Here is a 121,896-nt window from a genome sequence, read left to right as displayed (position 1 = left end):
TAGTACAGAAAATGTTTTAAGAAAGTCTTTAGCTGAGAAGCCTATGCCACGATATCACTATTACCTGTACTTAATCGTGACCCGTATGTCCTAAAATTCGCTTTCATGATTGACATCTATCCTATAATTACCGTTAGTATTTGTCGTTTGATATTCTGCCCTAAATGCTACTTGCAATTTTCATTGGCCACTTAGTGTTAATCACGTGAATTATCTCAGATTTTCAGATTTTATTAGTCACCCAGACAAATTAAAATGCGTTACATGGATTTCCAAATACTATACAATGCATGGCAAGATGGACAAATGAAAATATTGACATTACATTAATTTTCATCAATATCAATAAAAACATTAATTGCAACAATGATATAAATGCTTGTGGTATCGTCAAATTTGAAATTGTATAGAAACTAAGTAGAAATTAGAATCTGGTATAGAGCGAGAATCATTACTTTGCATATGAATGTATACAAATTAGAATTAATGTTTTGTATTTGCCATTGGCAAGGGGCCGCGGTGGCCGAGTGGTTAAGGTGTCCCGACACTTTAACACTAGCCCTCCACCTCTGGGTTGCGAGTTCGAAACCTACGTGGGGCAGTTGCCAGGTACTGACCGTAGGCCGGTGGTTTTTCTCCGGGTACTCCGGCTTTCCTCCACCTCCAAACCTGGCACGTCCTTAAATGACCCTGGCTGTAAATCGGACGTTAAACAAAAACAAACCAAACCAAAGCCATTAGCAATTTTGTCCTTCCTTGTCAGTTTGTCGCCGGTGCTGGCCTTTTTATCATAGCATTGTCTTTTGTACAGACAAATGCCGTATGAAGGTTAATTCATATAACTAGAGATAATATCATTTCATCTTAATATCATGACGAGTATAAAAGTGTTATGGCGGCCAACAAAATGTCTATTTCATCTGATTAGTATTCCACCATAAGCTTCATCTACGAAATTAAAGACGGCGAAACACTGCTCCTTGAAACAATATCCATTACAGAAATAAATTGTTTGTAAATGTTATTTCCTTCCCAACATGACTGCATAAGATGAAAACAATTTTGTTTCTTCCAATAACACTCACTCTCAGCGATTCGCGATCAGGAAATCATTATCTGAAAGGCTTCGTCAATTATTGAAAATGGCGGATCGCGAGTCGGCAAGCGTAGAGTTAAGTTGGGAAATGTATTTGATATAGCTCTTCTGATGAACCAGAGACATATTGCTATGTTCATAAAACAACGTTTGGCAGGATACGTTAGTGTCGATATAGACCATGATATAGAATAATATGGAATTCAGCTGGTTAATACAAAACTAAGTAATAATATGGAACGAAACGCAACTCAGATGCAAAGTATGGTTTCCTTATCAATTGATTTACTACTAGGGAGCTACATTATGCATTTTTCATGAAAATAATTAGAGGTCTTTTGAAGCCCGCTAATGTAATATAAATTACGTATCAACGCCAATATATATAAATGCATAGCTGGAATGAAAAAGGTACCCTTATACTGGTACTGCTGTGTATGGATGAAAAATAAAATAAGACGAAATTCATAAAAAGTAGACTTTAACTTATTAGTTTTTTATAAGCGCCCTTAGATATGTAGTTCTCACTTTGCCCAGTTTGTCATTCCGTGAGATATGGAGAGTAAAGTTTAGTCATCATAATAAAAAAATACTTAGATGCATTTAAAAGTATTTTCTATAGAACAATAAACTAATTACATGTATATACGAAAACATAATAGAAATATTAATACCTTTTCCATTGCATGCACTCACAAATTGTTCTACGAGCATATCTTATTCCAGTTTTTAACTTGACAGAATTAATGTAGAAATTAATGTACAATGTAACATCAGGAAAAAGTGTGAAGATGTCCGTTAAGGTCTGCAAAGCTCGTGATGGACGCCGATGACTTGCCCGCCATCTTTTACTGCTCTGATTAAGCTACATATACACACACGTGATACCTGTATAATTCTGCAATGTACTGCAGAAAGTTCCACAACATAACCACAAGATCCCTCGAGCTTCAAAGAAAACCAAGATAAAAGTACAACAATTACATAATACATAAATAGATCATTGTAAACCATTAACCAATGATGGAAATATCATATAATTTGTAAAAAGTTTTGTTGCTTTCCGTTTTGTGTGATTTTGACTTCTTTGTGTTGGTTGTTGAAGGCGAAAGGCGGAAACATATTTCAGGTTAAGAATTGGGGAAATCGTAATATTACCTGACCAATATGTCGATCTTTATTGTAACTTCTTTTAGAAAGTATTGGTCATCGATGTTTGATTCTAGAGCTCTTGAGGGACAAAGGCAAACCGGAAGAGGGCCAATCAGTAGACCGGAAATAAACGAGTATTGTTGTGCCAATAATACAGAAGCGTGTATTTGCATGCATTTTTTGTCTTTGGAGGAGCTATTATGAAAGGTTGTAAGGTTAAACACAAGGACTTGTATTTAGGTAAACATCTTTGTCCAGAACCATGTCCTGGGCCCCTGGGGGAAAATCTCATTAACACGCCCGGGCGGACGTGACCCCAACAATCCAATTAATACGTGTATTGGTTTTCCCGTGAGCACGTGCAGTGATGCTGCCACTAGCTCCCAGAATCTCGCGCGCCCGTTCATGAACTACCTAATATTTCGATCAATGATCTTTGACATTGCTGTGTCATATATACAGCATTCCAAACATCTCCGATAAGGACCGATCATAATTGGTCTGATACCATTCGACGTAAAACTCGGGGACGACTCCAGTCCACCAAATTGGTAAAGATAGTTAGTGGTATCACAGCTAGTAGCAGACGGCAGTACCACGAATTGTGGCGGTAACACAGGGCAGAGAAAGTGTTACGCGTTGTGCCCGACAAGACTATCGCTCGAATTGTGTACTGTGGCTGTGTTTTCAACTGTAACTGACATGAAGCTGTATACAGTGGCTGATTTCACTGTAACCAACTCGGTCACATACAGATGTACAAAAGATTAACGTATTTAGAAAATACACATACACACGTCAAACGGAGGAAAGTGTGTACTCGTGTGACACGGGTTATTTTTTATGAATGAACGTTCGGCTTTGCTGCACGCGCGCTGGTGTTTTGTGTATAGTCGTATCAGTAGAGCTATGTTGTAGCCTCTAGGTACACGTTCTCAGCTGACTTCAGTCACAACCACGGAGTTTGATACACATCATTAGTGAAAGAGTAGTACAATCTTCACGGAGTACCCGGATGTCGCCTTCATAAACAGGTATGTTTAATGTTATCAATACATTGCCATCTGTCCCCACACCTTCGTTTGTGTATCTAGTCCTCAAGCATGTTGACTGGGTAGGAATGAGCCTTTTTAGCTAAGTAGCATTGTCGTTACACTGTGTAAGCCATAATATCGGCATCAGCACAACAAACACAAACAGCAGTCGGTTTTACTTCGCCGATAAGTTGGTTCTTAGGAAGACATTAGCGACAGCTGTGCTGGTTGTCCTCAATATTAGATCAACTTATCCTGTCGTTATAAGTCTACATCTGTGGCCCTAACGGTCAATAGGGATGGTTTCCCGTCGCGATATTGTAGATAAAACCTGTATTATTACGAAAGTAGGTATTTAAGGTGTCTGTCGCCCTTTTGTATATTGATTAAGATGTGTTTATACTGTACCACTATTCTAATGTCAAAAACCTCTCGCGAACCTACTACGTCATAATTGGAAATAAAATGGTCTTGACATTAGTTTGTGTATATGAAGATAGCCTACATGTAGTTAATTAGTAACATATTTGATCTACCAGTGGTATGACACAATTAATTAGTAATTACATGTTGCTATATGAAGGTCTGTCGACGTGTTCCTTCGTGTAGACTTGCTATGTACAGAGCTAGAATTTTAACATACACTTATCAGTACTGTTTTCTCGTGTTACCTAAATTACTCTGATTCGGTTACACGTTTACGATACTGGTAGGATGTTGGTGTTTTGTATATCATTAGCTGCTCTATGGTTACTACAAAGGGGTACCGAATTGCGAATTTAATGTATAGGGCAACCCTGTTGACATTACACTATGTCACGGTACTTTGTAGAGTGGTTCCGAATGATAATTTTACTTAAACTTTCTCGCTGTATCCGGCATGTATCATGGTATGACTATTGACATCACCACCCGGTCACATTGGAGGGATGCCGGATAATCTTTTGAAAGTATCGGGTACACAAATCGGCACCGCCACAACATCTTTGTATGATAGAGGTTTTCAATTTACTGTCTTTTCAATATTTCCATGATGCGAGTGTGGCTTTAGATGAGTTCCAAACAAAAATCGTATACAAAACATTGACATTATCGCTACGACGTAATGGTTACTTTTGAGGAGTTCCGAGTAATAAGTACACGGTAACTCTCTGTCGTTGTCGGGTATGCCAATGGATTTAACCATTGCACAAAGTCCAATCTATATCCACTATAATACATGTATAATGGCAGAAAAATATTACGCCTCTGCAGAACGTTGACTGATATTTAAATCAATAAATCGCAAACACGTGATAATATAACTCACGCGCCACCAAATAACATAGCTGTATATATGGCTACCCCAGATCATTTTATCAATTTCAAAGATAATTATTAGATATATCTTTCATATTACCAATGCAGCCATGTATGCAAATGTGTATACCGTTTTCATTGTTTATCGACATTGCGCCCCGCCCCGTTCCTCCCTCTCCGTCCTTCCACGACCCACTCAGCTCCACGGTAACAGCTCATCATATATATATATATAATTGATATATCTATATATATATATGGCTTGTCTGGTAATCGTGTTACTGGTTTCCTTCGTTCAACTCTATTTCTATGTATCTGTTAATAATTCAGTGCAGCCCTCGGTATGGTGTCTCCGGGTTGAATGAGGGTACCTAACATAAACTTGGTTGTAGCACTGTTTTATACTAGGGCTTGGTATTCATCACAGTATAAAACAGTTTGTTGTGTAAATTGTGAAATATTCCTATCGGGGAAACTCGGTCGAAAATTTACAAAAAGGTTTTCAATTATTCAAATTCTACAGGATATGACAGTCAAAAGAGAAATGAAATATTATAGGCAGTTCAGATACAACGACTATGAATCATTCGGATCAGGTTCGAGAGCACTCTAGTGTGACTAAAATCCTGTAGTGAAACGCCATCAATAGTGACACATTAGAACACGACCTTCATTAAAACGTCATCTATAGTGAAACACTACAACACGACCTTCATTAAAACGTCATCCGTACTGACACACTACAACACGACCTTCATTATAACGTCATCCATAGTGACACACTACACGTGGTATAAACTCTGTACGCATTTTGATTGGATCACGGTGAACTTTGACCCAAGCCGCAATTGTTATTGACGTCATCAATAATCTAATGACGTCACATCACCGGGTCCCGGACGTCACCGGTACACTTTATTTGCATACGCGAAATTGTACTTGGCCACGTTTCCCTTTGATTCAAGCCGATATTATTGTGGTAGAAACAGGTCACACGACTCGAAATTGTTGGATATGGAATTTATTTCACACTCGTAAGTTATTTTTTAAATAATCCATACTGACACACTACAACACGACCTTCATTAAAACGTCATCCATACTGACACACTACAACACGACCTTCATTAAAACGTCATCTATAGTGACACACTACAACACGACCTTCATTAAAACGTCATCCATAGTGACACACTACACCACGACCTTCATTATAACGTCATCCATAGTGACACACTACAACACGACCTTCATTAAAACGTCATCTATAGTGACACACTACAACACGACCTTCATTAAAACGTCATCCATAGTGACACACTACAACACGACCTTCATTAAAACGTCATCCATAGTGACACACTACAACACGACCTTCATTAAAACGTCATCCACACTGACACTATAACACGGCCTTCATTAAAACGTCATCCATAGTGACACACTACACCACGACCTTCATTAAAACGTCATCTATAGTGACACACTACAACACTACCTTCATTAAAATTCTCTCTGTAACTATACACAGTGACAGAATAGTTGTGTATTCACACTTCACATGTATAGCTGAAACGATACCTACAGTGAAACACTCGAAGTTGCCTTTATTTAAGATCTGTATGTCTACATCTTAACACTCTCCGTAGTTAAACTCTACAGAGTGATGAACATTCCATGTATATATACAATTTATACGCAATGAAACAAACGAACATATTCATTTATTTAAACACTAACCGTGAAACACACTCGGCCGTGAAACATCAACCGCCGTGAAACACAAATCTATCTGAATTGTAACGATAGCTTTATTGAAAGACTACTTCAATGAAACACCAAAGTGAAAGACAATAGATAGCGGAGCGCTATTTTTAGTAAAACAACAACTCTAATGAAATGTTTTCTTCATTAATATGTACAATGTACAAGTGTCTCTACAGTGATCCGTTGTCCACAATGAGCCGTTATTTAGTATGAAACGCTAACTAAATCGAAACACTGTCAACAGTAAAACAAACTACATGCAATTAATAAAAAAAAACAACATAAAATGTGTTTACGGGTCTATATTATAAATTTTGATAACATAAGCATCCACACTATATATATAAACACTGCTTGTTTTATATGCATGCAAACCTTGTTGCCAAGTAATCTATGTAAATGAAGGAATGTGAAATTGTTTTGTGAAGTGCAGATGAAGAATACATAAAAACAACGACTTTTATACATGAATCAAAGTATAACTTCATAACTGCACTAAAATATCAATCAGGAGGATATAAAACCTACTCATGATATCATAATTTAGATCTGAACATTTCTAATCGGTGTAGAGGTGTTCGTTTCTAATCGGTAAGGCCACATGTCTGAATACCAAACTGTGGCTGGATAACAGAGGCTGACTGTAGAGAGCATATAATTCTCGCGAGATTACAAAGTTCGGAGTTAAATCGTTTTGATATTATTTGAATTGCATTCTTGGCCAACGCTTCATGATCCTGTTCCTCTATATTGTTGACCCGTTACTAGTCGCTAATGGACGGGAACACGTGCATATGGTTACGTAAAAAACGAATCAAAGGCATTCTGAATTTTCAAATAAGACTTGATCTTTTTCAGAAGCAACTTTGCATGCGAGATGTTCTTTTTCTTAGAGGATGATTAATTCTTGGAGAGGGATGGTCAGAAAAAAATATTTATCAAAATGTCGTTAAAAAAGTCATAATTTAATAGAAGTGGAGTAAAGGCCACCTTACTGTCTAAGACTAGCTGAGGAATGTCCTTTGGCCGAGTGGCAGGAAGTTTGCCTTGAGAGAGAGAAAGAAGAAAAGGCTTAAAAAAATGTTTGGCGTGAGAGCGAGAGGTCGCTAGTTCGAGCCCATGACAGGGACAGGGCATTTTTTCATTACTAATTCCTGATACGATTATATTTATTTTCACACAGTTAAATTTTGATCTGAAATATGAAGTATTAGGGTAAAATATTATAAAGAAAATCAATTCCATAACAAACGAACTAAACGTGTACAATAATGTAATTTTGGTTTGGTTTTGTATTGTTTTGCGGCCTAATATAAGGACAGAAAAGGAATCCTCATCCTTTTCTGTACCCTTCTTTCCATCTGGTACACTTCTTTTGACATTTTGACAGAAGTAAGGTACATATATTTGACAGTTCACTATATTTTGTTTTATTTATCATTTATTCTTTAATCTCCTAATGAGAATACAAACTCATATTTCAAAAGGTTTGTATTTACATTCAGAACTGTAGGTGTTGGGATTCTCGGATTTCCACAAACTACGAATATTTTCGCTTTACTGAAAAGCAAAGTCCATTGTTATGCTAGCTAGTTTAAGACAACAAAACTAGTTCCAAATGAAACACAACGAATTTCTTAACGGTAAATAAATAGTGTTACGAATTCGAACGAGTTAAAACATTGTTGTTATTTCCCACAGCCCAACGTAAACATTTTCCGTCTCTCCTCCCATCAGGAGTAATCCTAGGACATATGTTTCAATGTTTACGTTATCCTTGCATGAACCAGGAAACAAGCGTCTTGAGGGAAATGCGTGTATTGATAAGATGTACGTCCCAAAAGAACATCAGATCACTACCTTCCACGTTGGTAAATCCCGGGACTTATCGCGAGGTTTCGGTCCAGATGTGAATATTTTGATAGAAATACAAGGTTTTTAGGATACAATAACAATCCTGGATTCCAGAATTCCCGGGACACCTCCCGCATCTTTGGATTCGTATCTGCCCCCATTACCATGCTTCCCTCCATGCTGGTAATGCTCTTCTACATTGTGACTCCCTGTTATAGAGAAACAAGAACGGTGGTTATATCCGATTTGTTTCAGATAAGAGGAAATATGAAATAAACATCGTTTTTAGAAAATGAAAGTGAAATTGCAGAATTTTAGAAATACTGGTAATAATATGACATAGCTCCATCGACGCTCTGAATGTTTTTGCTATCTCCCAAGTAGTGTACATGATCCTGCATTTGACTGTCCATTCCCACTTTTTCTTTCTGTCAATATCTCTCTTTCTAGTTTTTTTCTATTCTCAATTGCTCGCAATATTCTTGTCCATTCGAATATCATCCTATACAACTTCGCGTGAATTCGGTGCTATAAATAGATATGACGTCAAAGGTTTGTCGCGCGCCTAAAGAGACCTGGCGATTCATAAATGTCTATACTGGTAGCCACAAACCATCGCTAGACGTACCAAGAGGTGTAACGAACGTCTTTAGTAGAAATACCAGGTAAAAGTACTCGATAGAAATACCAAGATCTGTTGTATGATCTTCACTAGATAAGGGTTAGTAACATTTTTACTGCCGGAAAGTACGTAGGATATTTATAGGATATGTTATAAATATCAGGAATACATGCTGGATAGAAAAAAACAACCCGTATAGTAAAAAACAAACAAACATAAAGACAAAAAGTACTTACTACATTTACGTATATAGAGTACCCTTTCCAGCCCCCCACCCCACCCTCCACCCCTTAAAAATGAAAACAACAATGTAAACCCTGTAAATTTATATCATTCTCCCTCTGTCTTGATCATTGTATATAAGTACATTGTTACATAAAACTTGATATACATAATAAACCATGGTTTATACACAACAAAACCTCTTTATCCTGTCAACTATCAGTTTTAATCTGGCGTTATAAACGGGTTTACTATATGACAGTGTATATGACTATGTAATTATATTATTAAAAAGGAAAGAGGTCGAAAGTATATAGACTGTTTTGTTGGTTTAGAATTTTACATCATCTAAACAGCTAGAATCAGATGAAGACGATGTCCGCTAAATTTATAGCGCAATCACATTGAAATGCCATACCCGGACGTAGTTGCACTACACCCCCTGGAAATAATAAACTGAAAACCAGTTTACCATAAAGTTCTTACAGTAAGCTTATGAAGCTGAACGTGTAACAGATAACATCATATCACGTACCATTGTCACTGAGCTTGGTTTTATCCCGGTCTGGGAACAGAATCATGACAGCTTTCGTGTGGGCGGGCGTTCAATCCTAGGGCCAAACCCGACGTATTGCCAGGTGAGGCGATATCAAAATGTCGTTGGTTGTGAAGAGAGGAAAAGAAGATATCTTGAATATTGCAATGAGGACGCAGATTTAGTGTTTTGGTCGCTCCCCCACTCCCCCATCAACCCCCCCCCCCCCCCCCCCCCCCCCCCCCAAAAAAAGACATGATGACAAATATCCAATTCCACCATGCTCTTGGGGTCAGTGTTTGTTTTGTTCTGTCTATAAACAAATCTTTATATCGAGATTCTAATGTTAAACTTTAAATTATGTACATTATACTTAGAATTTAGACGTCTTACTATATGTACAATTCAATATCATAAAAACAGCAGATGATGTTGGGCGTTGTAGATAGATGTATATTAATCATAAAGACCATTTTGTCCATTACAAAGGCTTCAAATGATCACATTTCACTTTCATTTATGTGATACTAGTGCGCGGAGTGAGCGAAACCTGTATGCTTTAATGTTTTGAAACTCTATGACTTAAACAGGCCCCTCTGTTGGTACTGCGTATGATTTACATCAGCCCTCGATGTAAGCGGAACAGCCACTTCTGAGTGCTGAGTCAGTTCAAGTGTTTCTTTATTGTATGCACTTGTGACAGTAATTCTGTTAGGAAATTGAAATCCCACGATTTAGTTCCAATGCCACATGCATATACATGGAAACACAGCTTATACATGTTGACTTCAGAAACGAGATGTACGAGATATTGGCGTGAACCAACCTTTTGGAATTGATATTTCCTGCTACGCCAGGAATTGAATGTGTACTTGAAAGTTTTATTAAGGATGGTATATATCTTCTTTTTTCCAGTTTGATGTTGAAGCTCCATGCCTACAAAGAATAACCTTAAAGAAAATAAATATTAAATATATCAGATTGTAGATACTTTCCGCCACAAATTTAAAACTGATAAATACATTATATCTCTTTTTGATGTTTTCTCCCATCAAGTTAATATTGTTGTAATTATACTGAGGCAATGCAGTATATCGCAAAAAAATAAATCTTCGTTTGTAACTTTCAAGTTCGTCTTTTGTATCTTAATGACATGAATTACTAAAAGGTTGTTTAGCAGTGAAACCATTCAGATCATCGTAACAAAAGCAGAAAATGTTGATATTAGAAATTAGGTTCAGTTTGTTTAAGATATAGTTATAAGGAATCTGAAATGATGATATACAGTTAACTGTAAATCAATCATTTGTGAAGAAGGTGCATCAATATAAATTTTGTAAGTTCAGTCGAAATAAGTTTATGATAACAAATGACACCTGTCAAAAGATATGCATGTGTACTTATTTGTGAATATATAAACGAACACAGCGTATAAATTTTATCGAGTAGATTGAGAAACCAATACTTAAACCTATTTATTAATCAGTAATTCTAAATAATCTCCCAAATGGATATATAATTATTTCCCAAATAGACAACAGAAGTGTTATAAAATGTTCTGAATGTATTCCTTTTCATGATGAACTAATATAAGGTATCGATATTCAATTGTGTAAGGGGTTTTCCTTCAAGAAAAGATATACTGCTATGGTGATCAGTTCATTAAACAAGATTGTTTGGTTTTCGGGTTGTCAGATCGTTTACAAGAAAATATAAATATTTCGGTTGTAAATGTTTTAAAACCAAACTATCAGTTAAAGATATTAATGTTTAAAATCGGAATTGCGTGGGGCATTTCATCAGGCAATAGGAGAAACTAACGACTTCAATTGCAACGTTTGTAACATTTGAACTTTTGTGAAATTTACTGCGCTGTTGTTGAGGACTTATCTTATCAGGATTATTATTCAAACAAGATAAATCTTCTTGAATCGTTTCTCATCAACATTTGCCATCCAAAGATCTTTTCCCACAAAAATGTCAGTGTCCCACTTTGTAATATTGATTTGTTTAAAATATATTATTACCGCCAAAAGGAAACCGAAAAGTAAAATACGAATTTCTATGCTAAACATCCCAATCCTTGAATAAATGTTACAGGGAACCATTATGTAACCCGTCACTGCTATCAGCAATGCATAGCTGAATAAAAAAATGACTATGTTAAAACTTGAGCATGGAAAAGTCATCGGATTTGTCATTGTCTAAAGAAATTCAATGTGATGTAAAGGAGAGACATTTGAGGTGCTGTGCATATTGCAACACTAGATAAACCCCTCCAGAAATAGATAATGCAAACCTTATCTTGTTACAGGAGAGGTGTCTTGTTGCAGAAAAGGTTTCTCGTTACAGAAAATGTGTCTTGTTGCAGAAAAAGTCTTATAACAGAAACGTTATCTTGTTACAGAAAAAATATCTTGTTACAGAAAAGTTATCTTGTAACAAAAGATACACAATAGATATCTGGTAATGTAGAACAAAATATAACCAGTGGCTTTTTTTTACAGAATCAACTTGGTTCATGACGACAGTGATTGATGACTTATTGTTTGATGTTTCTTTCAGCGAGTTTTGATGAATATGCATATTGGAAACTATTTTCCCTTTGTACATTTTCAAAGAATCCATGCAAATCTATGTTTGTGTTCATATTTTGACCTCTTTTTTATCGATTTTGAGTTGGAATTATTGTTTCGTTATGATGAAGGGTGTCGTTGTTGTCCGTTGTAAAGTTTAACCTGTTTCTTTCCCCTGTTCTAAGTTTGAGAATGCGACTTACATGAAATGAGGCTTGACCAAGACCTTGGTTACGCTTCCCCTCCCGGAACGCTCCTAACATATCTTTGTTAACAACTCCTCTGCTCCTATTTTGTCCTTGGCATTGATCCTGATTAGGAACTGCGGTTTCGTTTCCTCATTGGGATCACTTGTTGTTTTTGTTGGTATATCACTCTCAATTGAAACCTTTACAAATGTTTCACATATCACTGCTTTCCTGCAAATAACTTAATGCAACCACACAATAATATATATTTAAATTTTAAAAGATCTTACTCTCTCTCTCTCTCTTACATAAATCTTAGGATTCGTTATTCTATTAAATCGTTGTCAATTATCAATCAATGTACATGGGTCGTAAGAATTGGATTTGAATAATCTCAAAATAAGGGGAAATATATTAAAGTGTAATTATCCAAATTTTCGAAACACTTAAATACAATTTAATTGTCCAGCAGAGATGATACTTATATATCGAAATATACTGATATATTAGCCCTACCTTTAAAGATAAGAGTTAGGACACAGAATGAGATATAACGAGAACTGTCTGTTAATGGAGCCGCTGTTATCTAACGTTTCCCAGTGTCTCTCTTGATAATAGTGTATTGTTACATTGGAGACATCGATACATGATATCAACTTTTCAACATTCTAGTCACCGGACATCAATACACGACACAGGCAGACTTTCTATACACACGATGTAATCGACATTCTCAATTTCCACGGGCGTCTACGTTTCAAATGAAGTCGGATTGTCCGCAATTACGTTTCCACTTTCATCACAGACTAAGAATCAAGGGTAGGTGATTTATTCTAATGTAGGTGTAAGTTAAAACGTGTCTGAGTTTGTATAGAAAACGATTTATATCTGGGCTATTACGCGCGGTCGACATGCATGTACTTGGCGAAATGTATACATTTTGTGTAATTGACTTTCGTAAACTCGTGCGAGATGTCGTAAATACTTATTTCCTCGAAGACGAGCCAACGCTACAATGATATTTTAAGTACACTGGGATATTTGGTCCTACTTTAGATGATGTGTATTTGAACATGTCATAATGTGATGGATGTTTCAAGTTAATATAGAAAACGGTCCTCTCCTCTAAAATTTACCCCAATGAAAACAGGCCGGCACCAGACGCATCAACTATTGATGCCGTGCACATATCCATTGACCAGCTGGGAATGAGGTAAATTACTGTTGCTATGTAATGCCTTTTTAATGTATCAAATTTCGCCCGGAGAGTATTTAATATAGAATTTTGTACGACAGCAAAGCCTGTTTAAAATGCACACGGCTGGGATTCAGATTTAGAATTCACAGATGTTTAAGTCTAATCGGTTTCACATATTGGATGTCTGCTTAAACATAGTGTTTTAAAATTCATTTTGTTTTCTAGATCGCTGTGTACGTTGCATATCATTATGAATGACGATTTGTCTTTCTTAAGGATGTCTATGACATATTTTCCTCTAAAAACAAGACACTACGCAGATATGATTTAAACTGTGTCAGAAAAGCTCAGTGTTGATAAAGTATGCAGATCTAGGGTGTTCGGTCGTTGATGATTCTATATTTGCTATATGTAATAAAGAACGCCGCTGAATGAAAATGTTATATCTTTAAACATATTGTGCCTCTCTCTATGTATATAATTCACGTCAGGTGTCTTCTCCGAGGTTAGATGTTCCATAATAAAACATTAGTATAATTCCACTATCCCTGATAAAGGTGTCTTCTCCGAGGTTATGTTCCCTAACAGTACATTAGTATAATTCCATCTTCCCTGATAATGGTGTCTTCTCCGAGGTTAGATGTTCCATAACATTACATTAGTAAATTCCAGTATCTCTGATATAGATCCGTTGCCCATAATTAAGATATCTTCTCAGAGTAAATGAACTTGATCCAACATAATCCAACTTAATCCAACTTCATCCAACTCATCACAATTGTATAGTTCCACTTTCCTTGATGTATGATAAGATTTTGTAACTAAATTGTTTTGTCATCCAGTTTATAATGAAAAAAGGTGAATGACTAGCATTCAAACAGAGGTTTGAAGGATTGGTCTATGACAAACGTTCAGTGAGACAAAGCTTAGAGACGAAGCATGCTTACGATGGGCGTTACGGAAACGTAATGACCAGGCTAAATTCTATATAAACCATACATGGGGTTTTGTTGCAAGTAGTTTTAAACATTGTAAGCAATGTTTGCCTGTACACTAACTAATGTAGACTATTTCATATTCAGATTTGGTGTAAAAAACACCGATAAAAATTCGGATTGGTTGTTACGTTTGACTATGAAATGGTAACTGCTCGAGATATGCATCTAGATGATGAGGGATTCCAGACACAAGTACTTAGAAATGGAATCGAAATGACGTAATAGACATGGCTCTGAGCGAGGAGAAATAGCCAATTTTCTTGGATTCATTGTAAAGACGAGGGGATCACGCAACATGACCGCCTAGAAGGGCTGGGGAGGAGACGCACTTTATTAGAGATAAATATTTACTGTTAATTGACATGGACGCACAACCCTCGTACACGGTTCCGTACTGACGGCCAATCTCGAAGTCGTCACGGCATCACGGTCTGGTGCCGGTATTCAAAGCTCTTCGTCAACCGAGGAATCCTTCATGAATTATTCATGGAGATATTCACCAAATTAATAGTTATTCCAGAAAGCTGTTTTATTGTCGGTGTTGTAGGGAACTGTTTAAATAGAGCTAAAGATAGCTAATCAATACGTTAGAGAGAGAGAGAGAGAGATTGTGCTACAACGCTTTTTCCGCTTTATATATGGACTTAACACAAACATACAGTTACTGATGGCACTCATATTTTAATGATAGCAAATATACTCCAGATAGCTTTGGGAATTAGTAATATAATATTGGGCACGGTGTTTTTCTTAGATAACTGACAATATCTATAGTGTACATAATTATTTGTTTAAATTAAAGTTCCAGATATTCCATCTTAGAGACTTGATAACTTCTGTAGTCGGATTGAGTGACATTTTCGGAGATTTTATGGTTGGGTCGACTGATAGTCTCAATATATCACTATATCTTACCGACATTTGCCGGTGATATAATTTAAGATTGACTGATATGCTCTTGATTGAGTGACAGGACTGTATTGCATATGTAAATGCCTTAACTCTGGGAGGGAGATTGATCGACACTTCCCGGATAATTTGTTTTCGCATTTTTACCCCAGAACAGCTGCTTTATTTGGCTTTTGGTTCACGTAACTTGAAATTACTTGGCTAAAGTCGATACTATTTTACATGTTGCCGGACTGACCGAACGAAGAAAAACACAGCGTTTGTTTCTGCATGAAATGCCATGTGAGCGAGGTTGTATACTTTAACGAACTTGTTTTTCATTTAAGAAAATAAAATATATAAAATCAAGTTTGTGTTGACAAACATATATAATATTTCTGAAATATTAATATTTCTTTTCCCAACAAAATGGTGTCATGCTCATCCTAGATGTCGATGATTTAGAATAGAATATAGCTGCTTCATTCGTTTCTGGCCTTTTTTGTTTATCTCTCCAAGAGGCGACTTATGTGGAATCACCCTGCAACAGCTTAAGCGACCAAAACAGTTGATATCTTCATAAAACATCCCTTTATTATTGTTTTGCTCCGTGGCCTTTTTTCTTGGACCTTGTTGTTCTTATGTTTTCTCTGACGCCGTACATCAGGGCAATAAGTCGCGTTTAATCTTGTCGTGTAGTGTAGTGCTTACTCAAACTGCATGTTAAATTAATATCCTTAAACTTGGACCAACCAAATTGGGGGGGGGGGGGGGGGGGCAGTATCAGAATCAATGGATAACCTTTTTTACCGATCTGATCTAGCATCATCGTCCAGCGACTCACAAATTATAGTTGAATGGCTGGGAAATCCTTGAGAAACCGTTGGTGTTTTATTAACTTCCCTTTTCTTTAGAAACTGTTGGCTTCAGACATACAAGATGTCCATACTTCAGGATATTTAATTACTGTTCATGCTGATCATTATATCAGATCGTTAATTCATATAGGCTGTGCACACACATGCATGCAAATGGCATATCAAACGAAAGGAAATCGCCTACTTTAACGTGATTTTGCCATGTTCAACATTATTAAATATGAACTGCACATGGATTTTATATTTCAGACTAACAGTTGTGAGGAAAAACGTAATTTCTATGCACATCACTCGATAACGTTCTATGAAACGGCTCCATAATCAGCCAAGCAGTGGTTCATTATTTCAAAGAGACGTGCATGCTCATGCTAAGATTTCTTTCATCTTTTTGGTTTACGGTTTCTTCAGAAATTACGTCTATACTTTTATTGAAGATGCAGGGAGTTGGAAATGATGCCTGTGAAGAACGTTAATTATACTTTAGAGAGAAAAAGAAATGTACTTGTCAGAACAAGCTACATTGTTACTGTTACGGCACAAAATCCACTTCGGGTTTTTGGCAATTTTTACATCGCTAATTGAAGACAAAATTTGTCAAAAAAACCTGCATTAATTGAGTATCAAAGAGACATAAAGGAAAATTTAATTAGCGGTGAAGACGGCAATCACGTCTTACACAGAAATGTCTTGATAATTACGATTTTGAGTCCAGCATGGTTGCCATAGTTACCGAAATAATTACATGGATTATTTTAGATGCGGCAAGAAAAGCGAAAATATCTAAAATACAGTACTGTTTACCTGTTAATACTAGAGATTTTCTGTACTTTACAACTTGTAGGCTGCTGATTGGGTCGCTCAGGTATAGATTACCTGTTAATTTTACCGCCTTAGATATGACGTCACCATTTAAATGTATAATAGCGAAAAGGGAATACAGGTACAATTATGAAGGATAATGCCTTCATTGCCAGACAACTTGTAACTTATACATGTACAAGTAGGTATGTAGAATAATCCCGAGTTTCATTGCCAGACAACTTGTAACTTATACATGTACAAGTAGGTATGTAGAATAATCCCGGGCTTCATTGCCAGACAACTTGTAACTTATACATGTACAAGTATAGGTTGTATAATACTTTCATTGTTAGACACTTGTTGCCACATGGTAATACAGTTACTCTGTTATAGTATTGATTAATGTCTTGAAATTGAATGAAAATGGTATTGATGAAAATTCTTCCTTTTCTTTCAGAATTAATCATCGTTTTTAAGATTTATATGTTGGAGTTATTCACAACTTTGACAAAACTCCCCTAACTTCTCTTCCCATTGGATAAACAAGAAATTTTGTGCAATTCAAAAAAATTAGACATAATTAATACTAATCCTAATAACATAGTTAAGCTTGCATACAAGAGGTATGTGCTTCCACCAAGGTTAACTCGTATCACGGACGAATTTCACCAAATCAATTAAGCGAAAGTTCGTCCTTGATGGTAATTAAGTACCCTATAGGAAGTCAGACGATTGGTGACTTTGGTCGCGGTCACTTACAGGATACTGTATAGGATTACGTTGATGCTTGATCAGGATCAGTGCTTCAGAAACTTTTACAAAACAATTTCATAATTATATACTTCTCTGACGGTAGACTCTGGCCCAGAATATTTCGAGAATGCGGAAACCAGGAACTTCTGTCATCATACATTGTCAGTAATGCCCAGACTATTTCGATTTTGTTTGGCAATCGACTTACTTGTACTGGTGTCGTTATTGGCGTAATACTCTTCATTTAAACATGATCAAAACATAAAAAATATCTACTTCCAATGCATGGACGAGATCTCGGTCTACACAACGTTATACATTTTGTAACTTAAGGAATGATGTTAGAATCAACGCACATGAAAAACATGAATCAATCTATCGTTCTCAATAACACGTCAGCATGACGCTCGCCTCTCGCACAATTATAGAGTAGAAATTGGATTTCAAATATTTATTGCAGGAGTTAGTGAAGTATGTTTGAGACCTGCTGGAGACTCCACTGATTATCGCTCCTCCTATAGCGCCACGCGTGTTCATATATTGAAGCTCCGCTATCTTGGCCTTTACCTGTCAAACCTAGACGCATCCCTTTCTGCACCTCTCGTTTCTCATCAACTCGGCTCCCATTTCCGCCCTACAGCAAATTACGTCACGACCAAAACTTGACTCTGACACTTGAAGTGTTAAGGCACAGTGGTATAATCTCTTGTGAATATGGATTTAATAACATCGGGCGAGCAGGTGTTCGATAATCGATAGTGGGCGGAAATAGGGCTACCCTGAAGTGTCAAACGTGATCTCGAATGACGGATAACCTGCAGTAACGTTTGTTTACTCAGCTAGGAACAAAACGTAATTACCAACTGGACGGGAAAAAAACAAAGCTGAAAATAGAATCACTGACCACGCGAAATCACCATAAAGAAACAAGTCTGATACGAACCATGCATAATTCAGAACGTTATTCAATACAGTTATTGTTTTTGGCTAGAGAATTGGACGATATTCGTAAATCATGCCAATGGTTTCACTTTGATCATCTGAATTCAGTCTCTCTTTTTAAACAAGAATATCTCTATATAAGTTATGGACCAAATGATAGAATGCATCGTGAACATGTGAACACAAGTCCAAAGATTTTAATTATTAACACCACGCCGAACATCAGTTGCTTTCGTAAATTGTGGTCTGTTTTGAGTTGTTCACCTAGTCCTACCACTATTCTTGACCAATATGAGTCGCCTACAGAATGTGGTTCCGGTCTCACTGGCTTGTGCTAATCTATAATCCCCGTGTATGCTCCATTGCATAAAATTTGCAATGAGAAAAGTATTAAAGTAAAATTAATAAGTATTATTAGTAAAGAAAATTTACCTTAAGTTAAAATTTCTCCATTTTAAGATAATGTTTTTTTCCTATGGCCATACCTTTATACATAAATGCTATATTATTGGCATGGCTTGCAGGAACTTCCTTTTTGTGCTAAGGGGACATGAAGCAACCTACCAGAAATTGTCTACTGTATCCATGGCAATACTGAGAACCTATATTTCCTTACTCGACTTTAGTGCTACTTACAGTGTCGGTCGTTTGTTTTCGGTAGTTTTTATCACTGGGCGCTAACTGTAGAATGATGTCGTGATGAGCGTTCTCCCTTAGGACACACGTTCGAGACACACTGTCGGCGAGGGATGATGTCTGTCGGGCCAGTTATTTCCCAAACGATGGTACATTGGTTTTCGTATGTGGATTCTTCTGCCGACATCCGAATCAACACTTGTTTCACCAGCGACCCCGTTAAAATCTCTGGGCTTATAATATTTGTTTTACTTTTAAACGACGATAAATTCATGTTTATGTGCATTTTCATTAATTTTCTGTTCCCTACATCAACTTCGCATTCTAAGCTTACCATGCCTTACGTTATATTAAAGGATTGTTTGTTTGTTTTTAACTATCAAAGTCGTTCCGTGATACAATATTTTTGTGTACCTCATATAAACACATAATAGTCCATTATTTAACAAAAGTATTTTTGATGGTTCTATATCAGCCAGGAAAAATAAAAACAATGTTAACACACGACGGACATTAATCTCAATGTTATCTCTGTAGTACGTACTATGTAGACTGTAAAGTCTTGTGTGTTTTCAAGCTTTCGTAATGAAACCAATCATTAATAATTACGATTTAACACTCCTTGGACTGTTTCACATGCATAATTGACTGTGCTTTCATATTTTTGTGATTTGGCTTCATTTCAAATAGTGATATAAGTTATTTGTATGTAATTTTGATACAAGACCTATCACGTGACGAGATAGATGAACTTTGATATGTATATATATACACATCAAGTTATCGTCCGATTCTGAAAGACGTGCGATATTTGATTGAGCATGTTTTCTTAGCAGGCGGTCGGCATGTGTTTTAACACAAGGCTACCTCTGTGTTGGTCTGTGGCTGTTGGCAGAAATCGACATCATTTCCTGATATGTGTTTCCTAATATTTGTACCAGAATGAATGGCTTGTTATTTGTATGGTAGGTTTAATCAATGAAACAAAAATAAATTTTGGAAAGATAAGATACCATGATACAAATAACCTTCTGTCGATCTGCATTTTTGTTACACGATGGCTGCGTTTTACGTAATTTAGAAGATATTCAACAAAAATGTCTGTATTATTCCCCTAAATTGATTTCAAAATGCATAAAGGAACAGTTGTGGAATCGTTTTGGAAACTATACAGAACTTACACTGAGTAACGCTGTGCTTTCTAGCTGAAGAATTCATTTAAGATACACCGTTTTATAATGAGGCGAAATGTTATCGAGTATTGCTATAACTATCTAGAGCTTAACTGCATATAGTGTTCCAAGTTATGTCAGAGAGCTAATGATAGCAGGCGATGGTTCTCTGTAGGGACTTCAGACACATATATATGATGTTTGGTACTCTTTGTCTTACATTGTTTACCCATGTCAAATTGACCAATTAGCAAACAGTCTCAAGAACACCTTCCATACACAACCATGAGGCACGCTTGTTATATCAACTGGATACACATTTACACAACGTGCGCCTACCATAATACACATACCTGTTTTGTAAGCGACACATTTGGCATTCATGACATTCATTTTCAGTGAATGTCACCTGCAGGTGTTGCAATAGACACAATATGTTGAGCATATGACACCTAGCAATTGATCTAAATTAAACACCATACAAGCTGTCCTTTAGTGCTGTGTTCATGCATACTTAATTCGAGCTTCTATACTAATGTTTTGAGATGAATTTTATAGGTATATATTATGCAATTATTCACTGTATCCAAATGTATTGTTCGGAAGAAAAAGCAGGATATTGAATATCCAAACACACTGATGACCATGTGTGACTGTATCATTGATCAGCATAAGTACTTAAATAACATATATAATAATTTGAAACCATTCGAGTGAAACAGTGATATCGATAATGCGATAAATTTTATTATACCGACATAAGGCTGTTTATACAATGCATACGAATTTTACAGGGCCTTTCACTTGGCTGACAGGGGTCGGAACATATGGTCAAAGGTGATTAATTAGGTAAACACCGGATGGTCAGGTGGTAGACTAATTGTTTTCGACACAACACTGCAGGTTATCATGTTCTAAGCATGGTCTGCACGTACATTTCACATGCAGACGTATGTATACAGATCAACAGTGTATCGGTGTCTGTGATTCACGGCCAGAACACACGCTTGTACGGCAGACGTGCACGGAGTTATAACAGATGCCTCCATGCTTCGTTAGGTTTTGCCTAGCCGTGTTATTGTACAATTACGTTTTGTGAGTTTACACAGCTTTGTTTTATTCAATTTACAAACATTTATACACAAGAGAAAGCTATTTTTGCTCCCGGGGTAACGAAGTTACAAATGAATCAAGAGATTTTTTACTCAAGTGTTTGTGAATCTTGAGACACGTTTCTTCGTTACTGCCGCTTGAACTGTCCGTGGCTTCTTATACCGCAAATCAATTTATTGCAAGGAGTCCATACACAGCTGCCGGTTTTACCGGTTGGATCAATAGTCTTGATGGCTGACTATTGACTCCGGGAAAACTAAGCCCTTTATCACTGCTCACTTACATCATAACTCTAGATTCTAGTCAATATTTCTAAAATCTGTCATAATTACCCTTTTCGTAAACGGAAAGATTAACATCAGCGCGCGTCGGTACAATCTCAAATGTCGATTTTCCTCGCCAGATTAAGTGACAGTTGTGTAAATTGGTCTGGTTGAAGTAGATCTGTAGCATTAGCTAGGACAGGTTATCTGGGGCTGCCAGTCGTGGTCAGTCGTTACGGAACGTCTGTCTATTAGCTTTGGAACTTCTTAGTGGATACTAACTATTGGTCAGTGATATTCCTGGACAACTGGTCTTCGGAACCTTTCGGGCAGGAACCAACACAGTCAGGTATGTTACTACAACTAGTAAACATAATGTACATTTATGAGTGCAGATCATGCAGGTCTTGTCCGATAACCTTTGGTTTGTTTGTTTTGTTTAACGTCCTATTAACAGCCAGGGTCATTTAAGGACGTGTCAGGTTTCGGAGGTGGAGGAAAGCCGGAGTACCCGGAGAAAAGACACCGGCCTACAGTCAGTACCTGGCAACTGCCCCACGTAGGTTTCGAACTCGCAACCCAGATGTGGAGGGCTAGTGATTTAGTGTCGGGATACCTTAATAACTCGGCCACCGTGGCCCCTCGAATGTCCGATAACCGGAAGTGGAGGAAAACATATAGGTCTGATCAAGCAATATAAACTCCGCGAAGTAAGTTTTTTAGACAGAAAATATTAGTAGTATAAAACTAAACATTACGTTTAGAAAAAAAAAGGACTACATCCTCTGAATCATTCGAGTCTGATGACCATGCGTTAGCTTTGAGTCCCTTGCCTTACGTTTGATTCAAATCAAAATGATACTGCATGTTCTAATAGCAAAATTGTGGCAACACCTGTTTCTCTTTTATCTTTAAACTCAATAGATCAGATAAGAAAATGTTTTATTATCATTTGATACGGAAATGCGGTTTTGAAACATATCAATTTCCACTTAAGTATGACGCATGCATTAGCACAAGTTTATGCTTTGTGTTCACAAGATTTAAAAATACACTGTGTAATACAATACAATGAAAAGGACACCAAAACAGAATGTATCTGAGTCTTTCTCGCTTAGGTTTAGATAAAAAAATGTTTTTAATGATGACGTTGCCATCGAAATCATTGACGTCATCGTTTATTGCGCTCTGATCAATTCTAAATGGTAGCATGTTTGAAGTTTGCACGGAGTTACACACATGAGTATAGAAAATAACGTATTACCTCAAACTGAACAGCAAGGATCATTCGCATTCGGCAAGGGAGGATGGTATAACAGAAAGGGTCGGTGTGGGAAACCCCACATAAGTTATTACCAGTAGCCAATTGTTGATGTTGTGTTTGATTTACTCGTGTAACAAGACAGGATCACGATCATCTGATGTGATACCAAGCTAATGTTCATTAGTCTAATGAAACCCTGTAAACTGGACAAACGACCGTATCTATAAGTCATTTTATCTGTCATTGGGAGTATTGCCAGCTGAACGTTCACCTGGGAATAGGGTGAAGTTGCTATTGGTAGAATTTCCACCTAGCAAAAATGTTTGTTTAGCTATGATTTTGGGCCTTGAACTACACAAAGATATTCGATGGAAGTTGTGTGTTGCAAAGATTTATGTCTCTGAACTTATAGAAAACATCCCCATGTTTGAAAATATCTGCAAATTGCTCCATGTTACCAGAAAATTGATTTTGTAAATGATGACGATGTGATATGCCAACATTTATATTCTACGTTTATCTTTCCAAAGGATTGTACAAAGGATAAACAAGATATTATCACCTTTCTTAACAAATTTACAGTTAGATTCTGTACATCCAAATTAAATTAGACTATACCATACAGATGAATCGTCATTCAAGGCCTCGTCAGTAATGCTAAGGGCATATAATGATTATAGGAGGTGACTGGATACGAAACAGGTCAAAATCAATATCAAAATCTGAATGGAAGATGCAAAAGACCCATGATAAGAAATGGTAAAACGTCAATTGTGAGGCGCAAAAAACCCATTATTCAATAAATTTTATAAGTTTCAGTAATTTTCATAATTTTCAATAAAATTAATAATTTTCAATACTGCATTCACAAGAACATCTATTACATGTGTATCAAATCGCAAAAAAATGAACGTTTCATGGAATTATAAAAAAAAAACATCGCTATGACGTCATCAGTTTTGTTGGTGTTTAAGCACTAGAACCTAAACCTGAACAATGTCCTCAACACCTGAACTGAACGACTAGTAAAGGAGACAACGCTAAGCTCTAACACATTAACTGTCTGAAATCCAGTGTTAGTCGCCCGGTGTTGTTTACTTGTGAGCGAAATCGAATTCCCCAAGGTTCGTCTAACGTTTCGCTTCTACAAATACAATTACAGGGATTTTTTGTGCTTTATTTTCTCAGAGTTTATTTCATTAAGAGAAGGTTTCTTGCTATCGCGACACATCATTAATAGTATTAAATTTAGTTAATTATCCATGTTCGCGGGATGTGTTTGCTAAACATATTATCGTTACCAAGATGCAAAAGCTCTTAAAAAACGTAATTTATTTTAACATTTTTTTGAAAATTCTTACTAATTATATAATGTTTATTGAAGATCCCACAGCTTCACCGGGTGATTAGGCTTGTTTATAAATCGATAGCTCATTAGCGGTACAGGAAATCTAATAAACTTCAAGAACGCACACCATCTTTCGATCACGACAACCCCGAACCACGGCATAAAGTTGCCATGGGAACTAGCTTAGGAATCTGACCTATATTTGATGTAATATCGGCCTATGATGCCGATAAGGATGTAGAGAGCTCGGCTGCTCTCGGTATTATTCGTATTTGTTCAGTGGTTGAATGAATCGGGATTCGGCGATGATGGTAGATTTGAGCGAGGCATTTGATGTTTGAAGGAAAACTTTTGCGCTTTCAATGAATAAAGACGATAACAACAACAAAGACAACGACGGCGACGACGACGACAAAACACTGATTCCTTTCCGCATTTTCGTATATTTATACTATTCAACGGCCTGCTTAAAATGTTTGTATTTATCTGAAAAATATTCGACAGAGTTAACTAAGGTTGCTCTGAGCTATATACAATGTTTATGCAATTGTGGAGAGCAGTTGTAGACTCTACTCGTTACGAAGTGAGCTAACTCGTCCGTGAAATTGAGAGCTCGTCATTATTAACAAGACTGGATCCACATCAAATAGAATCTGTTCTAGGGATTCTGTAGGCCTGGGTATCTTATCTGAAGCACGCACGAGTATCAGTAGGATATCAGAGATTTTACATTATATACAATTAAACGGTCGTGTTTGTAGTGATTGTAACGACACGCCTGTGTCTGATCCAATCAACATCCAAGTGCGCGATCAGCAAGACGCTGTGAGATGATGCGCTACGTGGAGGAGGGTATCTAAGAACACATTATTATTTTATCTGATTTTAGTTAATGATAATTCAGAGCTTCAATTGAATTTAGAAAAACAAGTTCATTTATTTTTTTATTTTTTATTTTTGTTGTGGTAGTTTTGTGTTAGTCCTATTGAGAATTATTATTCAAACTATCCACAAAAGCAAAGAGCATGCTGCAAGGAATTGGTCGCCGGTTATCAATAAAAGGGGACTAGGTGAGGTGCCACTCTACCAGGCGTTGTCAGTTGCCACATAGTTTGTTGACATTGTCCTTAAGTAACGTTACATTTGTATTTTGTAAACTTTATTTATTTTACAACAATTGCGAAACATGATATACCAACTTATATTAATCACGCGTGTTGGCCGGACTGAATCGCGCAAGGTGTCTTACTGAGGGAGAAAACCTGAGGACCTGAGGAAAGGAAAGTGTGTTGCCCAACCTTTTATCAAGAGGACGCTATGGCAATATAAAACGCACTCAGGAAGTAGGTTACATGACGTCATCTAAAGGCGGTCATCGACCACGTAATAAAGTATCGGAAATGTATCAAATTTCATTTGGCCCCCAGATGTCCATTCCTACATTCATTGACCTTTAGTGTCTGACTTGAGCAGGAAAAATCTTTCCTGTAAATAACTCCATTTCAAGGCTATATTTGAACGAGTGACGCGATAATATTGAAATCGAGGCTACTATGATATATCGGTTTGTGTGAAAAGTGTACGCCGGTCTCGAGCAAGATTCCAGTACCCAGACTGTGAGCTTTCCTTTCATTTCAACACCGACTTTATTAAAGATCGAACGTTTAATTTTCATTCGTAAAGCCCTTATTGCGATAAAACCAAAATTGAGTTCATACTTGATTTATAAGAAAGCGATACGTGACAGGACATAACATGCAAACAGTTGACTTTCACTCACCTCTGCCAAGGACGAACGGTATCAAGTTGGATGCAGGCTTCTCCGTTTCTATTTGGTCTTATTCCCACAATGTATCTTTTTGCACGAAGGTATTCTAGTTATTTTCTAGCTACGGTTGTCATACATTTTTCAGAAAAAAAGTCTTGATTTTGCTCAAATATTTTAAAGGGACTTTTGAAGTCCCTAATGATGTTTTGGATTTAGTTTCGATATCCCCTCGCTCCTCAATGATGTTCTCGATTTTGTTTTGATGTCTCCTCGCTCCGTAATGTTTTCGATTTCGTTTTGATCTCTCCTAGCTCCCTAATGGTGTTCTCGATTTAGTTTTGATGTCTTCTAGCTCCCTAATGGTGTTCTCGATTTAGTTATGATGTCTCTTGGGTTACATATATTCACATTAGTTGACTTTGACCATTACTTCTTTCTGCTTTACCTAATATATGCGAATCAAGAGAAAACATGCTTACACCAGTAATAATTTCTACGGTGATTGTGGAAGGAATTGTTCAAATGTAGCAAAAACCGAAGTAATTTATGCTATATGCTACTATTTTTATCATAAAATGTTTTGAAGACGTGACTAGTGTCAAACTTCATTGTTCAAATGGAAATGACGGTTGACATTATAACCCTAATAGTAAACTCCTAATCTGTCTCTCTTTAGGTCTAGTCCGGGTCAGTTTTATCCGACATACCACCAGATCGCTCTACCCCTGTGATGTTGTTTTAACGGGACTGGTGTAGATGGTTATCGGAGAGTGAAATTGTTTTATCGAAAGTTATACAGACTCCAACAGTGCTACTTGTTCATTCGCGTGCTATAAAGATTACCGTATCTGTCATTTATGGCACGGGATTGGAGATTAACTGTATCTGTCGTCTGAGATACCTTGTTACGTTTTCCATCAGCAATCGTTTTGTCGGCTTATCCACTCCATACCAGCCAGAGATCGTTCGGTCTTGTCAAATGACGGATAAATGTTAGTCTGTTATTGAGATTCATGTGTAGTCTGGGTATCATAATCTTAACAGTAAGTGACAATTGATTCAACGATAATCGTCACATATTCGTGTAACAGTTAAGTAACAAAGGTTTGGCATCGTGAGTTTTAAGTCTGGTTGTTCGTATGATGGCGGTGATTATTGATGGTAGAGGCAGAGACCTATATACTATATAGGTCTCTGGTAGAGGCAAAATAACGGGCAACCAAAGTGTCGTTACACTTTTGGGCAAGACAGATCTTGCAATGGACGTACTAAAAACGGGATCCCAAATAGGCAGGAGAGTAATCGTACCGGACACTCTAATCTTAGTGTCCTGTACAATGTCCGGACCGGAGTCGGTTTCGTGATTAGTTTCTCCCCGCGTAAATTTTGTTAGTATTATATACTTCCGGTTTTCACGCTAACACGTCACTAAAACACTAATCTTTCATTTACATCCGGGCACTGCCCTCCTTTCTACTTCCGGATACTTCTCTCCCATATACTTACCGAAAATAATTCGCAATAAAATATACATAAAATTACGGTGGAGATAACGTGTATTTACAGCATTGATAATCTTCGGTCGTATTTGCATATAGACATAATACATGGTAGATGAATATCGGGAATTATAAATATCAATCTTGACTAATTTCATTGCTCGAATAAATATTACTGCGGCGGGAATGAGGAATGAGGGTGTGATCAGTGGTGTTACAGTCTGTAATATTCCACTCCGACAGCTCGATTCTAGCCTGGAGGTTTTAAATCTCTTATCGTCGGGTGCACTACAGCGCGTTTTATAGGGCTTAAAGAAGTATTGCAGTTGGTACTCAAATGTGCTCGTAATTTAATTAACGTTTAATAAAACAGCTTCTTTACAGGAATATGGTTAAGTGTTTGGATAAGAATTACACTACAATGAGGCTATTGTAAATAACAACAGATGTTCGATTAACGTCAGCTATAAATCACTTGGTACGAGTTACGTAAGAAGACTGTTATTTCGGTGTGGTCGCGCTATGCATTCTGGTAAAATATAAAACATGACTGTCAATGAATAAATGTTTTTAAAAGAGGTTGGTTGGCTGGTTACTATTTTTTATCTTCCTGTCGACGCAATAAGGTCACAGAGGACGGTTCCTTCTTGAAGATGCAAGAGCAAAGATATTATCGTTTCATTGAAATGCAATATTACAGGCGTTTAGACAAGGCCTTTCCCCTGGTTCATTAAAGTGACAACCGTATGCCCTTCTCTCTTTGTTGTATATCAAGCAGGGAACATCTTATTTTAATTTTGATTGATCTTTGATTGATACACTGACTAACCATATATAAACAATCAATTTATTCTACAGTTACCGGTAGATGAAAAATAAACCTATACCGATGTTCCTGTAAATGATTAAGCTATTTGAAAGATACCAATACAGGTCGTGGTTAAAGAATGAATTATCGTGCGCTCAAATTGATGACTCAAAATCGGTTGAAAGAAATTGTGACATTTTGTATGATTATTTCCCACGAGTTCTAAATACAAAGTGCCAATATCGTTGTCCTCGTTGTCCGCTGATCGAAACGAGCCGAAATTATCAAAATCATTTATTTCTTCTCTTTGTTTGACGTTGTGATTAAATGTCACAATACGGATTTGTTTATCCGTTTCAGTTGAATATAATCGGTTGAAGTTAGGCTACTGTCTTAACATTTCAGTGTGATGACTCTATAAAATTGTCATTAAGTAGCCCCGTCACCCATGGATATCGTATGCATATGGTCAAAGCTATTGTGATGTTGTGAAGAAACACAACTAATTTCGGTGATTACTTACGATGTTTCTGATTTAAGTCTGGCGATTTACATATAAATCCCACTGGCCTCTTTCAATGAGTATTTTAACCTTTTTGGTGCTGGTGCAGATAAACGTGAAATATTAATTACTCTCGTCTCCCCCGTTTCCCTGCTCCCCTTCGGAATAACAGCACGGTGTTATATTTTTACCTACATGATCCTCGTTTATGTTGTAACGTACGCATTGCATAATTTGTTTAATCTTAATTGAAGAGGACAGTGTCTCGCCACACCCAATTTTGTTAAAATTACTCCGGTTTCTAAATGAACACCTATAACCAATTACCAAGGGTAAAAAGCACAAGACAACGAAAGCTGATAAGTGGTTTAAACTTTTTCAAGAAAATGGAGAATCCAACGAGAACGTTTCTTCCAAAGAAGTAAATTGTCTCTTGAAAACAGGCAACACGCCATACACTTAAGTTTAAATGGTGGATCTTTTGGATACCTTAACAAAAATTGTCCCCGCAAACGCTTTGAAGATAGACCACACATTCTCAAGTAGCCAAGCTCTTGTTCGACTTACAAACACATGAATACTATACGTTATGTACACAAATTTTCACCATCACCAGTCGCTTGCGGCTAATGTTAGCTGTTTTTTTTCCAGTGGGACTTCTAAGGCTATTTGTAATCTAACAAGAGTTCTAAATCCGGAAACATCTTTTAACAATTTATACCTTAATTGCCAGCAGTTTTCATTCGATCATAGCTGTCCTTAATCATAGACTTAGAGCTTGAAGCGTTCGAGGCCTACTCGCATGCTGCCTCACCCTATTCCTGCTGCACTCACCTGTAACCTCACCTGTAAACTTACCTGTGAAGGCCCGGTAATTTACAGCGATTGTTCATGTATGGCGACCAAATTGCTTTAATCAATATGATTTGTCAATTATGTTATTATGCCAATTATAGCCGCAAAAGTGCTATTGAAGAGAAACGAAAGCGGGTTTTGCCTGGCGAATCGATGGCCGACCAGAGTCCGTACCTAACATTATATATTGATTTTGGCGGTCGAGTGTTGACATGGCGCACGTTACCTCACCGCGGCGGGGTGCTTGATAGAGCCATTTTATCTCTTTCACAAAGATACACAAGAACAAATATTGGCTCCATCGATAAAAACTTGACACAAGAATTGGAAATCAGACATATAGCAGTGTATTGGATTGAGTCACTTTAGGAATCAACTGTACTAGACTTGAAACTAGGATCGCTACTATAGGCTGGTACAGTACTTCTCAAGTGCCGTGAGTCTGAAGCTTTACCAAGAAGGGCATCGATTAGAGAAAGGCGGCGAGATCAAAGAACATGCTTTATAGATGTAAGGAGTAGATCGTACGTCCAGTTGGTCTTTAAATTATTTCTTACATAGAACTGTGTGGATCAATTTGGCCTACGCTACGACCTGCGAGTCGGTCAGTATTGTTTGGGAATTATTCAGACCGTTCTGTCGGAGGTAAGTTTAACTTAGGAACGTGGACTTTATCCATTTTATAATTAAGATACAATATAATCACATAGCATATATAATAATGATTGTAATATTTCATTTTTCTTAGGCTAGTCTAAACTAAAAATCTTCAAAAAATATTACCTTCAAACTTTTGTTTGTTTATGGTACAATAGTAATTCGATAATTTTGGGGAAATATGAATATCAAGATTTGAAATTTATTGTAAAATATACATTTCTACGGTCATATTAAAAGGGTTTTACTTCTAAAGTCACATGTATAGTATAACTGTTGTATGATGTCTTTCTACAGTTCGGAATACACGGGTATTGGCTACATTTGCTAATTGCCAGAATATCTGTCATTCTAAATTTTCTGTGATTTTCAGATATAATCCTCGAACATTTCTATGGTCAAAATAGTATAGTATAACTGTTGCTTGGTGTCTAACTATACTCCAGTTATTGGTTTTGGTAATTGGAAGATAATCTGGCATTCCAACCTTTGCATGATTATAAAATAAAAATCTATTGGTGGATTCTTAATGTCGGTAGGTGTCCTTGGCTTGATAGGGACAGTTTTTATCCTTGAAATCTTTCATAATTATTTTACTTAAAATCTAACTTCACAGTATCGGTAATTATTATATGTAAATTTACTCCGAAATCGTAATGTAGTTATTGTACAGTGCACACAAGTCTAACGTTTCTTAGAATATTGTTAAAAGTCAGAATTGCTGTAAAATCATATAGATATTTTCGTGAGGCTCCATTTTCGTGGTTTACCATACTATGAGGATTATTAGTACCAACAAAATCTTCTAAGATTAATGTCCAATTTCATGGACATTCGTTGATTAAGAGTACCTCGAAAGCATTACAAAATGAAATCAAATGAAAAATGATGATTTTACGGTTGAAGGTTGCTATGTCGGATAATGTTTACAGTTAATGCGTGTCTATAGATAGTTAATAAATAGTGGATTAATCATATTGACAAAGGAAGAATTAAAACCAAAGTCATCGAGTACACTATTTCCATATTGGAAGGCACCATATACGATAAACATTATAAACTAATGATAAACCTTTATTTATGTAATATATATCTATTTTTGTAGTATCGGATTCCGCGGAAATGAAATTAAGAATACATAAGATATTGCGTAGCTATGACTACGTCAATATTTGGATTTTCATCTCTATGTCCCACAAACCTTCAGGTTGGGGAACGAGAAACGAAAAATGATCTGCTGTTACCCATGGACGTGTCAATAGTCAGTTGATTTAGAAATCTGCGAAATTGGGAATTTGCTTTTTTGCTATCTGATCACGAACGCGAGCAAAATAAGTCTGTTGTACTCAAGGTTATAATTTGGACTTTCTCTCTATTCCTTAACGTCCTTCTTCTTGTGGACATCACCTTTTATGACCATCGCTGTTTTGATGAGTTTGAACCCTTAGTAAACCAACGACGAGTCTGTGATGAGAACAATCGACTGTTTGTTTGTTATAAGGATTCATGGATAAAAGGCTTTTCACTGAGAATGATTTCAGACTTCCTGAGGTCGAGACGTTTACGAATTATAAACACTATAGAAGCAGGAAATTAAAGCCAGTGTATGAGGTTTTGTCTTTGTAACACGAGATGCGCTTATAGCTGTAGATAATATTGGGTCCAGCAGCAGACACAGAAACCGTAGCACAGGTAACCTACTCAGGTAAAATACACAAACTCAAGCATCCTCTGGTGCTGGCGTTGCTATGGAAGCCTAGCTAATTGAATGACTAACAGCGGGTGTTTCCGGGTCATTAAGGTACGGCTCTGCAAAGTTCTATAATGCAGGATTCCGAAAATGGTCGATTGCTTTTGATTTTTTGTGTGGCTTTATTTTATATCTTCGATTCGGTTCCGAAGAAACGGAAGTGCCGAGTGAAAAGGCCAATCCCTTGGGTATTATGGGATATCGGATATTTTACAGGGTTAGGTGTTATTGTGTGAAAGATGAATTGACTTGCGCCTTCTTTAATGTTGTTATGGGGGAGAGAACTAGACACCAATATAATGTTTTAAGTTAATGGTGAGAAAACACGGAACGGAATTAAAGGGGCATTTATTTCGTTCCGTTCTTTATTCCACTTAGCGTAATCTCTAAATGACCATTGATCCACGTACACCATGCCATAACCTGACAATTACATTAAGTTCCATCTCAAATAAAATTAATGAATAAATGAAAACTTGCATTTAAAAATGAATGCTGTTTATATGTATTTGTTTCACAGCACGTTAAAAGAAGAAGCCAATAACATATATGTTAAAAGAAAAAATCGTGATCTAGTGATAAAGTGATAACACACTTGCCTATGACCTAGGCGACCGGGGTTCGATTCCCCGATCGGACGTGGAAAGGTTAAGGGTCACCTGCCCGACGACGTCAGGAACTCCAGTTTGCTCTCGCACTAAGATACCTCGCGCACTTCCATCCGGACAAATACATGTCATTTATATAAGTTGACATATCTTCTTTTACAATTGTTGTAATATAAGTAAAGTTTACAAGTTTAGAAAAATGTGTAATTACAAAATGTGTGTATGTTCTAGACAAAGTGCTACTTTGCTTTTATCCATTGGATCATCATACTCGCAACTGTAAGAAAGCAGATTTGGCAATAGACAGTACTTCTTTTACTAGTTTTGTAGAAAAAGATGTCCTTAACGTCTTAAGAATTATTTACTGGACACATTAATATTTGACACAGACTTGCGAAGATGTCAACAATATAACGCCTACTACACACTTGTAAAAGTGTGTTTCTTGTAGCGATGTGAGTGTTTTTTGTCCTTCGCTTGTTTGTGGGTTTTTTTTCTGATTGTCTTTTGTATTTTTCTGTTTCTATTTTGTTCCTTATCAGACTTAAGATATCGATGGGTCGTATTACGTCTAAAAAATATTTGTCCTCTTTGTTTGTACTCGCCTTGTTCTATAATTCTATCTCGATAGCTGTCTGTATTTGTCTGTCCCCTCCTCTCTCTCTCTGTCTGTATTGGTCATTGTCTGTCTATCCTCTCGTGAAAATTACACTAGCTATTGTTATGATAACGCATGTATTTACAGTATCTATAGCCTTTTGTGAAAAAAAGACAAAAGAAGACGTCATTAGTGTGTTTGACAGTGGGTTGAAAATCACTGAGACGGCTTCAAACCCTCAAACCCATTTTCTCGATGGCATTGCTGGTTTTGAAAGAAATAAACATATTGAGATAAAAAAAAAACGAAAAAAAAACCTTACGTGTTCAGGATATGATGAGGGGTTTATGAGATTGTTTGTTAATGTCCTGTTCCGGTCTGACGTAATAATTATAACGTAGTTGTCATCGTTTATGTGTATGGTTCTTGTTCGTATTGAACGTCAAATTAACATATATTCAATTAATTGAACCTATCTTAAATTATTTGAAGATATGTTCAATTCAATTGAAGATAGGTGCAATTAATTGAATATATGTTAATTTGGCGTTCCATATATTCGATTTCTTTATTGTTAACCATTTCACATACTCCCCAGCTCGTGTTCTATAGCTGTCTGATCTAATATAAGATGCTTGAAATACGTACGTCATGTTTACCCTTGATTCATTAATAAATGAAGGCTCTAGACAACATTGTATGACCTCTATAACAAAGACTCCATCCCACAATGCACCACCGGATATGAGTCATATTAACGTCTTATTTATCCGATACCACAATGTTAGCATTGTTTAACGATGCTGTTTCAGTCAGAGCCAAATTGTTTTTATCTTTCTTCATAAAATGCATTGGCTACAGAACAACTGCCAAGTGTGCATTAATATACAATGAGTTCGTGACCTTTTCAAGAGCTCCAAATGAAAAGAAAATGTTCATGCTGATTTCTGAATTTTGTTTGGAACTCTTACAAATAATAATTATTAAAAATATTAAATCATAAAATAACAAAAAACTAAACTCATTTTCATGCGTTGGAATGTTGAAATGTACAGGTATTTTTATCAGTCGTTTTAGTGCAGTTCCCCACTGTTTATTCTATCATGCATTCATATCCTAAACTGGCTCTGTAATTAACTTCTAAAACAGCTTGCATGATGGTGCTAAACTTGAAAGTAAAACATCAGCAAACTATCTGTTAAATTTGACCAGGTAAGACGCTTTGAGAGGTTTTCTCGTGTTACTCCATTTTGTTTTCAAGAAGCTACTTGTATGTATACATGAGAACATGTAAAAATTCTAGTCAAAATATGTTACTTCCTGTTTAGTGAAAACTGATAAAAAATATATCTTTTTTCTCTCTCTGATCATTCAATGAAATCGATTGGCTTATTGCTATAACGATTCCGGGGGCTATTCGGGCTCTGAACCATATGTACACCACTCATTCTTCTTAGGTGTCGTATCTGTACTTCAGATATGATCAAGTCCGACAAATGATAAAGAGTAAACGGGAAATCTAGAGAAGTTCGACAAATGATAAAGAGTAAATGGAGAATCTAGAGAAGTTCGAAAGTCATGAATGAAAGGATTGAAAGAGGAAGTTGTGTGATTCCATGGCATACCTCACCGTGCTGTGATTGGGTGCAAGGATGGAGAGGGGTCATTTTTGAAGGGAGTATCATGATTTGAACCTTCTACGCTGATTTCCGTCAGTGTTAACGAGATAACCGTAGATGCTGGAGTTATGTAAGACCTTCCACATGTTGCTGAACGTTTAAATAGGTTATCTCATTGATTGTTTAAACAGAAGTTCCGGGCAGGAGAAAACAGCATGTGGACTGATTTCTCTGTTGATCAAGATACTGGTATGCGGGTGTGAGTTTAAACGACGATAACATACTAGTGATCATATACGTTCGATTAATCATAGCTGTAATTTGTTATTACTGTTAGGAGTTTGTATGACATTGTTGTTAGGAAAAAAACACAAAACACAAAACAAAAAGTCAAATTAAAAGCAGTTCGAATCATACAAATAGATAAGACAAAATTGAAGAAAGTATAATAACAATAATAAAAAAACTTAGATTATATATACAAACATTTAATACTAATAAATAAATCCCATTTTGCCACTTATTTGGTTTATATGTGGTCGGGTGGCACAGTGGTAACACACTTGCCTTCCTCCGATCAGACGTGAAAAGGTATGGGGTCACCTGCCCGACCACGTAGGTTTTCCCCGGGTACTCCGTTTTCCTCCGACAATAATACCTCTCGCGCGCTTCCATCCGGTTACACAAGCGTGATTAAGATAATATAAACTTGTTTTGCAATTGTTGTAAAATAAATAATGTTTACATTTACAATTGCCATACACACCTTCATTTTGAATTAGTTGTTTATTTGACGAACGACAAAATGGACTTCTATACAGCTCTATTAGATATAGGTATCCTAAGAATTGTACAGAAGACACCAATACAGTAGTAATAAACATGCTAAACTACCCATCTGTACACACAAGTCTCGGTTGTTTGCTGAATAGTATCATTGTCATTCAAAATCACCACCTCACGATATCCGCTGTCAAGCTTATGAGATCATAATGGAAATTGATTACCGCTACAGTTTTATGAACATTGAAACAGAGAATCGTTAGGAACTCATTAACCAATCAGAGAAATACGTCATTAGGTACAATCAGATCCACAAGGCTCCGAAAATCAATATGTCTAGTCCGTTTTGTTTTTTTCACATCATGCACATGTACGTTTATTGGTAAAAATCTTCCCTGAATCAGTCACTAAGGTATATGCAACAGCGCTGACGAGTGTAAAATGGCACAGAAAGCGATTTACTTGTCTAAAATACTCGTATTTGTTTTTGCATTGTTTAAAGACCAATCGGCAAATGGTCATGTGGTGCTAACATTATGATTATCACAATTTGCATTAATGTAAAATACTCTTTGTTTTGTTCTCAAGAGGTTATTTTTGTGGGACATCTATATCGAAATTAAAGTTATCATATAGTAGATATATTTAGCAACTATTGATATTCAGAGAGCTATATCGATCTATCAGCCACCTATTGATATCATTTCGCGAGGCAAAACATGTTCCTGTCAATTTACGGAGCAAGCAGTTCCCGAATAATATTCATTACAATTGATTTCGGTTTAACTGGAAATTTAATTTATGTCATTCAGTATTATTTAATGTAAAATGTTGAACCGCGAAAATAAATATTTTGATTTCTGATTCGCGAAAAACTATTGACCTGCAGTAAGTAACAGCTGACAGGGCCATTACTCCGGAGCGTGTATACGGCTGCCCACAGTACACACAGCTCTAACGATAGCAATAACATTCCAGTTTGCGAGAATGTTGTCTCGTGCAACATTGCTCATTTGTATGTTCATATATCATTCACTCTTCACGATCATATGCACGTGTAAATCTATATAGATATTCTTATTAATTCATTATATGTGTTAGTGCGATGGTCGTCCACTCAATGGAATTGGCTTTACCAGTGTCTTGCAAAACTGACCTCTCTCCATACTATAGGCCAATTGTGTATGAAGTAACGGTGTTTTATTTTGTTTCTTGACAGGACTAGATGGATGCGATACTGGAAGGAGGCCGTCCTAGACATTTTCCCCAATAGTGATACCATGTCCGAGAACCACGTAGACAACCTGCCATGGTCTATCTACCAAATCTAAGTGAGTACAAAGACTCTAAGCGCTTTTGATAGAATTATATATCTTTATATATTCAAGTCTATCTGTATTTTTATCACCATTTCCCTAGCTAATTACCTAATTGCATTTTCCAACATCCCGTCTTGGAGTTTTGCTCGTTTCCTGGGGGGTAGAGCTCGTGCCAGAGTTAGGATGCCAAAAGGAGCCATTCTTTGGGTATAATTTAATTTACTAATGTGATGTAGCGTTGGACCAGTCATCACCTTATCATAGCGGCAGTGGCTGCTCCAGCTCACTGTATTGCCGTTACATACAGCACTATTTTGATTTGGCCAGGGAATTCGGCGGACGCTTCATCTATATCATAACTTTTGTTGAAATTGATCTTGCTACAGTGATTCTGTTTAGACCGGCAGCGCCTAGAAAAGGTAACGACGCGGTGTATTCTATGGTGGGATAAAATTATATCACTCTGATTAATATCAGCGTGAAAGATGATTTTATTTTCGGGAATAAGGATAAATTGCCAATATCAGGTAACGCCAGATTAATTTGTTGGAAGGCTTATATTAGGATAATGATTACCATACTGGTGATATAATTTTTGTAGGAATAATATGATGTCATTGATTGTTGAATCAGTTTCAGCAGAGTGATACAGTATATGGAGATTGTAGCACTAACATACATAGTGAGTAATATGGATTTTTGTTGATATTAATGATATACTACAAATTACGTACTTTTATAATGGTGCCGGGGTAAAAGACTTGATTTAGGACATATATTCTTAAAGGTATGACTATTATAGAATTATAGAAACTGTAATGAAATTATATAGATATCCTAACGATATGATTTTATAGACAGTATACTGAAATTAGCCAGATATTTATGACGATATAATGTTATATACATTATACTGAAATTATACAGATATTCCTAACGATATACTTTTATACACAGTACACTGGAATTATACAGATATTCATAACGATATGATTTTAAAGACATTGTACTGAAATTATACAGATATTTCTGACGATATCATTTTATAGAAACTGTACTGAAATTATCCAGATATTCCTAACGATATCATTTTAAAGACATTATACTGAAATTATCCAGATATTCATAACGATATAATCTTATAGACACTATAGTGAGATTATACAGATATTTCTGACGATTTAATTGTATACACAGTATACTGAAATTATACAAATATTTAAGAAGATATGATTTTGTAGACAGTATAGTGAAATTGTAGTTATTTATAGACAGTATAGTGAAATTTTGCTTAGAGTTTTAATGATTCATGTATCATTGTAATGAAATTAAAATATAGACATTGAACTGTATCTCACTGATCTGAAGTTATACATATATCATTAAATCTTATGAATATGGCATCTTAGTGTCATTCTGACATTAATTTTGTATACTGGCAGTGAAAGCATTCAGTAAAATTTAAGATGCTACAATAAACATGTTACATTAATTGTACCTACTCTAGATCTACAGATACACTTGATATATATAATTATATAGAGACACGTGTAATAACAGCTAATCTTTACTGTCTATACTTAATGGGAATGGTTCTCGCAGTGAGATACCACGCTAATATCTCCTCAGTTATAGCTGTACTCGCATTTAACACTGGAAATGCTGTATTTTGCACTATTTTTGTGTAATTAAGTAATTTATCTTGGTGAAGGAATGGGAGAATACCGAAAGAAAATTTAGATGAAAACCCTTCAATGTATAATGTATGTTCTACAGGGAGGGAGAACATATTCCATAGGGAAGAGTTTGTGTAATATAACGAAAGATATCACCCGATGGAAAACGAAAATAGTTTTCCCAAATCTTGAGTTTGTGATTGAGAAACTTCTAACTCGAGGGGTGAAATTCTTTGCCGTCTAACCCGATACTCTGCCAAGTGTTAAACAATAAAAAATATCATCCCAAGAGTTGGTAATTCATCCGTCACGTTGTCAAGGTTGCGATGATTATTTTTCTCCATCAAACTATTTTGATTAAGTCAAATTGTTCCAAATATTGCAATGTAAAGCAATAGTGATATGATGTGATTAAATCATCGCTTTGACGTCATTGAGCTGTTGCCATGACGTCGTTGTAATGTCGCCGTGACATCATTGTATTGCTGCAAGAACGTGCGAGGTTTCCCACTCTGGGTGTGACGTAGAAATCTTAAACAATTAAAATAGTACATGTAGACATTTGCAAATGATGGAGAAAAGATATTCTCCATTATAGATTTTATATATAACATTTTATGTTACATAGTTGTATTATCTTTTAATCTTTTTTTTTTTTAAAGTTTTGCTGAACTAAAAGTGAAAATCGATATTAACTGTACTTTAATAAAGATTGAACAAGATGTAACCCTATGAATGATATTACAATGTAGTATAATGTAATTTATGTCTTTGTTTAGGGGTGAAAGCGTTACCTTACTTGATTGATTTTCCTCTAGTCTTTGGCTATATTTTACTCTTGAAGTTTAAATGGCAGCTTTGACAAAATGCGATCGTTCAAAATCTCACACAAGAGTGCTTATGCATGTAGATCTTCCAGCTGGAAATTGAATTCAGATTGGAGATAGGAAAAGTACATTTACATGAAATCTTCACAATTCAGAGAAATGGGAAATGATCGAAAAACGTAAAAGATAGTTTAATTTGCCACACACTGTGTAAATACAATTGTACCGAGAGATAAGAGATCAATAGAATGATAGTTGTTTTATAAAACATTTAAAATGGTAAAAACAAAAATCGAACGCGTGATAAGAATTGTGACGAATGCAGACAATGGCTATTTCAATGAAAAACAAAGAAATAGAAATTAGAGTGCAATTCCTATAGATATCATGTTTGGACGTTTCTTGATCAGAATGGCTCTCCAGAACCGTGTTTATAAAGAACTTATGTGTTTATGTCGACATCAATAATTTAGGTACTAACTAGTGTACATTATAAATAGTCGATATCCGTCCTGGCTTAGTACATATGCACATGTATGTAACAACTGAATGCATCGATCTCATAGGCGCTTGACAAGGATCGCAATACACGACGGTAACTGGTAGTCTTTGGGTAGTTTCGTACACAGTTTCATAATTAGAGAGTCTTTGGGTAGTTTCGTAAACAGTTTCATAAATAGAAGTTTGATTTATTGTTTATTACTGGCATGAGTGAATAAGATTAATTTGAAGTGCGCTTCGCATCTAAGAAATTCCATGTTTGTTTTGACTCGTCTTGGGTTTTTCGTTTCGGTGTTCGTTTCTTTGGTAAGCCGTTTATCCGTTGTCAGAAACCAATAACCGGAAGAGGTACATACGCATGCGGCCATACTGCCAAGTTTCGACAAACTAGTAGTTGTGGTTATATGAAGGGTATCTTTGATGACCCATCACAAGCTACTGGATACTGTATTTTGACGTGTAGTAAAAAGTTCATTTAAATACATAGCTCTGACTTATCGGGTATACAAATTGCCTATACCAAAAATGTATATGATAACATATGTGGTATGTTTAGTATTGCACAATGTTTTGATTGTCATATATATTGTTAAGTTGGTTAATTAGCTGGTTGTTAGAGGCACAGTGGTCTATTGGTAGGGACGCAGGGCTACGTGAGCAAAGACATGGACACCATGTTGTATCCTTGAGCAAGTTACTTTACTCCGCAGTTTTCCTGTCAACTAAGCTGTAAATGACTAGGGTGTGTAAGAAAAGGTCGCGTGTAAGCTGTTGGCGCCGAAATGGCAGCTCCGGCTGTATGTTCCTAAGGGAGTTATGACAGACATTGACGGGTTGTTAAAAGCTCAATAACCACGTATAACAATCTGTGAATCGCTTTTAGACGGCTATGTTGCTGTGATATAACGGTATACAAGAACATGTTTATATTGCTTATTAATGGTCTACATCCTACCAGTACAAGTTAATGTATGTTCCTAATGAATGGAACCAATCTATCAGCCTTTCTATAGTGCTATCTCACTGAAATGCCATGTTGCAGGGTCTTTGGTATGACGTCTTCCAAAGCACCGGTTTCATCAACATTCCTTAAATAGCTTAACTTAAAAAATTCCATTGGTAAGCAATACAGAATTTAAGGTAATAATCGTATTTAAGGAAAGTTCCTTAAATTCTGCAATGCTTTCTTGTGGAACATTTTGAATAAAAGAGTTTCCTAAAGTCAAGGAATACAGATGAAACTGGCCGAAGGCTATTTCTATTGACAACGGAGGTGGTCAACTATGCTTTCGTGTGTATCATTTCTAGCGCTTTATGCAGGGAAAAGCAATGACTTTGTCGTACGTTTTACGTACCGTGACCTGGGGAAAGAATAGCTTCTCCACAGGACGCTCAACTCGAAGACAAAAGTGAGGTTTCGTCAGAAAGACATTCCAAATTTAGTCGCCTCCAATGAACAATGCCATGGGTACAGCAGGTACAATTCCCACGTCTGCAGGGTAATTTATTGTTTTGATTTTTATATTGTGTGAATTTATTTCTCTTAGTTATTTTAAAGTTTATCTTTGTTCTATCGCGTACATGTATCAATAATTTGAGGTATAATCTAGGTACATGTATTACAATATTGCGATGTATATTTTTTCCTTGATGAAACGCCTGTGTTTTATATGTGCTAACTGCGCATGTCAGTGACTATGCGTATAGAGCCCAGAGTTCTCCTATCAATAATTTATCATAGTTTTACAATCGAGACATTACACACTTCAATCAACGAACGTTTTACACAATGTTGAGATATTCGTTCAATATTCAAATGTTTCTGTGCTTCACGAGGTCAGTGTGGCGGAACTATGTGCTACAGTACATATCTCACAATGGGCATTGTGACGCATTATCTAGACGTTTTCACCTGCTATCTCTATTGTATTTTTATTTGTTCTTTATCTCTTTTTCACATTTAATGGCCACTGCAAATAAATAAAAAAAAAAGTTATTTCATTCGACCACCTCGAACTGCAAGAAATCACTGTGATGCTAATCCTTGTCTTTTTATCACGGCAAACGTAAAATCGTCATCTGAAACAAACATTCAGGTGATGTTAGACTATTTTAGGAATTTATATCGGGAAAGTAAACAAAATATTTATATCAATGTCACTAATTTTCATATATTAGGAATGTAAGTATGCTTATTAAACGGAATTGTCATCGTGGCACCGGATACCACAACATGTAATCATACTATCGTTAATATCAAAACAAGCCCCGTTCATTCCATACACGGATGATCAAATACCAAATTAGATTAAATTTAAGTAATGTTATTTGTTTTCATGAATTTTAATCACTCTACATTTTCTGGTGATTCCAATACATAAGTGGACCATTTCATTTCTATGGAGGAAAGTATAGCATAATTGGAGTTCAATAGCGGCTCTCTATGCGGTATATGTGGGCGGAAAGTTACTCAAGACCAGCGTGTTTAATTCCAAAATAGACTATAGACAATTCTCAAGCTTTGTTTAAAGTACACGTAATGCATATTAAAATAGTATGTTCTGTATATGAATCAAATGTAAATGGAATATTGTTTAGACTATGCTAGTAGTACATAAATGATGTACAAAAGCAAAGCACAGTACCCAGCGCGAGGCTGAAGTCGATATAAACAGCGGAAGTGAACTTTTGACCTTGAGGGGTCTGGTAAAAATATATCACCTCATAATGCTCTATTTATGGTGTTGCCTATGGCGATGTCTGACTATCATGTAAAAATTTCCTTTTTTTTAGTCTCAGAAATTTGATATTTCCAATGAGCCAGATATTGCAATAACTTGTTGTGTAATATTCGTTTTGAACAATATTAAACTTTTTAATCATATAGAATAGCTATCACAGAAGCGCCATAATGTGTTCATACGACTGCTTCGTAAAAAAAACTACTGAAAAGCATTAAGTCGAATTTGCCACTCAGGACTAGCTCAATTATCGATCGTTTTGGTAAAGTTCGAAAGTAACTCTGCTATGGAATGTTTCTAAATGGACAGTAGTAGCTACACTTTGTAATCAAGTACATCTGTACTCCTCAGGCGGGATAAATAAAACACCTGATGGACAATAGTACTCATTGTTCAGTACAGATGTACTTGTAAACTAAAGTAAAAATTGTCATTTACGGACTTGAATTGAGGTAAATATATACGGAGGATACCGGTTGCCTTTAATTTTATTTGTCCTCCTTTACTATCCCGAGGGCCGGGGAGCTGATAAAAGGAATGCTTAGGGAAAAGGGATGTATCATATTCCATTTATCATATACTTACGTTCTGTTTCTCTGTGTTGCCTACAGTGAAAGTTACAAATGAAATTGAATCAAATATCGAGGAGATGGGGGGATTTAACTCTAATCTGCATGTGACACCCTAGGTAGAATCAGTGTTTTGGCGTCAGGTCCACACGTGAAACACTATGACTGACAGTCGTAGGGTAATGTAGAAATTTCCGGCAGCGTTTGGTGCAGATAATACATTTTGGATGCAGCAAAAATTTCGTTATGGAACAACACCTCAAAACATGTACAGTATCACTCTATAGGATATAAATACCTGTAAAATCGGTCATTTAGTTCCAAAGGCTCTGTCGTCAAAACATGCAGTTTTAACACTTTTGTACAGTATGTGCATCTGTAAGTCACAATTCCAAATATGAAACAATGGATAAACATGTCAAGATACATAATTTTTGTGTGGAAGATGTTTTTTTTTTTTTTTTTTTTTAGTTTTGGTAATAAATATGATAGTTTTTGGTGCGACACAATTTTATAATTTACTTTGAAAGAAGAAAAACAAGACATTTGGAAATCTTACTACTGTAGCAAATTCACAATCGATACTTCAAGTTGTGCGAAAATCACATGGAGCATGTCCAATGCACTCTCCGTCACTCTCACAAATAGCTATATACATACGTGCGGGTCCCTGTCAGTGACTATCGACCGACCGCCATACCCAGCTCTCTCGGGGCGGTAACAGGTCTGACGATTCTCCTCTATAACGTTTGAAGCCAACCTGATGAAGTTTATGACGAGTAAAAGAAAATAACTGATTCTTTATCGCACCCCTGCGATTGGAGACGACTTTTATATTTTACAAATAGTCGATGGTTTGCTTGGCGAAGTCGTTACACTACGGCATTTGAGCTGGGAGTGAGTTATTCCTACGCCTAAAAGGCTATTTTTTTTTCTTTTAAATGAAACACCGTCATATGCAGGTGACGTTGAAACGTTTGTACTTTGAATTTAAAACCGTTCGGAGCTAATCTCTGCATTTTACCATATCTGAATTTCTTATGGTGGCGCATATGGCTTCATCTGGTGCTTAATCAGTGTATATTATACGCATACAGTTTCATGGTTTTCTGAGAAGTCTTATCCGTGTGTTTGGACTACCAGGTGTCAGGTCGGGACTAACAGTGTGTCCATAGGTCCAGTTGTTTTTCTTTTGTCCCGTTTTGGTCAGTTATACACCGTTTTACAGTTTGCAAATAGTTAAATTTGCTTTTATGGGCAAAATATCTGGCACGTCATTTCCATGACAATGACTTGTTATCTTGATATCAGTACTCTTTGGTATGTCTTTATTTATTTATTTATTTTTATTTATTTATTTATTTATTTTTATTTATTTATCTATTGTCCTTCATTTTTGCTCACATTTGGACTTGAGTAGAATCATGCAATTTCCAATGCTTACGCACTTCATTGTGTTACTTTCGCAACCTTGGCGTTTGCGCTCTCTTACCTTTCTTATAATTTGACTGCACTGAACTTAGCCGACCTCTGGCTTTAACACCATCGTAAAATGTTCGACCATATTCAACAAAACGACACGTAGACTCGGCTCCATGCGTTGTTGGTAAACTCGGGTTTTACTGTTGGCCAACCAAACAACATAACTTTGAACATTTTGCGAATGTGACTGAATCGAGATCAGTAGGTAATTGTATGTAGATGTGTGTGTATCGTGATGAGACAGAAACAGGTTTAGCGAAGACTGAAACGTCTAAATACTTGTCTCGCTTGGCCCTTGCCGGCTATCGTACCTACCAGTGCGTTTTTAATGAACACCTGATCCATTTCAGATGTCATTTTCGTTTAATGAAACCTGACTATAGTGTGATTTTATTTCGTTTTTGAAGTGTGAATGTTTTTGATTTTCTTGAAATGCTCACCAGTTTTAAGTGGTGTTGTCTACATTAATTAATATCACACTTCTTTATTTTTTTGTTTTTGTGGTTGTTTTTATTTGCTTTTTGTTTTGCTTTGATTTATTTCATGGTTTGTTTTTGGTTTATCTGTACATGTACAGAAATATACATGAAATATATTGTATGTTATTATGACGTAGCTTTTCTCCAGACCATTTGCCACTGTAGCGTGCAGGACCTTTCTTTATGTGTACATTGAAAGCATATCCTCGTTAAAAAAACCTGTGTTGTATTGAATGGCCTTACTAGTTTATTTTTGGTTTTTATTAGGACGTAAATTATTGCTTGCTGTACATAAAAGGGAAAATATACAATGAGATATCTCGTTTCTTAGTCCGTGTTTTCCGGAAGTCCACTGTACAAAACAGCGCCAAGTAACCTCGTTAAAATATAGACGATGATTTATGGAATTTGCGCACGTGGTTATCGATCTCCGAGTCACACGACCTATAAATCATTATAATTAGTTATCGATAAAGTTTGTGTTGGAACGACCTATAAATCATTATAATTAGTTATCGATAAAGTTTGTGTTGGAAAAATCAACTACATCTTTGTTAACATTATAGCAGAGAACATGTGTGTTTTTTTCTCTATAAAATGAATGCATAATTCATTGGAATGGTTCGATTGATTTGTGTATAGAATGTTAAAATCAACATTGCATTGAAATCGATACCCTTGACTGTTTGGGATTAATCCCTCTCGAGATAGGTGCAATGTAGTTGGTATATGTATAAATAAAGTAATAATTGAATTTTGCTGTCATTTATTTGCGTAATACCAATAATATATAAACGTATACATGTCTTGAGTCAATAGATATTAAACATATATTGTGTCTCATAGAAAACATGTATGACGTCAGAGAAAAAAAACTTATTGAGGTTTACCTTGTGGTCGGGATAAAATAGAAAGCCACTGGGTTCTATGTTGGACAACGGAGAATAATTCGCATTGTTCTCCATTTCTCTTTCTGAATAGAGTTGGTAGTTAATAAATAGCATATTATACAAAGCCGCCAAGCACATTTCACTGGTGGGAATCGACCCGCGGATCTCTAAGTTGTAAAAACGTGATCATGAGCTATTCTTTGCCTTATAACGCGCCTATCCGCTGCATTTCATTCAGCGAGCTTACGTTTTGCCTACAGCAAGCCAATCTATTGCCTACAGCGTGCTTATCCATTGCCGGCAGCAAGCTTATCTATTGCCTGCAGCGAGCCTATCTGTTGCCTGCAGCGAGCCTATCTATTGCCTGCAGCGGACCTATCTATTGCATGGAGCGAGCTTATCTATTGCCTGCAGCCAGCCTATCTATTGCCTGCAGCGGACCTATCTATTGCCTGCAGCCAGCCTATCTATTGCCTGCAGCGGACCTATCTATTGTATGCAGCGAGCTTATCTATTAACGGCATCGAGCCTATATATTGCATGTAGCGAGCCTATCTATTACCGGCAGCAAGCTTATCCATTGCACTTTAATAAGCATTTCCACTTCGCTAAAGCGAGTCTACCCACTGCGCTATATGGAACCTTAATCAACTTTGCTAAAGCGAGTCGATCCACTTCGCTACAATTAGACATTCCACTGCACTCTCAGCCTCTGTACCTGTATGAATACAGACAATATCTTAATTCTAAACATGATTTATGGAGACCTGTATACAGTAAGTAGCAGGGGAAATCTACGGTCAAGTCTTCAGATATCTCCCCTTATTTCATTGATTCATCTGAAGGTTCCTGGTTCGAATCACCTTAGAAAGTTTACAATAATCCCTTGTTTCGACGTATCTTAACACAGCGTGCCTGTTAATTCTATAAAGACATCTTGATAAAAGTGTTTAATGATAACATCATTTGTTACCAAATCGTTTTCTTTGGAAGTCTGGAAGTTGAGTTTAATATGAAGATCCTCCTTTCTCATCACAATTTTTTGTCGGACATCTGTAGAAACACGTAACCATTGCATAAACAACTGTAAAATAATCAGAACGTGATGCATGTGTTTTTCAGTCACACGATCCGTTTTTTTGCTGAATTTAAAACTTCTTCTCAAAAAATAGATTTACACAACAGATTTATCCTGTATTCATTTCAGATGTTATCGTGGTACATTTCAGAATTACAGATACAACAAGAAAATAGCTTAACCAGTGTTTTCTCCACGTTGTATTTCATCATAAGATAATATAGCGAAACGGGACAGGGTTGGCGGTATCAGCTGAAGAAGAATGTTTTGCAATCCATCTGTATTTAATATGACTTGTACGTTTATACAAAGAAAATTATTGGCCTGTAGTTAGATTTAAATCTTAGAACGAACTTCATTGTTTAAACAAGCTTTTTGTAAAATTAAACGTTAAGTTGACTTTAGAAATGTGCAAAGTAATTATAAAAAATCGTCGCAGTTCATTCAAAGATTCATTACAAATAGAGTTTGGAGTTTTTGTGCTCGTCATGATTTCTTTTTGCACAGTAAAATCTTAGAATTTCAACCGAATCGTTTAAAATAAAACGTTAACTTCAACATATAAAAAGCTGATTTGACCATGGATACATTTAAAGATAAATAGATATGTTCGAGATATCGGAGTATATGTTTATATATTTGTACATGTACTAAGCATTGGACTCAAATACGTTATCCGGATCAGCTTATGTGTTTCAGATAAAACAAGTTCGTAAGAATCACATTTGAGAAACTGTTTACAAGTACAACAGAATGACTGTTAGATTAGTCAAAGATTTTAACACGCGCTGATTAGACTTTTTTACGTTTTTGTTTTGGAATGCAAGATTACAAAAATGTATGTACTTAAGGAGAAACTTCCGGAAGTTACGGACCGGCACAAGCCTTTACAGTGTGGAGTTGTCCATATAAATTTGTAAGTAAACTGTAGAAACTTAAAACTGCCTAACATCTCCCGTAATTGGCTGCCCGTATCGAAATGAGTAATAACTAGTTTTTAGGTTTTAAGTGCATGTCAAATTCGATACAGCGCTAACGATTCACTCCTGCCAAACTCTAACTATATACAACTCGCGTCTCCAGGAAGACACGAGTCTACCGGAGGGGGTAAGTACAGTCTATAGAAGTCCCTACTGTGAATTCATTTCATAGTTCTTTACACAAGGCACGAAACCGTCTAATGGATTTCGTTTCCGACCATGAGTCGCTGCCTACGGCTAATACATACATAGAAAGTGAAATGCATTGCAGTATTTTACATGATCCATCTGGTAAACGTCTGCTATAATACTTGTGATGCATACCTGTCCTAATCCATTCTAATTGGTTTAAAAATAGATTTAGGAACAATCTCGGAAACTGATGTAAACGCTGAGGAGGTATAGAGATCCTAGAGCGATTTTAAATGGTATAACGGTTAGGAAGGGGAAGCTTGGTGTTTTTTTCCCGGATTTTGTTTGTAATATATTCACAACAAAACCATACTTGTTTATTAGTGAAATTTGATATAATTTCTTATTGATTGATCTTTGTTTTCGCTCCGAATACACGACTAGTTTTATATTTCTTGTTCTCTTACCTTGAAAGCCAAATGTGCGCAATAAATGAATGAACGTGGGATATTGCATGCGTCTATATGCTAGGTACATGTATAGTGTAAATGGAAAACACACTTTTGCTCATCTATGAAATCAAAATGCAAAATTGTTTTACTGTTTTTTTAACATTCTTCACTTTAAACATTTGTTTTCACAACCATATGAAATAATAAGATGTGTAAGGTCAAATATCTTCGCATATTCAGTTCTGTAGTGAAATTTAAAAAAAAAAACGTTTTCGCTAATCCTTTAGTATAAACAGTACATGTTTTTTATTTCCAAAAAGTTCTTCAACAGTTCTTCAAATAAACAAAGTATATTTGGGATTGGAAAACAAATTAAAAGCTGAAGGTGATTAATCTTTCCTCCGTAGAGTATTAGATTTTATATTTGTAAACGTTTTGTAGAAAATGCATCCGGTTCAAGAAAAGGTATCTCCATTCGACCCTTTGTTGTACATGAATGTAATGTTCGGCCTCTTTGATTTTCTCAGAGTTTCCATTGAAATCGAAATGCGTGTAGGTGTCGCTAGTATCTCAGAGCTGAATTCCGTACAAAATGAAGTGTTTGTAGGTATCACTAAAGCCTTTAAAAACATCCATACATTTTGAAAAGCGTGGAGATGTCCCTAACGTCTCTGAGTTTCCGTACAAATTAAACTAGTGTAGGTTTCTGTGTTTTGGCGCGGAATACAGCTGCTGACAAGTAAATCCCTTTGATAAAATTTACTTCTAACAAGCGTCATAAACACAGTTCGCGCCTATTGCTACATTTGACAGCAGCGCTATAAGCTTCCTCGCTGCAATACCGCTCAACAGACCTGTATATGCAACTGATGTATTTGCAGGTACTAAGCATACATGTTGATTTGAAAACTAATTTGATGATTTTTATTCCTAAACGAAGTATTAACCTGTAAAAAAAATGCTCATAGCAATTGTTTTCGTTTTTGGCTAAATTCATGAAGAATCATTGCCGTACACTGATTTGTCGACGGCAATGCCCGAGATTTCTTCACCTTCTTATCAGGAGAGCTCCAGCTTCGTCTGTATGTAAATGTAATTTACAGATTAAGGTCAGATTAAAAAAAATCTCCAGATATCTTGAAAGAGTGTTTATGTGTGTGATGTTGATTAGATTGTGATATTTATTCAGGTTTCCGCGACCTACTTCAAAACTTAAAAATGATTACACATCAAATTTATTATCGTCACGAGTGGCGCGTAATATGATAATATTATTTTGTCGGTAAAATTCTGTCACTTATATCGGTTATGATGTCGTACCTTACACACTAGTGGTATGCATTAACTGGCGTTTCTACCTGGTTTATTTAAAGTATATATTTCACGAGAAAGGTGTGTAGACGAATTGTGAAGGAAATACCCGAATAGTATCTATTCGACATTTGACGAAAATGGTTATCATAGTAAAATGCAAAAATGCCCGTTCCATCAATTAGAATAAGACTGTTTGAATTTTTTCGAAGCGAAAGAAACATCGCACTACCACAAAATTGCATCCCAATGATACTAGTTTGAAATGGTGATGACGTATAGATGACGTAGAATAGATGTCAAGATGACGGCGTTTAACATTGTCAGAGACCACGTCTACAGATTTCCTTTTTGATCTCGACAGTTAATTTCGTGGTTAAATGCCCCAGGCCTCGTACAGTCACATGCGGAGTCCTAGAAAATGTTTGGTTTATTTTGTTTATTTTGCTTAACGTCCTATTAGCAGCCAGGGTCATTTAAGGACGTGCCTGGTTTTGAAGGTGGAGGAAAGCCGGAGTGCCCGGAGAAAAAAAAAAACACCGACCTACGGTCGATACCAGGCAACTATCCCACGTGGGGTTTCGAACTCGCAACACTCAGAGGTGGAGTGCTAGAAAAAACTTTAAGCAAGGGTTTTCGAACTTCGTTCAGAAATTACATACATGTTTTTGAACCGCCATGTTATTTGTTCCAGATACAATGGTGACTGCGATTCTGTGGGTGGTGAACCTGACGCTCGGCTACTGTCCGGACGATTTGCTCAGCGAGGTCTTCACGTGTCTTCACAACCTCACGTACGGTAGCGGGGACAGCATGCTCATCACGGGCGCAGACGCAGACCGCATGCAGCGTCACTGTCGGTACGTCATTTCCGGTTACCTACAATCCTTGTCCCATTTTTATGTTTCGAGTTCTGCGTTCTTCATTAGCTCGACATGCACCCATGTACCTAGATGTATTGACAACACATAATACATATTACTTTTACCGTTTTACTTTTGACTATAATATCATACGTCATTTCCGGTATGGATTTCGAAACGTAGCTTCTGAAGGGGACTATAGTTCTAAAACTCGGTAACCCTGAAACTCTAACGTCTTCTTTGTATCGATGTTTAAGTTGGCCAGAGGAAAGGTGCCAGAAGACTGTGCGTTGTTTTACATTCTTCCTGAAGTTTTAGTTCAATAATACCGACAAGTAAGCCCATCTAGATTGAACTCATCATGCCATGTAAAACAGAGAGTTGTAGGATAAATCCTATTTAGTGTAAGGTTTCTCCTCCATGTCTTACAAGCAGAAGAAAGTCATACATTCATCTATATAGATAACATTGTTTGATTACAGGCATAGTCACACATCTTGTACTGTAATTTGAGCTATCGATTTTGTTCGAAAGCAAATCGCGGTCAGACGAACCTACACCGCAATTTAAGACATATTCGATATGTGTTTGTTTGCTAGAATTAACTAGTATTGATTCCATGTATACTTGATAACAACTAAAACTGTTTTATTTTCCCTACAGACACGGTGACCTAGACGATTCAGTTGATTGCCTTAATAAAATATATAGTCAATGTACAAGTCCGAGGGACTTCGAAAGGTTACGTAAATTCGCCGACCCGGACGCCTGGAGGTCGGGATTCCAAAGATTCTGCAGTAACACAGACTGTAAGTATAGCTATATATGCAATGTGCATGTGGTCCTGACATCCGTCCGTCCGTCCGTATTCAGTAATCATTATAACTTGAACGATTCATCGTCTCAACTAATTGGGTCAAAATTGAGGTCAACGTTACTATAAATAGATTTTCGATTAATCCGATTGCCCTGAAACTTAATACACTTATAAGTGTACTTACAGCTATTTATAAGTGTACTTACAGCCATCGTATCTTGTACGTATTCATTGCTGCACGTCATTCTGTGATAATCCCAACCCCTGGGTTTCCGTAACAGGTTACAGGTTCGCCTTGAGGAGTTTAGGATATTATATCAACCAATAGCTGTATTCATGTTGGATATGATGGATAAAATGAATTATATTAGATTGGTGATAAGTGTTTAAGGGGCGAAGGGATTCGTATAACGAACCGTGGCGTCCTGTACCGCTCAGAGTTTCAGACTTTTGGGTATAATATCGATGACGCTTCCAGATTTTTTTTACGCCTTGGGTAATATCGATGACGTTTTCTGAATTTGCTTACGGCTTGGGTAATATCGATGACGTTTTCTGAATTTGTTTACGGCTTGGGTAATATCAATGACTTTTCCTGAATTGTTTACAGCTTTGATGATATCGATGGCACGTCTTGAATTTAGACAGTTATGGCTATATCAATGATGCGAGTTTTTGTTGTTGTCGTCTTTTAGTTCTAAAAATGTCATGGTCACTATAACAACGTTCCAAGAACAAAATGTCTACCAGGATATATTGTTATCTTTAGGCTACCTTACGTTTTTGTCGTGACAACGGTTTGTTCACTCCAAACAATTTTATGACAACCGTTGTTATCATACGAAATGTTTGATTTCGTGTTTTGTTGTTTCCACGATATGGATATTGTGCAACTGGATCTCACTTTAATATTAAAGCACAAATGTTTGAAACACATAAAGACACGTTGTTTTATTCCCATGCGGATCATTGTGATTGCTTTTATCTAGAGTCCATAACATCCGTTTTGTCTGTCTTCGTCAATATCCGCCATACATGTGTACTATAATGGAGAGCTTGTGGCATTTGGAAATTATTACTACTATATGACGTCACTCATATAGTTACAGACACTTTATGTGGTCATTGAATCATTTCAAGAGTACATTGCTGTCCCTACAGAGCTCTCGCAAGGGACCCTGGGAGTGATAAGTGGTCACTCTTTGGTGATAAGATATTGGTAACGACACGCTAAAACACGATAAAATGTAACCTATTGTGATATACATGTAATATAGCCAGGGGTTAATCACACGTTTGATTGTGTAGTAAGACAAACTAGTCTAAACAAGAGTTTTTATGACATTATATTCCCGTTTGTCTGTTGACATTCCGTTCACGCCATCCACATTCCATTCTACACCCAGACTCACGCAGTGTAACTATAGACAACACAAGAAGCACGCCCTGTAATGTTTTACACTGTATTGTTGTCACACAAATCACGCGCCTCCGTGGCAGACAACCTACACGCCTCTCAACTCGCTAGTCTAATGATGTCGGATTTACGTTTCACTCATCACAACCAGATGCATCATGGGCAGTCGCACGTGTTTCACGTCGCGAGTCCCGGATTTCTCAGCAGTAGATTTATGGCGAAAAATATTGCCACTTATCCCAAACAATTGTGCGTAGGCCTATAAAGTACGTGCAGTTATTCCATGCACGTGTACTCGCACGTCCCACGTCCCAATCACCACAAGTTCTTATTACTCAACCGTCACAAGAGGCTAAATACTGTCACTTATAATAAGGATCTAACGCAAATTCCTATTTCCATATCACGATACATTGTAATAAAACCTTACATTTATCATACAGCAGATACGGACCGATCGTTAATATCAAGCAACATCACACATTTTCTTTATCTACAAGATATTAGGCACGATGCTCCTTAACACTATGAATTGGTTATATACATGTACAGTGCTGTAATTAGCCTAAACTACCTTGATAGATAAGGACGATGTGTTCCTTATCTTAGAACATGACCTCGCTTAAGATATTGAATGTTAATTAGATGTTCATTCAGTCAAATGTATTCCAAATCCTGAATGAAAGCATACAATTTTCACTCCCAGTTTTTGTCACTTCGTTTTTCAGTGTGGACATTTGCGGCACAGACACCGCCACAGTTTCGTCTCTAGAACGCTCCTTCGATAGCCCTCGAGTCCCCCCCCCCCCCCCTTAATTTTCAATTTCATGTATATTTAATATGAAAATGAATATATAACCCAAAGTCACTGACATGGTCATTCAATCCAATGGGACTCCGTCACGTTTTTACATGTATAACAAACAGGAAAATGATACCCAATAAGTAAATGGCTTCATTATATTTTTTGTTTAATTATGTCGTAATTAGTCATTGCGTGTTAAATTGTTACTTTTGTGTCATTTTTCACCTTTGAATCACCTGATACATTTTGTGTCGAGTCAAAATAAAGTTTTAATATATCCTAACTTTGTTACAGTTTATGTGGAGCGACGGACCTGCGTTACTAAGTTAGACAAGGAATTGGAGAAGTGTATAAAACGTCACGAGGAGTTCACCATTCAGTCGTCCAAACAAATTCCATCTTATTCCAACGATCAAGTGGAGGAACGCGAAAATCAGAGAATAGAACAGATTTGTCGGTGAGTATATGTATATGATACTTATATAATAATATACAATAGGTATTTTAGCCTTTGTTATCATGATTAACCTACAAGTGGTGACACTTGAATATATTTACATTTACTTCGCATTTTCCCATTTACACAATGCTAAGAGGCAGTTGCCACCATACGTCTATAACAGCAGTGCCTCAGGCTTTAACACCCAGTTGGTCATGTGACATTAAAAGGGCGGGATTTTTTTTTATTGGATCAGTTGACGAAAATGGTAAGACAATGTAAATATAAGTACTGAACAGTGGGATTAATGTTGTTATAGCCGATACGACAACAAGATGTGTGGTGGGCAAATGCAGCATGGGGACCTATGACAGCAAAATGTATGGTTAGTAAATGCCATGGGAACCTACCCACCATAATATGCATCTTGCTGTCATGTCGACTATAACAACATCAAAATCACTGTTCATTGCTTTAATAATGCATTGTTCATTATCTTCAACGTAATGATAGTCAGTAAATGAATATTTTCTTGACAGTATTTCAATGGAATTCACCATTAAAATAGTATCACCATTTAGTCTAAAGTTCATGATACAAAACACATAACTTGACATATCCCTTACTAAATTCTGGTCTTAATTTCTGTTGCTTTGTAAATAAACATAGCCAAGTTTTTTTGGTGATCGTTCTGTTCTTTGATGACATAAGATCTATAGATTTGTACACATTCGATCAAAAGTCATGTTTCTTATTGCAAGTGTTTGACCTAATTCCTAAGATACATTGTATATGTGCAATTCAACAGTCATTCCTTAACGAAATATATACATTGTATCGCGATTAATTACAGATAATGTTCTATATGCACATGTACAAGTTTCCTTAGCAACACTTAAACCTTGGGAAGGATTATTCGGAAGCTCTCTGATTTAACAACCTGTGTGTGTAATATATATCTGATATATGAACAGTTAAACTTGGGTAACATATGTATCTCGAACTCTTATAACTCGAAAACACTGCTTAACTCGAAGTAAAAACATCAGTTCCTACTCAGTTACAAAATGTACCTCGCATACTCGGCATATCTCGAAGATTTTTTATGACCAGGCTGACCTAGAGATAACGAAGATCGGTTATACTTTAAAATCCATTAATCAAATTTCATTAATTTCGAAATTACACAAAAATAAATTTACGAGTGCCATAATGTAACATTTAGATTTGGAGACGGGCAAAACCACAGAAATATTAGTAAATATACACACCTAATTACGAACTTATTCCATTTTAATTTCATTTCCAGGTTTTTCCATGGGGCGAATCAATGTTTGAATTCGGACATTGGGTCTAAGTGCGGACCGGAAATTAGTGCCATCCTGTCAGACTTCGCGGGGGGTATAATGCCGCCCGTTTGTAGAGGGTATACATTCGATACATCGTCAGCATCACACATTGAGTTATCTTCCCTTGGACTTTTACTTATTTTTGCGCTTTTAATATTTCGTAAATATATCGTATAGTCTTAACGCTTTGGTTATGCGATCTTCGACATGGTAATAGCTTTTACTTCACAACTCTCATCATTCTGCACCTGGAATTGTGGACCCTTTGCTCAAAGTCAACTGGGACCATTGGATAAGCTATGTATTGTCACCGATATCTTGTCACATTTCTGTGAAATGGATTTTTTTTTGGAAACGTGACAACTCTGGTGTTCATATCATATGAAATGTGATTTTTACCATGACATGAAATTGATTTTCTTTACTCAATTCAAAAGGTGTTGTGTTGTGGGAAATTAAAAAGATAATAACACGCTCGCTTGGTGTTTTCTTCGGTATGGACGAATATATGCGGTGAATGGATACCTGTTTCAAAATGGATACAAATGTTAATAAGGATACACGTGATACACGGAACATTGATGCGTGTGTGATTTGGAAGGATGAACGCCTGCGAGTTTTGTGTATCCGTGTGAATCTACATACAACTATATAAAGAGCATTTATAGCAGTGTTGCTGGAAAAAAGAATGTAACTTTTCTCAGTCAAATAATCACTAAAAACGCAAAAACTGCAGCGACTCTGTAACCCGAATATAATTGGTATAAAACGTTAATGAATATCAAACTCCTTCCCAGAAACCCATCAACATTGAGTTGAAAATGAGAATATTGAACTAAATACTGAAATTTCCCGCATGTCACTGAACATTAGACATATTTTACGACGGAAATAACCGACTTGCCAACTGGACCGGACGTGACGTACCAGGGGAAACAAAATTGGATACCGTGGGCTTCGATTTCCGGATTGAAAGCATATGATTGGTACCAATTTCCGGTGGGAATAGCGGCACCGGAAACGAACGTGAGTTGTGTAGTTTAAGGATACATAATTATTTCTGCGTTAAATGTGCTGGGTAAAGGAACAATTAAACAAAACAGAGATATATTTTCATAAGTCGATAGTTTTCCATTATTTTTCTAAGTACGTGTGTACGAAGATTGTACCAGTTTGGACAGGTGTATGGATTGTTTTAAATCGGTATGACGTATTCTTCCATTGTTTATATCCGATTAAAACCCATATATTTATTGTGTTAAACTTACAATCTAATTCTGAAAAGTGGACATTAATAGCAACTCAGAGTGTGTGGTATTTTAGAAATAATTTGTTTTGTGTTGAATATCATTTATATCCTGACATATTTTCAAAACATTGAGAATTGTTATTATGGAAAACTAACCACGCGTCACGCCGTAAAAACATATGTAGCAACAAGTACGCCTTCCCACCAATACCGCAGACCGTTGTAGCAGCCATTTTTGCGGAGGTAGCCTGCACTATAACCTTGGGATGTCTGAAATATACATACACGCATGATTTACTGCTACAACTGATAAAAACTGCGTTGTTCAGTAAATGTCGAAAATATTCATTAGTTGATTTCATTCACGGGACATTCCATCATAATGTTGGAGGATTGTTTACGATAGGACAGGGTGCCCTTCTCATTACGTTTAGCTGTCATATCGTTCAACTTCCTGTAGCTCGCATGCCAAATTAAATAAATTCGAAATTTTTGGCAAATTTTGATTTTTAACTAATGATTCTGTATACTTTTTTAGAATATGATACGAAAAAGGGTTCAATGAACTGTTTATTGATTATATTTTAATTGATATTTTCCGATACAGCCGATCAAACTCACTATACTTTAAACATGGCATTATTTGCCTTCCTGAATTTCCATCAGCACTAGACACCCGTACCGTGCATCTCTAGTGTTCTTCTAGGGCTCACGTGCACCTTACCTAGAGGAATATAGACAGGCTTTCTGTTCATTTCATTTTGAAAGCTATTTTTTCTAGTTTGTAATTTGATGTACATCCTCTTGCACTTTTAAGCAGTGTGGCGAATTGACCTAGAACAGTTTAACAATCCTTTGGGATGTATGTAATCGTAGCTATATTTATTTCACTTCATGGAGTAAAGCTAAATATATTTTGATATGTCACGACTTGTGTGGGACTTAAGCATGGCGTTTCGGTGTACACGACTCTGTCACTTTCATCAGACAAATGACTAGTGCAGTCTATGTACATGTTTTGAATACGAGATGGTAGTAAAGTCGACAGTATTTTTCGGCCACATTATAATTACATTATTATGTACGCTGAGAGGTGAGAGTACGAGATGGTAGTGAAGTCGACAGTATTTTTCGGAACATTATAATGACATAGGTACATTGAGGTGTGATAGTACGAGATGGTAGTGAAGTCGACAGTATTTTTCGGCCACATTATAATTACCTATGTACATTGAGGTGTGAGAGTACGAGATGGTAGTGAAGTCGACAGTATTTTTCGGCAACATTATAATTATCTATACAAACAATGCAGCTGGGGTAAACAATGTAAAAGTCGATTCAGCTATATACATTGTTTATATCCTTGCCAAATATGTGTTTAGACAAAGCGAATTTGTACATTTAATATGTGATTTTAATAATGCATCTATCGAGTTCATGAGATGGTGAATCGATTTGAGATTTTGATAAATTGAATGAACTATATCATTCATTTTGAATAGGTCTCAATGACATCTCAATTCAGCAAGTAGGATTTAAATTATGTATAGATCAGCACACTTTTGTTTAATAACTTTATACCGCCATACCTAATTTGGACAAACTTTAAAAACTATCTGTGATAGATTGAATTATCTGCCTTAGTACCATTTCTCTCCGCTAGGCTGCGCTCATGAACGTATTTTCGAAGAGAAGTCTAGCGGAGAGTAGAAAAACTACGGCAGGCAATCCAGTCATATCTAGCATTCCTACACAAAGTAAACACTAGCAATACTTAAAACTGGTTTATATAGTACTGATCAAGAGCGAAATTACTAAACTTTGGTATTGTTTTATGATTGGTTAAAACCTTTTTTTAAATTATTTTATTGACAGGATGGTGGTGTGGCGGATCGTGACAGAACACAGAACAGATTTTTGTCAGGGTTGACGTATCAGATAATCCCCTATGTGGTAAACAGTCGTCGCACTCCAAAATTAGCTACACCCTCGAAAAGTTACTCCTCTGTACGGATTGTGTCATCAGGATTACATGGACCGTTCGGAAGTACTCTGTTGGAACCATTTCGTCAGTGATGAAGCCTTCGTGATTAATCGTGTTTCCTCGTGGCATTTGCTATTCGGGACATGGTCACTGAGAATGACTTCTAAACGGGAAATATTCCCATTTCTCACTTAGATCCGGAGAAATAGAAGAAAATGTGATTTGAATAGCATTTCTTCATCAATAGATATGATTGAAGTTGTTTTTTTCTGATAAATTCACAAATCACATTTCCTTAACTACCCTCAATATATATTTGGAAAATCGTTCTCTAGAAACTGTTTAGGATAGGATTTAGATCCAATTGTGAAATAAACTACAAGCAAATTACTCTTGTTGAACCGAATGAGAATGTGAAGCGGGTCATAATACATCTATGGAAAGAATCCAAACCGACATACTTTAAAAAACAAAACTCGTGTTCTTGCAAAGGAGCTTATCTCGGCTGGCTGTGTTACTGCAGTACACTAACCATTGTGCCACTGGATTTTGATTATTTTCCAACGCCGAACCTGTAGCAATTCGTTCATTCATATTTATATACATAATTTTATTTTACTAAGGGAAATTAGTTAATAAGTTATACGTTCGGAATTATCCGCGAAACTGATATAATCCTGTATAGGAATGATCTAACTGAATCATGATGTTGTCATACTTTGAGCGTTCGCTGTAATTTTTTGTATGAATGTAAAGCCATATTTTGCCTATTTGTACAAGTCATGGTTACGCTGCACGTGTGTTTGGATGGATGTTTTTACATGAAAATGTACTGTTACATGCAGTAGTCTTTGGTTATGACCAAACGATGCACCTGCTTTTTAAATGGCCATTAAGGTTAAAGTTCAGAAGTTCTTCTGGTGAATTCAATTATGATACATAAAATTGAAATAAAAGTTTGAATTCGTTTCTTTTTTTCCCCAAATCCATCCAGAATAGTTTGCATTGCAAAGTTACCTGAGCACGTGTTTGCACGTTCATTACACCAGTGGTAGAACTGATGGGCCGTGAAATGTGTTGTGATCTGTCTGGTTGTACCGTCTGTGGAACAGCTGATCAACAGATAGTACAGTTCTCAACACATAGCTGTGTGTACAGGTTGTTGTCTCAGATTTTAATTGCTGTTTAATATGGATACGCTTGCGATTGGAATGACGATTCTACTGCATACATCAATGTCTACATGATAATTGAAACAAACAAACAGAAGTGAATTCAACACTTTCAGCGTCCGGTAGCGAAAAAAGCACATTCTCTGGAAACTATTGTGTTTAACGACCAACCCTGAAGTCGCTCGAACGATTGATTCAGACGCGTGTACAGTTATTTTAAAGCGTCACATTAAGAAGCGTCCAATAGTCATGCTATGTAAAGTGAAAACATTTTAATCAACTGATGAAGTTTATGTATTTCACCATAACCCTCAAATTAAATCATTGAAACAAAACGAAAATATTTAATTGCTTTTTAATAGATAATCGTGTGTGATAAGTAGTAAGCTACTAAGCTGGCGGGTTCCGAATCTTCTTCTTTTAATGAATATGAATTGGTATATGTGGTCGACTGAACAAGGACAGCCACAAATAGACAACTTAAGTACGACACTATCTTGACATAATAAACGAAAGGAAGAGTTGAATCAATACGTGACAAAAATTATGAGATCTTGATAAGTTCTCCATTATTTCTGGTTGAGAAGGAGAATTTCCCGGTACCATTTCCGGTTGGTAAACATTCCAATCTTATATATACAATACCGCAAATCCTTGTGGAATTCTAGATATTATCTATGGCGGAGTCATTAAAATTTCAAATATGATGAAGATTTCTCGTTTGTTAATTATATTCTCTAATTTTGATCCAACCATAAGTATATATGTAAGAATTAATATACAATTTAAGTCCTCGGACTTAAGTACAAGACGAACGGTACAATACCCTAATATCCTTGCTAATTACTACTTACTAAGTCGTCTTCAAGTGTATGTCTCGAGAGTCTGGAGTAATTTAGACGCCAATACTCGAGAGAAATTACTGAATAACCTTAGCTTTCTACTGCTGCTGAAGAGAGAGGAATCTTGCCGAACTAGAGGCCATTAATTGCCGAACTGTATACAAAACTTTCTTTTATATCACTTAGCGAATCTGTATGGATACATATCTATATATTGTACAAAGTGCAAAGTAACATATTCTTTCCCTGTAGTTATCTAGATAATTATGCACAATGATCTACAAACCGTGGGCATCTTTAACAGGACATCGCGAATTAATGATCTTCCTTTGAATTTTCTTTGGCGTGTTTTGTGATTCAATAAATGAATTATTAACGCTATTTAATCATTTAGTCCAGTCGTGATCCAGCAGTGCTATTTTAAAGATTTTATTGATTTTGAACTCATGATCTGGGAAACAGATCCATTCTGTTAATATACAGCATCTCTTATTAATACACTTTGTAATATTATCAAAAATAGTGTTTTGTATTTTTTTGAAATATGCCTGTCAGAAAGGAATATTGGACTTTCACTTAGCATCAAGCTTAGAGGGTTAATTACATAGTGTTTATGAAACACGAGCCGTACAGTGTATTGGATGTATGCTTACGTAAGTGTGGTGTGGACTCTCCCAGTGTCGAACTTCGGCCAAGAATCTCGAGTCCATGCCGGAACTTCATTGCAGGGTGTTTGTTTTCAATTACACATTATGAAAGTAAAACAATTTCTCCACTCACTCTGCCAATGTGGACAAAATTGTACCCCCTACCAAGTTGGACAGCTTTGATATAGGAATTAAGCACGTGGTATTGGAGCTGTCATATTTTAATTTTAGTCCTTAAGTATGACTGAACTGTTTATGTATGTGATACATTTAGTTATTGTATATTATTTATTAAAAAAGTATCACTGATATCTTTCAATCACTGATATATTTCACGTGAAACGTTTTACGAGAAAGAACGAGAGAGAGAACGAATATGCACAAAAGAAAGAGATTGAGAGAACAGATGAATGAAATATTTGAAATCAGATCACTTGCGATATTTTTGGGTTAAAGTGAGTTTCAATTACATTCAAAATAAAATAAAATATTTGCATTTTCGTTTTCTGTTTTTCTTTAGAAGGATTCGAGGGAAAGACAATGTAACCAGTGTTAGGACGTAAATGTGCTACCTAGGCTACGACAGGTGTTGGGACCGAATTTCAGCTTAACGACCACAACTAATTTGAATTTACTCTTAAATGTGGTATTGATAAATTCTGCTCTTGGTTAATCGAAATTTCTCATATTGACAAAATTCTAATTGAGCTGAGTTTAGTCACATCGAAAAGAAAAACTGGAAACAAAATTATGAACTTATGATATAAGTTTTGTAAGTTAAGGAGCATGAAAAGAGCACATGTAATGTATAACAACATTGCAATATTTTGTGTTCGAAAAATACACTCTGTTACATTTTACGCGTTTTAACTTATATTCGTACGCATATATATAACGTTGACGATTCTAATTAATGTTGTTTCTTAATTTTGAAGAAGGATCAGAAAATTAAGCTGAATGGTATTTTTAAATGCAAAGGGAAATAACTTTCGTGAGACAGAGATCGTAATGGAGTCCAATATTGTTATAAAATTATGTTCCTATTTAATACATAATTCTTAATTTAAAATTTATAATTAACACATGTACTTACATACCATAAAACGTACTGTTAGTTAACATTCGCGAGTGTCTTCCTGTCAACTTTTGAGCATGTGGATTCGCGAAATGAAATACAACAGCTGTATATATACATTTTCTTTGTTTGTGTAAAAATGATACGCTGGGAATAGGCATTGCACATATATCACACTTCTTCTAATTCACAATACATGTGTTTCACACATGTGCTAATTCACAGAACACATGTATCATCCACCTGCTACTTCACAGAACATATGTATCACTCACAGTACAGATGCATCACACGTGCTAATTCAAAGAACACGTGTATCACACACGTGCTAATTCACAGTGTACATGTATCAAAATTGCTATTCACAGAACACATGTATCACCGACGTGCTAATTCACAGTGCGCACGTATCATACACGTGCTAATTCACAGTACACATGTATCACACACGTGTTAATTAACAGAATACGTGTAGAAAGCGCATGCTAATTCACAGCACACATGCATCACACACGTGCTAATTCACAGTACGCACGTATCATAAACGTGCTAATTAACAGTACGCACGTATCATACACGAGCTAATTCATAGCACACATGTATCACACACGTGCTAATTCACAGAACGCACGTTTCATACACGTGCTAATTCACAGCACGCACGTATCATACACGTGCTAATTCACAGCACGCACGTATCATACACGTGCTAATTCACAGAACGCACGTATCATGCACGTTCTAATTCACAGAATACGTGTATCACACACGTGCTAATTCACTGTACACGTGTATCACACACATACTAATTCACAGTGCACATGTATCATCTACGTGCTAATTCACAGAATACGTGTATCACACGGGTGCTTATTCACAGTACGCACGTATCATACACGTGCTAATTCACAGCACACATGTATGACACACGTTCTAATTCACAGAATACGTGTATGACACACGTGCTCATTCACAGAATACGTGTATCACCCACGTGCTAATTCACTGTACACGTGTATCACACACATACTAATTCACAGTGCACATGTATCATCTACGTGCTAATTCACAGAATACGTGTATCACACGGGTGCTTATTCACAGTACGCACGTATCATACACATGCTAATTCACAGCACACATGTATGACACACGTTCTAATTCACAGAATACGTGTATGACACACGTTCTAATTCACAGAATACGTGTATCACACACGTGCTAATTCACAGAATACGTGTATCACCCACGTGCTAATTCACGGAACACATGTATCACACACGTGCTAATTTACAGTACACATGCATCACACACGTTCTAATTCACAGAACACATGTATCACCCATGTGCTAATTCACAGAACACATGTATTAACCATGTGCTAATTCACAGCACGCACGTATCATACACGTGCTAATTCACAGTACTCACGTATCATACACGTGCTAATTCACAGCACACATGTATGACACACGTTCTAATTCACAGAATACGTGGTTAACACGTTCTAATTCACAGAATATGTGTATCACACACGTGCTAATTCACAGAATACGTGTATCACCCACTTGCTAATTCACGGAACACATGTATCACACACGTGCTATTTCACAGAACACATGTATCACCCATGTGCTAATTCACAGAACACATGTATTAACCATGTGCTAATTCACAGTACTCACGTATCACACACGTGCTAATTCACAGTACGCTCGTATCATACACGTGCTAAGTCACAGAATGCACGTATCATGCACGTGCTAATTCACAGTACTCACGTATTATACACGTGCTAATTCACAGTACGCACGTTTCATACACGTGCTAATTCACAGTACGCACGTATCATACACGTGCTAATTCATAGCACACTTGTATCACACACGTGCTAAATCACAGCACGCACGTATCACACACGTGCTAATTCACAGTACGCACGTATCATACACGTGCTAATTCATAGTACGCACGTATCATACACGTGCTAATTCACAACACAGATGTATCACACATGTTCTAATTCACAGCACACATGTATCACACACGTTCTAATTCACAGTGCACATGTATCATCCACGTGCTAATTCACAGAACACATGTATCAACCATGTGCTAATTCACAGTACACAAATATCACACACATGATAATTCACAGTATACATGTACACACATCGAACACCTTAAATAAAAAGATAAGCCTTAAAACACTAGGAAAGGATGCAATTTATTTTCCAATGAACTGATCACTCAACAATATATAGTTTTAACACCGTCACAAAATATACAAAGTAGTAATCACTTGTACTTATCTGATATGTACAACTGAACAAACATTACATAGTTGGGTTTTATCATCACTTGGCTCCCATTGGCTGTCACATGGATCGCTACTCTATGGTGGGTTACACCTGCTAAGTTTTCTGTTCGCTTTATTGTCCGCGAAAAGACGCCAGGCGAAAAAGCTAAAGTGACAAAATCCTTCTGAAACTGATCAAGTGGAACAAAAGGAAGTAAATCCGGTAGATCAGAAAGCGGCTTTAGTGACGGGTGGTATGGTCACGTTTTACAGTAACACAGACACATGCTATGTGCCGAGATTAAACATCTATAATGTCCATACAAACTATTAAAAACCTCTAATTTGATGTCAGACACTTTGAAGTATATATCGATCTTTAATTGTCTCTTTCCATCATGATATGTATTGTTTTCTTTGGTAACTAGGTTCCCTCTTTACAGCTGACCCCGTCACTCTCTATTCAGAGTCGTCGTTCCTTACATACACTGCGTGTAAAGAAAGACAACTCTAGGTATGTACGTAAACGTTTCGTAACCACGTGACAGTGGAAGTTATCACTTTTTGAGCATATAGTTTACAGTACTGTATATTGGGGATATAGGAGAAAACGAAACTGCATCTGATAGTACTGAAATCTAATGGAAGTTCAATTAAATCATAAACAATGTACAGTAGACCGGACAGAAGTACTTTATCAATCTCATGTATTATTTTGAGTCTGGTATAGAGGACTTTAAAAGTCCTGAACCAGAAATAAACTTATCTTATCTTATCTTATCTTAAGGTAATATAAACAGAACATCGCTGACCACTGGGGAAACCTAGATAATAACTAACGAAACGACACAGTTTAAGTTCCTCTCACTGTTCATCATTTATATAAAACAGGTAAAAAAACGATAATGAATTTTATTAAAAATCCTATTTTTCACACTCTCTGATTGGCTGAAATAGTTTCATGAGATACCCGAAAAAAAGTCATACTGACCAGCCGTGAAAAAACCCCAAAGAAACTGGCAACACATGTTATCTAACTAGGTGTTTCATGAATTACTTCCCCTTAGTATTATTCAACAGTGTAAAATCTTGCACTCTTTTGAAACATGACATTAAATTATCATAAGAATAAGTAGGTTGAATATATTTTAGTGAATGCATCTGAATGTATAAGTTTACTTTTTATTGTGTTATGTTTAAAAGATAAAATGAATTGTTTACAAATGCTTCACAAGTCCGTCTCTATCATTTCATATACACGTGTTACTTGTATTCAATGCGTGACTATTAAAAATCAAAACAGTCATTTTATCATAAAATTATTATAACTCTCTGATTAAGGTCAAAACATGGTTTTAATATCATGAAAAAAAATATATCAGCCAAGGACTTCATCCTCGGTTGAATATTTTTCAGGTTAATAGAACAACGCATTGACCTTATCAAAAGGCAATAATTGTATAATATCATAATCACAGGGATTCGGTACTGCCAACCAACTATCTATATATGACACATTTATACCTATTGTAGGTAGGATTGGACATTTTATAAAAGTAAAAAGGCCCTTTGAGTATAATCAACGTAGTTGTTTAAAATATTTCAAAAATAAAAATATTAATATATTACCGAATTTTACATTTTCACGATATCAAATGTGACGTCGTTATAACCTGATATTTACCATTGTATGGCACTGCCACTATATAACCCTAGTAATTCAGTTGCGAGTTCACCAGCTTATGAACTGCCAACTGAAATTTGTATTTGAAAATTTCAAAAAAAAAAAAAAAAAAAAATCGCACGACAAATAAAAAATCGCAGATGGTAAATATAAGCATTAAACGGCGCGCTTCATGTTGAGTTTGCCTCTGTCCAGTTGGCATTCATATTGACTATGAATGCCAACTGAAAGCCGTTCAATGCTTAAATGTGTACGTTATCTCTGTACTTTCATGTTGTTAGTGCGACATAACACGGGCATTTGTATCATATAGGCCTCCTTTTTACAAATACATGTATGTAAAATGCTTCCGGTGACGTCATGAGACTGTCTACATCTACTGATAAACAAAGTCACGATACGAAATACACAATAATGACTTATGGTACGTACATTTACATATATTCAATATATATTCCATAAGGATGTTTTATTATCACTAGTTGATAAATTCGCCTGATAACGACACAGATGATTCGTGATTATGAGTTGACTTTCCCGAAATTGCGACTCATCACACGAATTCTTACTTAGGAATATACAGTCAAACCTCGTTATCTTGAACTCTGATAACTCGAAGACTGCTTAACTCGAAGTAGAAAAATCAGTTGCCACAGTTAAAATTATATACAAAATAGAGTCGATTACCTCGAAAACTCGGGTTATCTCGAAGTTTGCTATGACTCCCACTGACTGCGAGACAACGACGTTCAACTGTACATATTAACAGTTGTATGTAATGAGCTCGATATTCTGATCAAGATCGTGGTGATACCGATTTCTACGATACAGATACGTATGATGAATATAATTTCTCATTACATTTAGGGCGTGACAGAGCAATCTTCTATCCGAGGGATGATATTTTTGGTTGCCAAACGCTGTGTCGGGTACGACAATAAAGGATATCACATAGAACGTTAGAAATGTCTTTTTCTGGATCTCAATGTAGGTGTTGATGATGTTCTCCCAGCATACTATTTACATAAAAAATATAATAAAACGCCATACAATGTTGTCATGTCATTTTCTTTTTGCCAGCACGTGCTATCTGTCATGCGCCAGGATTTGACGGAGAAATCATACCCTCTAGGGGTGACAGAGAAACCACACCCTCTAAAATCTTGAATAGGTAAAAAGGGAGATAAATCCATGAATGATGAGAGAAACTGATTTCTACGATATTTATAAACACTGATGATACTGTTTACTATGATATTTTGATTTCTTCGATAGGGATACACTGTACAATTACAATGATGTAGTCAAAAATAGCTCCAGGTTCTACAAGGAAGTGATATAAACACTAGCCGTAGTTTCGTACTTTTAGAAAAAATGTGTACATTCATAAGGTTGTCGCCTCCTACGATATCATCGCCTTACTAATGAGTATACAACGAAGGCGAATACGTTGACACTGACAATCACGTGACTGTCACATGCAGTGCTGACATGCGCTGTGGATCTTGTGTCTCTGTGGTCGTACCCTTGACATATAGGGGGCGTTATTCCTCGGAGAAAGTTACGAATGACGTCACCTGTCTGTCGTCCGCACATTCTAGTCACTGGTCCTGTGCTGCACTCATACGTGATCTGGAAAGTTCTACAACGATATCAAGTTAAAATGTTAACTTTATTTATATTAACTTATATCAATCAAGCTTGTTGGCCCGGACTGAAGTACCCAATGGATCTTACTGTGGGAGGAAACCGGAGAACCGAGAGAATTCCACATGGTCAGGCAGGTGACCCATACCTATTCACGTCCGATCGGGGAATCGAACCCCGCCGCCTAGGTGAAAGGCAGGTGTGTTACCACTGTGCCACCCGACCACCCGTATCAAGTTATACTTGTAACATGCAATGTTTCAATATAATTGGGAACAAATTGCAGTCGGCTATTATTGCTGCACTGACCGGAATTCACAAGAAAAAATAAGTCCGGTCACAATCACGTAAGTTAAATCGATTGTGCACTGGCATGAACAAACGAAAGACACTTGAAATACGCCACGGGTGTGAGAAATAGCTATACCAATCTTGCATTTTCGATATCTAAGATGGTTGCGTCTCGGCCATTTTGTGCATGTGTCATATGTATTTTGACAAAATCAATGCAGATAGGTCTGTGAAATAACGTTTAATTCTTTTCTAGGAATTAACGATAACAAACGTCCATTGCCTCAATCCAAGATGGTATCCTGTCGGATTTGTTTATCTCAAAAGTAAGTTGATGGCTCTCTAATGAGATATGTATACCATGTTCATGAAATTTGGCTGCTGGTCATCGTGGAATATGAGTAGAATTTATAACATAATCATAAGGCATATTTACAGTAACTAAAAAAGAATGTTTGTTTTTTGTTTGTTTTTGTTTAACGTCCTATTAACAGCCAGGGTCATTTAAGGACGTGCCAGGATTTGGAGGTGGAGGAAAGCCGGAGTACCCGGAGAAAAACCACCGGCCAACGGTCAGTACCTGGCAACTGCCTCACGTAGGTTTTGAACTCGCAACCCAGTGGTGGAGGGCTAGTGATAAAGTGTCGGTACACCTGAACCACTCGGCCACCGCGGCCCCCAATGGTTATGTAGGAGTGAACGAAAATCAAATATCAGTTACAAAAATGTATGGACTTCAATATGTAGGGTGGTCGGGTGGTACAGTGGTAACACACTTATATTTCACCTAGGCGGCCGGGGTTCGATTCCGCGATAGGGCGTGAAAAGGTACATGTATGAAGTCACCTGTCCGACCACGTGATTTTCCCCGGGTTCTCCGGTTTCCTCCGACAGTAAGACCCCTCGCGCGCTTAAAAAAGTTGATATAATTTATTTCGCAATCGTAAAAAATCAAAAAAAAAAAAAAAAAAAAAAATCTCGAACACGTAAAGGATATACATGACTATGTATGACACAAATTCTTCAGAACTGATACATGTTTTACTTAAGATTCCAAAGGTCATAAGCACTACGACCACATATTAAAGATGCTACATTTACCTGCACACTGAATGTACAGGTCCGAGGGGTACCAGTGTTTTCTTCGAATCCTCATGACATTTGTGAACAGCCTGCTCCTGAGCGGAAATGCATCCGCTATTGGACCTATATACTGTGAAAAGATACACAAACAACTCGTCAAAAATGCAGTTCAATATTTGTTCTCTAAAATGTTGCATCTCACAATATTAATATTTTGCATAGCCTTTCGATGTTCTTTGTTCTTATTGTATCCCTACCATGTGCAATTAATGTCGTACAGATATTAATGCTACTGTGAGCGTTGCCTGTTATTCCCTTCTCGGCTGATTTAGTAGTTCTAGATTGCTGTGATTGTTTTGGGGTGTACTTTGTCCGCGTAAAAGCTTTAAAGTTTTCCCCGTTAATTAGACCACTCAGGTGATAATTCATAGCGTAGTCACACTGAATTGGCATATAGCCTCTACACAGCACCACGGCACTAAAAACGTATCATATACATCTAAAAGTTGTTGCCTGTCACTGAATTGTTGTGATACATAGTGAAAACCTGTAAAACTTACAGTATAGCAACACTTTCCCATATATACCCCCTATCCCCGTCTCTGTATAGACATAGGAGAAGCGATGACATAATTTCGTGTATGGTAGAACTAAACATGTGATTCATGACGTCATTATTTACCTGTAGTGACATGTTTTTTAAGATAAATAATCAAAATTAATTTCAATATGCTAGCAAGGTATTCCTCTATCAATACCAATCATTAGCATTACAAGAAAACAACGTATTAATTGAAGGTACATCCTTATCAGCTAAAAATCTGTCATATGAAACTCAACCTAGGCGAACAATGTTATCAAAAAATGTTTCCATGGCACAAACTTTTGTTAAAGCTGATGACCTGTCAGAAAGAAATTATATAATTTTGTAAGAAATATGTAATTTTGCCAAAATAATGTTGCCAATGCTCTATTAAGAAGAAAGTTACAATAATCTTTACTTATGAAGTCGAATGTAAATTACGCTTTGATCCCTTGATACATTATCCTCTTTCAAAAGTAATGACGATAAACAATGTCAACCACCAAAATACAGGCATAAGGGAGAGCAGTCGCATTGGAATATATCGACAATTGTATCGTGATTTACCCAATCTCTACCAAGAGTTGTCGTTCGTTTGACAGATTATTTGTTCTATTCCATAGCTGAAATGAGATAGTGATGAAGATTCTGACGAACCTTGTATACAGAAATCGTGTCCGTGTATGTTGATTACGTGTGGACATGTTATCCACATTAATGTGTCTTATAGTGGGGACCCTTGGGGAATGATAATTTTGTTCTGTGTTGTTTTCTTTATTTTTCTGTCCCGTCTACTGTATATTCCAACTTAATTAATACAATGTCGACTAATAAATCGTCATTGACCTTCGTGTGGTGGGGGTTGTTAGATACTATTTTAGAATAAGAGGTTTTGTTAGCATAAGAGGTCCACACAAATTACAACTGCATACGAGTGCTGATTTATAACTTGTGATCCTCGTATTGAAGGATTTTAATGTTGCCGGACATATTGTATTATTTTTCAACATAATCACCTTCAGTATCTATAGAATTTTGACATTGGTGTTTAAGGGCCTCAATGCCACTTTTCTAGAACTCCTTTTCTTGGCTGTTCAAAAATTCATCCACTGCATGTTAGGGTTATGGTTATGGTTAGGGTTTGGGTGCCTGAAATAGCTGCTTTCAGTTTTGGAAAGAGATGAAAGTCTGATGGAGCGAGATCAGGTGAATAAGGCGGATGCTCAATCAATTTAAAGCCACAATCGTGAATGGCAGCCATGGCAATGACAAGACTCTTTCACCATAACCCTTACCCTAACCGATTTTGTCCATTTTGAAAAAGTCGCTTGCCTTGTTTACTTTAGAGTGCTACCTCGTCGATATAAATTGACCAAATGAGACCAGTCCTTGGGTATACGACCCTAGATAGTCAGAGAATAGTAGGACTTAAAAAGAACATCCTTGAGGACCTCCCTCAATACGAGGCTCACAACTTATCAATCAGCCCTCGTAATACAATATATAAGGTTGTACAGAATAGTGAAAAACATATTCCTCTTGCATTTAGACATACCGTATAAACTATAAGTTGAAGCCTAACAAAGTTAGAATATAACTGATCATTTTTGTACAAGCTACGAAACTGCAAAATAATTCAAACAATGGGTTTCCATGAAATGGATTATTGATTATTTCTGAATATTGACAGGCACTTAATCTTAAGTAAACAGGTTATTTTATAATTACATACGTACCATCAAAGTCTTCACAGAAGCGAGCGAAAGTCGAATTGAGCTTCTGTCGGTCGGCAAACTTGACCAGGAGCTGTCTGTCATCCGGCTTTGTACAGTTGTCGAAAAGGACGGTAATGCAGTCTAGCATACCGGCTGAACCACTTCTACAACAAGAGTTACATCAACATACACACATACATAAACTTAAAAAATAGCAGGAAATGCAGCGATGATGACATAATTGCATGCAGTCTTTTTATATATTATTTTATATATCAAAATAATGAAATAAATAAATAAATAAACGTCCTTATATGTAGGTAATGACCAAAATGTATCGTTAAGAATACAATGGTTAATACCGTTCAAACACGATATACTGTAATTCATTATATCATAAGGGCTCCCGCGTATTAATGCTCAATTTTTGTTTCCGTGAAATTATTAAAAATTTCTATTTTTCCTAGATTGCCTAAGTTATGACCATGGTGTTGATACCAAATTTGTAAAGTAACTTGCAGTATAAGTAATAAAACGAAAAGATTTCATCTCGGACCTAATAGGTACCCGCATAACATACGCCTACTAGATGTTTCAGGTCGTGAAAACGCTGTTTTTGAAAGTTATTTAGTTGAAACATATTTCATTACCAAACCTAATTAAACAAGAGATTGGTCACAAGTTATTAAACTTTATTGAAACCTTCTCCTAACAACAATTACATGATAACAATGAAATAGGCATAAACATGGTATAGATATATGATAATATGTACAAGTATACTTTTTAAAAGGCAAAAAATCAGGGTTAGGGTTTATTTAGGGTCATCTATATAGCAGAAAAATGTTGTATTTCAAACCCGAATAAATATCTAAATATGTGCACATAAATAGTCATGTAATATACCAAAATGTTTGTTTGGACATGTAGTTTTTCACAATCACCAATAATTTGTTATAGATGATATCGGTTTCTTCTAAAGAGTTAAATTGCGGTAAGATGTAGCATGGAAAAATTCTAAGTCACGCAAATGGCCAAACCTGAAAAATAGCCAAGCTGTTGTGCTCAAAAGTTTCTGTAACACAAGGAAACAGCATTTGTTTGACCAGATTTTACTTTATATACGTATAAATGCTTATTTTGTTTTGACCTTGAAATGCAAATGGCGGATGTGAGTAATATTACACAAATACGGCATTTCAATCAATAAAAATACTCCTACTCGTATATTATACTTTTAAGACATCTGATCAAAGTAAGATGGACCTTTTTAAGTCTAATTGTTAAACTGGTGAGTTTGTGGCTTTTTTCAGAAATAGGAATATTTCACCCCAAACTCAACGGTTGAACATTGCTTCTAAAAGCAGTCATTCTGCCTTTTCTAGAGTTCTTTATAGTATCTAATAAGAGCATTTTTATGTTTGAAATACCTCCTTATGTGCCATATTTGTGTGATATCATAAACGACCGCCATTTTCATTTCAAGGTCAAAATAAAAACAGTGTTTATACGTATAATAAAGTCAAATCTGGTCAAACCAATGCTCCTGTTTGTGCTTTAGACATTTGTGAGAAAATTGACATAGTTAGTTGGTGCGATATATGCAATACAAATTAACTACTTTGTAATTGTTCCCTGAAACATGCATTTTTCGTATGTTTTGTTAAAATTTACAAAAAAGCATACCAAATAACACGTCAACAGCAAGTCCCATGGTTTGCCATGATACATACTAAAAGTTCATCAAGTTATTTCTGTTAAATTGCATCATAGTAGGATTTTATAGGCTTGTAAAATATCACTGTTTAGACTGGATTTGCTATTTAGACTCCCTTAAGTTGAAAAATGAACCTATTCCTATTAAGTAGTTAAAGCGACTATAACGGTAGGTCCCATACGTATTTAAAAGTGAAAATGGTTTAAGATATGTCGAAACATGAGTATGTACCATACAAATGTTCTATAAATATACGTTTACGGTTTTAAAATACATTGTTTACCACTTTTGATGTTTGTAAACAAAACTGCATGGAGAAAGTCGTAAGATGTCACGTGGATGTGAGTAACGAGCACGCGTTGCGTTTTGCTTTAGGGCGCTAATATATGTATTCTTGGTGGACATACAGAATTGTAATGTTATTACTGTAGGACCTACAGAATTGTAATGTTATTACTGTAGGACCTACCGAGTTGTGTTGTTATTACTGTAGGACCTACAGAATTGTAATATTATAACTGTAGGACCTACCGAATTGTAATATTATTACTGTAGGACCTACCGAATTGTACTGTTATTACTGTAGGACCTACCGAATTGTAATGTTATCATTGTAGGACCTACCGAATTGTAATGTTATTATTGTAGGATCTACATAATTGTATTGTTATTCCTGTAAGACCTACAGAATTGTAATGCTATTACTGTAAGGCTTTTGGAGCACTCAAAGAAGCACCTTATTTGCCAATAGATGACGGGTATTACAGACATGTTTGATGAAGTGTTCAGTAAGTAAGATATACATCAGTGTTATATGGTTGATGATGCAAATGAATGAGTGAAAACACAAAGCAAAACTGTAACTGTCTCCGGTAGGGCTGTCAGGTGCCAAAGGTCTTAGTCTGACAGCCTTTCTTTGTTGTGTTGACAAAAACTTTGAGAAATAGAATAAATAAGCCCACGCTGTGTTAATATTATTTATTTATTAAAATACTAAGGCATGATTTATTTATTTATTTATCTATTTGTATTTATTGATTTCTCTATTTATTTATTTATCTTTTTCGTAACTTAATTCATATTGGCTTTGGACAGATACCAGACTACCCGAGTATGGGTGTATATTTATACAGAATATATACTACGACAATGCTTGGAAATGTATTCATACTTCGATGACAAGCACACTACTTAAAGGCTACAATACAGCGCCAATACTCATTAGCCTTTTAAAATCCTACACAAAATAGGCCAAGTGTAAACCAAGACCTGAGGCTGACGGAATAAAATGAGGTTCTTCTCCTAATTGGTCGGATATAGAAAACCAGCCCCAGTTTGCATCAATAGACACCATTAATTATTTTGTCATGTCAATTTGTAGCAAAGTGACAACGAGGAAGTATGTAAGCCAGTGTCTTTTCATATACACATTTGCTCTCCCTCATTCCCTATTCATATGACACATACCTACAGTACTTTTCCATTTCTCGAACGTCTCTTCCTGATAATAGAACTGAGCTCGAGTCTTCATGCTGGTCAGCCGGACTGGTCAGACAGGCAATGACTCTTCCTATCTTGTCTTCGGGACATCCATTGACAACCACTAGTGACCATGCCGCTCCTATCAATTACAAGCGGTATAATGTAAAAAGGTGACTTCGGGTAACATTGCTGATAATGAGAGACTACTGTCGTATTGTACATGTGATCAATATACAGCACAGTCATTATAAACTATTGGATCATTTCGATACTGTCCATACATACAGGCGAGACTATAGAACAGTTTGTCATCGTTAACCGCGGCCACGTTCATTCTACTGGCGCTTATTGACGTCTAGTAAGTGTATGACAAATTTGAACGAGGCCAAAGTGAAACTGACAATGCAGATACATAATCAATGCTTACATCCTTTAAACGTATGAACAGTCTCCCTAACATTTCACTTTTATTTCCATTTTCATTTCTTTTTTTAGTTTTTAAAATGCCGTAAAAAATTGTATCATTCTTTTTTATTTTAATTTTTACAGACCTTAAAATGCCAATAGATTATTGTATAGCTAAAAGCTCAAAAGTGATAATTATAAAAAAGATAGTCAGACTTGTGAAATGGAAGAGAAACTCACATGACTATGATAGAAAATTGAGAATAAACATTCGAATTAATGTCGTTAATGCCATACAATATCCCTGTCAGTTGAGTCAGTGAAACCAGCTTATCATCTGATGTATGCAATTGTTTTAAATTATCTTATTAATCGAAATCAATTTGAAATATTTTCTTTCATTAGCGTCTCATTTTATTAATATATACATGTATGTATATATTTTTTTCACATTTGAAGTTTTATTATTTATATCTAATAATAGTAGACAGGATAAAGCACAGTGAAGTAATAATAAGAAAGGTATGAACATTAAGAATATCTATCCTGGGGAAGCTAGCCACAGATACATTACTGTACATTTTTTGATGATACAGAAATGAAAAATATTGAACCCGAAAAGAAAAAAATGTGGTTAGACCCTGCAGATCATTAACGACCCTTTTCCCAACCACCCCTGAGCTCTAAATTAGAGAAATCAATACATACAGCGTGAATATATGCTAAACATTCATAATTTATGGATATTATGATGAAGTGGGTTTGCATCCTCTAGCATCACTAACGAGTCTTAGAAGGACGAAAAAATTGTATGGCGCAGTCTAATTAGTTTTGGCTCTGCTGTATCTAATTCTGGGTTTGTTTTCAAAGGCGGTGATATCCTATGTATCTCTTGTAAAGTCCTTTGCGGCAGACAAGGAAACCTAAGATTGAATGAAATAATATGCTTTTTTACCGTGTTACGTAAGATCATTTAGAAATACCAGACGGAATATGATACTTAAGTGTATAGTAGAAAGGGTTTTAATCAATGACATTGCATTAATACACATCGGTGCAGCATTTCATTTATCTGTAGTCTTTTCCCTTTCCGTTATTTCGTTCTGTGCGTTTAAAGCCGTTTAGTTCTCTTGTTTGGCATCGACGGTTACCCACAGTCCTGACGCTCACGGACAGGAACCATGGGACGATTGGTACAGAGAAGCTCGTTTCGGCTCTAAACATAGCAACCAATCAAATACCAAAATACATATTAAGCTTCGGAAGTCTTTTGTGTGAAAAAAATTGGGGATCCCGGTCATAGGGATCGCAACCAAACTTGCAATAGATGTGCCATTCGATGTCTGGTTTTTGAAAATCTTTGAACTTATTTATTTGAAACGCTTCTTTCACTATCGAATGGTAATCCGTGGAGGACGCCGTTATTGTATATAGTCGGACCGAAACCCCCAAGTAAGTAGTCTTCTGATTGGTCAAAATTCCCGAAGAAATCGGGAGACGACCAAAATGCACAAATCGTCCCTCGGTCTCTGTCCGTGAGCGTCAGGACCGTGGGTTACCGACGATGCCTGTTGGTATCCGCTCTCATAACCTGATTTCCAAATATATGTCCTACGATATATTGTGGGGCCTATCCTGCAGAATCTGGGAATTTCATTTTTGTTCTCTGCGTATAGGTCAGCGAAGAGACCAACACTGACCCATTGCCCCTATTGTATGACCAAGGCCTGTATTCACAAAACCGCACTCTGGCTCAAATCAATATTTTGTGTTCTAGCTCAAATACAATATGTGATGGATCCTTATTTAATATTTTTAAATTGAATGTCTAGGTTTCATGAATATATATCAAGAAGCCCGGAAGTGTTTCCCCGTGATTTTGACCGTTGCGAGCACAATAACACATTACGATATTTGATAGTGTCCTTAATGCGAGCGAAGAACACAATTTCCAAAATGTTGGTGAGTCCCAATGCTATACATATAATAGATAACTCGAGTACTCAAAACTTGAGCGAGTCCTTGTGTGGATACTTAATATATCATTGCACTCTTGCAATACTCTTTATTGTTTCGCTTCTTTCTGCTCTCTTCCTTTCTTTTATTATGCTTAGATTTCTTTTGATAGTGTCTCTTTTATACCCGTCCTCATGTGACCCGTCCCTGATTGTGCGAGGACCCCTTATACCTGGCATATCTAGATGTCACTGCAAAGTTGTAAACAGATGATTGCTAAACAGCTGTATATATATCACATAAAACTGCTTGTAAACATCTCACAGAGTAGTTCACAGGTCATGGATTGATTAAGTTCTGTAATCCTGCAAAACACTCGAGAGACACCGATTGACGTCGAAGGTTCCTGTGATGAATTGTATCGGGGAGACAAACGAACTCTTTAGTTATCTGTTAGCAGAGTAATCAGAATAGATGATTCTGTTGTATTAAAACCGTTAGTTACAGACAAAATAATGCCTGGATTTCAGCAACTTAGCTTTGTATATCAAGACAAACTCGTATTTCAATGTGATATTGTTAAATACGAATTTTAGTAATATATATATTATTCTAATTTGCACATTTCTCCATGAACAGTATATTTTGATGTACAAGGTTTAACGTTGTCACATGAGGATGGTATGAACGGTATAAATAACAATTATACTCTAATGTTAGTGAACTACAAAGTACTATAACACATTGTAATCTATAGTCAGTAACCGTACTTAGGTACTATATACCTTTAACAAAAGTCATGTCAGCTGTTATAATCGTCAACCACCCAGCAAATACTTCTCTAAGGCGATATAGAAGCAATTTATTAGGCTTTATGCCGTATTTCGACCCCATACATTTCCATTGTACATTATATTATACAGAGTTTAAATAAGACTTTCGCAATTTCTTTAAGCGCCTGGTTGAAAGTTGCTTCATTGGATCGACCAATTTCGAGTCCAAGGGATTTACTCTCGATATACCAATAATCTTTGTGCAAACCAGCAAGAAAGTACTGATATGTAAAGCATGTCATTATTCTGACTCAACCTCGATAAAATGGAGGTTATAAATGAACATAATATAAATTTAGATCCTTAAAAACATACTGGAGAAATGATACATAATACTGTTGTAATGTAGCGGAGGGATATCGGATTTTGAAGAAAACACTGTGTTTACAATTGTTATGTAGTGAAGGGATATCGGATTTGGAAGTAAACTCTCCGTGTTTACATTTGTATTGTAGCGAAATGATGTCAGATTTGGAAGTTAACTATCAGTGTTTACGGTTGTGGCCGAGGGATATCAGATTAAGAAGTAAAATCTAATTAAGTCTTTACAATTTTAGTAAAGGGATATGATTTGGTCTGAAAATTGCCAGTACATTTTATTTTTTTTTTTGTATTAGCAAAAAATGCTTTTGCACTTATTACACTCGAAACCATTCTCATGCTCAAACACGGATGTTGTGCTCAAGCTCATTTCCCAGATCAAATGATTTCACACACTTTTTCAAACGCTCTGGAGAAAATTTAGAAAGGCTTGATAGTGAATACAAGTATTAATCTCAATATAATTCTTTGCCGTCGTGCATTAATTTAGCGAGTTGGTTTGAACACAGAGTTTCTGCTCAAGTGTGAAAAAATTGTCATGAATCAGCGCCGCGGTTTAAGTATAAATGCAACGATGCTTCATGTCAAAGGACATTTTGTTATAACCGATTTAAAGTCTTCATTCGAAGAAGACTGTCAGTACCCATCATTAAGACACACAATGATGTCTTAAAGTGTTAAAAAATTGTTTTGAAAAATACAGGTGTATGTTTTATAAACCCATTAATGACATTATCATATCATCATACATCTATTATAATCACATATTTTATCGATCTGTCAACGTACTAGTATTGGTATCGAGTGACAGCGATAGCTAAGTCGCGTTGAGCGCCGGCAACGTAATCTCAGATAAAGATCAAAGGCGCGTGGTTCGACGCTCTCTACCAGTTCCGGTATGACATTGTGTCTTTCGAGAAGCTGATAAACGGACCGGTCTGTGCTGTCGTGTTTGTGGTCCTGAGCATGTCACTTGACCGTAATTGCTCTGAATGGCATGCGACGGGTCAGTGTTAGGGTCAGAGTTGATAAGTGAGTTTGTCATTAATTACTATAAAACTGGCTGTTCATGGTGCGATAGACCGAGAGGGGGGGGGGGGGGGGGGGGGGGGGGGGGGGGGGGGGGGGGAAGAACTCAATTCAAAAATTATCTTTACAAACTAAGTAGCTAAAAGAAATAATAATGAAAAAAAAACATAATAATAAAAACCAAACTTCGTATTGCAACGAGGTCAGGCTTCAATTGCATGTTTTTGTTTCGCTAAGGTGCTGTCATATAGAGGATACAAAAAATAACCCATTTGCACATATCTGTAACATTACATTCCATGATGCATTTGCTTTCACGACAAACGTAAGATTTGTATGACGGGTATCGTCGATGTAGCAGAAGACGCTTTCCTTCTGAAACACATGGTCTTATTATCATTATACGTTTCCATTTAAATTTTGTTCATACTTTGACCCCGTTGTATTGGAGTAAGAATTACAGTTTCGTTTGCATTTCGTTCTAATTGATTTTATAGACTAGTGCTTAGTATGTAACGAAATCTGATCTTCATTATCACGATTTCTCTTCAGTTTCTAAATCTCACTGGGTCAAGCGAGAATCGATATTGCCTAGTTCCTCACATAAATATTTTTTAATCATAAAAAATGGGAAAATCAATTAGCCTTATGTATGTGAGAGTAGGTCACCCTTACTAACCATATCGGGTTATAATAAGTTTTTGTGTGGGCGTAGAAATAACGAGACAGTTTTTAAATTCCGTTTGAAAATACCAAACGGTATCCAGGAAGAATTAATCTAAAAGTATATGTTAACGGCGTTTTCCATATGCTAGACACAACATAAGTAGTTAGTATTATCTATATAATCGTCAGTGTTGTCTACCTATCATGACATTTGCGGTCAGTAAATTGACTGAATGATGAACTGAATTACATTAGTCGATTGGAAAATTGATTCATAAGAACTCTGCATATAAGTGGTACTTTGCAATCGATCCTTAAATTATGAGCAAGGTTATGTACCGTTGAAACCTGCGAAGCTGCGACCGTGTTGGTTTGCAAATACAAAATCTGTTAACATCAATCGTAATGTTTTGCACTCAAATTCCAGGATTTTACACAGGAAAAAGAATACCGACATAATAACGAAATAGTAATTCAAACTCGAAATCAATAAAATGAGGGTAGAATACGAACAAATATAGAGCTTTGAATGGAAACCCCTTGAAAAAGTACCAGGAAAATAAACTGTTTAAAATGTGTCTTCTGCACGAAAGAAATATTCAATTTTGTCATTTAAGTAGTGCTAGCTGAGTGTCACGACACTGTCTGCGACTTTGGTCCTTTTTTTCTGCATTTCCAGGAAATCTGAAAAGATTATATTCTACGAATATCTTAATATATATTTCTGCTTCGTCCTCAAAAACAGTATATAAATGAAAAATGAAGAAAAGGACAGTCTCAGCCACCCGTCAACCTAAATGCGGGAGTTGGCAGCGATACCCCGCCCCTTTAATTAAAGAAGTCACCTTTTTTCTGACCATCGGAATAAACATTGAATCTTCCCCAATCGTTCAAGGGTGTTGCATAATGTTATGTATTATTGAATCACTTAATTTCTTGTTTGTCAAAACATCAACCTTGTTTCAGTACTAATTACGATTATCATTTTATGGGCATCATCAACAGTTTTTGGAGTGTGTATATTAGCTCTCAGTCGTAAATAGTCGCCTACATCAGTTACGTTGTTTAACGTTTGCGTTGTGCTTGTGTTCGTTGATCTTCAAAGTCTATCTAGTGATAATGTTATTGTCAATGAAATAGGTATCCGAAAATCATTACAAAGCTATGCTACAGTTATAACTCACAGTCCATGTTCTATCAGGGACACAAAGGCTTCCTGTCCAATCGATAATTGTAACATAAATTTTCGAAACTCTCTTTGCTGTACCGATACAATCATTATCTACAATGTATTTACCAAAATGTTCTGATTTCATCGCTAGACATTTTTACCCGAGTCATTGACAATTTGAACGAGGCGACACTCTGTCTCGAACATGACCGTTCCTTATCGTTACATGTAGCAGGCTTTAGAACATTTGATAGAAGGGGATAAACTGTTAGTTTAATTAATTGCCTTAGGGTGCGGTAGGATTTCTATACAGAATTGGTGTTTTTTTTCTCATTTTATTTCGTTATTTTATATCCTCTTTCTATCGAAATATTTTCATTGAAAGAGCTTAATGTGGGAGGAAACTGAAGAGCACATATCGAAAACCTACGCGGTTTGGTAGTAGAGCTATTTCCTTTTCATGTCCAATCGGTGTATGGAAACCCAGTTTAGTCCGATATCAAATACGACACCCGTCCATCACACGATATGCTTTAAGCTTTACATCTTTTGTTAGGGAGACACTTAATTGATTAGTTATTCATTTCGTTACGTATACATGAAAGTGCAAGGATTTTGTTTTTGTTTTCCCACTTGAAGCATTCCGCTAAATCATGATTGTGCTAATTGTAGTTTGTTACTGACTTCTATGTCATTTACAGCTGGCGCGCTAATTCATCATTCCGCTAATCTGTTTTGATTTGGTTTTGTGCTGAAATAGGAGAGAGCCAAATTAAGTACGTTTACACTAATAAAACATAAATTAAAAAAAAACTAACGCTTAACAAGATAACCACCAACATATACCAAGTAATGTCAAATTCAGTAAAACTGAAAAAGTGACAAAGTGCCCACCAGACCAGGTATAATTTTAATGTTCATATCACAAATATAAATGACATCAAAAAGTCAGTTCAAACATGAAATTGTCCTGCTTCTGATCATCCTTGCATGATCGTTCGCGGCATCTAAAGATGGAATATTTATCACTTGTACAGGTATTTGTTCTAAAACATGTTTTCTTCTTGTCTACTTTGACATTGTTTCACATTTGCCTTGCCTTTCCTATTTGTTCATGTGAAGAAAAATCTAGGTTCAGTCCGTGATTCCGAAGTCGGTAATGAATGGTACGTGATTCTCTCTGCGCTGGACAAGTAACCCATAACTGGCGTGTTCTACTTGGCAGTAATATTGATCAATGGAAATGCCGTGACATTGTGCCTGCATTTCAGTGGAACAGACCTATCTTAAATTATCCAATGTGGTAAGCTTCGTCCAAAAATGATACACATTTGTAAAGGTGCTAAAGGACGTCAAGCATTAACAATCAATCACTCAACATGTCTCCGATGAAGATTGCCTCTTCTTGATCTTCAAGTGCGTCAGCCTTTATTGTGAAAATGCCAAAGTAACCCACACAACTGCGGGTCAGACTCACTCTAACTACCGAACGACTTCGTAAAGTTGGTGAAAAATAGAAGAGGTCTTACTTGTGTTGTAGGTCCCTCTGGTAATGTTTCCTTTAGGTCGAGTTAAGAGTTCGTTAAGTCTAGACCTCTCTATAGTTGTCCTTTATTCTCGCTTGCTTTTTTTAAAAATACAAGTCTCGGCATGACTAAGTTTAGATGACTCTCACGTCTTTGCCACTTTTCTGTCCTCCAGATCCTATTGCACGTGTTACTTGTCTGCCATGGCCTTTCCTACTTGTAGAACAATCCCTGTTGAAATATTTTCATTCATTCTGAATTTATTTTCTTAACGTGCTATATCTTCTTCTTCACAAAGGATGTTTGTTGGTTACCATTGTTACTTGTTGGCAGGATATTCATCATCTGGAATCTTATGACTCTGTCGGTATTATCAGTTAAGAGGAGTATTGTGTGCAGTATTCCAACGATTGGCATGACAAATTCTTTCTTTAACTTTGGTGGTAGTGGCTAGCTCTTGTATTATTTATCACAAGCTGGTGGACATTTTTTGCTACTGTGAAAATGAAACTGTGGAAGCAAACAAAAATATGGCACTGTCCGCCGACATTCCAGACACGGCAAAACAATATAGGGAATATGGTAATTCGTCCAATTGCGAAAATATTTTTTATGTTCGATATTGGTCAACCTAAAGGCTAAAGGAACTCTCCAGCACAGTATTCAAGATTGCTTCTACAAGCAAGGTAAATACTAATTGATAAAGCAATAAAAGCGTTTGCATGAAAAATTTTTGAGGGACATAATGATTGTTAAAGAACGAAACGTAGCAATATTTCCTCCTGTCGTTACACCTAGAATGTTTGGATAGTTGAAATAGGACTTATCTGTATTTTGATTATTTCTTTTTCTTTCTAAGGTGGAATCCGACAACCATAATTACAAAATCATCGTAGGTTCCACTGTAAGTGGTTTCTGTTGGTTAAAGTTTGCCAATTTTATAATGCTGCAAATGGCGGATTCTAGGAGTATGCAGTGTATAGCTTTAGTGTCGGTGTAGCAGTATTGCCCGCAAATCCTTCTTGTTCTTGCCTGGATTTGATTTTTCTCATATCTATCCGTTCAAGTCATCCTGTACCACGAATTAATCTATCTAAATGTGGTGTTTGATTAAAACAATAGTGATGCCTTTTCAGTTAACAGAAATGAGAACTCAATTAAGCAATTTTTTGTCTTCGCTGCCAATTTATTTATCGTTACCATACCATGATAGTATTGCGTCATCAATTTATGTATCGTTACCATACCATGGTAGTATTGCGTCATCAATCTATGTGTCGTTACCATACTAAAATGTATTGCGTCATCAATGTATGCATCAGGTCAACACCATAAAGTATTTTGTCATGGATTAAAAAAATATTTTGGTATTACAGAGAACAAACAACATTACCTGAAGCACAAACAATGGCTAAAGGGATTATATTTGATATGTCATGTGTGTCTGCTTGTCTAGTTTTCGATAGAATTTCTGTAATTGGGGAATACGTTATCGACTTAAATATCACCAACTAGAGAAAAATGAAAACGCAGAGAAAAATAAGAAGTCTTATTCTAGATGTTGTTGTCAATGCACTATACATCTTTGTGCCACGCTTAGCGCACCCTGAATTGGAGCCCTCACTGTCAGTTTTCAATTATGTATCGTCCGAACTGTCACCTTTATATCAAGAAATATCGTAAGCTTTCCATTCCTGTTTTAGTTTTCAAACTAAAAAGCAAATTTAATGAACAAAAGTTTCGAATCTCCCAAAAGCTTTTAAATACGTTCATAGATCATTCTTTTTTCCTGATTCTGTAGAATTCCAATAAAAAAAATTCAAAGAATGTGCACCGGAGTGACATAAAGATAAAGATCAGACTGATCACCGTAGGGTAAAAATAATCACACAACAACACAACAAATCCATTTCCTGCAAAGCCAATATTGACGATTAAGATTAGTATTATGAATGTAATAATGTTGTCGATCTATTACATGTATAACGACCCTGTCTTAATGCACAACTACAGAGCAACGAAGACACACATTCATGTCAAGTTTGCCATCATAATATCATGGGTTAGATATGAAAGGAATTCAAACAAAATAGACGATATCCTGCATATTTATAGTGAAAAGGATTGTACAAAAGATACACATTAGAAATTGGGAGTTCGATCGAGTAAAGCCAAAATTGAATTAAACTACATAATACAGTTAATTTCTCCTTCTAGGGCTCGTCAATGATTTTAAGGTCCTGAAGTGTTGATAAATATGAGGCGACGGGCAAAAAACCTTACAATAGTTTGAAAGAAATGTTAAGATTTGAAATCTGAAATAGCTCTATAATTCAATAAATTTCGTAATTTTGAATATTGAATTTTAAAAGAACGTAAAGCTAATACCACTATCCTGCTCTGATGGAGTTGTTAAATCATATCATAGGTGAAAACTTCACAGTTATGCACCCGGACAGTTGGTTCGTCTGAAAACCATTACAGTGGTGACATAATCTATCGATCATGGTATGATTACTACCAAAACTGATGTGGTTAATGTATTGACTGACGATGTTCCCGCTGCCGTAATGACCACTCAAAATGCGGTACAAAGATATCGCATGCATTAGTAGGGAAACACAATTAAGTCATTGGTCATTTTTTCATGTTAACAAATTTGTTTTTAACATCCTTCTTGGAAGTTTAGATACTTGTTTGCTCCAACGCCAAACAATTATTTTTGCAACAATTGCCGATGAATTTTTTTTCATATAGTATTTGTTTAAACACTTCGAAGAAAATTATGTTATTATAATTGTAGTGCGTTTTTAAATATTTGCTGCCTAAAGGTTTTTATTTAATGTATAATGGTAACATCATCCATCTGTATAATGTATCAATAACAATGTCAAAGTTACCCCTAGATATTATGTACCACAGACTGTGCCAAGGACATCTCTATATATGATATATTAAATACAATCGTCAAGGGCATCTCTATATATAATGTATCAAATATACAAAATATGCAAGGACATCCCTATATATAATGTATCAAATATAAAGCCAGTGACATCTCTATACATACATAGTATATATCAATTACAACGTCAAGGACATCTCTATATATAATGTATCAAATATACAATGTCAAAGACATCTCTATATATAATGTATCAAATATAAAGCCAGTGATATCTATACATATTATATATCAATTACAACGTCAAGGACATTTCTATATATAATGTATCAAATATACAATGGCAAGAACATCTCTATATATAATGTATCAAATATACAATGGCAAGGACATCTCTATATATAATGTATCAAATATGCAATGTCAAGGACATCTCTATATATAATGTATCAAATATAAAGCCAAGGACATCTCTATATATAATATATCAATTACAACGTCAAGAACTGTAATCTTGAATGAAGATCAAGGTCATTTATTTGAACAATCGTGAAAGCCCTTTAATTCAACATGCAAGAGGCCAAATATCTGGCATCTATGCGTCTTGGATTTTGAGAAGTCGAAAATGTAAATTGTTTACGAATGAACGACGCACGATGGACGGACAAAAGGCGATTAGAATAGGTCATAGGATATTTCGTTTCAAGTAATCTAAAAATGTGATGAAAACATGTACAATGCCAAGGCCATCTCCATATATCATGTGTCACATTGTACAACATGAAGGGTATATATAGAATGTGATATACACAATGCCAATGGCATTTATTTTATAAAGATACAACGTCACGATCATATTTATATATTTACATGTATAATGAACCACGTGTAAAGTCAAGGTCACTTCTCTATTATAATATCAATTTGTTTTGGTGATTAACTGCTGCAATGTAGATGTCAATTTAGCAAATTAATGGTTTGAAATGAATGTGTTTAAAATGTCTAAAAATTATCTAGATGATTAACGTATCTCATTTGTTATATCCAAGTAATTTTATCGAGGTAACCAAGCCGTTAAATATAACTCGTCAATGTCCCTATGTTCTGTAATGATCTTTTTCGATATCCTGACACACTACCATAGTATGTATCATGTATAAGTGGAACACAAGTCTGTGTTCTATTAACTACACTGAGAGTGTTGTAGATCCCTACCGGGCATGAGATCATTCAACCGACAAAAAGTAATAAACAAGCATGCTTTACTGGCCTGGATGAGAAGCATGATCAACGTCTGTGCAGAGTTTGTCACATGGTCATATGTAATGAAAGGATCCGTATGCCTCCGGGGTTCTATTCAGCTTGTATGCGAAATAATCCTGTTTTTAGAAATATATTGGGGAAAACATTAAGAATGTTTTAGTTTTTTATAAGAAATCGGTCGAGGAGATAGTAATAAAGGCACTTAGATTCCCAATAAAACTAGAGATCAGGATTCAGTAGAGCTAAATATGGCTTGTATCTATACTTCTAGAACTCATCAGTGATGCTGAGAGCCGAAAGTGTTGATACTTAAGTGACAACAGAGGGGGACATCAGAGTTGAGTGAAAAAAAATGTAAAAACCTTGTTAGACAGGTACAATAGCAAACCATGCAATACAATTCATAATTCTCAATGTTTGATTCCAAAGGAACATTAAGCACAGGAGCATATTCTGACAAGTGTCCCTATTTAAATTAAGACATGGCAGGTCACGACGAACCTGCCATCATCTAGATCGTTAGAAATACATAATAAAATAAATATGTTTATCTTATTGTCTTTTTTTATGTTTACGTTTGATGAACATGTTATATTTGAAACAATTTGATAATATGGTTCTAAAATAATCGTTTACAAAAGCATGTGCAGATTAACGATTTTAACAGAATCAGGATTGTTTAATGGAAATAAAAAAATGGACAGACTTTTGTTCAGGAAGGTTTGTTAGATATATTTTACATTTTATGGACGACTATTTAAACATACTTCCACATACATCTATGCTTCAGTGGCAAGTACAAATGAGTTTTCACCAGAAATAATTACTTAAAAGCAAAGTTTACAGGAAACAGCGAATAACCTGCAGTAAATTGGATGGTATTCATCACCCAAGAGAGATATCTGACAAATATATATATATATATAACTCAGAAAAAAATATTTTTGTCTATCATTTTATAATTATATTCTGGCAGCATTTATTATCCAAGACAGAGTATAATCGTATTAATGCTTTGCCTTTTTGTAATTTTTATGATAATAACAGTTTATATAAGAAACATGTGTTAATTTTCTGAAAAGTGACATAATTCAATATGAATTTCGTCAAAATTTATACAAATACCGACAATAAAATGAAGGATACCATTATCACTTTTCGAGAAAGAAAATCTGACGTAATGAATGTAGTTTTCATCTGAATCTGAATTTGACCTATATTGTCATAGCTGGTGTTGTCGATGATACAGAAGACGGTAACTCTCCCGGGACACCCGTTCTTGTTATCTTTATACTTATACCGTTATGATGCAGACATTCCCTTTAATCCGGTGGTTATATTCCCGTATTCATTTAAGCAATAAATAACTCAATATTTCGGATGCTAGTATAAAATCAACTCACTATTTACAAATATACATGTACATTTGTATATGCATAATGTCATAGTAAAATATCACATTTTCTTGGCAAACGCAATCTGAAGAACCGCATTGTAATAAATATATCAAGATAATATATCTGATAACATAATAGCAAAAATATACACCTTTTCTACTGATTAACGGTAGTTTTGTGTTCATCATAATAACACAGCGTTACTATACAATTTGTATACAATGCATGCCTCCACATAATTCCTCTACACGTGTGTTTCTCATACATTACATTGGTTATGACATACCCAATATATAGAATACCAATGCAATATTTATCACCTATAGCTTTGGAAAAATATCAATATGTAGTGTTAGTTGGTACAAAATCGTCGGGTCGATAAACATCCATATTAACCTCACAAAAAAAAAAAAAAAAAAAACGATAACTGTACTATTTTTGATTACACTACTTTAAGTTTGCTTACATTTATTCCAAAACATCCGACTAAATTGAAACTCTTTTAAGAAGAAATAAAAAATAAATCTTAAAAACAGGTTAGGTCTATGTTCCAATAAAATTTCAATCTTAAACTTACCGTAGAAAAGGAAAATCCTGAAGAACTCAGGCCACTGGATACTCCTAAACTCCATATCGTCTGCAAAATCGTCCGGAAATGATCCCTCACGTTAGACAATCACATGGAATCGCGGATAGGTAACAGTGGATCAAATAATCAACGATTTATTGTAGTTTTTCACGAGGTCATAAAACCCTTTTACCTTCCCCATAACAAAGTCCGATTAATTTCAAGAGGTTGGCCTTTTCGCATTGACGAAATGTGAGGAGTCTTTGACTGAGTGCCGGTACTGCTGGAGTCGAATGGGAAGCCGCGTTTATCGATACTGAGTATATATAGGCTTGGATGTGAGCATGTCTGACTGAAGGAATGTGATATTTAGAGGGCGACATAATAGAAAAGGACAAACAATATAGTTGTAGATCAATATTATCTATATAATATCGATCATTTCTTCGTTTTTGTTATTTCACGCTCTTGGAATTTGATATTACAATGTAAGTGCGTAACATCAGAGATCGGGTACTACCAAGTAGATGATATATAGCTCTTTCCTAATTCCACTGCGAAATGGTCTGAGGCAAATAGTGTTACCCTTACTGTCTGTCTGACCACCGGTTGAACAGTTTTGCAATGTTCACAATTCGCTCAATAATGGCGATACATAGCAACTTTTGCTGTCAAATTGATATTTTGTTTCGTATGCATCACACCATCAAGTTCAACATTTGTCATTGGTCATGGTTAAATTCAAAGCTCGTACTTGACAACTTTCAGAATAAGAAGCTTGTGTATGCAATATCTCATAAACCCTTGGACAAATTCACAACATAACATCACACTGTGACAATCTACACATGGCTAGAATTAGGTTTTAGATTTAAGATTTTTGATTTAATGTGAAAGGTTGCACTTAAACAGCGCGAAAAATAACTATGAGCAAATAAAATGGGAAGGGTTGTGCATTCTGCTTTTTCATTAATATTCATTAATAATTTAGTCTCACTTGTAACGAACACTTTAATTAGCTTAAGTTGTATGCTATCAGCCCATAACGTTTTTAATTGGCTGATACAGCGGCGTGATGATTTCTTAGAGAAAAGAGTCCATCGGTAAAAGTGGATTTTAACAGGAAAGTGTACTGTAGATTAAATTAAAAATGGATTTTAACAGGAAAGTGTACTGTAGATTAAATTAAAAGTGGATTTTAACAGGGAAGTGTATTGTAGATTAAATTAAAAGTGGATTTTAATAGGATAGTGTATTGTAGATTAAATTAAAAGTGGATTTTAATAGGATAGTGTACTGTAGATTAACTTTAAAGTGGATTTTAATAGGAAAGTGTAGTGTAGATTAAATTAAAAGTGGATTTTAACAGGGATAGTTTACTGTAAATTAAATTCAAAATTAATTTTAACAGGACCACGTACTGTATATTGAAATTAAAAATGAATTTTAACAGAAATTGTTCACTTTAGATTTAATTACAAGTGAATTTTAACAGGAATCGTGTACTTTAGATTACATCAAAGTGCTAGCCTGAATACATTTGATATTATTGACCAATACCATAAAGAACGGAATGCACTTTGACCATTAACCCTGACTAACACATTCTTAGTCTGCTTAGTGCACACAGACTCATTATTAGTCTGTGTTAGATGTGCACACACAGACACACTCTTGGTCTCTTTTACATGTGTACACACGTGTGAAGCATGTGAAACGTTTCATGATGAGAGAACACTCTGTCTTTTTGTGTTATAGATCCATACCATAAACAATGAGGGATCCTAATCTATACTCGACACATTGTTAGCAATCCACTCCCCCAAGGGACTGGAGGGGAAACACAAAGTTGTCACAGTGTGTTGCAATCAATTTCCTCTCGCAAGTTTACGATCGGATTTTGTCTATCGTTTGCGGTACTGATCCTTTCAACTTGGTAATGATTTTGTTGACTTGACAAGTAGTTAACCATTCATGGGCTGCATGAGTAAAAGTGTCCAGTGATTGCATAAGCTGTAATCGAAGTCTTCCTTGGCGTTTGTTTTTTGACGCTGATCCTCAGGAACACCTGGTCGTATTCTCCTTGTAGTTTGTCAAGGGTCTTCCTGAAAATCTACAAATTCTGTTTTTCCAACGTTTTAACTGAGTTAGGTTTATGTATTCTCTGCTGGTTTTGATTTAATTTTGTCCTAACCTAAACTCGCAAAAGAATACCAAGGTTTAAAAAAATCACATTTAACTGTTTTCTTGTAGGCGAAGTAGATCAGTGGAGAACAGCTAATACAAATAATGCAGATTAAATTTATTTCTCCTGTTACTATACTTCAAACAATTTGTTTAAATGATCTATGGTCTCATTTGGACCAAGTTCAAAGGTATTAAATATCACGCAACCAATGCCTTATAAATACTAAGCAAAAAATAGTTCTTCACGTTTTGGTGTGTAATTCTCGCTATATTTAATGTCCGGTAATAAAACGAAAATAAATCCACCACAAATATTACCAAAGTTACAGTAGTATGGCCTCTTATCGGTATGTTATATTTATTCGTATCAGCGTAGAAGAAATAACAGTGACATGGCATGTCATGGCATTGGATCGAAATCGTTTAGTAATGAAACGCATGTGTCTTGGTTACATGTCAGCTTATCCTGTGAAAGGTAGCCGAATTGGCAACTGCTGTAAGAAATTTTAAATGGTCACGTGTAACATCCATAAATAAGAGGAACATAGTTCAAATATTCAGTTAGACATATAAATTTCGGTTAAATACATAATTATTTTCTTCTCAAGAGAAAGCTTCGCTATCTGGGCTGTGCCTATCACTTACCATTAAATCATACTGAGCACAAGAGGTTTTATGGTTAGCGTGCAAAAGACCACCAGAATCAGTCTCTCGCCTAGATCCTTCTAATATGTTACTCATCGACCTGACCGTATAATGCTATCGCGCTTATAATTTACTCTTTCTCCTAAAACCCAAAGACAAATTAATCCTTGTCTGGTTCGATTAGATTTCCTGTGTATTCCTTCCATTTCGGATGTAGTTCAGTTTTCTTCCATTACGTAGTTTCCATTTTCACTAGGGTATCTGCAATTTCATTGGTCATATTGGTATGTCCCTGACTAGAAAGGATTTGCGATGAATTTCCATGCCGAATTCGACTTCATTTGTGATTCTGTCCGTCAGGAAACACATGTTCGTGTCTAACAATCATTGCTATTTATTGAATATGTATCTTTATTTCATGTCAGAAAGATAATGTTCTATTTTTTCATGTCATAAAAGAACAAATTTTGAAAAAAGAAAATATGCATATATCAGTATAAGAACACAACTTATTATGATAAGATATCTTTATTGAGATGGCATGAAACCGTTCTAGGAGTTGTGCCATCTCATTATCCCTAAAACAGCGATTGTCTTGCAGCTGTCAATCACGGCAGTTACATGTCCGTAAATGTTTCCGACGATAGCTATAAACCTCTCGTAGACTTGGACCGATTGATTCCAGGTCTGATATACAATCCTCATAAACTAGACGACCAAATCGTAAATGGAAACAAGAGTCTATCGGAATTAATCAGCCAACTGGATTGTCTTCTTTAGTCTCACAAGGAAATCTTGGGATTCACGTTTACATTGTAGTCGTCCAACATAATATAACATTGATGCAATTATATTAAACCTTGAACAAATTAACTATATCTACACATATGTATATCTTCGGACTAGATATGTCATCAGTGATTTATTGAATGCATTGAATTACATTTGTACTTATCTTTACAAAGAGTATTTAAAATAAATTATGTTATCACCATGTATCACTCAAAAACATTCACGAAAATATATATTCTAGGATTATATAGGAAATTGCAAAATATAGCAACGTAGGATTTATGACGAAAGCAATCGATTGCATCTACTGAAGATTAAGTAGTTAAGCTTAATTTATGATTTTCCCATCCTAACTTCAATCTCTGACCGGCTAAGTCCGTGTTGGTTAAATGAGGTGACGTCATATTAACGGTCACCTGATCTTATTGTACTTCTGATGAGTACTTGTGTATAATCTAGGAATTCTAATGTTGTCGACGAAATAGGCATATTAGTAAAAGGTTTGTCTCAGAATTTTTAATGGTTTCATTAAACGTTTAGATTGGTCAAAAAAAGAAAGAAAAAGAAAACAAAAGGTCAAAAGTAATTTTTACGGTGGCGGGGAAAGGACATTACAGAGCACGATAAAAACATTTTCTATCTCGACCGATCGACTTATTATCTCGATCGATCGACTTCCTATCTCGATCGATCGATCGACTTAATTATCTCGATCGATCGACTTACTATCTCGACCAATCGACTTAATTATCTCAATCGATCGACTAAATTTTCTCGATCGATCGATCTACTTAATTTTCTGATGTTTGCGTACATCAACAGACCAATAATTAAAATGTTATTTCTACATTAGGTATGTGCATGCTCATGCGAATTTTATAGATACATCCGTGTGAAAAATAAGCATTCTAAACATGGCGATATACATACTTACCATCGCGACAGCACAGATACCGGATATCCAAAGAAAACTGCGACACACGTGTTGAAGTCACGGAGCCTCGATTTGATATATCGATCGAGATAACTAAGTCGACCGATCGAGATAATTAAGTCGATCGATCGAGATAAAGAAGTCGGTCGATCGAGATAATAAGTCGATCGATCGAGATAGAAAATGTTTTTATCAAGCTATGTAATGTCCTCTCCAAGCCACCGTAAATTTTGAAGATATTTACCAAGTTTAAATATTTCAGATAATAGAGCTTTGGTGAATTTAATAAAATATCATCTGATTTCCATTTTAAGAGATTGCAAAGAGAAAAAAGTCTTTCCTTTATGATAACCTACAAGTACGATGGAGTCAGTTAATGTAGGCTGTGTATGTAGGTGTTTGATTATGGTGGCGCTGTAGTCATGCCTGTTTAGGTAGCCGTAATCTGATACCAATGTCAAATCCTGAACAAAACGATTCCTGATCTTCCGTTCTATCATATCAGGTATCTTTACACCGACCACGTCATATGTCTGATCTATTTGATACAAATTACGAAACATTCATTTTAATCAAATAAACATGCACTTTTTTTACCTTGGTTTAATATATTTCTACGCCAGTATTGTCTCCCCCAAGATTTCATTCGAGTCTCCCATTGAAAAATAAGTAGCAAATAGCATATCCAATGTAGGCCTATTATAGCTCACAACAGAAAATTAGCTTTGATTCTAATTTCACATATTGTAACACTAGCTGCATCAAAGACATTGTAATTTATGTTATGTCATAATATAACAATTGTATTGGAAGTGACGTAACGGACGTTGTTCATAGAGCATACCTACCTCCTTCAACATCTCGGTTCTTATTTTGCTTTTATCAAAGTAGAATTTATTATATCCTTTTTGCTTATTTATTTCTTGAGTTTGCCAGAAGTATAAAATGGAATGCTGAGGTCGTTTCAATGTTGACGATGTGGCAGATTTGCTTCTGTCATTTTCTTTTCCCTGTTGGGAGAAGAAGAGTTGCTTCTCACAAAAAGTCATCGAATATATGTCAAAAACATTGACACGTATAATTGCAAAATCGCAGCATCTAGAGAACCAATTAATTCCGTACACTGAACTTTAACATTATCATTGCTCAAACATTGCAATATATAAAACCGTATATATGACTGTCAAGCATGACGCTATACCCCTCGGTGGACGAAGTGTGGATAATATGCTATATGTGAAATGTACCAAGATATTGTTAACAAACCCATTTAGATTACCAGATAGTACACTCTATGTATCGCCTTGCAGCTACTCTTGCAGTCAAATAGATCGAACGATTCATCTTAACTCGACACTATCTAACTCTTCAAAACGCGAAATTTATGTTCAGTCGAAGTTTTGAAAATCATTAAAATGGTAGATTGATACCATGAATCATAGCGTTAATACCAACCTACCAAATCTTGTATTCGTTATGTTTTGACGAACGCTTTAGGGAATATCAGATACATTCTGTATTGTGTATGCTAAGATATGCAAATATGTCAATTCTTCTACTTAGTCGTTTATCAAATTAAACGGCTATATCTCAATTAACATTCCGTCTATGTTGTTTTGTTCTATTTCATGTATGTATGCCACTCAACAAGCTTTTCTTGTATAATACACTTTATACTGATAGTTACGCAGATATGGCCACAATTCTCCATCACATATACTGACTAGATGGTGTTCTAAATACTTAAAATAAACATCTACCGAGATATACAAGATTGTATATAATGCGTATTTAATGTGAGACAATAACGAATAACTCATATAAACACGGAAGTTAATTTGGTTTGGCAAGCTTCCAATAAAATAGACACCAATGCCAAAAGCAAGCGAGGAGCATGACCTCCATTATGTTGGTTGATGCCAAGGTCTGAATAGGGTTTCACCACACATATCTGAAAGGCGAAGTCTAAAAAGTGGACTTGAATGTGATTCCAGTGGCAGTTCAATATCATAGGATATCATATTTAATGTTTTTTTCGGTCTTCTGGTGCATCCCCATGGCATATATCATATTTTGATGTGGTAGTGGTATGGTAGAACACAGTTCTGTATACATTGTCAAGAAAGCTCGCATTTAACTAAACACCAGAATAACAAAATGACGAACATTCTGTATGCAGTGTAGTTTAAATATGAAATTCATATTGTTTACAAAGCTCGCATTTAATTAGATTTCAGAATCGCAAATCATAAATAATTACTGCGGCCATTTTGTCTTTAAAAAAATCGAAAATTAAATCATTTTATACAACCATATGTTCATCCAGCAAGTTTCTATGAGGACAAACCGCCTTTCATGTAGTTTCGAAAATACGTTTTCTATCTTTATTACATTTTTACCAGTGAAATATCAAAAATTATTCATTCTATAAAAGTGATATTTTTCACTAGTGAAGAATATCATATTTTTCACTAGTGAAAAATATCACTTTTGCTGATTTGACCAATCAAATTAATGATTAGAAAATACCAAAATAATTGACCAATCAGAAAGCCCGACATATATGTCAGCAACTAGACAGGGGAAACTACTTTTTTTGTTTACAAATTATCGCTGTAGTCCTAGTAAGCATACGGGGTAGGGTTTTCGTTGATAAAAAATGTAATAAACAGAATATCTAACAGTGTCTTCAGTAAAACCAAATATATTTCACTCGTGTGGCTAATATTTTGATATTTTTCACTCGTGCTGCGCACTCGTGAAAAATATCAAAATATTAGCCCCACTCGTGAAATATATTTGGTATTACTGAAGACACTGTTAGATATCCTCTATTTATCAATATACAGGCATTGAAATGGTTTCTTTTAAGGGTTATGGGTTGGATACATCAGCCGGAATATGGTTTACCAATACTCAAGATTAAGAGGATGGTGTAAAATATTGCCTGAGGTTTAGTGTTTTTTTCTATCCATGTTCTCTTAGTATTATCTCGATTCATTCAATAGCATGGCGGGCGTCGGCCAATGGTCGGTACAGAAAACGCTCATATTTCATAACACCTGATCGTATTCCTTTTGTACATAAGAAAATGACGTGTACATGAACCTAATGATGTCCTAATGATGGTGATGATGATGATGATGGTGATGATCAGTATATCTCATTTGTATCATTTGTAGGGTATTGAAGGAATACAAGTTGAACTGAATTGAAACTGATTACAGAAATAAACGATTTACAAACAAAACACTGACACAGTGATCTACAATATGTACAATTTATTCACAATATTAATCTATCTAAAGTATAAGCTGATGATCTATAAATAAACACCGATGATATTTCAGTTACATATGATTTTGTACCTTCACTTAAATGTTTTAATATCGACTGAATGTAAGAAATATTGTTCTTTTGTTCTAAGTATTCAAGGTTTGACATTAGTGCTTCAATATCAAACGCCACTTATGAAAACGTTGTTGATTTTTTGACACACATGTTGACCAAATCCTTGTCATGTCCAATTTATAAACGGCCAATGCAGATTTTTGAAGCCTGTATGCTGTTGATTCTGTTCCGACAGACTTCTAGACCATTAAAGATAACACTTTCTAAATTTAATCGACAGACTTCTAGACCATTAAAGATAACACTTTCTAAATTTAATCGACAGACTTCTAGACCATTAAAGATAACACTTTCTAAATTTAATCGACAGACTTCTAGACCATTAAAGATAACACTTTCTAAATTTAATCGACAGACTTCTAGACCATTAAAGATAACACTTTCTAAATTTAACCGACAGACTTCTAGACCATTAAAGATAACACTTTCTAAATTTAGTGATGACTTTATAATATGCTCTTCCTTTTGTCTTCTCTCATACATGAATACCGTGTTTGATTTTAGTAATCACAAATCACTGTTTAATGTGTCTGATATACTAAGGAGTGTTGGTACTTTTATTGATTATAAAAAGGAGAACTCTGATTAATTATATGGCACTCATGGCAACATTTAAGGCAAAGTCTCGGCCGGTATTTTTTAGTTATAACAATAATTATTGCGTTTGAAATATTGTTTGGATTCTGAAATATTTCTTATTATTATCAAAATTTCTATTAAAAACATGCGTGAAATAAAGCTGATTCGCTACAATAGTATGGCTTGACTAACCCATACACCTAAAGGTGCGAGTCGGAACGAATACAGTATGTATGTGAATCCCGGCAAAATGAAATGATTTCACTTGTTTTGAGACAATACAAATTACTACATGTATGTTTTTATCAGTGCAAAGGAGTTCATAACAGTACATTTTGTAAGTATGAAGGCTATAATGCAAGGCCACATTGGTATTGGCGTGACGCACTAGAGTGGCTGGCTTGGACGAGTACATTTATGTTCCCGGAACACATATGGTTGCCATCTTGTACTGTGTAACGGAGGTAGTCAACTTTCAGTTACTGGAATTCGGCGTGATACTTTTGAAAATTGCTGTGCCGATGAAATTAACAGTGTATCTATATAATGACTACATTACGTAAAATATGTCCGTAGTTGCGTGGCTTCCTCGGCCATGTCGTCCTCGCTCCGCCTCCCAGTCGACATGTCTTTGTCATGATTCTGCAGCTGTAACAGAAGTGTAATGTAACTAACTAACAAAGCTAGAATGTAACAAGAGACATAAAAAAGTGATGTAACATACGTGTAACTAACAAAGCTAGAATGTAACTATAGACATCAAAGAAGTGATGTAACCTACGTGTAACTAACAAAGACACAATGTACGGAGCAACCACATGGCTTTGACCTTGAACACTTTTTGGTTTAGTTGAAAAATATGCTTAAATGCAGATATCTTACCAATTGACAAATATGGCTTTCAAGTATTAACTACAATTGTGTTTTAAGAAACATTAATAACTACTGAAAGAGCTAATATGGAGATTTCATGACGTCCAATTCCGGAATTACAAATATTAGTTGGGTTAAAATGGCGTGTTGTTATAAGTGCAGTATCACGGAAAGATTTATAAAGGATAATATCCTTATGTTTAGCACTGAAATTAGCGTTAAACAAAGAATGAACAAACCTTTGAATAGATTTCATCATTTTGCTCAAAGTCTCCAGCTCTTCTTGGCAATATATGCACATGAACATGCTAAAAAAATAAATAAATACTCATTCAACGTTTCATTTGTATCAATGAATGTAAATTTGCCAAAACAAATACAAGTGCTCTATTAATGAACTCATAGAGTAAAGCATTAAGATTAATAAGATGATGTTCCACCTGTGTTCGATTTGAAACAGGTTTATCTGTTATGCAGTGAATTGAAAACAGTTTGCAAGCTTTCAAAAATGTAGTTGAAATACAACAGATATATGTAGACAATATGACGTTTTAGATACTAACTTTGACTGTCTGTCCGGCTTCTGGCCCGTCCTGGACGCTCACTGTCAGAGACGACGCCTTGTAATGCTGCTCCACCACACGGGCCACCTTCTGTACAGTCGAGAACAAGTCCGATAACTCCATCTGAGACAGTTCTCCGAATCTCTCTACGCATCTTATTGTAGAAACTAGTATATGTGATATATGTTAAAGAAATATAAATTAAGACCACAACTTCCAAATATATTCTTTATTTTAACTGTGCATCTAACCAAGGCAACGTCGAGTAGTGAAATATGATAGGAATATATAGCATTTTTCAATAACAAATAGTTCACTGTTTCCTGGGTCAACTTTACATATGTAGTTGCGCAACATGTCACTGTAGTAATATTCTACTTTGGTAAATATTAAACTTCTAAGTTGTTGCAGAGTACATTTTAAACTTCTTAGGTGGTGTCATGCTAAGAAAAGGAATCCAGTGAAGTTGTTATTTCTCGGCCTTGTCAAAAGTTCCACCAGTGGAATTACAATCCATAGTGTGCTATAGTTTTTCTCCAAACAAACCTCGTCCTATTGTTAGAATTTTTGAATCAGTAATAAACTGAATAAATTCCACGGACACTGATTAAGAATAGTAAACCTTTGCTTAAAATATAGCTAATTTCTAGAAAATTTTCTCCATAGAACTCATTCAATTTTTTATTTTCATTTTTGAATCATTAAAAAACTGATAAATTCTATATTCCTTGATAACGTATTACAGCAAACGATTTCAAAACAAGCTGATTAAAGTTTGCATCAACTATCAATTAAAAATTCCAATTTGGGTACATGTAACTAATGTCTGCGAAGTAGCATAAGTACATAGTATTATAGCGGAAGTTTTCGCGGCTCAGTGCACAAATACAAAAGCGCACGCTTCGTCTCTAAACTGAGTCTCTTATTCCTGTATATAACATTTATATCTCCTACAGTATACGGAGAGGTTTTGTTTGTTTACACTGATGAGTCGTAAGACTCAAAGTAATAAATGAACTTGAACTTGAACTTGTTTGTTCGTTTGTTTGTTGTTTTTTGGAGGGGGGGATACTAAAATTTTGGCGATTTTTATAATTTTTGCTTAAAACTTACAGATAGAGCTGGATCTGTAATGTTATGGTATAATTTAAAAAAAAGTTCTTTGCATTGTTGCTCGTCTTGTATTTTACCATTGACCTTCACCGTGCGATATATCACATTTGCATTTACCCTGTACAAGAGATCATATTAATTTACCCAGATCAAATCGGAATTGGATTTTTTTTTATGTTTTTCTGCATTTTCATATTCAAACTTTACTTTTAATACGGTAAAACAAAACCGGAATTCCTGACGTAATTTCTACAGTATTTTGCTTAACTCAGATAGTAGTAATATATTCCGTTCCTAAACAACCCATATGATTCTGTTTCTCAAAGGATATGACCAGGAACGACCGGTTTAATGTTGACAAAGCAAAAACAGGAGGTAGAGCGATGGAAAACACAGGAAGCAGGGATGGGATGACCGCCGAAATCGTAAACTTGTGTGGTATCTACAGGATCTGTAACAAATAAATATATAATATAAATTTCATAATTGGCAATCGAAATTGAATAAACTAGGTAGTTCTTGTTTAATACAATGGCGGATGACTTACGGAGTTTGTTAACATTTATGTGTCCATAAATGTCATGTCGACGATGGCTCCAGACAGGCATGTCTCGACGAACCTTACGGAGGAAAGACAGATCGACCTCTGCGACACAGAGTCCAGGGCCCTCATCACATTCCGCCACAATTTTTCCCCATGGATCTACAACCTAAACACACCAGCAAATGTTTATTTAATTATTAATGGATCCTCAACCTTTACACATCAACAAAATGTTTGATTAGTTCCCAATGATCAACTTTCTTATTATATAAACAAAACATTTAACATTTTAATCGATTAACTATCTAAACAAATCGACCCATCATTAAATTTATGACCAACTACCTAAGCCTAGAATTGAATATACATGTATAGTTATACCCAAATCCTCCACTTTATCAACGTGCAAAGTGTTAAATTTCTTCTTACCCCACAAGATTCACCAACAAATTACTTCAATAAAGCATTAATTTAACACAACATGATCCACCAACTAAACATCAACCAAACATTCATTTAACCATCATATATCGATCAAATTAACAGATCAACCCAGTATTCATTTATCCCAACATAATCCACCAAGTAAACATTCAACCAAGCATTCATTATACCCCCCGTAACGAAGTTAGGGGCGGTATACTGGAATCGGCCTCTACGTCTGTCTGTCCGTCCTTTGCCCCTAATCTTGTCCGGACAACTCCTACTAAAGTACTTTTCCGATTTCAACAAAACTTGGCATGCATAATCAGTGCAACATGTAGTTGTGCATCCTGACATTGTTTTACGCCCACGGGAGGGTATTAGTTGTCACTTTGGATACAACTCTAGTTTAACCTAACGTGATCCACCAACTAAACATCAACCATGCACTAATTTAACTCAACATGATCCACCAACTACACACATCGACCAAGCACTAATTTAACTCAACATGATCCACCAACTATACACATCGACCATGCACTAATTTAACTCAACATGATCCACCAACTACACACATCGACCAAACACTACTTTAACTCAACATGATCCACACTGAAAAAAATAGTTTGTCAGTTTGACAAATTTAATTCGTCAAGTTGATTGTCCTTAAAATGACTGGTCAAATAGTAAAGTTGAGGAACCAAAGTCGTCACTTTGACGATGTGATCCTTGTCACTTTGACGAAGTAACAATGTCACTTTGACGAAGTAATGATGTCAGTTTGACGAAGTACATATGTCACTTTGATGAAGTAACAATGTCAGTTTGACGAAGTAACAATGTCATTTTGACGAAGTAATGATGTCACTTTGACGAAGTACGTATGTCACTTTGACGAAGTGATGATGTCACTTTGACGAAGTAAGTATGTCACTTTGACGAAGTACTGATGTTAAATAAGTTCTGATTCTGATGAAATTATTGAAATCGTACCTTGACAAATAACTATTACACTATTAACCAGGGGAGATCACCTTATTGACGAAGTAATGTCTGTCACTTGTGTAAAAGATCAGGCGAAAAAAGAAAGTTGCAGCTGATAAATTAATAATTGATCTAGTGAAAATATTTCATCATCATGAAATGTTTGTCTTGAAAAATCTCTTAGTTATAATATATACAAATTACTATGAATAATAAAAAGATGTGATTTTCTTTGGTATGTAGATAATTCAACTTTATTCCAAAGGTGTGCCTCTTTCAACATCTTGGGACACATAGCAGCATAAACATTTAACATAATAATATGTCATTCATTTTCCAAGATACACAAGATTTTATGTATGCAATAATGTGATTTGTTTTCATTTTTGATATAAGCTAATTAAAAATAGCAAAAGGCAATAATTGATCTCAGCCCTTCACAGAAACCTACCACCTGTAGAGACTTCAGGATCAAATAAAATTACCACCTGTATCTCTTTTCAGGATCAAGTTTTCTGTTTCCAGACTGTTATTTAGTTTCTAGATGAATATGAGCATTTTTTAACGCTCAAGAATCCCTTTAAAAATGATATTCTGCCTATTATAAAGTCCAAAAAACATAATACATCGCCCTAGTTATTTTGGGCACCACCGATGAGAGCTTTCTGTCCAGTTCTTCGAATTCGTCATGTAGTCCTAAGATGACTTTCTGAATGAAGAGGAATGTTTGGCCATTTCCTAGGATATGCTTAGTTGAAAGCATATATAATGGTGACAAGTCCGCAAAAAAAAAATCCACTAAAGAATCGCACTGAATGATTTGTTCCCCATCTATTTCAACACAAAAGTCATCATCCATGATTGTCATGACGTCATGGTACTTCAGTTTCATCCCTGCTTAGTCCTCCTGAAATTAGCACAAACATAATTTAATATAAAGATACATGAATGAATATTTCCGATTTTTTAAAACAATCTTGTAGTTGTTTACACTTTTGAAAGTGTTTCTATTACAAAACATAAAGTTTCAACTAAATGCAGCATGAAGGTGTGAATTGATCAGTAGTCAATTTTAGCACATACTTTCTGTTTATAAGGTATGAAATATAGACTTCACTAACCTGCATGTCACTTTCAACACTTTTCAAAACATACATCTTTTCCTTGAAAATATATGGAATTCCTCGTAAGCAGGCACTTCTTTTTACTACTGTAATACAATAAGATAAGTATTCCTTTACTACTGGAATGGTAACATAACATACACACATAACAAGGCACTTATACTGTAAATTAATATATTGATTACATTTTTATACTGATGTTGACAATTTCTATGCAGTTACACCTCATTTTCCACGATATATATACATAGAAAACAGTTGACCAGCTGTGTAATTTTATCCAAAAATAAACGATCTATACGATCACTAGTAACAGCATTGTTCAAATTTCAGATATATATATTTTCATACAGACACGTGCCTATTGCAAACGTATCATTATATTTTGTTGAATGTAAAAATGTTGCCTATTTTTTCTATTGATAACACATTAATGACAGAGGCAAATTTTGACTCGTACCGGGACACAATATCGGCAGTACTAGTGAAGAATACACTGAGTATATATGCTCTATATGTTATATATACACAGTGTCTGACATGGGTGCAGCCATATTGGCTCTGGAACTTCCGGGTTTTACAGCAATAAGATTGTGTAGCACAGCATACACAATTTTTAGAGATAGTAGTTTCCCTGTTTTTTTTTTACCTCGATAAGAGGTCTGTTGATTTATAAAGAAGAAATAAAACTAATTTTAATCAGCTGCAATTTCACAGTGGATCGGTAAAAAAAACAGTTCTACCATGCAAGGACTTAGACATGTCCTATTAATTAATAAGTCCGTGGTTGTTTAATACATCAGCACAATTTTAAATCTTTTTAAAAAATGATTCCGCGGCATAAACAGTATACAGTTGTATGATTAACCGAAATAACCATTATCGTCAGATATTAGATCTACACAAAATCTCGAAACTGAGCCCATGTGTGCAATACATGCTGTTGTAATAGTGTCCCTGCCTCAATATATAGTTAGATCATTACTCAAATTCATATGCAAGTTATGAACAAACAAAAATACTTACATTGTATACTTCGTCGACGAAATAAGCTTCCTTTAGAGAGGGGTTTGCTGATCTATTGAAAAGACTGCGCGCGTATACGTAGTAGCGGTCACTCCTTGTGAAATATGATCACACAAAGAGATGCTGTTTAGTGGCGGGAAGTGTTACATCACTGGAGATCGGAAGTGGGGTTATCTGATTAACTGACCAAGAGGATTTGTCAAACTGATAGGGATGATTCGTAGCGTACAGTTTGACGGACTTCAACAGGGACTTGACTAACTAAGTTCGTCACTTTGAGGAGTTTTTTCTTTCAGTGCACCAACTACACACATCAACCAAGCACTAATTTAACTCAACATCATCCACCAACTAAACACATCAACCAAGCATTCATTTAACCCAACATGATCCACCAACTAAACAGATCAACCCAGTATTCATTTAACCCAACATAATCCACCAAGTAAACATTCAACCAAGCATTCATTATACCCCCCGTAACGAAGTTAGGGGCGGTATACTGGAATCGGCCTCTACGTCTGTCTGTCCTTCCTTTGCCCCTAATCTTGTCCGGACAACTCCTACTAAAGTACTTTTCCGATTTCAACAAAACTTGGCATGTATAATCAGTACAACATGTAGTTGTGCATTCTGACTTTTTTTTTACGATAATGCATTTTTCAAAATGGCCGGCGACTTCTGATTGGTTGAGGCATGTCCGAACAACCCCTCCTAAAGTACTGTTCCGATTTCAACAAAAAATGGCATATATAATCAGTGCAACATGTAGTTGTGCATCCTGACATTGTTTTACGCCCACGGGAGGGTATTAGTTGTCACTTTGGATACAACTCTAGTTTAACCTAACGTGATCCACCAACTAAACATCAACCATGCACTAATTTAACTCAACATGATCCACCAACTACACACATCGACCAAGCACTAATTTAACTCAACGTGATCCACCAACTAAACACATCGACCATGCACTAATTTAACTCAACATGATCCACCAACTATACACATCGACCAAACACTACTTTAACTCAACATGATCCACCAACTACACACATCAACCAAGCACTAATTTAACTCAACATCATCCACCAACTAAACACATCAACCAAGCATTCATTTAACCCAACATGATCCACCAACTAAACAGATCAACCCAGTATTCATTTAACCCAACATGATCCATTAACTAAACAATCAACCAAGCATTCATTTAAATGACAGATTGGTCGATCTGTTAAGGAAGTTGATCATATCGGGTTTAGTGCCACTTCCTAAACACTTTAACCAAGCATTCATTTAATCAAACGTGATCCACTTCCTAAACACATCAATCAAGCATTCATTTAAATGACAGATTGGTCGATCTGTTAAGGAAGTTGATCATATCGGGTTTAGTGCCACTTCCTAAACACTTCAACCAAGCATTCATTTAATCAAACGTGATCCACTTCCTAAACACATCAATCAAGCATTCATTTAACCCAACATGATCCACAAACTAAACATCAACCAAACATTCATTTAACCCAACATGATCCACCAACTAAGCATCCAACAAGCATTCATTTAATCAAACGTGATCCACTTCCTAAAAGCATCAACCAAGCATTCATTTAACCCAACATGATCCACAAACTAAGCATATTCACTGAGCAATAAATAAATCTCCTGAATCAAATCTGAATGTTCCATTTCCTAAATGCTTCAATCAAGCATTCAAATAAGCTTTGACAATCCAGCCGCTTTCTATATTGATCCTAAACATATCAATCAAGCTTTAATCTTTTCCGAAATGATCCAATCCCTAAACACATTAAGAGACATTGAATTAACACCGGGTACCAAATGATCCATTTCCTTAACACATCAAACAAGAATTAAACAAATCTCTATTGATTCACTACATAGACATATCATAATCAAGGAAGCTACAAAAGTACCCCATTCATTCATACCAGGAATACATCAATAAATCATTAAATTCATATTCAATGGATCCAAGCTCTCCACACAACAAAACATTAAATCAATATTCCAGAAATCCATTTTCCAAAAATATCAGCAAAGCACATTGAACATTTTTATTATTTTACAATAATAATTAAAAGGAAATGTATTTTGTTTTATTTGTTTATTTATTTATTATTTTTTTTTTACTTTTTTTTCCACTTTTTTTCATTGGCATCAATTTCCGTTTTGGATACTGCAAGTATACTGAAATATGAAAACTGCACTGCTGTATGATTTCTTACATTTCAGTTTATAGTGTTTGTAGTTACCTCCCCTTACTTACCATGGTATGACCATAGGAGGCACGTTTGTCATTGTGTTTGCCTGTTTGTGCTGCAGCCACAACATAACATTGGTTCTCTACAGCTCGGCTACGCAGCAACACCTAAAACCAGTGACCAAGGTATTGACCACACATAAATACATCTGTACAACCCTACATTTTGTTTTTTTTTTGTAACTCAGACTAACCAAGATAAAATTACATTTATATTGGATCATAATTCAATGGTACTTAACAAACCTATTAATGCATATTCATCATTTCCCCATCTCTGATTCAAAACAATCAAAATTATCAAATTTAATAGTATTCAACCACATTCAAAATTCTACTAACAAATCTGTAAAAGGATTCAACACAATCTTAAATTTTAGATAAAACATTTCTGTCTAATCTCCGACTATAAAAAGGACCTTTCTCACAACAAAAGAAATTTGGCCAATAACAAGGTTTTTGAAAAATGATATCATTGTTTAACTGGTATCTCGATCATATGAACATGAGTGAATATAAAATTTCCCATAATTGTCTGTTTACACTGTTAGGTATTATGACGTCCCAGGTGAACATACCTCCCAGTGAGCACGCCCTGTAGTCACTGTGAAGGCTGAAGGATAAGTCAGGATGTCAGCTCCCTGTTGTGTAAGGGCTATGGACATTTCTGGAAACCTCAGATCGTAACACTGAACTTGTTAAGGATATGCTACTCAGTGACATACTTCTTTAAGATGACCAGCTATGAAGTTATGCTGCTGGAAACATATATGATTGTAATGAATGTGTTGTGAATGTAAAAATGACGCCAAGTCGTGAAAACACACGTATCCATCAATGTACCACTAAATATGTACCGTTTTTGAGGGTTTTGACCTAATTTGTGCACCGGAAGCGTATACCCCGACCTATCTCCGGATAAGAGGATGGGAATTCTTATTGAAATGTTGGTCCCTTTCTTCATTGATCTTCAATCTTTTACCTTAAGACTATATATATATTGATTATTTTAAACAAGTCTGATCCGTCCAATCAAACTGCATGATCGAGTGATCAAAACTGTTTCTATATAATATATACTGTATATACAATAATGAGACATCAAACTTCTATCAACTTTATACGTATACTCATTCTCACATTGACATTAAGTTCACTAACAAAAGGGCAGATTATAAAGACAATTAATATCTTAGATTACTAACCAATCTCAATATTTTTTTTTTCTTTTTCTTTAATGTCCTTGAAATATGACTTCTTGACTTATCAACAAAGTAACATTGGGTTTCCATCCCACAAGTATTACAATCTTGACATGCAGCCTTAACAAGCTATGTTTGGTCATAGAATTGATGCAATTATACGAAAAATCAAAACGATAGGAGTTTGTTTTATTGGTGCATGAGTGCTTATTAGGGAAAATACAGGTATCAGATTCTGTATTGATTATCACTTGACCATTTTACACAATATGACTTTTCACAACAGAAGCATTTCCCTCATAAAGCTATTTCACCATGCGTAATGTTTTTGTTCAAAAAGTTAACTATATCTGAAATATTTTAAATATTATAGCTAGAATTCAATTAAAGTGTGGCAGTTCAATATCTTAAATACAAACATTGTGTTTCTGACAGGATAAAAATAATATACATACCAAAGTATATACATGTACATGTATATATTTTTTTTTAAAGGATACAATTCCTAAGCCAATATTTCCAACAGGGCTGGAAACAGGGGAGGTAATTCCATTTCCAGGAATGGTGTAGTCACTTTCACAAAGCCTAAGGTCACCAAGGTCAAGGTCAAATAGATGAACTTTGCTATAGGTTGCCTTGATGTCCCCCTGGTTGTCAATGACAACGTGAGTGTTAAGGACACGGGTACTATCACTCTCATGCCCCTGTGGAAAATCAACAAGATTATCAGATTTCTGCATCCTTGAAAAGAACCTGTGTCTTTGGAAACAAAACTACAAAAATATATGATTATTTTATTTTCTATTACTGAAATACTTTAGGAAATTACAAAAATATATGATTATTTTATTTTCTATTACTGAAATACTTTAGGATTTATTGAACAGTGTTTAAGCAGGTCTTTTGTGCCAACCATAAACAAAACTCATTATTCAACACAGGTGTATACGAAATAAATCCAGATGATATTCTCAGCTTGTAGTTTTTCTCTTTTATTAAATCAAAATGAATAATTTAGTAAACATGTACCATTTCTACTATTTTATCTCCAAAAACTGCTATAAACGGTTTTGATACAATAGTTTTATCATAAATTGTATTTACAAAATACAAGAAATACATACACAACCAAGAAATGAAATGATTTATAACTCTCCTAGAGTTGTTTCCCTTTCATCCTTATACAATGTCTGAAGAGAAGGAGATCTAAACAAGCTCAGATGGAGTGTTATATTAAGTATTTTACCGACTTTAGAAAGAACATTACTGGTTAGGTAGGTTAAGTAAATTTATAATTCTGAATCATTTAGACTCCTTCAAGTTATTAAGGTATGGAAAATGATATCCCAACTGGAATCTGAGAAATGATAATAGCCATCATTGTCTCCTCAAATCTTTTAATTGACTCTTAAATGTCAATAATGATCGGTTTTCACTGTGAAAAGCTGACCATTTGATCATAAAATTCTTTCAGTAGAGATACATGTATATATATTATATACATATATAAAGGGCCAATAAAGCCCGAGTTGTTAGAGATTGATCATTCTTAAACAGTCACTGAAATCTACAAAATAATCTATATGTTATTGTTCAAATATTACCAAATACATGTACATATAGAAAAGTTGACCGTAACATTGTAAACTTCATGTTTGACAAATATTCTTAATCATATTGTCAACTTCTTTTAAGAATACATCATTAAAAAATTGCTTATCATCTTTTTAAAAAGATCAACATTTGGAAAAAATATTAAGTAATTCATCACCAGTCTGTAAGTCTAACAAATGAGAGAAATATGTCTAACCTGTTGGTGAAATCCTCCAATGGAAATCCAGAGACCTGTTTGCTGAGCAAGTTTTCTGAAATTATTGATTGTCTCCCCTTCCAAGCTCTCTGCCATTTCCATACTTTTCTGTTTTGACTCCCCAATATAGTCTGCAGCTTCCGGTAAAAACACCATCTGTATAGTCAGGATGTCAGAATAAAAAAGTACTTTTTAAATAATTTTTATCACAAATTGAATATATGATTTATATGGGTTAAATAGGATAACAAGGTTCACATAAATGTATCTAGAGGTCAGATTCGACAGGATAACAGAATAAACATTGGTCTTATTTGGTTGCAATTCATGAGAAATTATGATATAATTAAATAAATTATATATAAATAAATTATCTATATTGGTAAAAACTATGATATCCGAATGTACTTCCTGGAGGCTAGATGATATAGATATCAGAATACCTAGATGTTGGATTAGACAGGATTTCAAAATACGTGTACTTGGGGGTCAAATAAGATAGCTAAATAATTAAAGGTCAAATTAGACAATGGTTTACTAGAGTAGCATGTACATTCAACTGTACATGTTTAATACCAAGGGAAAATGAAGATCTAAAGTCTGGAATCACACCATAATTAATCATAATCTATACAGAGATATTTGTTTATAAACAAATGAATCACTAGATACATATTAAATGTGTGGAAAGTGTGTCCATGAATATTCATGGCTCATAATCAGTAGATGTTGGTATCCTCTAGTGGACAATTTGTCACTATATCATGTCAGGGTATCAGGCTGTCACTGCCACATTGAAACATTTCATTTTAGGAATGTCAGCTTGGCACAGTGGTAGAAGCATGAAATATATTAGCCTAGGCTATTTGGTGCTGTTGATAGTGTATTTGAAGCCCAGTACTTAATACTGTGAAACCTGCCTTAGCATTAACCTCCTCAATTAACGGACCACCTGTCATATGTGACCTTTTTTTATTGCTTCCCTTGGATGGTCACATATGACAGGTTCGACTGTAATATACAGGTATGTTAATAAATGTGTAGATCCTGGTTTGTCAAAGTCCCTATCGATAGTCCCGCTCAGATGTTCATGAATAATAATTACTGTACAGAGGCTTGATTAATTACACATGTGTAACCTAGTCTGTTTATAATTTATAAGATTTACCATACATGTACACTGTATGACCAGTTTGCTTATAATTTTACAATATAATCAATCTATTTACACTGCAACAGTAGGGGGTGGGGGTTGAGGTGGTGGTTGGGGTGGGGGGAGGAGGAGTGCAACCTACAGTCTCTGACATAATGTAGGCCTAGGAGATAATCTAGGTTATTACATTATATAGGTAGTCTAATCAATCAGTTGGCATTAATCTACTGAGCTGCAATACATATGGGTGCAAATATGATTATTTATCTCTATAAGCATGGGTTTATTAGCAGATAAATACGGTACCTACCTGTACACCCTTATCCTTGGCCTGGTGTACGAATTGTTTACAGCTATCAAAGTTACTCTGCTTGTCAGCAGTACAGGTGAGTTGAATGACACCTATTTTAGGTTTTTCTGAAGTCGCTGGAGCTGATGCTGTTTCAGAGGACATGTTTGCTGTCAGTATCCTAATCCAGTTTCGTTTTACAGAAAACAACGGCTCCTTAGCGATGCCTGGCAACCTCCTACTGATGTAACGCAGACACAGTGTCATGACATTCCGTGAGATTTATCTGTGGATAAAAGTTTAAATGTTGATTGTATGCATTGACATGATCTGTTGTGACTCTATATCATGTATCAAAATTCCTATTCATATGATCAACCACCATGAACCTAACACACACTAACAGGATCAGGTGTTATTTTAGGATTTTAGGACAATTCAAGATGCCAGCTAAAATTTTCAATCTTGCAAAGGGTCTTATCTGGGGATATTAACACTACGTTAACCACCTTCTTTTGCCAATTTTCACTAATAGAATCTTACATGGGTCTATTCCTTAGACAGAGATATCTCAACCCCAGTGTAAGAGTTAGGCTGTTCAGCATGAGGCTGACTGAATGCTGGTCAGTCAAACTCTTACCTAATGGTTGAGATATCTCTTACCACAGAACTGGCCGATGATTTATTTTTTTCTCACATTCTCATCAATAAACAAATTCTCCGTCGAAATAAACATGATTTTTAATATATGAAATTTGTCTGCCAAAAAAAAAAAAAAATTCTAGTGGAGGTGGAGAGTCTCCATTCACAACAATTCTATGATGTCACAGAAAAATACAATGACATCATGTCAATATTTCATTATTATGAGGTCATAGTGCTCGTCAGCTGTCTTTATCTTTCTCTGTAAAAGACAGATTTGTTTTTTGGCTAGCAACCACCAAATCACCCTGTTAAGTTTGGAAGAATACACAATCCCTCTTGGCTTATACCCGGTAAAATATGGTTAACTCCATTTTAGAAATAGAAATTTGTTCGTATCTGAAGGTTTGCCAGTCTCAGGGAGGAAATTTCCCTCTAGCTTGGATTTAAATATTTGAAATTAAACATTCATTTTTTTAATTAAAAGGTGACGGTATGTTATTAATCTAAAATAATGTTTAAAGATTTACGCACCACATTATTTACTTCTTTTTATGATACATGTATGTCAATAGTCACCCACCTTTACTCACAGGTACTTGTGGACATGATTATGATGTTTTTAATCAAAATGTTACATTACAGACGAGTAAATTATTGTATTACAATCGCATGCTTAATTTGTAAAAAATACATCGTAAGCCAAGGTATGATATATTCTTTTACAAAGAGATTTTAAGCATGCGATTGTAATACAATAATTTACTCGTCTGTAATGTAACATTTTGATTAAAAACATCATAATCATGTCCACAAGTACCTGTGCCCTTATTAACAAAACATCAACCCTGCATTGTTCTCTTTGATGCCAGCTCTCGACTGTCTCCTACAGCTTGTAGTTGAAATGTTCGATGACATAAAATGATCGAAACAGTCGTAGGACGGGTCTTACTTGAGAGAGTCTAAATTGTCATATGACAGTTATTTGTTGTGATGTATATATGTAGGTCCGCGCAAACCCCATACAGACACGTACAATGTACATACTAAAGAATGGAATATGATATCATCATACATGTATATAATACACATGTACATGTAAGAATAGGTATGCACACTGCAAAAGTACAACAGTGAAAGCATATGACAAATGTGTATTAGATGTAGAAAACATGCATGAAACAGTAACAACGTAATTTGTTCACCTTTTCTTCCGAGGACCTTTTTCGTCAAAGTGAAAGTCAACTCGAGCTCGCGTCTAACACTACATGCCACAGAAGAGTATGAGAGTAACCTCCCTTTCATAAACTTTAGATGAGGTGTTTTTAAACAAACATTTTTTGACAAAACTTAATATTTGATCACAATATCTTGTCAAAAGGCTGCGTACTGTCTAATGTTTCAGCACAAAATTTTGTTGTAGCCTATACATATATAGTTACATTATCTTCAACTTGTTGAAGTTGGCCGTTATCATTTAGAAGGCCGAGTTTTCTCTGGGGCTAACACCTACAGATATATAATTTGTTTCAATCTAATCATTTTTCATCGAAATTTCATGTTTACGTGTACATTTAAAGATCGGATGTTTTTTTTACACATACAGGTATATAACATATCATTCATGCATAGATAATTCAAGGATTACCTAATGACAGGAGGGTAAATAGCTTTAAGGAGACGAATTGATATAAGTACTTGTTTTCGAATCCTTTTTGTTGATTTTTGTATTATTTTGTCACTGCCATATTTTGAATAAAATACTGTTTGAACTAAATAGTATGATATGTCATTGCAGAAACGCTTTACCAGACACATTTATAGTGACACCTTGTGTTCGAACATTTTTTACGCACATACATGTAACAGTATTATATATATTTAAAGATAATTATTATTAAAGGATTAACTTGAATATACAAATGTATATACATGTACATGAATATATATATTATTTTGTTATGGAGGTTAAAAAAAACCCACACATACAAATTAAAAGAGAGAGAGAGAGAGAAAAGACGGAGTGTACTCTAAATCACCGCGAAGAGGTTTATGACTCACAAAACTAAATATAATTTACTATATGTTATTACTAGTGACCCCATCCCTTCATTCGCTCGTTGAAGTTCCAATTGAGGGAAATTAATATCAAATTAATGTTTGAAGTTTTTTCTATCGGCTAGATATTGTTATTCTGTAGGTTTAATGACATATATTAAGAGCACACGGGTACTCGAAAGACAGTAACCCTGACATTTACAGTACACTGGGGACCCCCACCTGGGGATTTCTTATATATCCCATCATTTTTACACCTTGAATCCTACGTTATTTATGATTTTCCAAATCTCAAGACCCTACTCTTTATTCTCATATATAGAAAGTACCCATTGCATATGTTATTAACTCAGGAAAACAGCTACAAACCTAAGAAACACATTTTCCTCAGGGACTTGGTTCAGGTGAAACACCAGCTGATTGGCTGATTTAGTTGTGCGAGTCATTTATGATGAGAGTACACTCCGATTTTTTGTGTTATAACTCCATAACATAAAAATATATTCAAGTTAATCCTTCAAATTCAATCTATACCCTGCAAAATTTTCTTTATTTATGGACTCTATTCTGTTACAAATTATTACGCTGCTCCATCCGCCAATCAAAAGTGACGTTATCAACGACGTTATATATTTTTTTTACATTAGAATGATAACAACTATTTGTAAGCCAATGAAAATGCTTGTTACAAACAAGATTGGATCATATCAGAGTACCTCATTTAGGTGACGCGCTAGCAATATTCAATTTTATTTTTAGACCATGAAGGAATAAGGACACTGTAGATCACAGGGATATCAACCGCGTGTTGCTATAATTAGTCCCTGTGTTATCGGTGAACATCAAATTTGATTAAAAACCATTTTATTTATCACGCTTTGATGAACATAGAATTATTTCAAACACGATGACACAAATGGTTATGTTTTATTTACATGGCTACACTCAGTGCCGATCCTATATATATATTTATATATTCATATAAATATTCAAAACCTACTGGTGGTTTTAGCCGATGTAGATTAATAGTATGAAATGTTGGTTTTGATTTAGGCATTGGAGAGTTTATCTTGAAAAAAATATTTGAAAAATGATAAAAACAAATAAAAAATAAATAAAAATGACGAAATGAAACCCCTCCCTTCTACACTCTTACCCTCACGTCCGGCCCCTCCCTCCTACATATGTACACCATCACGCTTTCATCCCCTCCCTCGTACACTCACACCCATCTATCCGTCCCACATCCCCTCCCTCATACACTCACACCCATCTATCCGTCCCACATCCCCTCCCTCATACACTCACACCCATCTATCCATCCCACATCCTCAGTTCCTATTTCCAAATATACATAAAAAAGATACTAAATAGATACATATTAGGTGACATTTCCATTCGCTAAGCGTATGAGACTATGTTTGCCTTAGGTTTATATACATAATTCATTACGACTTTAAATGCATCAACGCGCAATTGGATCAGTGTTGTTTGAAAGCTTCACCTTTAGCCACAATTAACACGAAATCATTTTGATATCCATCTTTTGATGTCACGTTATGCTTTCTACTATCAGAGACATTATATACTGTATATATGTCTCTGCTACTATATAGCTAGCATTTACACTGCTCATGCCGACTCTCAATCAATCCTTTCCATCCGTATGTTATTGTAATTCATAGGGAATTATTCAAACATGTTCACCCAATAGTACCACCACCATAGTTACATACACATAGATACGCTCACCCAATCATACCAACACCACAATTACATACACACAGACACGCTCACCCAATCATACCAACAACCACAATTACATACACGCATACACGCTCACCCAATCATACCAACACCACAATCACATACACACAGACACGCTCACCCAATCATACCAACACCACAATTACATACACACAGACACGCTCACCCAATCATACCAACACCACAATTACATACACACAGACACGCTCACCCAATCATACCAACACCACAATTACATGTAAACATGCATACACGCTCAACCAACACGTCACCAAAATTAAAAACACATTGACATATGATGTAGGTACATTTAGAATTATTAGAATTATAAAAAAAAAGAAAAAGAAAATTAAAAAAAAAATAAAAAAAAAATAAAATAATAATACGTTCATTGTGAATGGAGTGCGTATATTAACAGTGGCCATTTATTTTTAAGTTTTTATATAAAAAAAAAAGATGGCTCACACGAGATAAAACAGATAGACTGTTTGTGTTGCTGGTTATATCTGCTATGATGTAGTGTATTCCTTTGGTTTTAAATTCTGATACTTGTGTATGATTGTAATACAAGAATGTTCCACAGCAAACTTTTTGTTCTGGCAAGAACATTTAAGTTGTTTACTTGAAACGTATCTGTAATATAAGACCTCATGCATAATTTACACTAGTTAGGCGTTTCAAGGATATGTATATTGGAACAATCAATATATATTATTATCGTCACGTGACGAGGCTGCAAGGAGATGATGTCCAGAATCTGCATACATTTATATTTCCAACCAACATCCATTTTATTAGTTCGCATTTCAGCAACACTGGGTAAAAATGGTACATGTACAAGTATATGTACTAACATGTATAAATAGATTTACAATATCCGACTTCATTGCTTTACCAGCCATATTGTGGGGATCGCACATGGATATAAATCGTTTGTATTTTTTTATTGGCTCCCTTGCACTGTTTTTGCGTAGTGATTGGATACCTCCTGTCTGTGATATCACCATTTACAGAGGTACCACTGGGGAAATTATTTGCAAACAAATTTGACTGATAAAATCAGAGAGATCCGAATGTCCATACAGGATTGTCAGACATTGTTCTGCTATTGCACGCACGGTGGCACTGTTGTTTGGTTATGGTCAGAAATCAATAAAGTCAGAGAGACATGCGTATGAGAGCTAAAAGGTTCATGTACTTAACACCAAATTATATTTCTCATAAATAAATTATCAGCAAAGCTACGCAAGTTTCAACATACCCGTCTATCTCAAACTTTATTATAACTGCTTACTAATAAATGATGGTGCTGGTAGCCCTCTTAGCGTTTTCGGAAGCTATTGCACTTGTAGTTATAATTATTATGATTATAGTCGGGACGGCATTAGTTGTTGATTTATATGAAGCGAAATAAGTATTAGCTTCCCTAAAGGCTGAGAGGGGTGCCGAGAATGCTGAGAATGCCTTATGAGAGATTTAATTAGGTTTTATGTGCGTCCACGTGCAGACAACTGTTACCTTTTAGTTTGTTGATGTCAATGAGACACCAACAACAAGGGTCATGTTGGGACGGGTGTCATGTATGCACCAGCAGCCAAGGTCATATGAGGACGGGACTCAAGAACACGCCAACAGCTAAGGTCATTTTTGGGCCCTATTGGGTGTTAAGAAGTTTGGTTTTGGTTTATTTTGTTTAACGTCCTGTTAACAGCTAAGGTCATTTAAGGGCGGCCTCCCGTGCGTGCGACATGCATGCGTGTGGCGAGTGCGTATGTGTGTATTAAGAAGACAACGACAGAGAGGGAGGTGAGTAGACACCAGAAGCTAAGGTCATATGAGGGCAGATGCCAAAGGGAGCCAGCTAGGGTCAGAAGTTGTCAAGGTCGCTTGAGGAAGGTAATCAAAAAGACACCAACAGACAATGTCAAATGACGAATGTCTAGGGGACAACAACATACAAGGTCACGGGAGGATGATTTTCAAGGGGACACCAACAGACAAGGTCATATGAGGACAAATGTCTAGGGGACACCAACTGTCAAGGTCCTATGATGACGGGTGTCTAGGAGGACACAAAAGACAAGGTCATCTGAGGACGGTTGTCTAGGAAGATACACGATTCGTAGTCATATGAGGACGGGATTCAAAGGTGTCTAGGGGGACACCAACAGATAAGGTCATATGAGTACGCTTGTCTAGAAGGACACCAACAGGCAAGGTCACATGAGGACGGTTGTCTAGGAGAACACCGACAGACAAGGTCATATGGGGACTAGTGTCCAAGGGGACACCAACAGGCAAGGTCATATGAGGACTAATGTCTAGGGGGACACTAACATACAAGGTCATGTGAGGACTAATGTCTAGGGGGACACTAACATACAAGGTCATATAAGGACTAATGTCTAGGGGACACTAACATACAAGGTCATATAAGGACTAATGTCTAGGGGACACTAACATACAAGGTCATGTGAGGACGAGTGTCTAGGGGACACTAACATACAAGGTCATATGAGGACGAGTGCCAAGGGGGAAATACTGCATTATTTTCTGTTGCTGTTTTAAAGACCACATATCTCAATACTTTATTATCAGTTTCTGTTGCTGTTTTAAAGAGCACACAATTCACTACTGTATTATCAGTTTCTCCCTCTCAATAATGTATTATCAGTTTCTGTTGGTGTTTCCCAATCATTCTTCTTTTCAAAAACATTGCTTCATCATGCTTCTCGCTGTTTTGTCGTGCCCCATGTTCTACCGTATTTGTTAAAACAACTGGCCCCAGTTTGCTTTCATTAATGTGTTAATTTCGCTCCTTCTCTTATTGCTGTTTTTAAAACACCTGATTCAATATTTGACTTTCATTTTTTTTCTGTGATGATCCCTTTTTTATTTTCCCGAACTAGCGCGGGCACTTGTATAATTGGTCTCGTTGTCACTGTATGCGCGAGTTTGAATAATAACGATATGCATAGTTGATAAGTCTGATGACATTGGCCCACGCGGAGGAAGCGACTGCTTAATTGTATCTAGTTCTTCATAACCATGATATACATATATCGACATGATGGACATTTCCACAGAAATCAACAATGTTTGTGACAATTTGTCTTTATGACGGAGCTACACGTGTACTAGCATTGTGGTTGGGCATGTTTTCTCCATTTTGATTACTTAGGGTATATCTGCCATGGATTAACAATGGACTTTCTACAATATATATTTGCTATTCTGTTGCTGTACTCGACGCCATTTAAAGGTACTGTTTATCATTTACATAGATTTATGTGACTTTTTGTTTTTTAAAACGCTGTTACCCTGTGTACCAATATCAGATCTGCTAGTCTGATGGTATTCTGGGGCAGAAGGATGGAACACGCCATTAGGACCAATACACTATCAAGGTGTAGAGAAGGTCGAATATTAGCTCTCATATGCTTGAATAATTCATTGATTTACAAAATTTGATAATAATTGTATATAAAAGACTCGAAATTCTAAACATATAATGATAATGTTTTACCTCATATTTCGTAACCGCTGAAGTTAATGACAGCTGTTAAAACGTTATACACTCGACTCAACTGGGTACATTCACAGGCGTAAGTTGTTAAACATATGTGATGGTCACATTTTTTTAGAAGTTTAAATTTGAAAATGTTTGTAGTAATGTGTAGTGATGAAAGCAATGGCAATGGGAAAAAATATCCGTTCCTTTGCCAAGACAGATATTACACAGGTTACATAACACATGAGAAAAGTTATATGAAAATAGCCAAGAATAATGTTTCATGCATTTCCAATAATGAAGCATAATTCATCATACAGAAATTCAATTGACACTCGTGAATGTTAGATATCCAAGCGCTATTAGACACCAATGTACAAATGTACATGCAATTACAAATCAACATTGGTCATTGTACCATGTAAAAGTAGTTATGGTATGTCTGTTATGTCTTTATACATGTATCTAGACCATGGCCAGCCACGTTTCTGTCTGACCAGTTTCCATTTATCTGATTTGATGGACCTTGTCCGATTTTGCTATATATACCATACCTGCGTGGTTAAGTGGCACAATGGTAACACACTTGCCTTTCACCTAGGTGGCCGAGGTTCGATTTCCTGATTTGACGTGAAAATGTATGGGGTTACCTGCCCAAGCACGTGGGTTTTCTCCGTGTACTCTGGTTTTCTTCAACAGTAAGACACCTTGCGCGCTTCCAATCGGGCAAACACGCGTGATTTGTTTAAGTTGGTGTAATGCGATTCCCAATTGCTCTTAATCAAATAATTAAAAAACATAAATATTGTTTACTGTGTCTGTACTGGACTCTGTTGTTCCACCAGAAATACCTTCTGTTCTCACTTGATCGCGATAACCCTTCGTTCGGTTTGATGTTAAAAGTATAATCAGTAAAAAAAAAAAAAGCTGGTGTTAGAAAAATGCATTATCAATGATAATGATAATGTAAATGTCAGCGCAGTGTGTATGTTCCTTTTTGTCATACCCCGGATACATGAAACAAAGTTTACAGCAATTGTTTTCTTGCTATTATTGCACAAGATATATTTTACAGGTGAGACTGCAATCAAGGACACCTACTTTGAGGAAGACGCATCTATGCGAGATATGGATATTGGTGGGCCTTTATTTAGCTTGACATGTTCAAGTCTGCCAATATGTTTAGCTAAGTGTATTTCCACGTACACGTGCACAGCTGTAAGTCACAGAGGCACAGACGGGAGTTGTTCTGGACACTTTACCCCAGTCGCCACGACTAGCTCTCCTGGTAAACAATTGTGGAGAGCGAAAGGTATGTACTATAATCTAGCTATGCCAATTCCGAGACATTTCTGCTGCCCTTTTAAGATTATATTCTATGCATATACAGGAACACTAAATATATACAGCTGAGCATATTATCAATATCTCCATGTAACGTTTTAATAACATTCCAAATCGTGTCATAATATTAAATAATACATTTTTTTTTTGTATCTGTATAATATTACAAGTACATTTTATGTATGTACAAGGTACATGTATGTATATACGACGGATGATGAGAGGAGATTAAAAATAGTTTTTTTTTTTTATAACGTTGGCATCAATTCCTGTACAACATATGTCTGTACCCCTTATGAATAGTTTATGTTGATAAACTGATACACATCACATTTAAGTTAATAATCAAGAAATCTTTACTGGTGTTTTACGAGTATTAATTTAACGACATACACGTACTGTAGATAAATTGATAAATATATCGTCAATATTTGTATATTCTCATAAGGAAAACATTTCTAATTCAACCGTGGTAAAGGCGTGTTTGAATAATTAATTAGGATATATATTATTCATTTAAGCTAAATCTTAGTAATAGTATACATTTTAACTTATATATTTTAGAGATTGTAATCGTTTTTTATGCCAAAAACTTTTCGCTTCAATACTATTGTGTTAAGTGACGTTTCTTTACATTGCTTTCGAGGGGAAGTGTATTGAGTGCGCCAGTTTTTCATTACACTAATCTATATAAATTCAGTAATTCAACTTATCGCACCGACTTAAATATGTGTATAGAATTAATTTAGAAATTGCTTGGTATTTCCCCCTGGAGTAATACAAAAAGGTATCATTAATATAGTTGTCTTATTGACGTTTCCTGTGATAAAATTATATTGCACATACTTACCCTGGAAGTGCTAAATAATGGATGTGGAATCCCTAATAGAGATAATATAATTGTGTATTCAATATAAAAACGAAAATTGAGAAAGTTAATTTTGTC

The 121,896-nt window shown here is 35.7% G+C and overlaps 3 protein-coding genes and 1 long non-coding RNA gene across 6 annotated transcripts; 1 reads left to right on the top strand and 3 right to left on the bottom strand.

Annotated features, from left to right (window-relative positions):
* Window positions 1-2,731: 2,731 nt before the first annotated feature.
* Window positions 2,732-62,563, top strand: LOC117330661. 3 transcript variants are annotated; one of them, XM_033889095.1, is made up of 7 exons: window positions 2,732-3,282; window positions 37,266-37,377; window positions 51,178-51,343; window positions 52,010-52,155; window positions 54,680-54,842; window positions 56,134-57,199; window positions 59,298-62,563. In XM_033889095.1, exons 2-6 carry the CDS (start codon window positions 37,356-37,358, stop codon window positions 56,348-56,350), a joined length of 714 nt encoding a protein of 237 aa, XP_033744986.1. In that variant the 5' UTR covers window positions 2,732-3,282; window positions 37,266-37,355; the 3' UTR covers window positions 56,351-57,199; window positions 59,298-62,563. The 3 variants fall into 3 exon arrangements, with proteins under 3 accessions (XP_033744986.1, XP_033744985.1, XP_033744988.1); XM_033889094.1 differs by lacking the exon at window positions 2,732-3,282 and adding an exon at window positions 21,522-22,336; XM_033889097.1 differs by lacking the exon at window positions 2,732-3,282 and adding an exon at window positions 30,288-30,676.
* Window positions 62,564-67,374: 4,811 nt separating this feature from the next.
* On the bottom strand, window positions 67,375-89,954 carry LOC117330670. Its single transcript, XM_033889107.1, has 5 exons — window positions 89,693-89,954; window positions 75,629-75,782; window positions 72,466-72,608; window positions 70,165-70,276; window positions 67,375-68,767 (listed from the first exon to the last, which is right to left on the bottom strand). The coding sequence occupies exons 1-5, from the start codon at window positions 89,745-89,747 to the stop codon at window positions 68,536-68,538; spliced, it is 696 nt and encodes a 231-aa protein (XP_033744998.1). The 5' UTR covers window positions 89,748-89,954; the 3' UTR covers window positions 67,375-68,535.
* A 7,547-nt stretch (window positions 89,955-97,501) lies between these two features.
* On the bottom strand, window positions 97,502-113,548 carry LOC117330659 (deaminated glutathione amidase-like). Its single transcript, XM_033889093.1, has 11 exons — window positions 113,476-113,548; window positions 111,650-111,914; window positions 110,187-110,342; window positions 108,877-109,080; window positions 107,753-107,863; window positions 107,181-107,282; window positions 101,328-101,490; window positions 101,112-101,231; window positions 99,668-99,843; window positions 99,344-99,412; window positions 97,502-98,879 (listed from the first exon to the last, which is right to left on the bottom strand). Exons 2-11 carry the CDS (start codon window positions 111,893-111,895, stop codon window positions 98,787-98,789), a joined length of 1,440 nt encoding a protein of 479 aa, XP_033744984.1. The 5' UTR covers window positions 111,896-111,914; window positions 113,476-113,548; the 3' UTR covers window positions 97,502-98,786.
* On the bottom strand, window positions 102,804-105,177 carry LOC117330660. The gene is made up of 3 exons (XR_004533382.1): window positions 104,885-105,177; window positions 103,856-103,944; window positions 102,804-103,641 (listed from the first exon to the last, which is right to left on the bottom strand). It is a non-coding gene; the product is annotated as an uncharacterized LOC117330660 (long non-coding RNA).
* Window positions 113,549-121,896: the final 8,348 nt, after the last annotated feature.

The sequence above is a fragment of the Pecten maximus genome, chromosome 7 (assembly GCF_902652985.1).
Source record: "Pecten maximus chromosome 7, xPecMax1.1, whole genome shotgun sequence".
NCBI classification, from domain to species: Eukaryota; Metazoa; Mollusca; class Bivalvia; order Pectinida; family Pectinidae; genus Pecten; species Pecten maximus.
Note: the sequence above shows the minus strand (reverse complement) of the source record. Positions and strands in the feature narration are given on the sequence as shown.

Coding starts and splice junctions, on each gene's coding strand:
- LOC117330670 (XM_033889107.1), bottom strand. CDS start 89,747: ATGGAGTTTAGGAGTATCCAGTGGCCTGAGTTCTTCAGGATTTTCCTT. Junction 72,609..75,628: donor GAAATGGAAAAGTACTGTAG/GTATGTGTCATA, acceptor CTCTTGTTGTAG/AAGTGGTTCAGCCGGTATGC. Junction 70,277..72,465: donor CTTCTGTGAAGACTTTGATG/GTACGTATGTAA, acceptor ATCTTTTCACAG/TATATAGGTCCAATAGCGGA.
- LOC117330659 (XM_033889093.1), bottom strand. CDS start 111,895: ATGACACTGTGTCTGCGTTACATCAGTAGGAGGTTGCCAGGCATCGCT. Junction 107,283..107,752: donor CAGGGCGTGCTCACTGGGAG/GTATGTTCACCT, acceptor CACTGGTTTTAG/GTGTTGCTGCGTAGCCGAGC. Junction 99,413..99,667: donor AAGCCGGACAGACAGTCAAA/GTTAGTATCTAA, acceptor TTATTTTTTTAG/CATGTTCATGTGCATATATT.
- LOC117330661 (XM_033889095.1), top strand. CDS start 37,356: ATGGTCTATCTACCAAATCTAA. Junction 37,378..51,177: donor GGTCTATCTACCAAATCTAA/GTGAGTACAAAG, acceptor TATTTGTTCCAG/ATACAATGGTGACTGCGATT. Junction 54,843..56,133: donor AGAATAGAACAGATTTGTCG/GTGAGTATATGT, acceptor TTTCATTTCCAG/GTTTTTCCATGGGGCGAATC.